General features: G+C 38.0%; 2 protein-coding genes and 1 non-coding gene across 5 annotated transcripts in view; 1 reads left to right on the forward strand and 2 right to left on the reverse strand.

Annotated features, from left to right (window-relative positions):
- Positions 1–2,245, reverse strand: part of FASLG (Fas ligand) — a 7,133-nt gene extending 4,888 nt beyond the window's left edge. Inside the window, exons 1-2 of one of the 2 annotated variants that reach the window (XM_061185702.1) lie at positions 1,955–2,245; positions 1,332–1,377 (exon numbers count right to left, since the gene is read on the reverse strand). In XM_061185702.1, the coding sequence (XP_061041685.1) occupies positions 1,332–1,377; positions 1,955–2,245 (337 nt within the window). The remainder of the gene's footprint in view (positions 1–1,331; positions 1,378–1,954) is intronic. The other variant, XM_061185703.1, reaches the window with a different exon arrangement.
- Positions 2,246–47,067: 44,822 nt separating this feature from the next.
- Positions 47,068–47,172, forward strand: LOC133089243 (U6 spliceosomal RNA). Its single transcript, XR_009700621.1, has one exon. It is a non-coding gene; the product is annotated as a U6 spliceosomal RNA (small nuclear RNA).
- A 1,439-nt stretch (positions 47,173–48,611) lies between these two features.
- SUCO (SUN domain containing ossification factor) lies at positions 48,612–121,354 on the reverse strand. Of its 2 annotated transcripts, XM_061183100.1 has the most exons (24): positions 121,201–121,354; positions 104,571–104,679; positions 102,716–102,826; positions 100,384–100,538; positions 97,031–97,168; positions 96,646–96,796; positions 93,020–93,143; positions 92,187–92,311; positions 91,043–91,110; positions 83,942–84,049; positions 82,284–82,389; positions 79,729–79,749; positions 79,471–79,526; positions 78,901–78,992; positions 78,014–78,079; positions 72,905–72,973; positions 71,851–71,941; positions 67,570–68,727; positions 64,880–64,967; positions 61,733–61,837; positions 60,007–60,161; positions 59,319–59,410; positions 51,743–51,798; positions 48,612–50,635 (listed from the first exon to the last, which is right to left on the reverse strand). In XM_061183100.1, the coding sequence occupies exons 1-24, from the start codon at positions 121,260–121,262 to the stop codon at positions 50,192–50,194; spliced, it is 3,750 nt and encodes a 1,249-aa protein (XP_061039083.1). In that variant the 5' UTR covers positions 121,263–121,354; the 3' UTR covers positions 48,612–50,191. The 2 variants fall into 2 exon arrangements, with proteins under 2 accessions (XP_061039083.1, XP_061039084.1); XM_061183101.1 differs by lacking the exon at positions 79,729–79,749 and having other exon boundaries at positions 92,187–92,323.
- Positions 121,355–144,179: the final 22,825 nt, after the last annotated feature.

A 144,179-nucleotide genomic window follows, 5' to 3' on the forward strand; every position in this document is an offset into this window, starting at 1 on the left:
TTTAGAAATCCTCCAGAGGCTTTATTTTTCTAACAAATGTTTTTACTCTGCTTGCGTACGTCTGGAATTTCTAACTCTTTAGGGACTCAGACCCAGAACTAGAAACCAGAGGATCCTGTGGATGGCTCCTACAAGAGCCTACCTGCTAGGGCAATAGGGTGACTTGGGTTTCTCAGGCATATCCTGAGAAATTGGAATAGGCTCCCCTTACTGGGTGGCCAGTGCTGTCTTCTGTTTTCTTCCCAGTTTCTAAGGATGAGATTTAACTATTGTCTTTGCAGAGGCATCTTGCTTGTCATCTTTATTCTCATTCCATGGCCATCAGAAAGAGACAGGAGTTTCCCTATGTCATGAGGCACCAGAGCATGTACTGGGAAGCACTATAAATGACAAGGCATTAGGAGCCTATGTTCCTTCTCACTCCAGTTTCACAGCAGTGGTCTTGGGCACATCACCTAATCTATCTGGTGTTTTGTTTCTCTTCTGAAAAATGAGATGACTGGACCAGACGTTCTCTAAGCTCCCTTCCAACTCTTACCAAATCTAAAGTTCAGTGAATCTTAGTTTAATGAGTTGCAGTATTCTAAATCTATCTGTCCACAGTTTCCAAAACTATGTCCTGAAACTTTAGAAGGTCAATGTTCAACATTTTCATCTTCTTCCTGTCCTGGATCTCATACAAAGGCTTTTCCTTTATTATCAAAGGTAGCTCACGATTGCCTCTGTGAGTGAAGTGGGACTACCCTTTGAATAATGGCAAAAGTCTTCCTCCAAGCTTTCCAGTGGCTGCAAAAGAACCATCCTAATGTGGATGATTGGTTGCCCACTTTTTAAAAGCTTAAATATATCCTATGAAAAAATTTTAAATAAGGTCTGACTCAAGTAATCTCTTATAGAGATTAAATAGGAGAGCACGGATCTTTCCCAGCAGCAGCTATCTCTGCCTTTACCTCCCCTTCTCTCCCGAGAAGTTATAGCCACAGCCCTGTGCATGGGAACCAGGAGGCCTGAGGAAGGGGACAGGCCTGGAGCCAACTGCTAAGGGGCAAAGGTCCAGGGTTGTATATGTGTGTTGCCCTTTCCAAATTCAAGCAGAAATTATTTTGACTTTTGTGCGATACTCAGCTACACTAATTTTGAACAATTAAATTCACTTCGTATTTTAGGCCAGTTCAAAGAACCAAAATGACCAGAGATTCAGAATTGGTTAGGATTCCTCTTCCATAGTATACATATGCCCAAGAATGAGATGGAATTCAAGGCATTCCCCCAACATGGTTCAGCGCTAAGGACTATCTTTCTAACTCATGTACATGCATGAAAGGACTCACCTATTTGCTTCTCCAAAGATGATTCTGTATGCTTTTGGCTGGTGGACTGGTGAAACCAAAAGAGAAAAGGTATATAATAAATATGAAGTTCTTTAAGCAAAGGAGGCAGAATTGTCAAATAAACTAAGCACTGGAAAGGGAATCTAAACACCTTAGAACCTCTGCTAACTCAGACTCCGGCTAAGTTGTGCCTCTCCATGCCTCAGTTTCGTGATCTGGAATAGTTCCAATATTTTTAAATATTTTCAAGGAAATTTAGTTTGTCCATTTGAACAAATTCACTTGTAAGCAAGATTCCAAGTTCCTTTTCTTTCTTGAATCACTGAGTATAAGGTAGGTAGCAGCCAACTGAGAAAAGAAGAACTCTAATTACTAGTCCTAATTTGGCCCTGATCCTTCCCAACATAGATAATATTCCTTTCACTCATTTGAGCCCCCATTTCTCTGCATATAGAACAGGATGGCTAGAGTGATTCATTTCTAAGACAGGAAAAAAGGATTGCCAAGTACTTTGCAAGCAAGACTGTGGTCCATATGGATCCCTGTCACCTTCCTCCCTCCACTACAGCAGGGCTGTCTCACACCCATGCCTTCAGGGCACAGCAATCCATGGGGCAGCTTACCTCTCTGAGTTCGGCCAGTTCCTTCTGCAGATGGAAGAGCTGAAATAGTCCCATCCCCAATCCAACCAGGGCCACCAGAACCATGAAAAACATCACAAGGAGATACAGGCCTGTGTTGTGGTCCCTCCTCTTCTTCAGAGGTGGTGGTAGTGGCGGTGGCCTCCTTTGCCCGGGCCTTCCTGGCACAGAGGACGGACAGGGGAAGACTGACCCTGGAGAGGCCCAGGGAGAGCTGGCACTGCTGTCCACCCAGAAAATCTGGGGGTACGGGTAATTCAAGGGCTGTTGCATGGCAGCCAGTGCCTCGGGCCAGCCCCCAGCCAAGGGTTTTCTTCCTTCTCAATCCTGGGGAGTCCCGGGTGTCAAGGACGGGACTCCTGTTTCTTCTGACTGCTCGAGAGAAAGGAGCCGGCTCTCTTTATAGAGTTTCCAGAACCCAGGGAAACACCTCTGTTTCGTTCTTTCTTTCCCTCTTTCTGCTTCTCAAAGAGACACCCACTCGCTTTGCATCTGAAGCTGAGAAGCCTCAAGAAGCTCAGAGCAAACCCGGGGAAGTTTCCGCCCACAATCTTCTGATGAAAGCTTTCAAAACCCCAATTGCTGCTGCCTTGTTGCCTGAAAGGCTGGTAGGGCGGGTTCCTCTCCTCAGGCCCCGCGAGAGCAGGTAGCGGCAGCGCAGCCCTGTGGACTTCGGCCATTGCCCAGCCGTGGGGAGAGTGGCCAGTGGGGCACATTCAGGCACTGAGGGGCGAGAGCACGGAGTCATGGCCAGAGAAGCCGCTTCTATGTCTCACCTTTGGCAGGAGGGAATCGTCCCCCTGCTGCCATCCCTTCCCCACACCCAAATACTATTCACCCTGACATAGCAAAGCAACGTAATTTACAGCTTACAAACCTGCTCCGTCCACTCTGTAGATATCAGATCAGAGGTTACAAACCCGTCGCCCATATGCCTTACGGAGCCCACAGACCTGCTTTGCTTGTGCCTCACAGTATTCTTTCTTTCTACTGATTGTCCCCTTTAAAAATTGGGATATTCCATATATTTTTTTATTTATATTATCTTTTTTTTTTTTTTTTAATTTATTTTTGGCTGTGTTGGGTCTTCGTTTCTGCGCGAGGGCTTTCTCTAGTTGCGGCAAGTGGGGGCCACTCTTCATCGCGGTGCGCGGGCCTCTCACTATCGCGGCCTCTCTTGTTGCGGAGCACAGGCTCCAGACGCGCAGGCTCAGTAGTTGTGGCTCACGGGCCCAGTTGCTCTGCGGCATGTGGGATCCTCCCAGACCAGGGCTCGAACCCGTGTCCCTAACATTGGCAGGCAGATTCTCAACCACTGCGCCACCAGGGAAGCCCTATATTATCTTTATATTATGTTTTGAACCACTAGAATATTGGACCGTCTGGAGACCCTCTCTGCACAACCACCAGCTGGAGCTGGGCAACAGCTGCTCTTGGGGATGGGACACAGGTGTTCCAGGCTGCCCAGCCTGCACACCCTCCACTGTATTTCTCACACACCTCACCATGTGAAATGGCTTTCCTGGTCCCTGTAGGCCTTTCTGTTTGCCATATCTGTTATGGTTGTCAGATGGCACCCAGTTAAATTTGGATCTCAAATAATAACTAGTTTTTAGGATAAGTATGTCTTAAACATTGCATGGACTATAGTAAAAATTACTCGTTTTTTATCTGAAGTTCAAATTTAACTGGTTATCCTAATTTTTTTTTTTTTTTAACTGAAGATGGGACTCTACCTAAACTTATTTCACATTTTCTCTGGCTTCAAATACCACTTTCAGTCATTTCCAAGTGCTCAGCTCCACATAAATCATATAAACCTCTCATAAATCCCTATTTTCCATTTTATTAAAGGGTTCTGCCTTTGAAGTTTCATTAGTTGTTATATCATGTTTTGGCATTTCTATGGCTATCATTCTGGCTCTCCACCTGAACCAAACCAACACCAAACTTATTTCCCTGCTCCATTCTGCCCACCCCCGTTCCCAATACAACCTGTTTCACCTGAGGTCACTCTTTCTGGTGACAAATTCCACTCCACTCTCTTCCCCTCCTCCAGCATTGAACTAGTCACCCAGGACTGTCGATTTTACCTGAGCCATGCTTGTCACATGAGCACGCTGCCTCCCTACTGTCATTGCCTGAGGTCAGACTTTTATTATCTCACCTGAAATGTTGCAGTGATACTCTAACTGGTTTCCCGGCCACCAGCCTTTCCCAAGCCCAAGTCACCCTGCATAATGCTGCAAGAATGATGTTTTTAAAAACAAATTCAGTTATCTCACTTTCTTGCCTAAAACCTTCTGTTGGAAAGTTTGATTCTGGGAGTGGCCCAAATGCCTTAGTGTGACACACAAGGCAGTCTGTTGAAATCAGACTCCAACAGCTGGCACTGCCCCCTCTCCAGGCACTTCTGCCCACATCCCAGTCTCCATGCATGAAACAGGGAGCCAGATGAAATCAGAATGACGGCACAATGTTCTCAATCTCTTTTACAGACGGGCAGAGGTAACGTGCTTTAGAACTCACATACGGCTTTCTTCATGGTCATGAAAAAAGATGTTTATAATTAATAATCAGAAAATATAATTTTAAGAATTCCACCATATGTACAACCAGAAACACAATGCTTAAAGTATCCTGAAATAACTCTTAATAACAATTGAATAGAATCATATTTTTTAAACTATAAAAATTTTCCTGAAAATGACAAATATTCAATTAAATGGAAAAAATACACCATATCCTGGATGGGGAGGATAGAAAGAAAGTGTCACATGATGGTTAGGGAGTTAAACTGCCTGGGTTCAAATCCCAGTTCTTTCATTTATTAGCTATGTGAACTGGACAGGTCACTTTCCCTCCTCTATGCCACAGTTTTCTCATCTATAAAAATGGGCATGATCACAATAGTACCTATTTCATAGGTACTATTGTGAAATTTATGAAAATTAAACGAGTCAAAACATTTGATACATTTAAAATAGTCCTCAACATCAAAGTAAGCACTCAAAAAATGTTGCTGTTCTTGTTGTTGTAAATACAGTGTATCTTCCCACAAATGATTCATCTGTAGACTTAATGTAATTTACCTTCTTTCACTAAGGATAAAAGAAGGTAGAGGGGGTGGAGATGGGGGAGAGATGTTGCAGGGAAAAGTACAAGTCAATGTCTGACATCAGTATCTAAGTGGTTGAATCCCTTGACACCATGATGATCTTACCCTATGTCCTCATCTCTACTTGGTATTATCCACTTTTCTAATTTTTACCAAGTGCTATGGATATAAAGTCATATCATACTATTAATTTTTTTTCTGATTTCTTGTGAGGTTGAACATCTTGTCATATTTTTGTTATACAAATGTCTTCCCTTTTGTGTATATTTCCTGTTTTGTACACCATGCCCATTTTTCAATTGGGTTTCTTATCTCTTTGTGTTTATTCATAGGATTTCCTTGTACTTTATATTCTAGATATTAATCTATTGTTACTTTTAGACATTGAAAATATCTCACACCATCGCAGATTTCATGTATAGGCTTTCACCTCTCTGGAGTTCATCTTTGTTTGTGGTATAAAAGAGTTCATCTTTGTTTTTCTCCATGTATGAACCAGTTTTCCCAACACAATCTATATTTTCTCCAACTGAATTACAGTGGTATATTTATCATATATGAAGTTTATACATGTAGTCGGGTCTTTTTCTGGGTTCTTATCTCTGTTTCATTGATTTATTTCTCTATTCTGGTACTAGGGTCACACAGTTTTCACAATTATGGCTTTCTAAAATGTCTTGAGAGCTAGAATGGTAAAATTTTCCCTCTTTGATCTTCTTTTTCAAAATTGACATAACTATTTGAGTATATTTAATCTCTCCTATATGTATTAGGAAAAGAAAAACTATCATGGTCTTAAAATGTTCTACTGGACTATTAACAGTAATTGCACTAATTTAGGGGAAGTGTTTTCTTTACAATGTTTTTGGCCCTATCCACAGTTTTCCATGTGTTCTTTATGACTTTAAAAATTTTTCTTCGGGATGGTCTTATCCATTCTTTCTTAGATAAATTGCTTGATACTTTGTAATTTTGTTGTGATTATAAATGTTGTAATTTTCTGTGCATTTTTAGATTCTGTGGTAAGCAACCTCTAAGATGACCCCAATGACCCCCCACCACCTGGTATTCATGCCCTTTCATAATTTCCTCCTCTTAAGTGTGGGCTGGACCTACTGACTCACTTCTAACTAATAGAATACAGCAGAAGTGTTGGGATAGCACTTCCCAGATTAAGTTATAAAAAGACTGCAGCTTCTGCATTGCAGATGGCTGACTTCTCATTGTATCCTCACGTGGCGGAAAGAGAGAGGAAGCAAGCTCTCTCCTGGCTCTTATAAGGGTAATAATCCCATTCATGAGGGCCCCACCTTCGTGACGTCATCTAATCCTAGTTATTTTCAAAAAGCCCCACCTCCTAATACCATCACATTGGGACACAGAATTTTAAGTTATGAATTTGGGAGGGACACAAACATTCAGTTCCATAACACCCACCTAAACCAACCTTGAATTCCTGACCACAGAAATTTTAAGATAAATATTTTTTATTTTAAGCCATTACATTTTGGGGTCATTTGTTATGCAGCAATAGATAACTAATACAGATGACTATAACTGGTTTAAATAAATGTTCTTCACTTTGTAACAAATAATCTTGAATCTTACAAACTTGTGGAACTCTCTTTTTATTTCTGATAGTGTGTCTATTGATTTCTGGGGTTTTTTCTATATAGATATACATTATCAGTGGACAAAATGAGAAGTTTTAATCTTCCTTTCCAATCCTTATGCCTAATTTTTTTACTTTTGTTTTTGTATTGTCTCAAACCTCAAGAAGAACTTTGTAAAACAGTAACTGTGATTGTGGGTATCTATGTCTTGTCCCTAATCACAAAGAGACTGCATCTAAAGTTCCTCACAGTAAGTATGATGTTTTCCGAAGGTTTTTGTTTTTTATATATCACTTTTGTCAATAAAAGTTTCCTATTGTATCATCAGCATCTCATCAGCACACAGATAAAACACAAATTAGGATAGCTTGAGAAGGGCTTAATAAAAAGGACTGTTTACAAACATAGAGGTAAGGTGTAGGGAAATCAAAAAGGATAGTATAATATTCTAGCAATATTATAAGGAACAGGGTTGTTATGACCACTAGTCAAGGGGAAAGGTAAGCTATTGGAACCTAAGGAGAGAATTGTGTGGAGAAGACAGCCTAAACAGGAATTGTGACTTCCAGTCAAGAATTGCAGCCAGCCCTAGATGAGCCTGGAGAATAAATACCCTGTCCTACCACCTTCCCCCTTCCCTCCTGCTGGGGTTCCACACTAGGCAAATTCAACCCGAAGCCAGAAGGTGAGGAAGTCCATTGATGTAGTTCATACAGGGTAAATTCACAGGAGACAGAGCAAAATATAGTCCCCTTCCCCACCATCACCTTCATCATGTTCGTACTGCCTAGAATTTTAATTCTGGCTTGTGATGGAGTCTTATGGTTCCTTTCTACCAATATTTAAATGGCAATTTAGTTGGATATACATTTCCAAATCTAATGTTCTTTATCTCTCTTTTTTTCAAAATTTTGCAAATATTACTCTTTGTCTTCTCACATTCAGATTAGTGAGAAGTGTGTGGTCAAACCAACTCCTATTCTTTTTAGGCATTTTTCTTTTTCCCCTCTAGAAAGTTTTAGAATATTCTCTTTGCATTATTAATTTCACTAAAATGAATATATATCACTTCTTTTTCCAATATAGCCTATGTGGTACTTTACAAGCCTTTTCAGACTAAGGTCTTTTACCTTTCTTTAATTTGGGGAAATTGTTTAAATATTTCTTTCTCTACATTTATTTTGTTTTCTTCTGGAACTCCTATTACAAGGATGCTGACATTTCAATTTCTACTCTCCTCACCTCTAAGCTTTTCTTTCAAAATACTTTTCTACTTTTTTGATGCTTTGCAGCTTTCAGAAATCTTCCAGCTCAGTAATACATTCTTCAGCTGTATCGTTTCCACAACTTAACATATCCATTAAGATTTTTATTTCAACTATTACATTTTTCAAACCCAATATTTCCAATTAGTTCTTCCTTGAATTGTTTTTCTTGACTAATGTTATCAGTATTTCACCTTTATATTTTTTGAGGGTATTTCTCCTGCTTATTTTAAACTTATTTTCTCTGGTCTGTTCATTTTCTCTGCCTGGTGTATTTTGTTCAGTATGCTGTCTTTCATATAAAGCAGTGTGTTCCTCGTGTGTCTGATCACTTTTCCTTGCAAGCCTGTACTCACTCTCCTGGGAATGTCAGCTATCATGGAGGATAACGTGCAGCATGTATGTGGGAGTTGGCGGTCAGGAGAAGTGAAGGTGGCTAAAGCCCAGGGATCCAGGAGTACCTTGTGCCCTTCCTAGAGAGCTTAGGGAGTTGGCAGGTGGTCACGCATTCGGAGAAAGAGCCTCTGGCACTATACTCTGGGGTCAATCATCCCCTGTTTGTCACCTACCTTACCAAGTAAAACTTCCCTAGTTTCTGCCTGGCATTGCTCTTTTTCAAGAGATTTCTTCCTCAGTTGGAGTCACCTGCCTATACCTGCTGTTGACTCTTCCCCATCTCAGCCAGATTCCTGCACTATCTTGATATTCCCCCCCAGTGCTGCTGGGCAATCACTGCTGTTTATCTCCCTCAAAATGACAATCAAGCAAGATAGGAAAGAGAAACAAACAGAACCATAAACCTCTGGCCCAGCCTATCTTCCTATGGCATCTGACCCTCTTCTCCCGTGTGCTGCTGTAAACATACACCCACATGTACACCGAGACCCAACCACCACCCTTTTCCCCTCACGAGTTTCTCATGCTTATGTCAGTTTCTCAGGCCCATCAAGACACATCCTGTTTCTTGGAGTTGTTTCAAGGGACAGAGTCAGAAACTCATGTTCATATGTCAACTTGTCAGCCCTGCTGTGTTCTTTGCATCCGTTGCCTCTAGCATTACTATGGGGATTAATTAAATGAGTTAATTCTCGTGAGGCACTTTAGGAGAGTGTTTGGAATATAGTACATGCTCTATACCTGTTAGCTGCAATTATTATTTATCATCATCATTATTAATATACATAATAAGGCTATGAAAATGAGTATATTATCTTCATAGATGAGTAATTGGATTCAGAGGAGAAAAGTAACCCTGGTAAGAGTTTGAACCAGGGTTCAGGCACATCCAAGTCCATTGGATCTCCCAAGAGTGTGCTCTTCCTACTGTTCTTTTTATAGATGGCCCTTTTCTACTCCCACCTCACAAGATCTGATTGGCTCAGGAAAATTTGCAAGATGTTGAAGGCTTTTTAATTCGCTTTACTGGCTAGATGACCACAACTGTCTTTGTGCTTCAATTTGACCTCTTGTCTCCAAGAGAAAGGCAACTTTGATGTTCTTTTCTAGTATAAAAGAATGGGTTGGGGGATAAGCTATCAAGGGGAACTCTTGTTTCTCCAGGCCACAGCGAGTTGAAGGGGGAAAATCAGGAAGCTGTGGATGACAGTAGCAATGGGGCTAAAATTATCCTTCAGCCCTGCCACCCCATGCAACAGTATTATTGGATGTCAAGACTACTCTCATTCTTTCCCTGTCCTTTGTGTATCAGTTGGAGTCTGGTCAGGAAAACAGAAGTGGGGAAAGGATTAATACAGGAATTAAAGACTGGACAAGCAAAGGTCGGGAAGGACACTTTTAGGAAAATTTGAAGTGCAAAACCTATGCTACAACCAATAGTTTCAGCTTCCAGCAACACTGAAGTTGGTGATTCTTAGGAGGACAGCAGAAACCTGTAGGAAAACCCCACACTACCTCTGTTGTCCCCACACCACACCACACATCAGTAGGTACTGTGACAACTAATGGCTTCTCCTTTACCACCTTCCAAATCTCATGCAATTGTTTCTCATTGGTGGAATCTAATTGGGATCCCACTTGCAATGGAGTGTAGGAATTGTAATTTCTAGGCTTTATGCTCCTGGAAACAGAAAAGTGGGTAAAAAGACAGGGATAGTACTGAGTATTAACAACTTACATGTGGTACACTGTGTCTATCTTGTTCAACATCATTGGGTAAAAACTCAACGAACATATACTGGCTGAATTAATAAGTGCAGGAGGGTCCCAGGTCAGGAAAAGCGCTCTTTGGTGGGAACTGAGATTCTTCTGCCACCTCATTCAGTGATGCTATGTGCTCCACCTCCTGAGGATACTCTGCACGTGCTATTGGCCTGCTGCTGACTTATTGTAGAAGCATGGCAACATTGTATTTCTTCACCTTCCACTGAGGTGGGCCATGTCACTTCTTCAATTGTCACTGATGCAAATGTAAATCTGATCATGTCAATTTGCTGTTTAAAAGTATCACTTCAGTGGCTGCCCATTGCCTTTAGAATAAAATCTGAACTCTTTATCATGACTTCCAAGCCCTTGCATTATCTGGGCTCTTCCTAACTCTCCAACTTAGCTCTTTCTACTTTCTTCTTCTCTCACCACACTAAGGCCACACTGGCCTTTCAGTTCATCAAATATGTCCAGTTCTTTCCTACCTCAGGACCTTTGCCTGCGATGTTGCCTGGAAAGTTCTTTGCCCCACTTATATTTGACCAGGTGCTAGAACGCTTCAATCCTAAACCAAATATCACTTCCTCAAAGAGGCCTTCACTTGTCACTCCATCTAAATTAGATAATTACTATTTTCTTCATAATACTCTGGGGGTTTTTTTCCTCTTCTGGTACTTATCACAATATCATAGGTATAGATATAAAATCCTGTCTATACTCTGCACTTGATTGTATACCCAGCCCAGCACAGTGCGTGACAACTAATATGTACTCTATAAATAAATGTTGAAACTCTTTGCAGGCTCCTCATAAAGTAATTTTACAGAACACTCAAGTTACAATTTACTTCCTCAATTTCTCTTCAATTGTTGGCTTTTAAACCCTGAGACAAATCAGAAGGCATTTGAAAGGAAACACAGACTTACTCCTAAAGTCATCTACTACCATTAATAATCCAACTGGATCCCAAGCATCCTTTGGTCTTTCCTGCCTCCAGATGACCTTCTTCACACCCAAAGTATGTCCCAAGAAACCAGGGAGATACTCTGTCCTCCCTCCTGGCTCAAAGGTTTTAATACCCTTCAGTGCATTACTATTTCTCTCAGGAGGTTCATCATGTTCTCCTGCAGTTAGAACCCAGGTGGCTGACCTTGACATGGTAAGTTAGGTATGGCCTTGCAGATTGACCATCTTTTATTCTCAGTCCTTGTATGCGAGCACGATAATACATTGTGCACAACAGGGAACAGTGTCAGAGGTCATACATTGGTTACCTAAATTTTGTCAGTGACTAATTGTTTTAATTTCTCGAAGAGAAATGGCTAAACATGAATTCCAAGCCTAGAATAGTGCCTTGTATTAGAAGCATTCAATAAATATCTATTGATTATATGAATATAGATGAAGAAACTGACATTTAAATAGGTTAAGTGACTTGCCTAAAGTCACACAGACTGTTGGTGTTTGAGCCAAAATTCTAATCCAAAAAAGACACAATGTGAGAGGGATTATGAAACAAGAATGCTCAAGACTACACTGTGGGGCTTCCCTGGTGGCGCAGTGGTTGAGAATCTGCCTGCCGATGCAGGGGACACGGGTTCGAGCCCTGGTCTGGGAAGATCCCACATGCCGCGGAGCAACTAGGCCTGTGAGCCACAACTACTGAGCCTGCGCATCTGGAGCCTGTGCTCCGCAACAAGAGAGGCCACGATAGTGAGAGGCCCACACACCGCAATGAAGAGTGGCCCCCGCTTGCCGCAACTGGAGAAAGCCCTCGCACAGAAATGAAGACCCAACACAGCCAAAAATAAAATAAAATAAATAAATAATAATTAAAAATGAATATCTGCTTAAAAAAAAAAAAAAAAGACTACACTGTGAGCAGTGTTCCCAAGTATATAGGGCTGGGAACCCACTGTCTATAGGGCAGTAAGTAGGCAGGATAGAGACAATATCTATTAAGAATGGAAATGTCTGAAGAAATATAAAGATCAGAGCAGAAATAAATGAAATAGAGACTGAAAAAACAATAGAAAGATTAATTAAACTAAGAGCTGGTTTTTTGAAAAGATAAACAAAATGTATAAACCTTTAGCCAGACGTCAAGAAAAAGGAGAGGGCCCAAATCAATAAAATCAGAAATAAAAAAGAAAAGTTACAACCAATACCATAGAAATACAAAGGATCATAAGAGATTACTACAAACAGTTAGACACCAATAAAATGGACAATCTCCCAAGACGGAACCAGGAAGAAATAGAAAATATGAACAGATCAACTACCAGTAATAAAACTGAATTAGGAATTTTTTAAAAAGCTGGATGTGATGGTTTCACAGATTAAATTTACCAAACGTTTAGAGAAGAGTTAATGCCAATCCTTCTCAAACTATTCGAAAAAGTTGCAGAGGAAGGAATGCTTTTTAACTCATTCTATGAGGCCAGCATCACCCTAATACCAAAACTAGACAAAGATATCACACAAAAAAGAAAATTACAGGCCAATATCACTGATGAACATAGATGCAAAAATCCTCAACAAAATTCAACAATACCTCAAAACAAATTCAACAATACATTAAAAGAATCATACACCATGATCAAGTGGGATTAATCCCAGGGATTCAAGGATGGTTCAATATCCACAAACCAATCAATGTGATATACCACATTAACATATTAAAGAATAAAAATCATATGATTATCTCAATAGATGCAGATAAAGCTTTTGATAAAATTCAACATCTATTTATGATAAAAACTCTCACAAAGTAGGCATAGAGGGAACCTACCTGAACATAATAAAGGCCATGTATGACAAGCCCATGACCAAAATCACACTCAACAGTGAAAAGCTGAAAGCATTTCCTTTAAGATTGGGAACAAGACAAGGATGCCCACTCCCGCCACTTTTATTCAACATACTACTGGAAGTCGTAGGCACAGCAATCAGACAAGAAAAAGAAATAAAAAGAATCCAAATTGTAAAGGAAGAAGTAAAACTGCTACTGTTTGCAGATGACATGATACTAGACACCACCAAAAAACTACTAGAACTCATCACTGAATTTGATAAAATTAATATACAGAAATCTGTTGCATTTCTATATACTAACAACAAACTATCAAAAAGAGAAATTAAGAAAACAATCCCATTTACAACCACATCAAAAGAATAAAAATAAATCTAATTAAGGAGATAAAAGAACTGTACTCAGAAAACTACAAGACACTGATAAAAGAAACTGAAGGCAAGAAAAATAGATGGAAAGATATCCCATGTTTGTAGATTGGAAGAATTAATATTGTTAAAAAAAGCATACTACCCAATGTAATCTACAGATTCAATACAATCCCTATCAAAATATCAATGGTATTTTTCACAGAACTAGAACAAGTAATTCTAAACTTTTTATGGAAACACAAAAGACCCTAAACAGACAAAATGATCTTAAGAAAGAACAAAGCTGGAGGTATCGTGCTCCCTGATTTCAAAACTATACCTCAAAGTTAGAGTAATCAAAACAGTATGTACTGGCACAAAAATAGACACATAATTCAATGGAACAAGGTAGAGATCCCAGAAATGAAACCACACTATTACGGGTAATCAATCTATGACAAAGGAGGCAAGAATATATGATAGAGAAAAGACAGCCTCTTCAATGAATGATGTTGGGAAAACTGTACAGCTACATGCAAAAGAATCAAATGGGACTACTCTCTCACATCATGCACAAAAGTAAATTCTAAATGGATTAAAGATTTAAAAATAAGACCTGAAACCATAAAACATCTAGAAAAAAAAAAAGCACTAAGCTCTTTGGCATCAGTCTTAGTAATATATTTTTGGATGTGTCCCCTCAGGCAAGGGAAAAAAAGCAAAAATAAACAAACAGGACTACACCAAACTAAAAAGCTTTTGCACAGTGAAAGAAACTATCGACAAAACAAAAAGTCAACCTACTAAATGGGAGTGAAGGGGAGAAGGTATTTGCAAATAGTATATCCAATAAGGGGTTAATATGCAAAATATATTTTTAAAAAAACTCATACAACTCAACGTCAAAAACACAAACAACCCAACTGAAAATGGACAGAATATCTGAACAGACATTTTTCCAAAGAATACATACAGATGGCCAACAGGCACATGAAAATATGCTCAACATCACTAATCATCAGGGAAATGCAAATCAAAACCACAATGAGATATCATCTCACACTTGTCAGAATGGCTATTATCAAAAAGACAATAATGGAGAGATATACCATGTTCTTGGGTTGGAAGAATCAACATTGTGAAAATGACTATACTACCCAAAGCAATCTACAGATTCAATGCAATCCCTATCAAACTACCAATGGCATTTTTTACAGAACTAGAACAAAAAATTGCACAATTTGTATGGAAACACAAAAGATCTCAGATAGCCAAAGCAATCTTGAGAAAGAAAAACAGAGCTGGAGGAATCAGGCTCCCAGACTTCAGACTATACTACAAAGCTACAGTAATCAAGACAGTATGGAACTGGCACAAAAGCAGAAATATAGATCAGTGGGACAGTATAGAAAGCCCAGAGATAAACCCACACATATATGGTCACCTTATTTTTGATAAAGAAGGCAAGAATATACAATGGAGAAAAGACAGCCTCTTCAATAAGTGGTGCTGGGAAAACTGAACAGTTACATGTAAAAGAATGAAATTAGAACACTCCCTAACACCATATACAAAAATAAACTCAAAATGGATTAAAGACCTAACTGTAAGGCCAGACACTATCAAACTCTTAGAGGAAAACATAGGCAGAACACTCTATGACATAAATCGCAGCAAGATCCTTTTTGACCCACCTCCTAAAGAAATGGAAATAAAAACAAAAATAAACAAATGGGACCTAATGAAACTTAAAAGCTTTTTACAGCAAAGGAAACCATAAACAAGATGAAAAGACAACCCTCAGAATGGGAGAAAATATTTGCAAATGAAGCAACTGACAAAGGATTAATCTCCAAAATTTACAAGCAGCTCATGCAGCTCAATATCAAAAAAACAAACAACCCAATCCAAAAATGGGCAGAAGACCTAAATAGACATTTCTCCAAAGAAGATATACAGATTGCCAACAAACACACGAAAGAATGCTCAACATCACTAATCATTAGAGAAATGCAAATCAAAACTACAATGAGGTATCACCTCACACCAGTCAGAATGGCCATCATCAAAAAATCTACAAACAATAAATGCTGGAGAGGGTGTGGAGAAAATGGAACCCTCTTACACTGTTGGTGGGAATGTAAATTGATACAGCCACTATGGAGAACAGTATGGAGGTTCCTTAAAAAACAAAATAGAACTACCATATGACCCAGCAATCCCACAACTGGGCATATATCCTGAGAAAACCATAATTCAAAAAGAGTCATGTACCACAATGTTCATTGCAGCTTGGTTTACAATAGCCAGGACATGGAAGTAACCAACGTGTCCATCAACAGATGAATGGATAAAGAAGATGTGGCACATATATACAGTGGAATATTACTCAGCCATAAAAAGGAACGAAATTGAGTTATTTGTAGTGAGGTGGATGGACCTAGAGTCTGTCATACAGAGTGAAGTAAGTCAGAAAGAGAAAAACAAATACTGTATGTTAACACATATATATGAAATCTAAAAAAAAAAAAAAGGTTCTGAAGAACCTAGGGGCAGGACAGGAATAAAGACGCAGACATAGAGAATGGACTTGAGGACATGGGGAGGGGGAAGTGTAAGCTGGGATGAAGTCAGAGAGTGGCATGGACATATATACACTACCAAATGTAAAATAGATAGCTAGTGGGAAGCAGCCACATAGCACAGGGAGATCAGCTTGGTGCTTTGTGACCACCTAGAGGGGTGGGAAAGGGAGGGTGGGAGGGAGACCCAAGAGGGAGGAGATATGGGGATATATGTGTATGTATAACTGATTCACTTTGTTGTAAAGCAGAAACTAACATACCATTGTAAAGCAATTATACTCCAATAACGATGTTTAAAAAATAAATAAAATATAAAAAAATAAAAATAAATAAAGTTTGGAAGAAAAATAAAGCAGATATAATTAAATATGTAAAAAAAAAAAAAGACAACAAATAACAAGTTCTTGCAAGGATGTGGAGAAAAGGGAACCCCCTACCATGCACTGTGGACAGAAATGTAAATTGGTGCAGCTCCTATGGAAAACAGTATGGAGGCGCCTCAAAAAGTTAAAAATAGAACTACCATATGATCCAGCAATTCCACTCCTGGGTATTTATCTGAAGAAAAGGAAAAGACTAATTTGAAAAGATATATGCACCCCTATGTTCATTGCAGCTTTATTTACAATAGCCAAGATATGGAAACAACCTAAGTGCCCAGCAATAGATGAATGGATAAAGAAGATGTATATAATGGAATATTACTCAGCCATAAAAAAGAACGAAATCTTGCCATCTGTGACAACATGGATGAACCTGGAGGGTATTGTGATAAGTGAAATAAGTCAGACAGGGAAAGACAAATGCTGTCTGATTTTACTTATTATGTGGAATCCAAAAAACAAAGCAAATGAACAAACATAACAAAACAGAAACAGAGTAATAGATACAGAGAAAAAAACAGGTGGTCGCCAAAGAAGAAGTCAGTTGGGGGCCACGGGGGAAGAAATAGGTGAGGGAGATTAAGAAGTACAAACTCAGTTGCAAAATAAATGAGTCACGGGTATTAAATGCACGGTGTGGAGAATATAGTCAAGAATTATGCAATATCTTTGTATGGTGACATATTGTAACTAGACTTACCATGGCGATCACTTTGGTATGTATAGAAATACCGAATAACAGGCACTCTCATAATGTTGTGGGTCAATTATACTTTAAAAACAAACCAACTCATAGAAAAAGAGATCAGATTTCTGGTTACCAGAGGCAGGGGAGGTTGGGAGTGGAATTGGATGAAGGCAGTCAAAAGGTACAAACTTCCAGTTATAAATAAGTACGAGGGATGTGATGTACAACATGATAAATATAATGAACACTGCTATATGTTATATATGAAAGTTAAGAGAGTAAATCCTAAGAGTTCTCATCACAAAGAAAAGAGCTTTTCTATCTCTTTAATTTTGCATCTATATGAGATGACGGATGCTCACTAAACTTACTGTGATAATCATTTCGTGGGGTGTGTAAGTCAGATCATTATGCTGTACACCTTAAACATATAAAGTGCTGTATGTCAATTATAACTCAGTAAAACTGGAAGAAAAAAAGCCTGGAAAGGCCTGGGTCTTGTGGGCTCTTTTATGAACCCCTTATTGATGTTTGAAATGCTTCTTTGCAAAAACATGTGTCATGGTGGGTTTGTGGGAAAGTCACATGCACTAAGGACTGACTTAAATGTCAAAGTCGTTGTTTTTGTCACCCACTGTTTCCTTTGAGTGTCTAGCAGATGTGAGTCAGGTCTATGCAGCTGGATGCCTCCAGAGCCTTCCATCCTCAGGGTCTCATGAGAAGAAACTTTTGAGCACACAGCCACTGAGCCTGGGATGTGGTTCAATGTCTGTTACGGACCTTGAGGCAGCCCCAGCCCAGTGAGTGAAGAGCCCTAGGCCATGTACCAGTTTGTTATTTGACAAATGAAGTGCTCCCCGCTGAGCTTTATTTGCAAACTAGCTGCAGTGCTGTCTTACCAACCTAAAACCTTACAGGATTCTAGAATCTCGGTGCTGGAATAGGGAAGAGATCACTCTGTCGTGTCCCTAATTTTACAGATTCGGACCTGGGCTCCAGAGTGGTGAGAGGATTCTCCCAAGGCCACAGCCAGTGTGCAGAAGAGTTGGGAAGAAATCCTGCCCTGTCTCCTAGTGCTTCTCCACCACAACTTTCACATCTGGAAATGAAACACAGTAAACATTTGTTTCTGTTCAATTCCATCCATACATGTCTTGAGCACCTAATAGGTGCCACGCAGCATGGAAGGTACAAGGACACAGCCATGGTCACACACAACTCCTTTAGGAGCTCTTAGTTTGGTGGGTCCTGTCCCTGGTGTCGTCTTCACATCCCCTGAAATTCATCCAGTCTTTTCTGTCCCACCCTGGTCAATCACTAACTAATGTTCTGTTGGGATGGGTGGGAAGGAAAAGGGGAAGGAAAGAAACATTTACTTAGCAACGGCACTGAGCTAGGAACACTATACATTACATTATTTGACCCTCAGGCAGCCTTCCATGATTCTTATCTCCATTTTACAAGTGATTTGGAGAAGCTGAAGAACCCACGAGGAGGCTGAGCTTGGATTTGAATTCAGGTCTTCCCACCAGACCACACTGCCTCTCTGGCTTTCACTTCACCTCACAGCTGTCTCCTCGTCCCTGCAAATTCTCACGTGCCTTTAGAACTCCTTCGACAAACAAGTTCCCCTCCCCAAACACATGCCATCAAAATCCCTACTTATCATTCTAGGGAAACTGAATTCCACATGGAAGCTTCTCATTCTCACTTTCAAACCCCTGCGCTCCCAGCCCACACTCCTCCATGCCTCCTGGGTTGATAAGGTCTACCTGCCTCTGAAGCCACACTCTCAACTCCTAGCTCTACTTACCTCCCTAAATGCACTGTATTCTAGGACTGAGACCTGGACTGAGTTACTCAGACTCCACCTCCTACCCTCCCTACCCACCACCACAGGACAGGCAGCCCAGTATTGTCACTTCCTCTATCAACAGAAGAGGTAACGGGAGCCCAGCAAGGCTGTGTCCTTCCACAGCAGGAACGCCTGGACCCCTACACCTCTACCCCTCAGGGTTCCTGCTCCCAGACCTCCCTGCCCCACCCTGTGGGGAGGGGTCCCATGTCATGTTGCATGTGATTTTTTTTCCGTCTCCTGGGGATCTCTCTATCATTCCAGCCCATTTCTTCATTCCCTCTATCCACAGTTAACTCTATTTTATCTTAGTCTAGCATCCTGGGTTAGCCTAATATCCCCGAGTTATGCCCGGTGAACTCTTCCTTCCCAAGTCAGCTCAGACATCACCTCCTCTGTGAAGCCTTCCCAGGCACAGCAAATCCCTCCTTCTTCAAGGCTCCTGTAACCCGTTTATTACAGCCCTTCACATACCAAGTCATTAGAAATCTCTTCTATTTCCTAAACTCAAGCATCTTAACTCCTGGGACGCTTTCATGTCAACTTCGCAATCTGTAATCTAGTCCAGAGGCTGGTACACGGAAATGTTCAATAAGTATCCCAAGTATTGCTTGTCTCGATAGACCCTGTGGAGTAGAACTAGAACCAAACAAACAGTGGAAGGTTCTGCTCCACTAGACTCCGAACTCCTCAGAGGCAGGGGGGAAAATCTTCTTCCATCAGTGGGTCCCTGCTGTGTGTACAGCCACAGCACTGCAAACACAGCACGAGCCACCCTGGGCTGGGGTTGGTTCCCAGTTCAGGAGATGCCTAAGCTCAGGATAATGATACATCGGCAGAGATGTGGGGCAAGGGCTGCACTGAATGTTCTGAGGTCCCTTCGAGCTCCAAAACCATGGTTCCATGATGAGGGAGAGGTTGGTTAAAAGATCAAAAGACAGATAAGAAAAGTGGTGGACAGAGGAAGGTGGAGGTGAAAGAGGCACAAGGCAGAAAATAAGGGTCGGTGAGGACAGGGAGGCTGAAAACCGGAGAAAGAGAGGGGACCGGAGGGACCAGGCAAGAAGGAGGACAAAATGCGGGAGTGGGGCCTCACTAACCGCAGGTAGGTGCTTGCACACTGGGCATGATCAGGTTCCCGAGATCCCATTGCCCATAGGCACAAAGTCATAGAGAAAAGCTGAAATGCTGAAAGCTGCTGCACTTGGAAATCGGTCTGAAATGGACTTAATGTCTCTCCCATCCAAATGGGAAGCTAAGTGCTAAGAAAATCAGCTTCAATTGACAAAAACCAAGCCACACGGGAACACAGTTAAAGCACTTACTGCCCTGTGCCATCTGGCCCTTCTCCATGTGTCGCAGCCTGGCCAGCCCTGAGTCAGCGTGCCGGGAGCACCAGTCCTCAAGCAACAAGGCCGCAGGGAGGGCAGCCCACCCCGCCAGCTCTGGTGACCCACTGGCTCCATAACCCATCCACCCCCTTTGCCCAAAACTTATTGCACATTACAAATGGTGACACTGCAGGCCGAGCTCTGGGACCAGACCGATTTCTGAACAGGAAATAACAGGCGCCCTGCCCTCTGGTCACCTTGGGGCTGAAGGTCCTGCTCTAACTTCATAACCTGGTTCTTATCAACAAGCAACCATCTGGTGCCCCCAGGAATGTTTACCAAGTATCATGAGCGTCAATATTTACAGAATACCCATCCCGTCCAGATACTGAATCAGATCCTTTATGTGGATTATCATGTCAATTCCTCAAAATAACCGAGTGAGGTTAAATATCCCCATTGGCAGATAAGGACACCAAAGCTCAGAAAGGTTAAATAATTTTTCCAAAGTTATACACACAATTATTAAGTGGCAGAGCCTGGATTCAAACCCAGGCTGTTGAGCTCCTGTGTCCATAACAAACTGCATCCAGCAATAGGATTTTTTTCCTCTATCCCTGAGGCCCTGCCCATGTGCCTGTTCCTCTCATACTCGGGCCCTGCTTTGCTCACTACTGTCTTCCCCAGGCCTGCTCCCCTGCCCCAGACTCTCCTCCCTGGGCCATGAGCCTGGCACCTGTGCTTGAGTCCCCTGACGCAGCCCCCTGGCAGATGCCCCATCAGACTACCGAGGCACCTCCCCGGCTGTCTCCTGTCCCATGCCTCACTGCAGTGGAGGCCAGCCTGCCTGCCTTTTTATTGCCAGCTTCAGAAACCCGCCCCCATCACCACTACAGAGGTTAACCTCTGTATCTTTCTGTCCACAGCGGGTCTGTCCTTCCTCTGACAGAACTGGTTTTCACACACACTGAGACACCTAAATGCATCCCCAGGACAGTGATTGACAGCCAGCTGAATCAGCTTCCTCTCTGCAGATATCTAACCCACGAGAACCCCCATCCTGCAATGCACATCCTCCTTACACATCTCGTTGCTCACACATCAAGGTAATTTGACTGTAAGGAAGGGGAGATCTCAGCCCTGGGCCTGGCACTCCCCAGGCTCCAATCCTCTGAGGGTGGGGATTTTGGCTGAGAGAGCAAACGTGTTGGGGTTTCCTTCATCTCGCAGCTCTGCACCTTCCTTATTCTTGCACAGCAAGTACTGCTCTCACACCTGCATCCTAACCTGTGTGTGCAACTTACATCCTGACATGTGTGTGTGTGCACACATGAGTGTGTGCAACAGCCTGCAAAGGCACTGCTCACTCTCCCTGGGCTCATGTAACCCACACAGGACAGAGGGAGGGCCCAGAGAGGGTCGGGCAGAGAATAAAGACACCGACAAGGACCCAGTGACTATGGCCACCAAAGCAGTTTCATTTCCACGACATTCCTTCAGTTGATTCTGTTTCAGCTCCAACTCCATAGAGTGAAGAGTGGGGAGCAGGGGGCCGGGTGGGATACTAAGGAAGTGGTCAGAGTAGCAGGAAGCATTTCCTTTCACAGGCCTTGGGGGCAGAAGCTAAGCATCATGACCTCCTGGTTCAAAAATCTCTTCTCCTGCCCCACAGCCCCTTTCTCCAGCTTATAGACACATATTATCTGTATTCTCCATTTCTTCACATTTTCCTGGACCTATGTACTGTCTTCCTTCCTGAAGAAAGACCCCTGTGTTCATGGTCACAGAGTTGCCACTGAAATTCATCTTAGCACTCAGCCATCACTTCATTCATTCATTCTTTCTTTCACTCTGCATCTACCATGTGCCCCTGTGCCAGGCATGGACCCTGCCTTGGGTTTCAATACAGTGTGATCATCCAGTATAACTTCCTCATTGTCCAGTTGGAAATCTGAGATGAAAGACCTTCCCAAAGTGAAATGAGCATCATGGTTGGCAGCATATCATTTACATTAATGAAATATCTCAGAGCGCTTAAATATGATATATGTTGAATTCAGAGGTTTCCTGTGCACAGATGTCTCTCTCCTCGCCTGCTTCATGTCCTCCATGCTTCAGGCACACAGGAGGTATCTGTTTATTTTTGTGGGCAACTTCATGTCACAAGGTCAGTGGAAAATTAAGAGTTGGTTGACTGTGTCCCAGAAATTAAGTCTAGTCCACACTGGATCTAAAGATATCCATGACCTAGTGACATCTCTTGTCCTGAAAGAAGGGTTGAACATTATTGTCACTCACACTCCTCTTCTTTTTTTTTCTTTTTTTTTTTAAATGAAAGTCAAAGCTATAGGTTTATAAATTTATTTATTCATTTTTAGCTGTGTTGGGTCTTCGTTTCTGTGCGAGGGCTTTCTCTAGTTGCGGCGAGCGGGGGCCACTCTTCATTGCGGTGCACGGGCCTCTCACTATCGCGGCCTCTCTTGTTGCGGAGCAAGGCTCCAGACGCGCAAGCTCAGTAGTTGTGGCTCACGGGCCCAGTTGCTCCGCGGTATGTGGGATCTTCCCAGACCAGGGCTCGAAACCGTGTCCCCTGCGTTGGCAGGCAGATTCTCAACCACTGCGCCACCAGGGAAGCCCCACACTCCTCTTCTTGAATCAAGCAGAAAGGTCTTTTTAAAATTTAATCCTACAGTGCCTAAGTTTTGCCATCTACAAATATGGGGGATGTGCAACCCAGAATATTATGGATTTTGTGTGTCAGCCAAAAATCAAATACTTTAGAAATAAAATGGAGTACACTAGAGAGAAAACATCTAGTTGTCCAAACCTAACATTAAAGATGAGAAAACTGAAACCCAGGAAAAAAGTGAGTTACTCAGTCTCACCCAGGTTATGAGTGGCAGAGCCAGGGCCAAAACCTCCAGTCTTCCAACATCTGTCAAGGCCAGGTGCATCCCACTGCAGGCTCCAAACACTCTGATCGCCCTGGAGATAGGGCTCAAACCACATGACGTATGGGTCCCATTCAGATAAATCTATGATGCTCTTTTGTCCCCAGATAATTGGTTTTAGAAACTTTGTGTTTGTCCTCATTAAGGAGCAGAGATTGTGCTTCTTGATTGTTTCACTGGATTGAAAAAAAAAATGAAATGTTATTTTTCCTCTTGATGAATGCCCTCCACAAGAAAATATTCAACTACCTAAAAAAAAAAAAAAAGACAGAAAAAAAACAGCTCCTATATGGAACCACGAGGGTATTGAGGAGGACAGGGAGACCCAATTTTAGGAGACCAGCCCTTAAAACTTAGATGGAGAGAAATGTTTCTATATGAACACTCTTGCTTGTAGGAAGGATGCAGAAATCCTTATAGAGTGACTGCGCTTGTTCATTGTAAAGTAAATTTGCCCTGCAACCATCACCCCATTTTTGGTAACAATGGTCCAATTTTCTCTGAGAAGTTTTCCTCCCTCTCTGTCCATGTGGTTCAGTTGCAGCTGATCCCATCTAGATGCCATCCTGCTCCAGGACTCAGACTTGGTCAATAAAACTATGAGTCTCGCTGGCCTCAGTGACTGGGTCAGAGCTGGCCAAGGGCCCCAAGCTGGGCCATTACTGAGCATCTCTGGAAACTTTGCTGGCGCTGCTGGGAAAGAAGCGCTCTTGTTCTGTGGGGCTTGTTAATAACGCAGAGGGGAGGCCTGGCCCTGCTTGTCTAGTCATCTACATGGGAGTGTCTAAGATAGCACAGCTGAGAGATGAGCAAAGATAGGTACTTGACGATATCACCTGAGTATCTGATTCCAGCGGGGCCTAAATTTTATAAACTGTGGGGATCAGAACATTTTCTTTCTTTCTTTTTTTAGTGTAAGCCTATTTGAGTTGGGTTTCTGTCACCTGAAACCGAAAGAGACCTAATAAACCCACAACAAGGATACTGAGGGGATGCTTAAAGAGAATAAGAGTTTTAACGAACGGGCACTGACAATGTTTGGGGCAACTGGCCTGAGTCTTGCCAGCCCCTGAGAAGAGGAAAGGTCAACTCCACTCAAATAATCAGGGCTGCCGAGTGGCAGAGCAGAGCTCACCAGGAGAAAAGAGCTCATCCTGGGCTGACATCTAGACCTCCACCCACCTAACCTTCCAGTGAGATTCAATGTGAGAATATGAAACTGCTCTCGATGAGGTTCGCCTCCTCTAACACCCACAATGCTTTCCAGGTCCCCAGAACATAATTTTTATTTTAGAGGCACCCAAAGATGTCTGATTTATTAGGAAAAAAGCTAAACAGTGGAAAGGGGGAAAGACTGAGAAAGAGCACTCACGTGTGTGTGTGTGTGTCTGTGTAAAATGAGGGCGGTGGTGAAGGAATCCCTCCCAACCCCAAGTTCCATGAATAAGAGGGGGGCAAGATGCTGCAGCTCTCGTGACCCTGGTCAGACTGGCAGTAAAGGAACTGCTAAACTGAAGACATGTGGAGGGCAGGGGTCAGGTCTACCTTATTCACTGTTATATCATCAGCACCTAATTAGAGAGTTTAGCAATCAGGAAATATTTGTTGAAGACAGGAAGGCAGAGCTTGCTATATGCCAGCCAATGATGGGGGTGTGGGGGGAGGGAAGAGAAAGCTGAGACAAAGGGAAGGCGATAGGAATCTGAGAAAGAAAGAGCACCAAGGGTGGTGGGAAGGAGAAGGCATCTATCTGGTGGGTTAAGGTGTTGAAACATCAACATCTGCAGCTGAGTAGGTGTCAGGGCTGGGACAGTGCTGGGGAAAGATGGCCCAGTCTTTTGAGGCAGCAGGAGTCTAGGAAAGGGCTGAATGAACAATGGAACAGGGCAAAGAAGGGCCAAGTCTCTGAAGCTTGTGACAGAAAGATGAGTCACTGCAGCACACAAAATCACCAGCCACATTTTCTCTATTGCTCAAACCCAAGTATTTTGGGTTGTTTTTTGTTTGTTTGTTTGTTTTTGATCATATCGATAGATATCCCAATCTCAAAGACCTTCCTTTTCTGTGACTTCTGTCCCTCCCTGTGTTCACCAGAACAAACAAGGTGGACATTAGTCCTTTAACAAAAGCACAGCATTAGACCTTCATGATTTATTGCAATCCTACTTCTTGAGCAGTTGCCTTGATTTCTCCTTGCCTTTCCTGGTTGATTTCCTGCTAATCATCAGTCCCTCCTCCCCCACACCCCAGCATCTGGAGTCGGAGAGAAGAGGTAAATTACAGACTGAGGCACCACCACAAAGCCAGGAGCTGATCAGTCATTCCACCAACACCCCTTAGCACCAGGCACCACATACCACTGTGGGCATACAGTGGAAAACAGGATATCCCCTGTCCTCAGGGAATTTACACAGCAAACCACCAGTGGGGATCTTGTTTGTAGCTCTCAGATCATAAAATGGCTATTAAAGCTATGAGCAGTCAAAAGACATAACACGTTTCTGAAGCTCATGCCATGCTGTCTGTTCTACCAACCTGATTTATTTGAACCATATTTAGAACATCTCCTGGCCATCTCCTTCCCAGAATGTGGCCAATGCTGGTAGTCAGTCACCAGGAGTGGGCAAGGGACAGGAGCGAGTCTGGGAGCCCCTGTGTTCTGCCACCGATCACTGACCTTCTGTGTGCTGCGCCCTCACTACCCACCTCTGGGAAGCAAAGAGGAGCAAGCCAGTCCTCAAACTCAGGTGGCCCGCGGTTAGAAAGGCAGCGTTGATGCAGAGAAGTCCTCATGGAACAGTAACTGCATTACAAGTGTGATAAACATTCTAGACACCTCCAAATTAGTATTGCGTTAAAAAGGAGAGAAATCGTACTTGGACTGAGGGTGGAGGAATGGACAGAGGTGGGAGCAGAGGAAACACTTCACTGAGGAGGTTGACTGTGAGATGGGACTTGAAGAATTACCGCCACTCATTTATTTTAATTTGATGTCTTTAGAAAAAAAGTTTGGGTCCATTCAACCGAAAGCTCATATGAAGCAAGTAAACAATTCAAGAGAAATTGCAAATCCGATCTGTGACCTGAAACCTCCTTGCTCCGTGTGACCCGAATCCCCCAGGCATTCCTGCCAGCCTGGCTCAGCCTGGCTCCCGAGCAGTGAGGGCAGCTGCAGGTGCATCTCTGCCCGTCCTGTCCACGACCAGCCCTCCTCCTCCGAGGCGAGGCACACATGAGTGATGCCCGTCGGTGGGCCTTTCCCCACAGCTGCCCTTCCAGGGCACAAGCTTCCCAGACAGCCACCTGTTGCCCAAGGCTGCTCCTCCCTCCTACCGTCACGCACGGTTCAAGCCTGGTCACTTTCTTCTGGAGCGGCTCTGACACAGCTTGAAAGTCAGGGTTTCCAGAGATGAGACACATCAGGGGCTGCTCTGCCCACAGCCCTCTGCGGTCTGCACTCCAGATCTCAAGCGTTCCAGAGTGCAGTGGAAGAAGTGTGTGCTCCGCCCGAGAAACAGAAAGTCAGCCCTCATCTTGTTCCAGGGGGCGGCAACACATGGGCAGAGGGAGCCCCAGCCCTGGGTCCTCTAGAAAACGAGCCAGCCTCCAGGCACACGGGCCAGGGTTCTCAGAATGTTAGACAAAGGAGGCTTTAACCACGGAAACTCAGGCTGCAGGAGCCGTATGGAACCACAGTGGCACAGCAAGTCAGAGACGCTGGTCAGTGATGGGGCTGTGCCAGGAGCAGCTTTTCGTGTTTGATGCTTGTCAATCATAAATATGCATCCTGTTTACCTAAGTTGTGTAGTGTAAGTTCACATGGTTAAGTCCCAGCCTGTAGGTACAGATGATATATTCGTCATCTTCTGATGTGTGCATGAATACGCGAATATGCAAATAGGATGGGTATATCAGCATCTCTTTCACAACCAGGTAAAGTCAGCTTTGGCTCTTTTGACCCACTGATAATACAAGACAATATTTTACACTCATTAATAAGCTGTCCCTAAACCAAAGGACACAAACAATGTCCTTTAAGTTGGTTTTCCAAGTAATCACATGCACTGTTCTGTGTTTTGACAACAGAGGAAAGTGCTTTTCTTACTGGGAAAGGGCATGAAGAAAACAGAGCAGGAGAATTCCCCTCCCACCCAGTGGCTCCCTCACTAAAGATCTTCACAAAGATGTTCCTTTGATCATCAAAGATTTATAAAATTTTAAGGAAATACAGAAGCCCTCGATTTACTACACACTATCTGGTGGGAGATATTGAAAAGTAAATATAAACTTAAAAAAGTTATAACCTCATGGTGAGAGTAGGCACAGCGCCATGGAAGCCAGGAGAAGGGTCACCAATCTTTCACAGGCAGGGTGGGGGTCAGAGAAAATATTTCAGAGGCTGTGATGCTCAAGCTAAGTCTCAAGCAGCTAAGCCGCAAGGGAGGAAGCATCATTCCCAGCAGACAAAAAAGCAGGACAGGAAAGCAAGGCATGTTCTGCAACCCGCCTCGCAAGAGCTCTGGACTGCTCCAGAGCAGTCCATAAAATGCCATCTGCCATTTTATACCTTTATTTGTGTATTGTCTGTCACCAGCAACTAGAACATAATTCCCCCGAGGGCAGGGACTTCGTTCTGTTCTCTGCTATAATCCCTGCACCTAAACATGTTTAGCGTGTAGTAGGAATCAAATACTTGCTGAATGCATGGATGTTGGCAGGAGTGAGAAATGAAGCTGGACAGTCAGGCAGGGTAGCCTCGCCATCATGAGGGCCTTGTGTGCTCTGCTAGCGAGTGTGGACATGAACTTGGAGACTTAGTGCAATATTTACAAACTGGCAGCCCATAATTTACAAACAGCTCATGCAGCTGAATATCAAAAAACAAACAACCCAATCAAAAAATGGGCAGGGGCTTCCCTGGTGGCGCAGTGGTTGAGAATCTGCCTGCCAATGCAGGGGACACGGGTTCGAACCCTGGTCTGGGAAGATCCCACATGCCCTGGAGCAACTAAGCCCGTGAGCCACAACTACTGAGCCTGCGCGTCTAGAGCCTGTGCTCCGCAACAAGAGAGGCCACGATAGTGAGAGGCCTGCGCACTGCGATGAAGAGTGGCCCCCGCTTGCTGCAACTAGAGAAAGCCCTCGCACAGCAACGAAGACCCAACACAGCCAAAAATAAATAAACAAATAAATTAAAAAAAAAAAAAATGGGCAGAAGACCTAAATAGACATTTCTCCAAAGAAGACATACAGATGGCCAAGAGGCACATGAAAAGATGCTCAACATTGCTAATTATTAGAGAAATGCAAGTCAAAACTACAAAGAGATATCATCTCACACCAGTCAGAATGGCCATCATCAAAAAGTCTACAAACAATACATTCTGGAGATAGTGTGGAGAAAAGAAAACCCTCCTACACTCTTCGTGAGAATGTAAATTGGTGCAGCTACTATGGAGAACAGTATGGAGGTTCCTTAAAAAACTAAAAATAGAGCTACCATATGATCCAGCAATCCCACTCCTGGGCATATATCCTGAGAAAACCGTGGTTCAAAAGGATCCATGCACCCCAATGTTCACTGCAGCGCTGTTTACAATAACCAAGACATGGAAGCAACCTAAATAAATGCCCATTGACAGATTAATGAATAAAGAAGTTGTGATATATATATATATATATATATATATATATATATATATATATATATATATATATATATAATGGAATATTACTCAGCCATTAAAAAGAATGAAATAATGCCATTTGCAGCAACATAGATAGACCTGGAGATTATCATACTAAGTGAAGTAAGTCAACAGAGAAAGATAAATATCATATGATATAGCTTATATATGGAATCTAAAAACATGATAAAAATGAACTTACTTACAAAACAGAAACAGAGTCATGGACTTAGAAAACAAACTTATGGTTACCAAAGGAGAAAGATGGGGGGGAGGGATAAATTGGGAGTTTGAGATCGACATATACACACTACTATATTTAAAGTAGATGACCAACAAGGACCTACTGTATGCCAGTTTTAAAAAAACTGGCAGCCCTTGAGCCAAACACAGGAGTGTTTTGCTTGACCTATACTGTGCTTTTTAAATTAGGGTATTTTTAAAAATTTTTATTGGAGTATAGTTGATTTACAATGTTGTGTTAGTTTCAGGTATACAGCAAAGTGAATCAGTTATACACATACATATATCTACTCTTGGACGTATATATACTACTATATATAAAATAGATAACTAATAAGGACCTACTGTATAGCATAGGGAAATCTACTCAATACTCTGTAATGGTTTATATGGGAAAAGTATCTAAATTAAGGTATTTTATTTAAAAATAAAACCTAGATTTCTAGCTTCCCTTTAAAAATCAGAGGGTGCAGTAATATGGGGCCTGTAGTCTTTCCAGGCAAAGTCAGCTTGTGCTGATAGCAGGTAGCCTCTTAGTAAGACCTGTGCTCTCAAGTTCACCGGGGTCTTCTCCAGTCTCAATTGTCTTGCGAGGGCTTCCTTCCTCACATGTCACCTGCTGTTCCATCTAGATAAATGAGTTTGCAGCCTCTAGCCTGAGTTCAGAATGTCTGGTTTAAAAATCCCAACATGATAGCAAGTCTCCAAAATAATCTCCCAATGGCCCGTGCCTCCCAGTATTTATGACCTCCCACAGTGAATCTGAGCTGTTCCTGTGTAACGAATAGAATGTGACGGAAGCAACACTGTGGCTTCTAAGGACAATTCATAAGAAGCTAGTCACCACACAAAAAGTCGGACTACTCTGAGGCTTCAATGCTGTGAGGAAGCCCAGGCTAACAATGGGGAGAGGCCATGTACACACAGAGAGACCCCAAGTGTTCTAGATATCCCATCTGAGATGCCAGACATGTGAAAGCCATCTTGACACCCAGGCCAGAACCCATCTAGCTACATACAAACATGTCCATCATATGAGAGGCTCCAAGAGAGAACCATCCAGCTGAACCCTTTCAACCCACAGAACCATGATAAATATTAGTAAATTGTTTTAAGCCACTGTGTTTTGGGTGGCTTGTTACAGAGCAAAAGGTAACTGAATCACATACACTACCACTTATTCAGAATGTGACCTTAAGCATATTATTTAGCATCTTTAAGCCTCAATCTCTTCATCCTTAAAATAAGGAAAATAATAGTACTGACTTAAGAGTTTTTGAAATTCGAATTATATTATGAATGGGATGTACTCAGCCTTGAAGCCAGCACATCAGAAGCACTTAATAAATACTAACCATTATGTAATTTTACTTCTCATTATTACTGTTGTTGAAGTCTGCCTAGTGGGTAGCATATTTCAAAACCAGAATACTGAAAAGGGAGGAGACAGGGAAGGTATAGATGGGCAGATCAGGGTCAAGGAGAGGGTCATGGAGAAGACATTTCTCAGTGTGGTATGTATGTCTTGCTCTCCCAAAGTCTAGAGTGCCAGGAAATTGGCTATTTTCCCCATTTGGGTATCTGCAGTAAGGATTCTGGAAACTCCTATCAAGTCAATTTATTAATTCATAACTCATTCAAAAAGTTTATTGAGCACTGACTCTATATGTCAAGCTAGGTACTGAGCATACAGCAGTGAACAAAACAGATAAAGGCCCCTGCCCTCATGGAGCTTCCATTCTAGTGTAGGAGAAGATATCAAACAAATAAATAAAGATGTAGTATGGCAGATGGTGATAAGTACAATGGAAAAAAATAAGTAAGCTAAGGTGATAATGAGTGTGGGGTGGAGGAAACTGAGTTGTAATTGTAAGTAAGTGGGTCAAGGAAGGGCTTCCTGAGCATAGTAGAAAGTGAAAGAGGTATCTGGGGTGGGGAGGGACTATCATACAGAAAGATACATACATAAAAATGAGCTGAAGTCTCATATTGTTACATCTACTATCAATCACACTGATGAATATATATGTCTTCTCCCAATAATTCTGTGAGGCAAATGTTAATATATGTTATCCTTAATTTACTCAGTTACTTTTTTATCCTATTGTGCTCTATTTCTCTTTAAGCTACTTTAACTTCTTTTTGGAGCAAGGCAAGATGATGTATTAGTCACGTTAAGTTAGGTTCAGCAACAAACAATCCCCAAATCTCACTGGCCTCACACAACAGCATGAGTCCACAGTGGCTGGGCTCCATCATGTCTTCATTCAGGGACTTTGGTCAGCTGAGGCATCACCATCTACACTGTCAATCACAGCACCAGGGAGAAGGAAAGATGGAACACTGGCACCAGCTCTTCAGTGCTTCTGCTGGAAGGGACACAAGTCATCACCTCTCCTCATTTTTCACTGGCCAGAGCAGGTCATGTGTAGCTGTGTATGAGTGTGTGTGTGATCGTCCTAAATGCATAGAAGTAAAAGGAAATAGATATTGATGAATAGTTTGTCTACCATAGAGAGATAGATGGAAATGATAGATGATAGCAGGTAATAATTGGTGAAAGAAAGAGAAGAGAAAGACAGAGAGAGAAAGAGAAAGATAGATAGATAGATAGATAGATAGATAGATAGATAGATAGATAGATAGATAGATAGGTAAAGTAGATAAAAGAAAAGAAAACCGAGGCTTAGAAATGGTCAATCATTTGCCCACAGTGAAAAAGTCTGTAAATAGCCAAGTCAAGATCAGAACCAAAATCTGCCTGGGTTTCATAGTGGTCTTGGAGACAGACTACCTGGGTCTCTGGTGCTGAGCAGAGTCCTTTGGTATAGAGTCAGATGTTATTTCATATCAGGTCAGGCACTGAATGTGCCTCTCTGACTGGGCGTTAAATGTATCTCTGAATTTTGCTTTCATGAAGCACAATTTGAGAACCTCTGCACTTTTTTCCAGCAAATTTTAAAGACTATCATTATTCAGTAACCACCACAAAGGACCTCAGACAGCTCCACAAACACTACTGTCCCATGGGAACATGGTTTGAGAATCACTATGATGAAAGTCTCACTCTGGGGTATTTTCTAACACCAACAGCCAATTCTCTGATTCTCCAGACACCAACTGGGTGTTCAAAAGTTCAGTCAAATTCTGACACTAACTTCCCAGAGTGCCTCACAGTTTAAGGTCTGCATCCCACAGACTGCCCCCCACTTCAGGTGCCAGTCAAAAGTCCTGGGCCTCCCATACTTCTGACTGACTGGTTATAAATCAGGGGCTCAAGCTTCCATGCCGTGTCAGGTCACACCACCCTCCTAGCACCTTGATGTGTTTACCAACCTGCAAGCTCTCCAAACTCCGTTGTTTAGGGGTTTTTATGGAGGTTTCATTACACAGGTGTGATTAAGTAAATCATTGACCACTGGTGATTAATTCAATCTCCAGCCCCTCTACCCTCCCCAGAGATTGGGGGTTGTCTTTCTGGCACCAGCCCCCATCCTGAAGCTACCTAGGGGACCCTAGCCACAGTCACCTCATCAGCATACAAAAGATACTCTTATCATTCCAGAGATTCCAAAGGTTTAGCAGCTGTGTGCCAGGAACCTGGGATAAGACCAAACATTTTTTTTTTATTATATCACATTCACCGTGCTCAGACTAATTTCATTCTAGAATAGTCAAAACTTGCAGCTTTGAATGTGGAGACAATTTGTAACTCTCAAGAAATGGAAACTAGGAGTGGGAGACATCTGAGAGAAACACATGTCCTCAATATTTTAAAAATTGTTCAATTGAATTTGTTCTGGATAGTACTGAAACTATATGTCAATATCTGGATGATATGATTTTATTAATAGGTGGTGTGTGCATGGTTCCTAGAAAATACTTTATTTGTTGAGTTGCAGAGATCTGTGTATATATATGTGTGGAGATATATATATATATGTATATATATATATATGTATATATATATATATATATATATATATAAAATACAGATCTACTTCCATAAAGGCCTGAAAACTGGAAGTTTTTCATAACTCACTTGGCAGTGGGCCCTAAATTGAATTCATTTGGTGCCAGTATTTGACCTGAACTGCCGTGAGGCTATTTAGAGTCTATATATAAAGTCTTTGTACAGAGTCTCTTTTCCCACTAGTGTGAATATTCATAGAACTGTCAAAATGTGAATTTTGATCAAATATTAGTTTGATCATGGAAACCTGATCCAGACTGGGGGTGTCACCTCATAGCAAAATACGTACTATGTTACCTTTCTAAAATGAAAACATTTTTAAATTTTGAAATACTTTTGGCCTTACAGATCTGAATCAGAAATTATAACCTAGATTATCATCTTTCTTGCTGATAAAAATCATCGAGGTATTTTGCCCACTGAACCAGTTTGAGAGCCATACTCTCCCCTGTGTAGGGACGTCTTACCTCCCCAGGCTGAGACGAGACACGGTTTTTCTGCCGGCTCTCTGCCACCAGTGAGCTATGTCACTTGTTGCTGGTGTCCTGATCTCTTGTTTGTTTATCGTCCTTTAGGAAAAAAAAAGAGGTCATTGCAGTTTGATGTTGCGTTTTTGCAAGCTTTGCCTCATGGTTTCCTCTTTGTTTTGGCCTTTCTTTTCAGTCGTACTTATTTGTGCTACTCTTGTGTGTTCGTGCATAAAACCTCCCGCTTCTGTACAGGTTCAGTTTGTATCCAAGCTAGTATAGAAATATGGGCCTCTGTAGATGTTGTCTCCCCATTTCTTCCTCATTAGGATAATTCGTGAGTTATTGCCAGAATTTTGAAAGCAGCCAGGTTAAAAGGGTTCTGAAGTGATTTTTCCTGGGTCCTTCAGATCTCTCTTTAGGGAGATGTGATGTAACATCAAAGGGAAGCTCCACCAGTTTTTGTTCCCACCACCAACTCCCCCCCCAAAAAAGGTGGTGGGGGGGGGGAGAAGGAAGGACTTAAAACATATTGTATCAAACTTGGGGTTTTAAACCTGCTTGAGAGTGACAGACTCCTTTGAGAAATTGACAAAAGACAAAGACAAATAAGAATAAACTCAAAATTTTGCACAGAATTTCAGGTTCCTCAGACTCCTTCTCTAAGCCCAGATGAAGAACTTCCATCCAAGACCAGTGCTTCCCAAAGGCTAGGGGCCCTGGGAGGTCCCTCAGATCCCTGGGCAGAGAGGTTCAAATTCGACACCACACATCCCCTTACTCACCTGGAGCCACCATTGAAGAAACCTTTGGAATAAGGGGAAATGGGTCCCACATGTGTCCTCAATCTTGAGCTACTCAAGAAAAATAATTCCTCCAGGTGGGTCACCTTTTTGATGTGAAGTATTTTTTCTGCAAGGGAGTGTCATTATGGAAGAGGGAAATTTTCCTGAAATAAATACCTATCAGGATTGATCTGGTCCTTGATCCAGACTTCTGAACTCAATCTTCCTGGTCATTTTGTGTCTTTAGTTTTTTTCCATGCCAATTACTATTTAAAAATTAAGATTTTCTCTTATTTTACTTTGGAATTTTTTTTCTTTGGCCTCCATGGAGAAAAGCAATGAAGAATATGAGGAAGTGACTCGCTTTTCCCCACCCCTTGCCTGAAAGGGATTAAAAATTCCTAGGTTGCCCATAGGTTATAGATATATGTTAATTCAGTTGATTAGCCCAGAAGAGAACCAATAAGGACCCATAAGGATCCACTATCACAGCAAAGCCTACTTTCTTAATCCCAGCTGGTCATCATCTCAAACATAAGCCTACAGCCACAATGTAACTGAGCAGGACCCGATGGGGCCTTCCCAGGACAGACCCCCTCCCCCATATCCTCTGCTTTAGCTCCTCTCTGAAGTACCTAGATAACAGTATCTGACGCACATTTCCTGAGTTGTTTTATAGACGCCAAATCCACCACCAAATGGAAGAAATTAACTACTCAATGATCATAAGCACGTACGTAGGCCCCAGACCTGCTGGCACCTAAGGATTGATGATGTTAACCCCTTTGACTCTGCCCTGTTACCTCACCATCAACCAATCAGAGAAATGTGCATGAGCTGATCACATGTCCGCGACGCCCCTCCCTCAACTTGCCTTTAAAAATGCCTTGCTGAAACCCATCCAGGAGTTTGGGCTTTTTGAGCACTAGCTGCCCTGAACTCCTTGCGTGGCACCCTGCAATCAACATTGCATTTTCCTTCACCGCAACCTGTGGTCTGGAGATTGGCTTTACTGTGACAGGCAAGCGGACCCAAGTTTGGTTTGGTAACAACAGAGGAGAGACAGTATTTGGAGGTCCCACACCTACTAATTAATCTCCATGAGCAGAAAGGCTCATAACGATGGTTCAGTAAAGGCATCTTCATATCATGAAAGAAAGCCAAGAGTAGAGGTAAGAATCTGATGATCTTTGCCCTGGGAGAGAAATTGAAATCCATCTGATTAGTGACCAGCTGTGGTTATGAAGCTCATTGCACTTTATGCCTCTGGGCTTTTTAGGGCTTTTTGTGGATGAAATGCCCTCCTGACGGCCAGTCTTAATTCCTACGCTTCCCCGACAGTGTCTACCACCACTGCTTCCATTGCCTCATAAACTCCTACTCATTCTTCCAGACACAGCTCAAAAGGCAATGCAATTTCTCTCTGAAATCTGCTCTGCCCAGGCAGTGGTATACCCTCCGTGTTCCTATAGCTTTTCATCGTGCCACTACTAGAGCACTTAAACATGATATTATATTAATGGCTGTTTGTTTGCATTTCTCTGTCTATCCCTGCTCACTAGACTATGAGGTTCCTAAGATTAGGGGCTGTGTTAAAACAGCCCTGCCTGAAGCCTCTGCATTTATTCTTGGGGGAGCTTCATAATTGCAAAGTAACCCAAATGAAGATGTTTCAGACAGAGATCTTAATTAGGAAAACATTAGTTAAGACTTGTAACTGAACTAGGCATATCCTTTGGCATTACTCGAAGACTTCAATTGCAGAAACCTCACAGTTCTAGTGAGGAAGAGGAGACATAGATGTCTAAGTAAATTGTTGTCATTATGCTATTATGATCAAATGTTAGAATAGAGGGATAAGTGGAGGGATGAAGGTTGTTAGAACGTCTTTTTCTAAATGTGTACTTAACCTTCATCTGAAAGTTATGAGGTTTGTTTCCTGGAAGGTACATGTATGTGCACAAGCGATTGTGTGGATGCCCACGTGGACTTGTCCAAGCCGTGCCCATGGCAGACTGGAGCAGGCCCAGACTAAGGCAGGAGGTCAGGTAGACCTGACCTTCTCTTCTTCTCAGGCCACACCATGAAAGAAAATGAAACAAGACTTGACACAGCCCAGCAGCACCTGGATAGGGTCTGCTTGGCCCTTCCAGAGGGTTCCTTATGTTAGGAGAGTGTATTCTTGGACTCTGAGGATTTTAAAGAACTGGATGCTGTGCAACTCAGGAAAAGTTTTGAAATGGGTCAGGCAATAAAGGATCCTCTGATGGGTCCTTTTTGAGCTAAGGGTAATAAATCAGTTAAGTTACTTGATTCCACAGAAAGAGCCCTAGACCTATAAAACTTGTGATGAAAGTCAGCAGATTACAGGTGTGGGGGAAATTAGTCCATCTAATTACCAGTGGAAGTTTGTGCATCTGTAATTCCTCTTGTAGGAAGTATGAAATATATTAGCAATTAATGTTCCTCAGTAGAAATCTTGAGGGCAAATCATTTCCTTAAATTTCATTTAATTGTCTTTTAGTTATGACTCCTCTCTCATGAATATTGCAGAATGGAAATACAAACCCACAGCCACTTTTCAAAGACAGATGAATTGATCATTTCTTTACTGTAAATAATAGTCTCTGAACTAGTTTACAGAGTCACCCTAGAATTGACTAAAAGTGATCTCGTTAGTACCAGGTTCAGACTCTCATTCCTGATAACATACAAAGAGGCTTACCTATTTTTACAATCAAATAGCTGTTAGAGATAGCTCTAAACTGATCTTTACTATAGGAAAAAAAAAAAGAGTAAACACTCTAAAATGCCCAGGATTATTTTATTTGCTGTAACTATAATTAGGCAAACAATGTCCAGGTCTAGCCTGGGATAGGCAATATGGCCCTGTGGTAAATATTTAAGGTATTTCTGAGTGACTTGATAAACTTGGTCACTCTGGGATTCATAGAAACATGCAGATCAGAGCTAACAAAACCCTAGTGGGGCTCATGCGATACATGTGAAGGGTGCTATGGGGATGTAGGGGGAGATCAGAGACTCTTGGGGGAGAAAAGAAGAGCCACAATTTCCGTTCTCTGCTGTGCTACTAGTTGTTATTTTTAAGCAGAGCCTCTTTGATGTGATACACATTAGCATTTCATGCCCCCTCAAATCAATATTCTTTTTCATGTGGGGATTTTGAGTCATTTTTGTACTTGCTCTTTTAAAGTTCCATAAACCCCAATAAATAAGAATTCTGATTGCCTGCTCCTGGGGAGAGCAGACTTTTCTTTACCAGTGATAAAAATACTGTTCATTTCTCCTAAATTGTGCATGGTTCTTAGAATTAAACTGTGTAAACTTCCTTATGCCTTAAAGTTAAGGGTTGTGGCAGTCCATCCCTAATACATGATGATCACAAAATACTTATTTTACCTCGTTGAATAAAATACCTCTTTGAAAGGACTCATATATCCTTTTTTTTTCTTTTTATTGAAGTATAGTTGATTTACAATGTTGTGTTAGTTTCAGGTGTACAGCCCAGTGATTCAGTTATACGTATATTCTTTTTCAGACTCTTTTCCATTATAGGTTATTACAAGATATTGAATATAGTTCCCTGTGTTATAAGTAGGTCCTTGTTGATCTATTTTATGTATAGTAGTGTGTATCTCTTAATCCCAAATTCACAGTTTATCCCTCTCTCTACGTCTGTGAGTCTATTTATGTTTTCTATAGGTTTATTTGTATCATTTTTTACATTTCACATTTAAGTGATATCATATGACATTTGCCTTTCTCTGTTTGACTTTCTTCACTTAGTATGATAATCTCTAGGTCCATCCTTGTTGCTGCAAATGGCATTATTTCATTCTCTTTTATGGCTGAGTAATATTTCATTATATATATATATATTTACAGTCCCACCAACAGTGTAGGAGGGTTCCTATTTCTCCACACCCTCTCCAGCATTGATTATTTATTGACTGTTTAATGATGGCCATTCTGACCAGTGTGAGGTGATACCTCATTGTGGTTTTGATTTACATTTCTCTAATAATTAGCAATATTGAGTATCTTTTCAGGTGCCTGTTGGCCATCTGTGAGTCTTCTTTGGAAAATGTCTATTTAGGTCTTCTGCCCATTTTTTGACTAGGTCGTTTTGTTCTTTGATATTGAGCTGTATGAGCTGTTTTGTATATTTTGGAAATTAATCCCGTGTTGGTGGCATCATTTGCAAATATTTTCTCCCATTCCTTAGGTTGTCTTTTAATTTTGTTTGTGGTTTCCTTTGCTATGCAAAAGATCTTAAGTGTAATTAGGTCCCATTAGTTTTTTTGCATTTGTTTCCCTTACCCTAGGAGACAGATTCAAAATATATTGCTGTGATTTATGTCAAAGAGTGTTCTGTCTATGTTTTCCTCTAGAAGTTTTATAGTATCTGGTCTTACATTTAGGTCTTTAATCCATTTTGAGTTTAGTTTTGTGTATGGTGTTAGACAACATTCTAAATTCATTCTTTTATATGTAGCTGTCCAGTTTTCCCAGCACCACTTATTGAAGGGACTGTCTTTTCTCCACTGTATATTCTTGCTTCCTTTGTAATAGATTGATTGACCATAAGTGCAGGGGGTTATTTCTGGGTTTTCGATCCTATTCCATTAATCTATGTGTCTGTTTTTGTGCCAGTACCATACTGTTCTCATGACTGTAGCTTTGTAGTATAGCCTGAAGTTAGAGTGATTCCTCCAACTCTGTTCTGCTTAAGATTGTTTTGGCTATTTGGGGTCTTTTGTGTTCCCATGCAAATTTTAAAATTTTGTTCTAGTTCTGTGAAAAATGCTATTGGTAATTTGATAGGGATAGCATTGTATCTATGGATTGCCTTGGGTAGTATAGTCATTTTGACAATATTGATTCTTCTAATCCAAGAATATGATATATCTTTCCATCTGTTTCTGTCATCTTCAATTCCTTTCATCAATGTCTTATAGTTTCAGGAGTACAGGTTTTTTGCCTCCTTAGGTAGGTTTATTCCTAGGTATTTTATTCTTTTTGATGTGATGGTAAATAGGATTGTTTCCTTAATTTCTCTTTCTGATCTTTTCTTGTTAATGTATAGGAATGCAAGAGATTTCTGTGTATTAATTTTGTATCCTGCAACTTTACCAAATTCATTGAGCTCTAGTAGTTTTTTGGTAGTGTCTTTAGGATTTTCTCTGTATAGTATCATGTCATTTGCAAACAGTGAAAGTGTTACTTCTTCTTTCCCAATTTGGATTCCTTTTATTTCTTGTCAATTTCCATGGCTAGGACTTCCAAAACTACGAATAAAAGTGGTGAGAGTGGACATCCTTGTCTCATTCCTGATCTTAGAGAAAATGCTTTCAGCTTTTCACCATTGAGAATGATGTTAGCTGTGGGTTTGTCATATATGGCCCTTTATTATGTAGAGTTAGATTCCCTCTATGCCCACTTTCTGGAGACTTTTTATTATAAATGGATGCTGAATTTTGTCAAAAGCTTTTTCTGCCTCAATTGACATGATCGTATGGTTTTTATTCTTCAATTTGTTAATGAGGTATATCACGCTGATTGATTTGCAGATACTGAAGAATCCTTACATCACTGGGAAAAATCCCAGTTGAGTGTGGTGTATGATCCTTTCACCAAATTGTTGGAGTAGGTTTGCTGGCATTTAGTTGAAGATGTTTGCGTCTATGTTCGTCAGTGATATTGGCCTGTAATTCTCTTTTTTCGTGGTATATTTGTTTTGTTTTGATATCACGGTATTGGTGGCCTCATAGAATGGGAGTGTTCCCTCCTGTGCAATTTTTTGGAGGAGTTCCAAATGGATAGGTGTTAACTCTTCTCTAAATGTTTGATATAATTTGCCTGTGAAGCCATCTGGTCCTGGACTTTGGTTTGTTGAAAGTTTTTTAATCACAGTTTTAATTTCAGTATTTGATTGGTCTGTTCATGTTTTCTATTTCTTCCTGGTTCAGTCTTGGAAAGTTGTACCTTTCTAAGAATTTGTCCATTTCTTCTAGGTTGTCCATCTTATTGGCATACAGTTGCTTGTAAAAGTCTCTTATGATCCTTTGCATTTCTGTGGTGTCAGTTGTAACTGCTCCTTTTTCATTGTTAATTTTATTGATTTGAGCTCTCTCCTGTTTTTTCTTGATGAGTCTGGCTAAAGGTTTATCAATTTTGTTTATCTTTTCAAAGAACCAGCTTTTAGTTTCATTGATCTTTGCTGTGTCTCTGTTTCATTTATTTCTGCTCTGATCTTTATGATTTCTTTCCTTAACTAACTTTGGGTTTTGTTTGTTCTTATTTCTCTAGTTGGTTTAGGTGTAAGGTTAGGTTGTTTATTTGAAATTTTTCTTGTTTCCTGAGGTAAGATTGTACTGCTATAAACTTCCCTCTTAGAACTGCTTTTGCTGCATCCCATAGGTTTTGGTTTGTTGTGTTTTCATTGCCATTTGTCTCTAGGTATTTTGTGATTTCCTCTTTGATTTCTTCAGTGATCCATTGCTTGTTTAGTAACATATTGTTTAGCCTCCATGTGTCTGTGGTTTTTACATTTTTTTTTTTCTGATTGATTTCTAATCTCAGGTTGTTGTCGGAAAAGATATTTGATATGGTTTCAGTTTTCTTACATTTACTGAGGCTTGATTTGTAGCCCAGATGTGACCTATTCTGGAGAATGTTCCATGTGCACTTGCGAAGAATGCATATTCTGCTGCTTTCAGGTGGAATGTTCTATAAATATCAATTAAGCCCATCTGGTCTTATGTGTCATTTAAGGCCTGTGTTTCCTTATTGATTTTTCTGTCTGGATGACCTGTCTATTGATGAAAGTGGGGTGTTAAATCCCCCACTATTATTGTGTTACTATCAATTTTCTCCTTTTATGGCTGTTAGCATTTGCCTTACGTTGAAGTGCTCCTATGTTGGGTGCATATATATTTACATTTGTTATATCTTCTTCTTGGATTGATCCCTTAATCATTATTCTTTTTCTCTTATAACAGTCTTTATTTAAAAAAAATAAATATTGTTTACTTTATGAGTAAACATATGAGTATTGCTACTCCAGCTTTCTTTTGATTTCCATTTTCATGGAACACATTTTTTCCATCCTCTTACTTTCAGTCCGTATGTGTCCCTAAGATATGGAGTGGGTCTCTTGTAGACAGTAAATATACGGGTCTTGTTTTTGTATCCATTCAGCCATTCTATGTCTTTTGGTTGGAGCACTTAATCCATTTACATTTAAGGTAATTATCAATATGTATGTTCTTATTGCCAATTTGTTAATTGTTTTGGATGTGCTTTTGTAGGTCTTTTTTCTTCCCTTACTCTCTTGATTTGATGACTATCTCTAGTGTTGTGTTTGGATGGGTTTTTCTTTTTTGTGTGTGTATCTATTGTAGATTTTTGGTTTGCAGTTCCCATGAAGTTTTGATATAGCAGTCTGTATAGATACAAGATAGTTTTAAGTTGCTTGTCTCTTAATTTCAAATGTATTTCCAATATCCTGCATTTGTACTCTCCTCTTCTCATGATCACTGGTTTCAATATCATATTTGTGTGGGGATGATTTCGTATCTTTACTTTGTTTGCCTTTACTAGTGAGCTTTTTCATTTGTAATTTTCTTGTTTCTAGTTGTAGCCCTTTCTTTTCCTCCTAGAGAAGTTCCTTTAGCATTTGTTGTAAAGCTGGTTTGGTGGTGCTGAATTCTCTTAGCTTTTGCTTTTCTGTAAAGCTTTTGATTTCTCCGTCAAATCTGAATGAGAGCCTTGCTGGGTAGAGTATTCTTGGTTTTAGGTTTTTCCCTTTCATCACTTTAAATATATCATCCACTCCCTTCTGGCCTGCAGAGTTTCTGCTGAAAATTCAGCTGATAACGTTATGGGGATTCCCTTGTAATTTGTTGCTTTTCCCTTGTTGCTTTTCCCTTGTTGCTTTCAATATTTTTTTGTCTTTAATTTTTGTCAGTTTGATTAATACATGTCTTGATGTGTTTCTCCTTGGGTTTATCCTGCATGGGACTCTCTCTCCTTCCTAGACTCGAGTGTTTCCTTTCTCATGTTAGGTAAGTTTCTGGCTATAATCTCTTCAAATATTCTCGGGCCCTTTCTCTCTCTTCCTTCTGGGACCCCTATAATGTGAATGTTGGTGTGTTTAATGTTGTCCCAGTGGTTTCTAAGACTGTCCTTATTTCTTTTCATTCTATTTTCTGTTCTGCAGCAGTGATTTCCACCACTGTGTTTTTCAGCTCACTTATTCCTTCTTCTGCCTCATTTATTCTGGTATTGGTTCCTTCCAGTGTGTTTTTCATTTCAATTATTGTATTATTCAACTCTGTTTGTTTATTCTTTAAATCTTCTAGATCTTTGTTATACATTTCTTGTATCTTCTCAGTCTGTGCCTCCATTCTTTTTCCTAGATATCGGGTATCTTTACTATCATTACTCTGAATTCTTTTTCAGGTAGATTGCCTATCTCCACTTCACTTAGTTGTTCTTCTGGGGTTTTATCTTGTTTCTTTGTCTGGAACATATTTCTCTGCCGTCTCACTTTGTCTAATTTTCTGTGTTTGTGGTCTCCTTTCTGCAGGCTGCAGGATTGTATTTCCTCTTGCTTCTGGTGTCTGTCCCCTGGTGGGTGAGGTTGGTCCAGAGGCTTGTGCAGGCTTCCTGGTGGGAAGGACTGGTGCCTGCCCACTGGTGGGTGGTGCTGGGTTTTGTCCCTCTGGTGGGCAGGGCCATGTCAAGGGGTGTATTTAGAGGTGGCTGTGAGCTCAGTACAACTTGAGGTGCCTGTCAGCGGATGGGTGGGGCTGTGTACCCCCTGCTGTTTGTTTGGCCTGTAGTCATCCCAGCACTTGAGCCTGCAGGCTGTTGGGTGGGATCAGGTCTCAGTGCCAAAATGGAGACCTCCAGGAAATCTCATGCCGATTAATATTCCTTGGGACTTCCACCACCAGTGTCCTTGCCCTCAGTGAGCCACAGCTGACCCACACCTCACCAGGAGACCCTCCAAGACCCACAGGTAGGTCTAGCCCAAGCTCCTATGGAGTCACTGCTTTGTGCTGGGTCCCAGTGCATGTAAAATCTTGTGTGCACCCTCCAAAAGTGGAATCTCCGTTTCCCCCAGTCCTGTGGAGCTCCTGCACTCAAGCCCCAGTGGCCTTCAAAGCCAAATGCTTTGGGGGCTCCTCCTACTGTGGCCAGACCCTCAGGCTGGGGACCCTGACATGGGGCTCAGAACTCACTCCTGTGGGAGAACCTCTGCAATATAATTGTTTTCCAGTTTGTGGGTTGCCCAGCTGGCAGGTATGGAATCTGTCTTATATCGTGAAAGTGCCCCTCCTACCGTCTTGTTGTGGCTTCTTCTTTGTCTTTGGATGTGAAGTATCTTTTTTGGTGGGTTCCAGTCTTTTTTGTCAATGGTTATTAAGTTGTTAGTTGTGAATTTGGTGTTTTCGTGAGAGGAGGTGAGTTCACGTCCTTCTACCCCTGCCATCTTGTCTGGAATCGAGGGGCTGCTTTTAGTTTGGATGATTGTTACCTCTTTCCACAGTGTGTGCTGGCTCTTATCCTCTTGATATGAGGTGTGCAGGCACGGTGGCCTGTGCACACTCCTGGTATGGCGGGGGCATTGATTGGCACCCGCTCCCGGGTCTCCCAGTGGCAGCAGTGGCCCATGCAGTCCCAGGACAGTAGGGGCAGCAGATGGCGCCTGCTCTTGTGTCTCTTAGCGGCAGCAACAACCCACCTACTTGCAGGACAGTAGGAACAGCAATTGGTGCCTGCTCATGGCCTGTGTGTGCTCCCTATATGGTGGGGGCAGCAATTGGCACCCACCCGCGGGCCTCACAGTGGTGGTGGCGGGCTGTGCAACCCCCCCCCCACCCCCGCCAGGACAGCAAGTGGCACCTGCTTGCAGGTCCCCTAGCTGTGGCAGTGGCCCGTGTCTGTCTCTGGACCCCATGATGGTGGCAGCAGCTTACACCTGCCCTCAGAACTCGTGTAAGTGGTGTCTTGTTGCCTGAGAGCCCACAGGTAGGAAAAGAAGCTCCTATGGCGGTCCTGACCGTCTTCTCAGGTGCCCCCCAACAGTGGTGTTTTGCCTCTCTGGCGGGCCCAGGCCTCTTCTGAGTGCACACTCAGTTGTCACTCTCCAACCTTTTCAGGCTGTCTCCATGCAGCTAACCCTGGTCCTATCCCTGGGTCTGACATCTGAAGCTCGAGCTTCAGCACCCAGCCCCGCCCACACCAGCAGACAAGTGTCCCAGACTGGGGAGCACAGGGCAGAGGTACTGACCATCTGTGCAGGTCCTTCCACAAATTGGTTGCTGCACTCTCCTCCAAGGCTCTAAGGCTCCACCTCCATCCAGGCCGATCTCCCCACCATTGAGGGGATTTCCCATGGTGGGGGAACCTTTCCTCTTTCACATCTCCCTCCCTAGGGTGCAGGTCCTGTCCCAATTCCTTCTTTTTTTTTTTTTTTCTTTTTTTTTCTTTTGTCCTACCCGGTTACATGGAGGTTTTCTTGCCCTTTTGGAAGTCTAAGGTCTTCTGCCAGCATTCAGTAGATGTTCTGTGTGAATCGTTCCACTTGTAGATGTATTTTTGCTGTATCTGTGGGAGGAGGTAAGCTCCACATCCTACTGCCCCACCATCTTGATTCCTCTTCCATTGCTGTTGACTTTTAAGGGTGTTGAGTTGAAATGGTAAAAGGGAAGTCCATCTTTCAGCCATTCTTGGAAGTCAAGGACAAAGATAGGAAGCATTGCCTTTGCCCTAATGAAGAATAAGGTTCATTTGAAAATATTTTGAGAGTGTCATTTTTTCCCCTCCCCTATAGGAAAGAGAACTTTCTTTTGAGTGAAAGAAAAGTGATTTGGGAGTGGGACAAGAAAGACCAGGGTGTAAAGGAAGCTTAAGAAAGCCATCATTGTTTTATTGTTTTAGGGCATGTCTCATGACTGTTGCATGGTTTTGTTTTTAAGGAAGCCTGCTTGGTTTTGTGGTTAGGCAAACCTGCTTTCTTGAGTGATCATTAACTTACAGGGGTCTCCCATACTTTTTTCTTTACTTATGTTCCCTTAGTGGGATTATCTATTTAATCACCTACTTTGTCCCTTTACTCTGTTCTTATCAGTATGACCAATGGACTGTAGGATTTGGTGAAATCAAAGAATTGTTAAGAGTTAGGGTGTGAGGGGGCAGGAGCTAGAAAAATAGGAGGTCGTGGTCAGAGTTGGGTGCTTGAAATTGGTATTAAGGATTATGGATATTGACAGTGGCAAACACTAGGATTTAATCAGGGGGGTAAGTGGCTGATACAGGCTGGAGAACAAGATCTTAGGGGCAAGAAGGCAAAGAAGTGAGAAACTAGAAAAAATAATGTAGACATTGAAATCAAGGATTATGACAGAAGCAGTATTAGAATGACAGTGACCCCATGAATGAAGATGAGAGAGGGTGAGAGAACACAGGGGTTCACTTGCAACAAGGAGAAAGAGTAGATGCTAGAGTCTGTCAAAATAAGATACAAAGTGAGGCGTTTTAGGCACTGAAGATTAAGGAGACCATCTATTCTACCTCTAGGTCGAGTGGTATGAGGCAGTCAGGGAGAAAAAAAGTGACCTCCTGGAAAGGATTCAAGGAAAGTAGTTTCAATTAGAATAAGGTGAAGAGAAGGTTGAAAGAAGTTAAAGATTTAGGAAATTTTACTGATGACTGATTTTTGAGTTCCAGAGGGCACAGGGGAAGTGTTTTTAGGCGTTGGTGAAGGAATATGGGTCCAGAAAGAAGGATGTGAAGAGCCATATGGGGTTTCTTGTGGTGATAAAATTAATAGGAATCAAAGGCATATGAAATTTGCCTTAATGGTTTTGAGGCATAAAATTGTGGCAAGGCCTTATAACAAGGGGTAGCAAGGTCTTTCCAGGGGCCCTGCAGAGCTCTGGAGTGACTTACTGATGCCTGCGATGGAAGCACTGAGGGTGGAATCTTACTCAGAGCACATCCGGCTCAAAGCTCCCTGCTGACCCTGCTAATGGATGGTGGTTGTAGACTGAGGCTGGAGATGACAGTCTTACACCTGCTGGTTGATGCTCAGAGACAAAGGGATGAGATCTCACTCTGAGCATCAAAACATTAATAGCTAACATTGTGTGTACTACATGCTAGGCACATGATAGTTTTACATGTATAAGCATGACTGATCTTCAGAACAATTATCTGAAATAGGTGCTGTTACACATATTTACAGGTGAGAAATCTGAGGCTTAATGAGATTATGACTGATTGTAATTTTGTCTAATGCCAAACTCAAGAGATAGATAGAGAACAAATATGAAACTAGGCAGTCTGATTTAAACACCTTCTCTTAAGTTGGATAGTACACCACCTACATGGGGAACTATTTTAAACCATTCTGGGTGTAAAACTTGGTTTTTATCCCTTATAAACTTAAAAATCACAAATGCTTCTGTTTGCTCAAAAAGACTTATTTTACAAGTTTTATAACAGAAGGTATTTGTTTGGGTTTTCAATATCTGATTTGTCAAAAAAAATGGAATGCAAAGTTGGTAGTCTAGGGTGTATGACCTTACAAATGCAAGTGATGAACTCTGTTGTAAACAAATATTCTAAAGATTAATTTTGAAAGTAGTAGACTAAGTGGAGTATAGTGCAGTGGAGTATAATACATGTTCCAATAGGATTTTTTTTTTAATGTCTTCATGTCGTATAAATGAACACTTGTGGGTTGGGATAAAATTTATAGTGACAGTGTTGATACATCACTAGAAAAGCTAATAGTCACTTTGGTAGCCCAGACACTAAAACTGGAATGACTCAGAGAAAATAAGTATGGCCCTTACACAAGGAAGACATGCAAAGTCATAAAGCAATCTGTATATTTTACAAGAAACTAGACAATGAAACCAAATGAAACTTGATTGGCCCTTGGTAAAGAAAGAAGGAAAGGAAAAGGAAGGAAAGAGTATGCATGTGGACCTGTGGAGAAATCTGATTATGGAGTGTGTATTAGATATTAGGGAATTACTGACTTTCTCAGGTGTGATACTAGTATTATGGTCATGTAGGTGAATGTTCTTATTCTTAGAAAACACATCCGTAAGTATTTAGGGATTAAGGGCATGATATCTTTTAACTTTCAAGTGGCTCACCCAAAAAATGTGTTTAATACATGTGTATGTATGTATAAAAAGAAAACTACAAATGCTAACTGTTGAACCTGGGTAACGGTGCATGGGAATTCACCTTTTCTATGGATTTGAAATTTCTCAAGTTAAAAAGTTGGGGAAAAGCATGAGGTTTTTAAGTAACTTTGTTCTATGAAATAGAGAGTTAAAACATATTTCTAAATAGACATGTTGCTTATTATACTGTGATCTTAAATTTGTTCAACCAGGTTAACAAATACAAGTTTATATCTACTTCATATTCATGCCGACAAGTTTATATATTCACACTGGGGACACATCAAAAACTGGCAAATCAGTAAGTGGCAAAATAAGCACAGTAACTGGAGATACAGAGTTGAAAATGGTTGCTGCTGGGGAGCAAGAAACCCTTGATGGGGGAAAGGCAGGGGTGTGGGGGACGTGTAGTGGCAGAGAATAGAGAAGGGCTGTCTTTCTGTGCAAACCTTACCTTATAAAACAATTTCATTCCTCAAACTATATAACTCTATTTTTAAAAATCCAATTAAAAGAACTGCTTTACTTTGTGTTCTTGCTCTTACGGATCCCTTCGTTTCTTATTTCTTACTGTTTTAATGCTTTACTTAATATTAGAAGAAATAAATTTGACTACCAAGGAACATTGAAAGCCTATTACAAATATATATATATATACACATATACACACACACACACACACACACACACACACACACACATATGTATAGCTTTGCTTCTCACCAGGCACAAATCTATTAATTATTGGCAAGAATTTTCATTTTTTTTCCCTCATGTAAGTATAATCTCAGAGAGGAAAAATAAACCCCAAATTGTAAAATGTTATGCTATGTTTATATATGGAAAAAATTAACAATTAGTAGTCTTAAAGATGGCACCTAATAAGAGAAAAGCACATAAACATAGTCTACTAAATATTCAAAATTCTCATTTCAGTGTTGTTTGAAATGGTGACATTCTGACTGTATAGGGAACAAAATGTTTCTGTCAAAGTTCAATCAGTTTGTAGTTGGCTGAAATGTGATCAGTTATTTAACAGGATGCTGCTGTATTTAATTTTAAAAGTGGCAAAAACAAATCTGTGTCTAGAGTAACAAGTTTGTAAAAGTTCTCCTTCAAAGAACAGAAGAGCCAGTAATTAATAAAGACAAGTGCTCAGATTTATTTGGAAATTCACAGTTTCTAATGGCACTACAGCTCCGTAGTTACATATTGAAAGTCTTCTTTCCACAACCGTGGATGCTGCACACAGATGGTGTAAGTTCCTGCTCTACCTCTGCTCTCATCTGGACCTCTTTTCAATGGGTTTCTATACAATCAGGCCCTCTTGCTCTGAATGGCTAATTGTACAGACTGGAAAAAATTTTAAATCATCCAAAACATACTGTTAACCTAAAGCAGCAACTTAAACAAAAGGGGCTTTAAATAAGTCACATTACAACCAATACCCCCAGAAAGGTATTAGACAAGTTTAAAAACAGTTATTACTAAAAGTGCTCAATAACTTAAATCTTACAACACAAAACGGTCAATTCTCTCCTTTTCAAAAAGAAACTTCCCACTTTCACTCATTACTGTACAAACACATACTTAGAAATCATTTGATTCAAATACAGTCACTGCCAATTATTTTTAAAGAAAAAAGATGAAGACAAACACATTGACGTCACACATGTATATCTCTGCACATTTGTAGCCAATACAAAGCAAACATCAAGGAATAATAATCCCTTTAGACTTGACCAATTAGACAAGGTTTGACAAACTCACGAGCTGGTTCTGTGCATACATACATAGGCAGTGATTATGAGACCTGGACTCATTTGACAAACCTTTGAATTTTCCATTTGTAAGAGAAAACAGTGATCTGAAAGTTGGGAGGCCTAGTGCTTATTGTGAATGTTTAAAATGTAATGTAGCTAAGGAAAACCCTTAAAAGTGGCTAAATGAGTTTAAAGGGTGAGTTTATAAAACAATTATTTGCAAATACTAATCATTTGTAAGAAAAGATCCTGTCGGTTTTTTTTTCTTCCCCTTCTCATTGAATTAGTAACCAAAGAAAACTAGTGTGAATAAGTTAAATGAAAATAACATCAAAAGCATCACCACTTACCTAAAAGAACAGACGTAAAAATTCCATCAAGTGTCTGTTTCAAGTGAGTTTGCTAAACAGAGGTCTAGTTGGCCAAGTCTTTAGGATCTTTACACTGTCTTTACTGATCTTTACCGAAATCCAGGCGCAGATCACATTAAAGCCTTGTAGTGTTTGCAGCTTCAAAAAACTAACAAAGTTATAAAAGAAATCAAATGACAGGAAAAGTTCTCCCTCCTCTTCCAGTGGCATTATAAATAGACAAAAGGCACATAAATATGGGAAGGTGCAAGAAATAGGAACAAAGCTAAAGGAAGAGGTTTAGGCTTTCATTCCTATCCCACCCAAGGAACTGGGCTTCTGAATTACTTTTGTCCCAGTAATTAATCTGTGAAAAAAATCTTTATAAAATGTCTACATTGTCCTTGTAGGAAGTGATCAGCCTTGTAAAACTGCAGCTCATTAACCAAGATTGACACAATCCCACCTACTTTTTAAAAAGGCAGAAATCATAATTTCTGAATACTTTTCCCATTAATATTTTCTCCCTCCCTCAAACCCTTCAAATACCACAGACCATTCTTCAAAGAACAACAAAAGTCTCCAGTATGAAAAGTTGATTAATTTTAAGTATGTCCCGAGACTGCTGTAACACCAAGTGTTCCCACGGTGATCTCTTTGTTTCCTTTGATTATGTCATGCAGGCTTGGCAATGATCCTGACTTAGTCTGTATGAGAGTTTTTATCAATTTTCCTTGGTCTTGGACTTTAGACCGCCTTCGTTTCAAAGCCCTCTTCTCAGTTTTTGTCTTTTGGGACTGTCCATTGCACAGACTTGTGCAAGCTGAAATGCCACAAAAATAAGACTCTTCTGACTGTGATGAAGTTTCTGAGCTTCCTTCAGACGGAGGACCCTTATAAGAAGAGTGATAAACTTCTCCCATATTAGAAAAATCTCTCTGGTTCGTAAAAGGCTTTCTTCCTTTTATGTCGCCATTGGCTATAGGGTGCAATGGACGTGCTGGCTTTATGGTCTCAATTTTTTCAGTTTTGTACTTGCAGCGTTTCTTCTATAACACAAGGAAAAGAAAGGGTAGGAATTAGACCTCCAATAGTTACCTAACCAAATTCAGAGAGCTGAGCTACTGGAGTAAAGTGCCATCTCCTGGTGGAAAGTAAAAGAGTATTATAAACAGCAAAACATACTGTTATGTTCTGTACAGATACCATAATTACCTTTTCACTTTGCAAATACTACTCAATCAAACTCTTTACTTATCTGCCACCTCTGAATATAGATTAGGGGGCGATAACTAAAATCTGAATGCCTATTATGTGCCAGACATCATTCTAGTTGCTTTCATGTGTATCTTACTTGCTAACCCTGAAAGGTGAGTATCAATATTCTGTCCCTGGTTACCAAATGAGAAAACCAAGGTTCACAGGTTTGATTCCCTGCCCAAGTTACAAGGTAGTATGTGGTGAAGTTAGGATTGAATCCTAGGCTATTTCAATCCTAACTTCGCCACATACTACCTTTTGGGCCAAGTTACAAGGTAGTAAGTTCTAATGGCCAAGTTCTTTCACCTAGAGACAATTACCTCTAATCAAAATGAGTACAACTTACTTTAAGAGGCAAAATGGAAAAAGCACACACTTTGTAACCGAAAAAGCCTAAGTACAGTCTCATTTTTGGCACCTATTTAATGAGCCATTTAAAGAAGATACAAACTCTGAGTTTCAGTTTTCTCACTTAAAAACTGGGGAGAGTATCGTCTTCAGGTTGATGTGAGGATTACAGGAATAGTGCACACACTGAGTCATTCTTTATTATCAGTGCATGTCAGACAAGCAGCCAGGGGTCAGCAAGTTTTTTCTGTAAAAGCCAGGTAGTAAATATTTTAGGCTTTTCAGGTCACATTCTCTCTTGCATATTCTTTTTTATTTTACAACCCTTTAAAAATGGCTTCAGGCCCGTATAAAACAGGCCACAGGCCATATATAGCCTATGGGTCATAGTTTGCTGACCCCTGTAAACATTTACATCATTATCATCATGATTGAAAATAAACAGTAAGTTTAAGGACCACTTAAAGGTTATATTAAAACTTTCAACCTATTTCTTCATCTACACCCACATAACACACCAATATACTTAAAAGGAAACAAAACATTACCTTTTTTTCTGGAGAGAACTTGAGGGGTTCTACAATGTACAGATCATTTGGGTCTACTGTAAGTAAGAAAAAAAGCAGACGTAAAATGTAGATTATACTATGATTAAATACTATAAATATTATATTATCCCTTTATGATTATTTTCTTAACAGAACCAATGAATTTATATTTATATCATATATTTTGCACTTGAAATTAGTAAGCCAAAAGCAATAAGTTAGGAGAGGGCACCATTCTTATTTTGGGCTTGATTGATCATCATCAAATAACTTAAGTTTTTAACTTACTGTGTGTTGGCTATCAGCTATCAGCCAACACAGTAAGGATCCTTGTTTGGGCCAGCTCTACCCTCTTATGTGGTGAGAAAAATCACATTCCAGGTAAGCTAATACCAAACCTACAGATCATCTGAATATTTTTCCAGAAGACTAAACTCTATACTGTGTTGCAAATATGGGTTAACTATGTGCAACAAGCAGTTGTGACTGTGTCTGAAAGCCAGTTAAAGGAACATACAAAAAGAGGTCTAAGAAGTTTTTTCTAATTGTTTATTACTATGATTTACTGTGCTCAAAACTATGATTTATTGTGATCAAAACTATGAACTCCAAAATCTTAAAATAGCTTGAATATGCAATATCAGCGATCAAGCAATAATGAATAAACACTCTGGCATGGTGAGTAAATTAGAAATACTAGTCTTAGGTTGCTGAGATTTCATTACTTTAGCACATTCATGACAGCTCTATGCCACCCCCACCCTGACAAGATAAACACGTATATAAAAGAGGGGCTCTGAGACTTCAGTCCTATTCAACCCACTAAAAGTAAATGATTTATAGTCTGATGCAGGCAGAAGTTTATAAGTAGCAAACTCACTATAAAAGTTCATGTACCGGAAATTTACTAACAAACAACACGATTCAACGAATTATAATTTTTTACATTGTCTTAGAAATTTGTTGAGAAAGTCACCAAATATATAAAAGTATCCAAGATTCCTTTAAATAGTCATTTCTATCAGATTACTAATCTCATTCAAATTGCTTTTTTAAAAAACATGATGTCTACTTCTAGAAATGGTTGTTAATGGTTTTCAGATCAACCTCAAGCAATTAAGTATGAATTAAAAAAAAAAATCACTAACAGCACTGAAGGGCTGTCAAGACTAAGTAAGTAATCCCAGGCCACAATAGAAGGAAAAGTAGGAACCCAGATAGTCAAGTGGAACACAAAAGTCATTTTTGTCCTGAGAGCTTGCTGCCACTGCCCAGCATCATGAGAGAGAATCATACTACATATTACTAGCCTGGGAAAGGTCAAAATTCAAAGTACAATTTTAACTGAATGCATATTGCTTTCACACATCATGAAGTTGAAAAATTAAGCCTGTCGTGAAGTTGAAAAATTAAGTCAAACCATCATAAGTTGGGGACCACCTGTACATTATAGTCCCCTTTCAACAAAAAGTTACAAGGCATTTAAAACGGGGCAAACACAGTTTGAAAAGACTAAACGTGCATTAGAACCAGAGTTAGATATGGAAGGAATGCTGAAATTATTAGACCAGGAATTTTTAAAAACCATGATTAATATACTAAGGACTTAAGTGGAAAAAAGTAGACAACATGCAAGAACAGATGGATAATGTAAGCAGAAAAATTCTAAAAAGGAATTAAAAAGAAATGCTAGAGATCAAACACAGTAACAGAAATGAAGAATGCCTCTGATGGGTTCATTAGTAGACTAAACACAGCTGAGCAAAGAATAACTGAGGCTGAGGATATGACAATAGAAATTTCCAAAACTAAAAAGTAAAGAGAAAAACGAATTTTAAAAAAATGAACAGAATACCCAAAAACCATGGGACAACTACAAAAGGTGTAACATACGAGTAATGAAAATACAGAAAGACAAGAGTGGGAGAATGGAACAGAAGCAATATTGTAAGTAATAATGACAGAATTTCCCTAAGTTAATGTCTGACAGCAACCACAGATCCAGGAAACTCAGAATACCAAGAAGGACAAATGCCAAAATTACTACACCCAGGCATTTCATATACAAACTTCAAAAAATCAAAGATACAAGCTAATATTGAGGAATTGTTGCCAATAGACCTGCTTTTGCAAGAAATGTTAAAAGTAGTTCTTCAGAAAGGAAAATAATACAGGTCAGAAACTCTGATCTGCATAAAAAAGGGAAGAGTATCAGAGAACGAGTAAGTGAAGGTAAGATAAAAACTTTTCTTATTCTTAATCCATAACGTAACAACTTGTTCAAAACAATAATAGCAACAATGTATTTGAGTATGCTTATGTAACTATACATGCTTATATAGAAGTAAAAAGAATGACAGAAATGATATAAGGGATTGAAGAGAGGAATTAGGAATATTTTGTTATTATAAAATATTCATATTACCTGTAAAGTAGTATAGTGTGATTTGAAAGGGGACTTGTGGGACTTCCCTGGTGGCGCAGTGGTTAAGAATCCGCCTGCCAATGCAGGGGACACGGGTTCGATCCCTGGTCCGGGAAGATCCCACATGCCGTGGAGCAACTAAGCCCGTGAGCCACAACTACTGAGCCCACATGCTGCAACTACTGAAGCCCGCGTGCCTAGAGCCCATGCTCTGCAACAAGAGAAGCCACCGCAATGAGAAGCCCGCATGCCACAACGAAGAGCAGCCCCCGCTTGCTGCAACTAGACAAAGCCTATGCGCAGCCACAGAAGATCCCACATGCCACAACTAAGACCCAATGCAGCCAGAAATAAATAAATATTAAAAAAAAAAGACTCCATGTAAAATAGGTTGTCTCAAGAGTGAAATAGATACCTGCATGAAATAAGATATCTGCAACATTTAACCAACCAACAATTAGAATCCAAATCTCAAAAATAACTATAAACCAGTATGAAAGAGAGAAACAACCCAGTAAAAGAACAGGCAAAAACCTTTAATGCCCAGGAACATCAACTAATAAAAGGCATAAGTAAACATGCTCAACCCCACTAGTAATCAGGTAATGCAAATTACAATTGCAATGAGGTTAAACACTTTAAAACTGGACAATTCTAAGTGCGTGCTGGTAAAAACATAGAATAATGGGAATTCTCATGGTACTGGTGGAAGGATAAACTGATGTGATCACTTTGGAAAAGTTTGCCATTATCTTATAACTTGTAGATAAGCATACCCTACAACCCAGCAATTTTACATCTAGGTAATATTCCTAGAGAAACTCATGCAACTATGTGCCGGTATACAAACAAACGGAATGTTTACAGCAGCATTATCTGTAATAGCCCCAAACTGTAAACAACACAGAATGGATAACTACATTGTGATTTAGTCAGTTACTGAAATACTATACAATATTGAAAATGAAGTATAATCATGTATATGAACCTTACAAATAGAAAGCTGAAAGAAAGAAGACAAAAAAGAATATATATGGTATGATTCCATTTATCAAAAGCTCAAAACCAGGCAAAAATCAAATTATATTGTTGAGGAATCCAAACACTAATGGTAAAACTATTAAGAAAATGAAGAATATGACTATTTCAAAAGTCAAGATAGCTACCTCTACAGGAGCAATACCGAAAGTGCTGGCCTTGTTCTATTTCTTGATCTGGGTGTTAGTTACACAGGTGTTCACTTTATAATTACTTTGCATGTTGTGCATTTCAGTTTTGTGCACTTTTTTGTATTTCACTTATTTTATAATAAAAATGTCTTACAAAAATCAAAACAATTTTGGTCCACCTGGCTAGTCAACAAAAGTGAGAGACGCAAATCAAAGTATAAACTACAAAACACTGATGAAAGAAATTAAAGAAGGTACAATAAAATGTAAAGACATCTCACGTTCATGACTGGAAGACTTCATATTGTCAAGATGTCCATACTACCAAAACGATCTATAGATTAAGCATAATCCCTATCAAAATCCTAATAGCATTCTTTTGCTGAAATGCATCCTAAAATTCATATCAAATCCCAAGTGATCTTAAATATGCAAAACAATTTTTAAAAAATAAAAATAGAGGACTCACACTGCCTGATTTCAAAACACATCACAAAGCTACAGTAATCAAAACAGTGTGGTACTGGTATAAAGAGGCATACAGACCAATGGAATAAAAAAAAAAGCCCAGAAATAAATCCTCTCACAAATGGTCAAATAATCTTCAACAAGGGTGGCAAGACCACTCAATGGGGAATGAACGGTCTCTTCAACAAATAGTGCTGGGAAAACTGGATATCCACATGCAAAAGAATGAAGTTGAACCCTTATCTTACATCATATACAAAAATTAACTGAAAATGGATTAAGAACCTAAACATAAAACCTAAAACTATAAAATTCCTAGAAGAAAACACAGAAGGAAAACTTCATGACATTGGACTTGGCAGTGATTTCTTGGATGTGACATTTAAAGTACAAGCAACAAAAGTAAAAATAGACAAATGAGACTATATCAAACTTAAAAAATTTTTGTCCATCAAAGGACACAATCAACAGAGTGAAAACTCAACCTACAAAATGGGAGAATATAGCTGCAAATCATATATCTGATAAGGGATTGATATCTAGAACATATAGAACTCTTACAATTAAACAATAAAAAATAACCTGATTTAAAAATGAGCAAAGGACTTGAATAGACATTTCTTCAAAGATGATTTACAAATGGCCAACAAGCACATGAAAAGATGCTCAACATCACTAATCATCAGAGAAACACAAATCAAAAGCAAAATGAGATATCACCTCACATCCATTAGGATGGCTACTATCAAAATAGAAAACAAGTACTGGTGAGGATGTGGAGAAATCTGGAACCACTGTGCACTGTTGGTGGAACTGTAAGATGGTGCAACCACTATGACAAACACTGTAAAGTTTCTTCAAAAAATAGAACTACCATATGATCCAGCAATCCCATTTGAGTACATAGTTGACCCTTGAACAACATGGATTTGAACTGCATGAGTCAACTTAAACGTGGATTTTTTTCAACAGTAAATACTACAGTACTACACAATATGTGGTTGGCTGAATCTGCGGATCCAGAACCTCAGATACGGAGGAACCACAGATATGGAGGGCCAACTATAAATTATACGTGGATTTTCAACTGCACAGAGACTCAGTGCCCCTAACTCCAGCACTGTTCAAGGGTCAACTATATATCCAGAAGAACTGAAAGCAAGCTCTTAAAGATATATTTGCACACTCATGTTCACAGCAGCGTTATTTCACAATAGCCAAGAGGTAGAAGCAACCCAAATGCCCATCAACACATGAATAAACAAAACATGATTATATCTGTACAACAGGATATTATTCAGTCTTAAAAAAGAAGAAAATCCTGTCACATGCTACAACATGGATGAAACTTGAGGACACTATGCTAAGTGAAATAAGCCGGTCAGAGAAAGACAACTCACGTAAGAGGAATCTTATATTATTTATCTAAAATATTCAAATTCACAGAAACAGAAAACACAACGAAGGTTACCAGGGCCTGGGAGGAGAGGAAAAAAGGGATTGGTTTAACGGATATAGAGTTTCAGATTTACAAAATGGAAAGGTTCTGGAGATCTGTTTCACATCACTGTGAATATACTTAACATTACTGAACTATACACTTAAAAAGTAAATTTTTAAGAGCAAATTAAATTTCAAGATGGTAAATTTTACATGTCTTTTACTACAGTAAGAAAACAAAATAAGACATGGACCCTTCTCACTGAGCTTAGAATTTAAAATAAGGCAAGTACAGGATGGCTAAAATCAAAGTAGGCTATAATAAATGCCTTAAGAAGAGATTTAATTCAAGCAGGAGAAGAAATAAATGAATTAACAAACAGCGGAATCAGAATTAAAGCCAGCTTCCTGCCTACTGTACTCAACTTTTTTAACTGTAAAGATGAACCAAGATGACACAGTTGTTTAAAACAGAAGTAATTCTATTATCAGGTACAAAAGGCTATTCTATCTGGCTTTGAAGAGTTACATAGAGAAAAGAAATAGTAAAATAGGATTTCAACTAATTTAAAATGAGACTAGAAATGCTGAGAAGGAAAAACATCTCAACATACTTCCTAATCACACGAACACAGCTCAAATAAGTAATATACATACACCCACCACAACGGCTAAAAGACCAACAATACTAAATGTTAATAGGGATATGGAACAAATGGAACTCTCAAAAAGAGCTGACAGGAGGGCAAATTCATACAACACTCTGCAAAACTGTGTGGCAGTATTTACTAAGGTGGAATATACACAATCTTATGATAGAGCAATCCCATTTCTAGGTATATACCCAACAGATGTGTGTTCATGTGTACGCCAAAAGATATGTAATAGCCTCAAACTGAAATAATCCAATGTAAATGAATAATGTATGTTTGTATAATGCAGTACTATACAGGAATAAGAGTAAACAAACTACAACTATACTCAATGACATGGTGAATCTCACAATATCAAAATATGTAGTGGCTATACTGAGAGGGGATGGGCAGTGTAGAGCACAAGGACGTTTCTGGGGTGCTGGATAATGTTCTGCTTCTTAATCTGGGTGTTGGTCACACAGGTATGTTCAGTTTGTGAAAATCCACCAAGCTTCACATAAGATAAGTACACTTTCCTGTACAAGTTATACTTCATTTAAAAAACTCAGTTATAAAAAGACACATCAGCCAAAAGAAGAAAAAAAGAGAAAGAAAAAGGCAGGAACTCGGATGAAATTTACTAGTCGTAAGTAAACACACATGTAATGGATTAAGTCTGTAAAGTTTTGTGATAACAGTAAACCAGAGAATCTCAGGAATGATTGCTTAAATGATTGAATCAATTGAAACATGCTGCTCAGTTACTAAATCCTAAAGAAAGAGAATCCAATGATTATTAAGAAAGCACTAGTTGAAATATATCATTAATTTGGCTATTTTAATATTGCTATGAAGATAAGTCTCTCAATAAGCACTAATTACAGTACTAATTATAAAAAGTACTGATACAGGAAAACAACCACTCAGTACACACCCATTCATTTAAATTTAAGTATTCATTAAGTGTTAGACAATGGAATACTATTATAGACCCTGGGCTATGAAAAAGAGAAAGACCTGATTTATTTTTCAGAAAGTGCCTCACAGACCTAAACTAGAGACAAAAGGGGTCCTACCTGTACAGGAAGAGAAGGCAGATAAGCACAGGATACTATGGGAGCACATTCAGGTTTTCCATATCTGCTGAACTTTCTCAAACACCCCTTTCTAAAAAGAAATACTTCTAAACAGGAGCATGTGCAAATAAGGCTACCAATGGCTAATTTCACTAAGCCCCCCACCCCACCCTCTGGGCTTTTAGGAACAAAGATAGATTTAAAGTGTGGAAATGGTAAAGTGGCTTTGACACTGCACAAAGGCTACTTATACCCACTGTTCTGTTGCAGATGGTCTCGAACACAACATTGACATTATGCTTCTGCTAGAAGGAAGCTAGATTCACGTTTCTATACACGTATTACATATCCACAAAAATTTACCTTCTTTCCCAGTTAATTGTAGAGACTTGGATCTGATGAGTGGGAATGACGTTCTCCTTTTCAAACTCATATCATCATAGGAAGAGAAACACCTAACATTAAGAAAAAACAACATTGGGCACAATGAGTAAAATACATGTAATTTACTCTGTAGTTGGGGCTAGACAGACGTTAGAGAACTGTTCATGCCACATAGGACTAATCTCTAAAGTAACACTCCAGTTATTGATAACACATGTAAAAAAAATTTAAGGATCATTCTCTAAAAGGTGTTGTATTAGAATACCTATTCTCCTCCTCCCCCTTTAAATTCCACATTGAAGCATCTTTCACAACCATTTCAAGGGTTTTTATGCACTTACTATCAATGTTCTCTCTATTAGAGTCTATAGAACCTTCCAGGCATAGGACCATCTCACTAGTTCCAATGATGTTTTTAACATTTTGGTTTCAAGATAATCATACGGGGAAAGAAATTATCTCAGTATCCTTTATTTGCTCAAATTTCTCAAAGGTGTAAGAGGAACTGGACTTCCCTGGCAGTCCAGTGGTTAAGACACCGTGCTTCCAATGCAAGGGGCATGGGTTCAATCCCTGGTCGGGGAAGTAAGATCCCCCATGCTGTGCAGTGTGGCCAAAAAATAAAAAATAAAAATAAGAGGAAAACTGAAATATAATGCTGCCTTACCTTTTAGGGCTTGGATACTGATTACTTTTAGGAAGTTTTGAAATATAATCTCCATCAAATTGAGAAGTGTTTCGACAACGCTGCATACAAAGCATCAGTCCCAAGACAACACAGAGAACCAAAGATATGACAAGATAGCTTTGTCGATCTGAAACCTGAGATGAGAAGAGGGCTTAATAAGAATAATAATTTGAAAACCATATTAGAAAAAAATACAATGGGATCTAAAGTTCAAAGGACAAATCATTTTAAACATTTTTTTTCAGAGTGCTTCAAAACTGTAAATGCAGGGCATGCTCTTTGAAAATGTACTACAAAGGCGAAGTTTTACTTTTTCTTCTCCCCCCCTCCATTCTTTAAAAATTTTCAAACCTATGGAAAAGTTTTAAAAATAGTATAATACAATGAATATAACATAATATGCCTTTCACCAATCATTAACATGTTCTCCAGTCATTAACATTTTGCCACATATGTTCCATTTTTTCATTTGTACTATCTTCTCCTTGGTGAGAAAAAAAAAAAAATCATGCTCTTACCTATCTTTCCCACCTTACAAAACTAAACCACCAATTGCCCAGTGATTTAAGCCTGGGGATCACCCTTAATTCCTCACGTCCCACATCCAATCTTTCAGCAAGGCTTGTCTTTCTACCTCTAGAATATATCCTGAATTCAGCAACTTCACAATGTTCTCCACTTCTAAAATCCTAGTCCAAGCCAACATCACCTCACCCAGGCTACTGCAATTGCCTCCTTAATTGGTTTCCTCCCCACTTCCACTCTTGCTGGTCTCTAAGAGGCAATTCTCTATAGAGCAACAAACAGGGAGTTTCTCAAAGTGTTTTCAATGAGACGATCCATGTTACTTCTTTACTGAATACCTTCCAATGACTTGCAGTGATTAGAATAAAATTCAAACTCTATATTGCCTACAAAGGCCTACATGACCAGGTCTCTGCCAATTTCCTAAACTCATTTCTTACCCTTACTTCTCTCATTCACTCTGCTCCAGCCACACCAGCTTTCTCTCTGACCCCAGACACATTACACTGTTTCTAGTCACAGGCCCTTTGCCCTACTTCTGTTACTAACAGATTTGTTCTGACCCCAGGCTCTGTGTGGAGGCTAACTCCTCTTGAGCACTCAGTTCTAATGCCACCTCCTCAGGCAAGCCTTCCAACATCACCGTAGCTAAAGCAGCAACACTTAAAGCACCACCAGTCCACACACACAAGTTTCACTCTCTACCCCACTGTCCTTCATATATATTTACTGTATGTATTCCCTCTCTCCCCCAGGTGAGAGGGCCCTGTGAGGCTAGGGACTCTTCACTGCTGCATGCCTCAACCTAGAACTGGACAGCTCATGCTTCACACACACCGGTAGCTCAATAAATACTGCTTAAATCAATGAAAAAATTGTTTCATTAAGCAATTAATAAGCCTGTTTGAACTGAAAATGAAGTATATATTGCAACTACCAATGGTTTACAAAAGGCCTAACAGAATTGCTTTATAACTGTAATTTAGGTTAAGACCTAAACTATGAAAGCTGTGTTTTCCAAAAGATTATGATAATTAATATATTTCCAAAACTTTAAAATGCCACATTCTGGTGTTCTGAAAAAGTTCTTTATAAATGACAATCTTCTTCGATTAAAGTTCTTAGATATGAAGCCTGCCTTTATGACACCGTTTCCTACAATACCATCAATAACAATTACCTCATGTTTTAATTCTGCTACTGTTGTTGATAAATTTGAAACAAGCTGTGTCATGTTGGTCAGTTGTGCTTGTAGCAACTGGATGGCTTCAGTTTGCCGCTGATCCTATAATAAAGGAGGAAATAAATATTATTTTCCTTTGTGTTTCATGTGTACTGTAACTACATTATAAATTCAAATAAAAAATCTGGAAAAACTGTTAAATTCCTCAGGGCGGCGGGGGGGGGACATATTAATAGGAAGCTCTTAATGAATGAATACTGTAAACTTGGACCAGAAATTTAAAAAAAAGACATAAAACACTTCAAGAATCTAAGACTATTCAACCTTCCTCCCCTGCCCAGAGCCAAAAAAACCCAAAAACCAAAAACCAAAAAACCTTTTGCCATTCACTGCTACCATGTAGAATATTGTCTAACAGATGCTAATAAACTGCTTTTCAAGTTAATATGGGCTCCATATGTATAAACCAGTATATAACCAGCTATACGCAAAATAGTCACTTTGTCAAGCATGCTTTTTTTTTTTTAAACCAAAGCAGTCAATACAAAGACATGTTGAAAAATTTTTGAAGAATGTTTCTGGGTATCAAGCAGGCTCACACCAAGAAGGTTTTAAAAGTTCTATTTCACAGCATATTAGGATGGAACTTAGGATGTCACAGAGTCAAAAAACTACAACAGATGCTCTAGTCAACCAGTGAAAAGAAATTCATCAAAAACACCCATCTTTCCAGCTCTGAATTTTAGAAACTTTTATAATCAACAGACATGTCTTTATTTAAAATATCACTTGCATGCATATTTTAGAGACTTATGCAATATACTCATGGTCCTGAACCTACGTTAGGTAGACTATACTGAAAATTTCAACTAACTAGTGAATTTAGGAAGAAGGAAAAGAGGGCAGAAAGAAGTCAAGGAAATCTAACACTCTAATTTAGGACCCTCTATGAAATAGCTACATAACCATTTATTATTCTAAACCTAAGTTTTTCAAATTTAGATTTAAATAATCTTTAAGTCTCCACTGTGTATGTGGGGGTGAGTAGGCGGATGTATAAAACTGTAACAATAAGTTTCACTTACTTCCCTCACTGTGATCCACTGTGGTACTTTCTATCCTACTTCATCTTTTTTTTTTTTTTAATATTTTATTTATTTATTTATTTATTTATGGCTGTGTTGGGTCTTCGTTTCTGTGCGAGAGCTTTCTCTAGTTGTGGCAAGCGGGGGCCACTCTTCATCACGGTGCGCGGGCCTCTCACTATCGCGGCCTCTCTTGTTGCGGAGCACAGGCTCCAGACGCACAGGCTCAGTAATTGTGGCTCATGGGCGCAGCTGCTCCGCGGCATGTGGGATCTTCCCAGACCAGGGCTCGAACCCGTGTGCCCTGCATTGGCAGGCAGATTCTCAACCACTGCGCCACCAGGGAAGCCCCTACTTCATCTTTTTAAAATGCTGAATGTGATTCATTAAACTGTTTCTTTTGACTCACTTTTGACAAACACTGAGAAATTCTAGACAGTTTTAAAGGACAAGTTATTACAGTTATTAAATTGGTTAACACTTCTAATCAAGATTTACTTCCAATAGTGTTAATGATACACAAGATTATTTAAAAGTACTTAAACAAGTCTTTCATAAAGCATAGATGTTAAATATAAAGGGAAAATATAGAGGGAAAATGTTAATGAAGAACTAAATAAATACTGTGTTCATGGGTCAGAGGACTTAATACTATTAACATGTCAATTCTCCAAACTGATCTATAAGTTCAACACAAACCCAATCAAGATCCAAACAGGTTTTTGTTTGTTTGTTTTTGGTAGCAACTGACAAGCTGATTCTAAAATCTGTATTAGTCAAATCCAGATTAGCCAAAACAATTTTGGACAAGTGCAAAGTTGGAGGATTCACTCTACCTGATTTCAAGAGTTCCTATAAAGCTACAGTAATCACAACAGTGCAGTATAAGCAAAAAGACAGACACAGATGAACAAAGCAGAAGAGAATTCCAGACACAAATCCACATGTATATGGTGAATTGATTTTCATCAAAAGCGCAAAGGAAATCCAGTGGAGAAAAGGTAGTCTTTTCCACAAATGATGCTGGAAGAAAGGAATATTCATGTTTCTCAATCCCCTCCCTCACAAAAAAAGAACTTTGATCCATACTCTGTAACATGTAAAAATTAAAATGGATCATAAACCAAATGTAAAACTAAAACTATGCAAATTCTAAAAGAAAACAGGAAAACAATCTTTGTGACTTTGGGTTAGGCAAAGAGAAAACAGGTAAATTGGGCTTCAATGAATTAAATTCGGCTCTTCAAAAGATATGTTTAAGAGAATGACAAAACAAGTAATGGACTGGGAGAAAATATTTGCAAAGCCTGTCTCTGATAAAGGACTCATACTAAGAATATGTAAACAACTTTCAAACCTCAATTTTAGAAAAAAAAAAAAAGAGGGGTGGGGAAAAACTGTGTGGAACCACAATTATAACGTGTCACAAACTGGGAGTAAGATGCAACTAAACTCTGCAACCTGAGGCCTCCTCACCTCACCTCACCTCACCTTCCCTTAGTCCCAAATAACCTTTTAAAAAAGTTAAATATAAAATTTCTTCATGATGGTAACACACTATAAAAACTTATTAATGAACATCACATTTAATGCTGCAATACTGAAATCAATCCCTTAAAATCAACAAGACAGGGGAATGGCCACTATCAGTCCTATTGCATCACTGTACAGCTCTAGGCAAGAGATAAGAGGAAAAAAGAAGAAATAAAAAGGTATAAGGATTAAAAAGAAATAGAGCTGTTTATTTGCAAGTAATAAAACTGTCTACACAGAAAACCACAAATGATTTTAGAGTTTAACAAAGTTGCCAAAAAGTCCACTGCACTTCTACACACATACACATACATACAAATCTTGAAATGTAATACAAATAATGCTCAAGAAAATTTTCTCTTGAGGAGATACGGATGCTAACAGCTAGAAAACATCATATTACAGCTTAATCATCAGCTATCAGGGAAAAAGTGAACCAACATTACTTATCCTTCTTACCAGAGAGATCCTACAAAATTCAATGGAAATTTATATAAAAAGTAAATAAGATATGAAGATGACCAACCTGCTCCTCTGCTATTCTTGAAGTATTCTGAAGTTTTACTATTGTCTTATTGAAAGCCTTTTGCATTTCTTCCATTTGTTTTCGGTACCTATGGAGTAAGAATTGATTTAAATTGGTTTTAATTTCTTATTTATTAACTTATTACTGGAAACACACTTCTGATTTCAGTATGTAAGATAAATCCATATTTCTGAAAATGACTCTTACTGAACCCTGTGCAATACAGGAAAACTTACAAAGGTAAAATAAAGAGGTCCCTTGAGGTATTTGCTACCTCAAAATCAATCCTATGTTCCTCACTGCTATAAAAGATTTACTAGTCGCATATATAGTCAATAATTTATGACAAAGGACCCATGAATATACAATGGGGAAAGGACAGTCACTTCAATAAATGGTGCTGGGAAAACTGAACAGCCACATGCAACAAAATGAAACTGGACCCCTATCTTATACCATACACAAAAATTAACTCAAAATGTATTAAAGACTTGAACGTAAAACCTGAAACAACAGAACTCCTAAAAGAAAACACAGGCGGTAAGCTCCTTGACATGAGTCTTGGAAATGTTTTTTGGATTTAACACCAAAAGCAAAGGCAATAAATGCAAAAAAACCAAGTGGGACTACATCAAACTGAAAAACTTCTTACAAAGCAAAAGGAACCATCAACTTAATGAAAAGGCTACCTAGAGGCCTGGGCTCTAGAGCCCACACACCACAACTACTGAAGCCCGCGCGCTTGCAACTACTGAGGCCGCACACCTAGAGCCCGTGCTCCGCAACGAAAAGCCACTGCAACGAGAAGCCCGCGCACAGCAACGAAGAGTAGCCCCGCTCGCCACAACTAGAGCAAGCCCGCGTGCAGCAACAAAGACCCAATGCAGCCAAATATAAATAAAACATTAAAAGAAGAAAATTGGCAGAGAATCTCAATAGATATTTTCCCGAAGAAAACAGATAGATGGCTAACAGGTAAAAGATGAAAAGATGCTCAACATCATTAATCATCAGGGACATGCAAATCAAAATCACAATGAGTTATCACCTCACATCTGTTAAAATTGCTATTATCAAAAAAAGAAAAAATAACATGTTCGCGAGGATACAGAGAAAAGGGAACCCTTGTACACTGTCGGTGGGAATGTAAATTGGTGCAGCCACTATGAAAAACAGTATGGAGGTTTCTCAAAAAATCAGAAACAGAACTGCCATATGATTTAGCAATTCCACTTCTGAGTATTTATCTGAAGGAAAAAAACCACTAACTTGAAAAGATATCTGCACCCCCATGTTCAATGCAGCCTTTTATACAATAGTCATGACCTGGAAGCAAACTAAGTATCCATCAATAGAAGAATAGATAAAGAAAATGTGGTATGTGTATACCAAGGAACATTATTCAGCCATAAAAAAGAAGGAAGTCTTGCCATTTGCAACAACATGGATGGACCTTGAGGGCATTACGCTAAGTGAAATAAGTTAGACAGAGAAGGACGAATATCATATGATCTCACTTACATGTGGAATCTAAATAAACGGAAAAAAAATCTTGAACTCATAGATACAGAGAACAGATTGGTGATTGCCAAGGTGGGGGGTGGGGGTGGGCAAAACTGATGAAGCGGGTCAAAAGGTAAAACTTTAAATGAATAAGTAACAGGAATATAATGTACAGCATGTTGACTACAGTTGATAATATTGGATTGTATATTAGAAAGTTGCTAACAGAGTAGATCTTAAAATTTCTTACCACAAGGAAAAAAGGAAAGTTGTATGTGGTGATAATATTAACCAGACTTATTGTGGTAATCATTTAGCAATATATACAAATATCAAATCATTATGTTATATGCCTGAAACTAATACAATGTTATATGTCAATTACATCTCAATTAAAGATTTATTAGTGATTTCTGTGGTTCCTTTAGTGGGGCAAATAGGGTGGGGGTGGGGAGAGGCAAGAACAGGTATGATGTAGGCATGCACACACACCCACAGAAAATTTGCCAATAAATTATATGTATGAATTAAGAAGAAACCCCTTTCAGGATATAATGATGACCTTAGTGACATTTCATTAGCAGCATTTTAATTTAAGATTACGAAAAGGTAGCCGTTTCAGAAATTCTGGGCATTGAGTGCCTAGGTGGTTACAAAATGTTGGAAAAGCCCTAAGGACGCTGGATACTTAAGGAATAAAAAAAAAAAGTAAATAGGCTTAAAAAGTGGAGAACTGTGCCTGAGACCTTCATCACTGCATAAGCAAACTGGCATGGCCTCTGGCATTTTTCTAATCTTCACTTATTTAAACTCTTAAATAACATCTGGTCAAGTTCCACATAGAGCTTTAAAGTCTATAGACTAATTTTTCCCATGAGTGCTCTGGGAATCAAACAGCAAAAGTGGCTAAAGTTAAGCAACAGAAGAAAGGAGAAACTGATTATAGATAATTCAAACTTGTTATCAGCCTAATAATAGTCACTTAGTAATACTTCTAGAAAAGGAAATCAATTCTTAAGATCACTGATCAACAGCCAAATAACTTTCTTTCTCTCTCCAGCTAAAATGGTGCTTATTACTATTATACCATGAGATAATTAAATCCTCTCCTTCTCTAGTCACAAATTATACTTTGCTACTTAACTCACTGTGCAAAGTGGATTGTGCTAATTCATAATAAAGCTTACCTTTGGCTAAGTTCCTCCAGATAGCGACCACTGAGAGACATGTTAACTTCTAAGGCTTTAATACGGTTATTAAGTCTCATAAATACTGATTCCTTCTGGTTTGATCCATGTACAAGATTTCCATTAGCATATCCTAGATCTGAAGAATTTTGCAATTCAGCATAAAAATCTGTAGCTGTCCTCTGTAACCCTCTTAAAAGGGCATCTTCTGGAGACTGTTCTTCCTCTTTTGCTTCAGGTAATGAAGAAGAATCCACAACAGGAGTCAAAATTTGCTTTGGTGTGTCAGCTATGTTCATTTTGGCTTCCCCATCTTCACTGTCTGGCACAGTAGCTGTGTTTACAGGTGACACTATTGTTTCAGATAGCTTTGTGATAATTTGCATGGAGTCTTCTTTTACAATATTATCCATTACTTCATCAAGTTTTTTTGTTTCATAGGTCACAGTTGGTTTCTCTATAGAACTAAAACTCTCAGACCTTTTTTCTGTTTCATTATCAACCTCAACAGAATTCTCTTGGGGAATCACTTGTGATGGTGTACGCCCTGCCTCATATTTAATAGGCTCAGATACTTCTATTTTAGATAATGAATTGATTTCCGGAGTAACATCTAAGAGAAGAGACTGAGAAAGAGTTTGAGGATGGCTTGGTTCAAGTTCAATTGCATCTAAAGTGTGATTAATCAAACCTCCCTGGTGCACACTACTTAAGTCACCTAGAACAATAGTTTCAGCTTTCTTTTCCTTACTCTTACTGTCTGGTTCTCCACCTGGAGGTTGCAATACTGAAACATCTACTGATTCTTCAGGAAGTACTGATGGTGATTGAGCTGACACAAGATACTCCTTTTCTTTACTCATAGCAGTTCTGCTGCGTTGCCGATAATGAGCAACTCTAACTGAACACCATTTATATATGTATTCCGAAAAACTAGAAATACAACAAACTGTGGTCAGTTCACTGCAAAATATTTGTGTCTCTGACTCAAACCAAGGTGACGTTTCATCCTCTTGTTCACCACTACCCAGAAGGGTCACTGTAGAAGGACTTGCCTCCTCTTCCTCTTCTTGAACTAGCTGTACAATGGGACCCTCTTTCGTAGTATCTGGTGATGATGGCTCTGTGTCATGTACAAGTCCTTCAGTAGTTACAAACCTAGAAATACATATCCATAATTATGTTTAAGGAAAATAAATGTATCATACATAAGATAAAAGGAAGGCTGGAAATACAGAAAACACTCAATTTACTTTGGATGAATTATTTCCCTTCAAATCACTTTCATTATAAAAACAGTATTATTCAGAAATGGTAACAGAAAGATAATTTATCAAGTGACCAGCCAGATAATTCAAATCACCATATTTACCAAATCAAATTTTTCTTTAAACTCTGTTTAAGAGTTGTTTGTATGTGAATATTTCCATTTACTGAACGTTTCATGTAACTTTCCTCCTCCCATAAATATTCACCAATATTACAAGCCTCATCACCCCTTATATCAGAAATTGAGCTACCCAGAGCTAGTCCCAGAGCTAGAACCAGAAGGCAGGACTCTTATTATGAATGCACTTTGTGCTTGAATATCCTACTTTCAAAAGGCAACTACTGTTGACCCTTGAACCGTACGTGGGGAGTTAGAATTGCCGGCCTCCATGTGGTATAACTTATAGTCAGCCCTCCATATCCACAGTTCCTCTATATCCATGGTTCCTCATCCACAGATTCAACCAACCAAGATCATCTGTACTGTAGAATTTACTAATGAAAAAACGCCATGTATAAGTGGATCCGTGCAGTTCAAACCCATGTTATTCAAGGGTCAACTGCAGATTTCTCAGTTGAAATTTCTCTATGGATTATTATTTGAGGAATTTATGTTTATAAATTTATATTTATAAATTTATAAATATATATTTATAAATTTATAAGTTTATATTTATAAATATATATATAAATTTATAAATTTATATTTATAATATATTTATAAATTTATATATTATTATTGAGGAAATCATCTATGGATGATTTGAGGAATTTCAACATGGCATTACACAAACACACACAAACGATTATCTGCCAAGGGAGAAGAAACATATCCCCACTCCCCCCAAATAATCTCAGTATCACCTTGGCTAATTTTCAATTGTTGAAAGCTAAATACTTAACCATTTTAATGAAAATCCTGACTAATAATAAACTAGTAGTGCCACTAACTCAGTCCTATCTTTGGGCTCTGGAGTATGTGTGTAGGGTAGGGAGAGTGGGAAATGGAGCTGGTGGGAACAGTGTTATAAATTATAATATCTGTGGTCCCTTCCAAGATAAAGATAATGAATTTCCGGGTGCAGCCCTTGCAGCACCAAAGGTATAATTTGAGAAAACAAAGTAATTTCAATACCAAAAAAAACCCTTCATATGCAAATTTTCCTGCTGTGAAACACTACTAAGAACGCCAGGAAATGTCTTCAAACAAAGCCTAATATCACAACAGCAAAAGTAGGAATAAAAAAGACAATATCTAAAAGCTGGACTTTCATCTTGTTGATAATAAAATGGTAAATGAACTAAACTGAAACATAATTAGGCTATGCTTCCCTAAATAGATGATATAGATACAGATATCAATATACAGTCACTATACAACATTTCTTACATACTCAGGTGGTATACTGCTTATTATCTACCAAATAAACTATAACAGTAAAAAGGAGGAATGTCTGAAGAAGGGGAGGGAAAAAAACTAAACTGAATTAATTTGGTAAAAATTAAGTTATATACCATATATACATACACCCTAATCAGAGTTACACTTTAAAAAACTCAAACCTGGGAAAAGAAAGTAAGTCATCTTTTCATAATAACTTTAAGAGTGATACCCTATCATGGATTCTTTTATTTTATTTTCTTCAGAGGACTGCCATATAACCATCAAAAAGAATTTAAGACAAACATACATGAAGAAACATTAAGAAACAAACAATTATGCAAGAATATCTACTAAAAAACAAACTCTAATATAGGAAAGTAAAAACTGCTACATTAGCCTGATGTGATACCTTTCAACAAATATTCATACATATGTATGAGGGGTGAATATGTATATGTATATATGTGCGTGTGTGTACATATGTGCAAAATGAAATTAATTTCATTTAGTTTTGAAAAATAAGACATACTATTGATATATGTTATTAACTAAAGAATTTAGTTACAAAACCGGGACAGCTCCACATAACTAGAAATACCAAGAATCTCTATCCCAAAGAGATTTCTTAGGACCTTCTAGGGATCAATAGCACATAATGTTATATATTTCACTCTGATCACCCAATAAATATCTTTAGTCACTTTCAGGATTAATACAGGAAAATACAAATTTGACACTGTGCGCTTCAAAGCACAAAAATCTCATTTTTTAATTAAGATTGTACTTAGGAATTACAGCTTGAAGCACACCCACTGGAGGTTTCATTAGTTATAACCTTGAACTAACTGCTTCTTGTTCAAATATCTTATCCCATTAAGCAGAGTTCCTCTGAGAGAAAGGGCTGTCAAAGTTTACAGGGAGTATATCCAACGAAATAAACGGAAGCTACATTTGTAATAACTATATCGAAATTATCCCAATTATTGTCCCAATAACCCAAATCATTAATGAGCCTATCTATTATAGATCAGAAGTTGAGATACCGACAAACCTTAATCACCTCTGGTAGAAAGGACCAAATAAGGTTATTTCATATGTTACCTACATATATACATCCCTGCCCAAAGTACCCACTGCAACCTGGGAAAAGACCTGTATCATTCGATTTCAGAAACTGAACACTGTAAGAGTATGCTGTGTGGCAAACAAATCATTTAAAAATCACTGCTCTAAGTATTTCAGGTACCCTTTATAGCTTTCTAGGCATAGCACAGATACTTAATCAACGCTTTTAAATTTGAACTTAATAAAAACAGACCTTTAATATTTGTCCTCAAACTTATACCTGCAGAGTTAGGTTAATTATGTGCAACAAGGAAAAGATTAAGTATTGTAAATCATAAAAGTAACACATAAAATCAAAACAACAAACATCTGGTCTGGAGTGAAGTGAATTCCCAGTACCCAAAAAGCAACTCAAAGATGTTTTAAGTGGCTGTGGAATGTCTGTCCCATGATCCAGAACTTTCTATAGATAATAATTTCCTACAAGTTACAAGTACCTTTTTATGTACAAGTATACTTAGCTTTCCATTTTAATAGAACTCTAATATCACAATATAACTTACTCATGTGATGGAACAGGAGTTGAAACAGGAGCTGATTCAGGCATTTTAGGTGCAGTTGAGGCAGTGGCATTCTCAGATATACTTTTATTTCCTATTTTAAGAAAGATGTCCATATTGAGTTTAATTTTAAAAAGCTATACCATGAAAATATTTCACTATAACAAATAAAGGACTTTAGTTTCTCGAGAGAGAAGAAAAAAGTCAAATAGGTTTACTACTGCAGACTTTGTGGGTTTTTTTCATCAAAGTTCTTTTGGAAAGAAATAATCGTAGAAAGTCACAACTACAAGTAGTGCATATTCTTTCTCAGCTTCTCAGATAATTAAAGCAAGTAAGATGACTATGAATTTTGTGTAATCTTACATGATTAATAAGACACCTGAGTTACTAAAAGAGAATGAGAAGAAATAAATGGGTCATTTTAAGTTTGCACTTGGAACTGAATTTTTTTTATTGAAGTATATTTGACATACAATATTATATTCATTTCATGTGTACAACACAGTGATTTGACATTTGTATACATTGCAAAATGACCACCACAATAAGTCTAGTTACCATCTGTCACCATATTGTACTCCCCATGTTGTACATTACAACCCCATGACTTACTTATTTTATAACTGGGACGAAGTATTTTTGAAAACAAAAAAGGCAAGATTGTTTCTCCTTGCTAATAATATTCTTATTTGACATTCTTTAAGGAAATAATTGCTTTCTTAATTGAACAGCTGTTTGATAAATAAAAGCATACTTTAAGTACCTCTAGAGCACCAAAACCTCAGGAAAGAGATAAGGGATAAAATCATTACTTCTATGGCAGGGAAGAATCAAAAAACAAATTCATGATTTTATATAGACAGAATCCTATTTATTAAAGAGAACTTGTGAAATTCAAATGAACAATGAATAATAGAAGACTGGTAAGTTCCTTTCAATGGTTTCTATATTTCTAAATGAAAAATCAAATTGCTTGGCTTATTAATTAATTTTACTAACTAGGAAGATCCCTGGAGTATCATATATTTAAAAGACCCATAAAATGATTAGGTACCTTCTGTCAGATCTTCAGTTTTTGCTCCCAGAATATTAGCGGCAATATTCACCATATTTAGAATGGCATCTAAAACAAAATTCAATCAGAGAAAAATAACAATACACCTAAATATTTTCATAAAACTCAATATCAGATAGTCAAAAACCATTTGTAATGGCCTTTTTTCATTTTTTGGACTAATTACCTTTTTGCTCACCTTACTATGTAAGTCCAATATAGGACACAAATTTCAGGCAAAAAGTATTAAGCATAAATCTGAATTTTTATGTTCATAAAATTTAATTATACTTTTTTGTAAAACTTCCCCAAACCTTTTAGCAAACACTACCTTCAGCATATTATAAAATTCAAGTATAATTCAACATATAGCCTGTACTGAGATAGGAAAGAAATGTGACAACCAAAATTTGTATTTTATAGAAAAGTCTTTTTTTCTTTAGAAAGGGGTTCTACAGTTTAAATCAAAAACAAAAAAGCCTGAAGAAATAAAAGTTTTTCCTAAACATGTGACTATCATAGGTAAAAATAAATGAAATGGGAAGATTATTATCCAAAGGGCAGCAGAAAGACTTTATTTTCAACTATGAACATAAAATACCTAGGTAATATGCTTAAATCCAAAATGACACTGCATAGAATCATGTATTTGATGACTTTTAACAATGTTTTATGGCCAATAAATGACATAAATTCTTTAGTGAACTGGATGAGTATGGGCAAGGGCAGATGAATTGAAAGTCAAAGTCATAAAACTTAGCTGGCTGGGAACAGAAGACTTCCTTCTAGTAATATAATGTAATTTCAAGGGAAATTAACTTCCAACTCCAATCTAATCTCTGAAATTCTATTAGAAGTTAATTCACCAGGTATTTATCCTATTAAAATACTAAGATCTGGCAGGGGCTACATATTAAGCCTCATCAGTTTTTTCCATTTTAGTTTCCTTTCCTAAAAGAGATCCATAGAGTTTTCATCACACTTTCATGAAAACCATAGATGTGAGAAGTACGAAAGGATCTAAAGAAGGAAAAGCTAGCACATCAGGAAGGCTGGGAACAAGCCAAGCACTGTCACCTGGAGCTGATACTGTAAAGATATGCTTTATGGCAGGTAAAAATCGTATATTTTAGACTTTTAAAAGTGATATCTGGTAGACAGTTATTAATTTTAATCTTTACATTAACTATGATTCTATATTCTGAAAGACAACAAGCAGTGGTACTTTGTTTCCAATCATCAGTTTGACACACAAAAGCTTTATATTTGCTTTTTAAATATCTAGGATTACAGGTCAACCTTGCCCTTTGACCTGGCAAATTGTTAAACAGAGAAGCAGTCTTGGATCTTGGGCTAAAGAGATGCCTCAGCATGAGATAAAAACAGGAATGGAAACTCTATTTTCTTACAAACCAAGATAAAGTAGCAAAGGAAACTCTGTTATTTCCTCATAAATACAATTTTAATGTCACCCAATACTGCAATAGTAGTATGTGATCCTCTACTTAGCCTGACAGCTGAAGTTCAGTCAAAACTGACGGCTTCACAGAACCCAAATTTTGTAACCAAGTCTATATTCTAAGACCCTTGTGCTTCAAAGGGCAATCGTACCACAGATTTCAAACTTTCTGCATTTAAATTTTCTGGTATTATTATTAACAATTAAAAAAAATCTGTTATCTATTAATCTGTGTAGAGAAAGAAGCTTTAGAGTATTACTTTTTAACCTGAATTTTAATACTAGTACCTACAATAAGGAAGATTTATACTACCCATCATTTTAAAATATTATTATCGTCATTTCAGGGGGCCACTTGGTAACAAAAGCAAAATCTGGCAAATTTTTTCTTTCTCAGCCCATCTAACCTGTAAGAAAGAATCTTCCTATGTTCACAGAACACTGACAAATATAATGTTTTTCTTTTGTCTTTTGAGAGAAAGCAGCTTTGTGAATTTTCTTAACCATTCTCACTTTGCGTCCAAACACGTGACTGCTTGTCATGACGATAATCTGGCCACTAAAAAGCCTTCAGAAAGGCTAAAGGGTAAAAGTATAATTTGGAATATAGTGCCAAACGAGATACCCGTCCTTAATTTCTCATGGATTAGCCAACTCCTTTCTCTTTGAGTTGGGCAACTATTCATCCCATCCCATTCCTTTAGGGATGAAATTCTCCTAGGGACCAAATATCAATATGTTATACTCAGTCTCCAGCACACCAATGGCTCTTTTTGAGACAGAAAACAAACTGCCTATGCTACAACACAAGACAAACCAATGAAAAAACTACTTCCTCCCATGTGTACTGAGCATGCCTACCTTCATTCTCTTTTCCTTCTAGGACCTTAAAATATAAAAAATACTCTGACTTAAAGCAAAAACTATACTTTGTCTTAAACATATACAGAAACGTAAACAGAAACCTGGACTTTAGCAAATCTGATGATTCTAATAAAATGCAGACCATATATAGGAGTAAACGCAGACTTGCAAGAATATCAAAGTAGAGAGTGGTGAGGAAGATCCACATGACCAAGCACAAGTAGAGCAGAGTGATACAAAGAATTTCTGGTGATATAAAATATTTAAATGTTCTGGTTCAAGAATGTAAACAAAAGATTCAGGCAGAAGAGTTGCCAGAACTGGCATATGTAAAAGCCAAGAATGCTGCTCTAAAATAGTAGTTTCTCCCTTTCTGGCAGTTCAGTAAATTATGTAGTATCAAATATGTCTAAATATGCAGCATGCATGCTCTTTGACAACCAAGTCCCATCAGAAGCAACATACTCTGGTGACATATATTTCCTATGACTACTAATTGCTCAACAACAAAAAGAAAAAAAGTTTCTCTTTAGATTAAAGCCACAGGATTCTGTTTTGAAGACATTACATAAATATTGAAAATAAATTAGGTGCAAAATTGGCCAGTTTCAAGCTAATTTAGAAAGTGGTGATGATTATAGTCAAATTCAGACATTACAGTGCCAGAGACTAGCTCTTTGGCCTGATTCCGCATTGTTATTTACGCCTTAAAGTTATACTACATTGGAGGCAGTAACTAGGTCAGGCTCAAAACCAGTCCTAGACTGTTCAGAGAAAACTAGAAGGATACAGGTATAGAAGGCAGCAGTGTTAGGTCATGCCTATAAACTTTATGACAGCAGTCTTATCACTCGGTTACTATTGCCTCTCTTGTTCTGAAACTTCAAGAAATAGAGATCTTTTTAAACCCCATTTTTCATGCTTAGGCTCAGCTGACATCCTCCCACCCATCTTGTCTCACTACACAAAATCTTTCAACATCTAGAACACTGGAAGGTAAATGGACTGTCCTTCCAGAAAGCCACAAAAAAGAAAAATGATGTGTTACCAAGAAACACACCTTCAAGGAAAAAGATCCAAAGAGTAGGATCTAAAAAAATTCTATGTCTCATTAATTAAAATAATACATTAGTCAGAGAAGTGATTACAAATAGGGAAATGTCCTCCACTGAAAACGTTTTAATGGTGTCTTGGAGTTAATCCCATAGGAAGATAGAAAAAGAAAGCAAGAATATCAACAGTTTTCCCTTATCTAAAACTTCTAAGTCATTACTTCTGGAAGGTGCCTCTTCCTTCCCAGTAACCATTGGATACTAGAGAGCTTTTAGTCTGGGGCTATTTTCTGACCCCATAAAATAATAATTCCTCCTCACAGCTAAGTCAGCATTACTGAGCTATGATATGATGACTATTACATAACATAGTTTTTTATTACAAATTTAAGGACATGAACAATAATATTAATATCCAGATAAATAAAATAGCATCATTTTTTCACTCCTAAAAAACTATACACCATAGCAGTGAATGAGGCACCTGTTTTAATGCTATCATCAGCTAGATATAGCTAAGGAACCTACTTAAAAGTAGTCTATAATATCTAAAATGTCAGTTGACTGGCAATAGAGTAAAACAAAATATATTGAGCTAATCTGTAACAAGGCTAAATATAACATAAAAGCATTCCCTTTATGCAGGTATTTTTAACACTCTTCTTCCTATTCCCTAAAAAGCCCACTGAAATCTATAGTCTTCTATGGAGAGGAAGAGGACACGAAGAGAAGAAAGGGAAAAAAAGATGAAAAGAAAGAGAAGTGACTCAACTCCATATACTGTAGCCACTCAAATATCTACCTAAAGTATATGTACTACTGGTTGAGTATCTTAAAAAGCTATAAGGACAATGTACACACTGAGATTGGGATTCAAGCAATTCAACTCACTAAAAGAGAAATGCACAAATAGTTTTCTATTTTACTAAGACTTACTTTCATTAAATTCAATTATTAATCTCCAAATAAAAAGAAAACTCCTTCCAGTAAGTTCCATATTCTTCAGGAATAACCAAAGATAACAAACATTAAATATACCTACCTGCATTCTAACAGTAAAGCTAAAGTGTCAGTCGGTAATGGTCTTTCAAGGAGTCTACTTAGTTAGCCTACCACTAAGTTCGGATAATAGGTTGGCATGACAAGAAATTAAACAACTAGTATGTTAGTCAGTGTTCTTTTTAGTTTACAAAGAGTATATTGTTATTGCTATTATTGTTACTGGTTGGGAATCATCATTATTATGAATAAGAAACAGACTTTATGTTTTATAATTAAGTAGGAAACCATACCCATACATTAACAAATCCTCATTTGGTAGGATTTCACTGATGAGTACCACCTCTAAAACTAATTCCTTTCCCATCCAGTATGATTACCCAGACGCTCTTACTCATATGGTCTAGGACCTCTTTAATAATTCTTTCCCCAAGTAAATTCATAGTCCATTCTTCACTGTAAGGAATTTGCCTAAAAATATAGCTGCTTAATTTTAGTAGAAGAACCAACTTGTGCTTGCATTTTTCCCTCTCTTCTTTGTTTTCATATATTCTTCCTATTTTATTTCCATGGAAATACTTTTCAAAAGTATTTTCTTTGATTTCAACTCAAAGTTTAACACTGGGAGAGTAGGAGCCCCCTAAACTATACCACAACAAAATGTTCACATATGCCAGGAAAAAAAAGTTGAGAAATACTTTAATTATAGTGACTAGCAAAACCCAAAATACTCACTTGTAGCAGAACCAAGAAGGTTTTTTGAGGATTTATCCTCCCCAGTATTATAATCCAGTGGGTAATCTGTTCAAAGAGAAAATGAAGGTACTTACGCTAAGAACTATCTCCAATATGTTTAAAAGCTCAAATTATATCCCGTCAAAGTCAGCTGACATTTAAAACAATTTTATAATTTTTATTATACATCTAAAACACACTCACAAACAGAAAATGAAATTCACAAGCTGTTTATCAAACAGATATAAACCAAGGAAAATATTTCTACTGCTTACCAAAATTTTAATCACATTTATAAGACTTTTATTCAAGCTTTCAATGTAGTTTACCAACCCCTAGTAAATGTCTTCACTTCACTTATGGGAAAACTAGGGAAGGGAAAAATTAGGTATTTCAGACTACAGTTTAAGACATCTTAAAACAAGAACTGGATAAAGTAGAAACAGAGGGTATCATAAAACGTTCTCCGACCTCTGCAGGTTCATGGGAGTTTCTCAAAAACTCAGGCCTCAATATGCTTGCTCTGAGGCTAAAGGCAAATCAAAGAAATTAATTTTCAATTCTACTATTTCAGTTGCCTTATGAGTAACAGGTTTTTGGGGCTGGCATAGGGATATAAACATAATTTATAGCACTGATGTTATCGAAGGGAGTTCCAGTCACAAATAACTGATTGATAAGCTTGGAAAACAGCTCAATTTACAAAGCAGAAAATTATTTTAGAAAATACGTTTAAGAAAAAATTAGTTACTAGGATTAAAAACAAGGAAAAAACTAAAGACAACCATCATATTGATTTTTTTAAGTGACCTACATTTACCCATTACCATTAGATTTTAAAAAGCAAAAAATAATACATAAATAGTCACTGTTTTAAAGTCACTTACCATAGTCCTCATCAAATAGTTCTTGACGTTCTGACTGGTACTGGGAATCAGCAATCTCTTCATATTCTTCCACCATGCTAGTGCCAAATACCCTATTAACAACAATTTCATTAAAGTCTTTCAAAACTAAACAGTTGTTAAGACTCATCTCTTCATAATAAATGACAAAACATAATAACTTTGGTTATGTTTTGAGGGCCATTAACTTCTGGACTCAAAAATAATGACCACTCTTTCTCAATCCACTGTTTCCATTAAAATGTTAATCTATTTAAGGCATTTAAAAATACAATGACTAAGTTTTGTATCGGTCTAAAATGTTTCCATATATTGTCATCATATCAAGCAAGCTAAATCGAACACATAAAATGAAGGTTCTTTTTTCTTAAAGGAAATTTTTACATTTTTCTAAATGGTATTCAAGAGTAAGAAAGGTATAGTAGCTTATATTTCTATGGTGTTATCTTCACGTAGTAGAACATTATTTCTCCACTTTAAATATAGTGGGATTTTTATGTATCCCTTTTTTTCTTTTTAAACCACTCAGTAAATTTTTTTGTTCTGTATTACCTTATAAGGCTTAATGGACAAAAGTGCTCTGATCCAAAATGTGATACCAACTCCACCTAAAGAATAAAAGCACATGAAATGGGAAGCCAGTACAGTGCATGTGAGATTATCTAACAATATATTCATTTTTTCCTTATAACATTTCTAAAAATAAAGTCCTCGTTTCCCCAAAAATCAATACTTGTAAAGTTTTGCTTTTTGCCATGAATAATATGCCATGCCCTGTTATTCAATATTGCAAAAGAGAAGGTTGCTAACCTTTATGTACTTGATGAACATCTGAAGCAAGAGAAAGGAAAAGAAAAAGAAATCAGTTCCAAAGTCTGGATAACATACCATAAGCAACATTTAATATTTGTAAATTATTATATAATTAAGGAATAGAAAGCAATGTACTGTGATGGATAACATTGTAGTACTCTTATTTCTTTGCAGAAACCAAAGCAATGATTTAAATTTTTACCAACACAACTAGAAAGTATAGTCTAACTGTAATGAAATAAATTAACTTTAACCTAAAATTCATTGCTGCTGTTTTATTTATCCATTAGATATGAAAGCACTCTAAAAGTAATTAGTAAAGAGTATCTAGAAATAACCTGTTTTATATTACTTTAAATATTATAGATATGTTATCATGTATATACCCACATATGAATTTATATATTGATACATATGCAGCTACACATATCTATGAACATTCATATTGATAAAAAAATTAACTAGCATAATATGAAATATTTATTCTTGCACAGTACTGTATACACATTGTTTTAGGGAAAGCATGAATTTTTGATATGCTATGCTATTTCAAGTATAACTTATAGAAGTATAAGATATTTATCAATACATTTTAAAAATATAAATTATTAAAAAGTATTTTGTAAATTTGGATTTAGTTCTTTTGGGATGAGGAAAACCCAGGTAAACTTATATAACATTTATCAGTATAAAATGAGAATCAAAAGTAAATATTTTTTGCTTTTAGACTTAATTCTACCAAAAAGGGCTTTTAAGAAAACCAATCATCAAAATGCTCTATAGTCTCCCATCATAAAAATGACAAAGTAGGGAGTTTTATATGGCATTTTTTGTATCACCAATAAAATGTTCTTCCATTATTAACAAGGTAGATGATATAAAGAATGATTCTTGGAACTATTTCATAACATGTCAGTTGTCTTAATTGTAAAATTAGGTATACTTGTTATCACCTGCCAAATTATTTTTAACATTTTTTTTCCTCATCAGCGTAGAAACTGTGTTATATAAAAAAGTCATTAAACAACTGTTTCAGTATTCACTTTAAAAGAAACTGAAAATGTACCTTCGACTTTTCTGAACACAGCTGAATCATTAACTGAGAATATCAACTGTACTTTAAAAACAGCATTTTTATAAAAGCATTTTTATACGGAGACTAGGAATACTACAAGTTTATCCATTTACAGAAGCCAATTTAATACATGCTTAAAAAAGACATAGACAGTAAAATCCCAAAAGACAAGTAGGTAGCTATAAGTTTTCACATTTAAAGAAGAAAAGATTAGAAAGAAAATTAGAGCTGCTGTCATTCCAAAAGGTCTTATTATTAACACAGTTGTACTTTAAGGTATGGCTGTATTATTTTAAAGAAAAAAAGGAAGAAATAAGAGGAGTAAGAAATTCCCATATTTTGTCTAAATTCAATTCAAGAGTGATTAATTCTACTTTGGTAGATAATTCCACCTCTACATTGGGGGAGGAAGCAGCAGGAATTTATTTATTTTTTTTTAATTTTTATTGGAGTATACTTGATTTACAATGTTGCGTTAGTTTCTGCTGTACAGCAAAGTGTTATGAGTTATACATACATCTGTTCTTTCTTAGATTCTTTTCCCATATCGGTCATTACAGAGTATTATAGAAGAGTTCCCTATGCTATACAGTAGGTCCTTATTAGTTATCTATTTTATATATAGTAATGTATATGTGTCAATTCCAGTCTCCCAATTTTTCCCTCCCCCCACCCTCCACTTTCTCCCCAGTAACCAAAAGTTTGTTTTGTTTCTGTTTTGTAAATAATTTCATTTGTAGCATTTCTGTTTTGTAAATAAGTTCATCTGTACCATTTTTTTTTTAGATTCCACATATAAGTGATATCATATGATATTTATCTTTCTCTGTCTGACTTATTTCACTCAGTGTGACAATCTGGAGGTCCATCCACGTTGCTGCAGATGGCATTATTTCATTCTTTTTTGTGGCTGAGTAATATTCCTTCGTATATATGTACTACAACTTCTTTATCAATTCCTCTGTTGATGGACATTTAGGTTGCAGCAGGAATTTAAATGGTTAAAACTTTATTTGAAATTGTTACTTAGACATAATATTTCATTTGAGTATACGAAAGGCAAAAAGCCAAAATGATAAATAACTAGATATGAAAATGGAAATGATCTTAGATTCTAATAATCGGACCTGCTTTAAAGAATGCAGTGACTAACTGATTTGGGTTTTAAAATATAAAGAAATATAATACTATAAAGATGACATTTTATATCAAGACTCCAAAAATATTATGAGTTATAATTTGGAATTTCATTAGAGCCACAGATATCAAAAAACTAGCCTAGGTTTCCAGTTATACAAAAGGGACTTTATTAGTATTTGTCCCATGAAATAATATATCCAAGTAAGAATTGTTTTATTAAAAGGAATATTGCAGTAAATTTCCTCTTAATTTTTCTTATTTCTAAACAGGTGAGGTACAAAGTATGAATAACAGGTATGTTTCATTATAGAACATAGTTCTGCAAATATAAACATACCTTCACATATTTTGCATACATCTGTTCATCTAAAGGGAAACTCTGGACATTCCTCTCATCTCTACCATGGAAAGTACCCAGCTTAATCCATTTATTTGTGGGGTATCTAGAAAATATAAAATATAAATATTCCTTTTTAGAAAATCATAAATCACACATTGAGAGGTTCCATCACATTTTCAAAAGAGATCCTATGCATTATTTTTCCCCTCTCCAGGTAAACACACTCACTTAACATAGTTTAAATATGAGTTAAGCATCGAGTTGAATAAATACATTTTTTCTTCCAGCTAAACTCTGACAGGTTCCTCCTTATGAGGAAAGATGGTCTTGAAAAATTACACCATTATCAAATAGAAGACAGAGGAAGACAAAAGTAGGACCAGGACTGCTTCTTGGGGTTTGGGAGGGCTTCCAAGTAAACTGGAGGTTTTAAAACAGAAAGTAGCCAAGAGATTGTTTTGGAAGAAAGAGGTACTACTCTTCATGTACCGATAAGTGTGTGATGATATGAAGTGTAAGTACTGGTGGAAAGGGAAAAAGAAAAAATCCTTTACTATAATATTTGAATTTCACAGGTTATATAGCTTTTCCCCCTTTAAAAGGAAATCTAATGTAATAGCCCAAAACTATTATTTTTGTTTACTACAGCATTTAAAGAATCCCTCAAAGTAACGAGTGTTCTCTCATCACATAAAAAAAAACACTTTAGTTGTCAAAGCTGAATATTCATTTGACATATAAGAAAATTACAGCTTAGAGAAAAGGAAATGATTTGAGCAAGATTAGTAAAAGAAAAATGAATGAGAGATCTTGAGAATTCATTTCAAAAACTGTATATAGGCAATGCTAAGTGTGGGGTGGGGGAAGAAACACCACAGAAAACCCTTAATGATCAATGATAAAAGAATGGTAAAATAAAAAACAGCATCCTACATGGTATATTATGGGCACTCAAAAAGGATTTATGGAAGGAATAAACACCTCCACTGGGAGGAAAATATCAAGTATTCATTAAAAATGATGTGTTTAAAACACAAAAGGATATTCTCAAGATGTAAGCATTAAAAACTGACTTTTTTGGTAGAACAAATGTATAGAAAAGACTGGAAGGAATGTATTAAAATGCTAATACAGTTATCTATGGTTGATAGGATTGGGGTTCTCTACCAAATTCCTTACAATGTATGTTTATTTCTCTTATAATCACACATATATACCAAAGTTTTTAAAATATACTTTAACAAAAATATACCTCATGATATAAAATGCTCATGTATGTTTTTAATAACTTTTTAAAGAATATCTGGAAGCAATAGGGCATAATATGTTAAAAGTAAGGACTTTAAAGTCATACAGATCTACATTTGAATCTTGGTTGTCCAAGTCACAAGTCATGTGACCTAGGCAAGCTACTTAATCTCTCCTTGTCTGTTTCCTCATCTCATAAGGGAATAATATCAGAGGGTTGTTATAAGCACTATATAAGTTAATGAAAGTAAACTAACAAGTGCCTTTCCTACAATAGTATTACTACTGTTCTTACAAATTGATACAAGTTGCTTAAAATAAAATAAAGTTTTAAAATGTGACCTGTTTTTAAATTTTTATTCTGAAAATCCAATATAAACTCTGTAGAAACCAGCTTTAGAATTTACCTGTCACTGATAGAAACCAGAAAGTCTTTAGGAGTAGAAGAAAATAATTCATAATTTGCAATATCAAACTGTTTTACTTGAATTGGTTCACAGAGTTCAATAACAAACCTTTAAAAAGAACACAAGACAATTATTTAGATAAACCAACCAAAATAACAGTTCATATTAAACATGACATTAACAGCTTACATAAACTAGACCTCCATGAAGTTACTCATTAAAAAAATGTAAGGAAGGAAGAGGATTTGCAACCTTGGTTATAAATAAGGAACACCCTTAAGTATTTCCCAAGCATATCATTAGTTGGAAAAAAAGATACTAATTTTGTCCTATAATATTTTTTTAGAAGATTCTTTTCTAATGACAAACCTCATTCTTGGAGAAGGAATGACTTGACTAAGAACAGCTAGTAAGAGTGTAACCTGACCAGTCTAGAGGGCAGTTTGGCCATATTGTCTCAAAAGGTACCACAGCCTTTGATTCAGCAATATACTTTTAGAAATTTAATCTATGGATACATGTCTCCAAATGATCACCCTTGAATATACATCTTAATAAATATAACAAAGCACAGTTTATAAGAGCAGGGGGGGAAAGTCAACCTAAATGTTTAGCACAGAGCATTGATTAACAAATTATGGCCCCACCCAGACAATGAAATACCAAACAGTTATTAAAAATGGTATTAAAAACTATACATTCCATTTATATAAAAATCTAGAAAATATAAACTAATGTATAGTGATAGAAAACAGATCTTTAATTGCTATGGGGTTAAGGCTGGGAGGGAAAAATTATCAAGGGGCATGAGGACTTTTGGGGGAGATAGACATGCTTGTTATCTTCATTGTAGTGATGGTTTCATAGATGTATAAATGTCAAAACTTATCAAATCGTACACTTTAACATTTCGCAATTTATTTTACATGCAGTTTTTTATGCCAATTATTCCTCAATAAAGCTGTTTTTAAAAATACAACAAACTAGTAAATAAAACAAAAAAGAAGCAGACTCACAGATATAGAGAACAAACTAGTGGTTACCAGTGGGGAGAGGGAGAGGGAAAGGAGGAGGGGAAATAGGGGTAGGGAAGGGGAAAAAAAGGGTTATTATGGGATTATATGAAATCATGTGTATGAAACTTTTGAAAAAAATGATAATTGAGATATATATATTTATGGACATGGAAAAGATGCCACAAAATATTGCTGTTTAGGAAAAAATTAAAAGTATGGTTCTACATGTGTAAAATAAAACTGCATAAAGCATGGCATTTAGGGAAAAGAAATACTCATGACATCTAGCACTCCAATACTTTAATAAACTAATTATTATATCAAATGAGATTACATATACTGACAATTTAATGTTAAATAAATTAAAGGCATTGAAATTAACATATTGTGTTCATCCTGGAAAGCAACAGAACTGAGTTCCAGGAGATGGTAAAAACAGCCATGATTCAGAGAAAAGCTCATGAAAAAAAGGAAACTAACATTAGCTGAATGCTTACTCTGGGTCAGATACCATGGTAGATGATTTATATCCATACTTTGATTTAATTCTTACAACCAAACTGCATAGGACACTATCTCCATTTTATAGAACCATTCAATAATCACTAATTGGTTACTTCACATTTTTCCTTTCTGCCTTTTTAGTAACAGAACCTGTCCCCCCCTCCAAAGATGTAGCCAAGCATACGGCCACCCATCAAAGACTGTTTTTCCCAGTCTTGGCAATGTTGCTTAGTTATGGGTCATGGGATGTGAGCGGCATGTCCAGTGCAACTTCCAGGTCAAGCCTTTAAAAAGAAGCTGCTACCTCTCCATTTGCTTTTTCCTACCTTGCAGGCTAGAATGAGGATGTGGTAGGAAGAAATCATCTCAGCAATGCAGGCAGAGACAACATCTCAGGGGTGGTAGAAAAACATGACAGAAGGTGTGTGGGTCCTTTAATTGTTCTCTGTTCCCTGCATCACCTACCAGCTTGAGGTTTTTATGTCAGAGAAAATTAAATATCTATCTTTTTTAAACCACAGTTACCTGGTCTCTGTTAAAGCAGCAGAATCAAGAGTCCTAACTAATAGTCAGTTAGCCAATAAATAGTAAAGCTAAAAGTCAAAATAAACATCTATCTGGCTCCAAAGCCTAAACATTGTCCATACCACCACAACACCCTGGGGAGAGGAAACTAAAGAAAATCAGACTCAAGACTTTGCTTTTTATTTACAATGGAGAAAATAAATCTAAAAGAGCACTAAGAAGAAAAAGCAAATTCTCCTCTACCTCCTTTTTTTGCATACAATGTTCTCAATTTCTAAGAAAATAGGAGCTATATTACTAACAGTTAAAATAAACTTTTGGACAAATGTATTTCCAGGTGTAAAGAGTCAATTCACCGGGCAGATTTAACAATTCTAAAACTTGTATGAAACTAACAGACTCATAAAACATTAGTACATATGTAATTATTCCACATGAAAGTTGATTTTAAAATGCTTTCTTATCTTACTGCCTCATCTTTTATATTTTCTTAGAGGCAGACAACACTGTTTGTAAATTAATAGAACTACATAAAAAGCTGACAAATCTAATTTCAACATACTTCCCTTAATTATTTATAGGTCAGGAATTTTAAAAGATCAGTACAGTAGCAGATCTAAACATAAGAATAGTTTGATAAAATACCATGTGTCAAAATTCAGATGATATGAACATACTACCCACGGCAATCTACAAAATCAATGCAATCCAATGGCATTTTTCACAAAACTAGAACACAGAACTTTAAAATTTATATGGAAACACAAAATACTCCGAATAGCCAAAACAATCTTGAGAAAGAACAGAGCTGGTGGAGTCACATTCCCTGACTTCAGACTATACTGCAAAGCTACAAAGAAAAGATCTTTAAACAATAAGAGAATACCATAAACAGCTTTACTACAAAAACTTTCAAAATGGATTAAAGACAAATTCCTAGAAAAATGTAATTTACCAAAACTAACTCAAGAAGAAATAGAAAACCTATATAGTCTCATAATTATTTCTTTTAAATGTAATTTTTAAAACTTCCCATCTATTCACACAAGTATAAAACAGTGTATGCACAAGCTTATTTATAATAACTGGCTGTCATGGCAAAAGATTATAAACAACCCAATAACCATCAACAGAAGACTAGTTAAATCTTGGTACAATCATATAATGGATTTTCATGCAGCTATCAAAAAAAAAATGAGAAAGTTTTATGAGTGAAACAGAAACATGACCAGATATTTTTAAGTTAAAACTTAATTCAAGGTGAGATAGTAAGTATAATATGCTACTGTGAAAAGTGAGAGATAAATAAAAATCTCTAATTTTTTGCATAAAGAAACTAAAAAGATACCTAAAAATTTAACACTGAATAGGAAGATAGATGACAGATTGGAAGTATATTTCTCACTGTAACTCCCCTACCTCTTTTAAATACCTTTTTGGGTTTGAGCCACGTGACTATACTAAGTATTTATTTTTGAAATCACATACTTAATTTAATTTAAAATTAACATCTTCCCAGAGGCCTGGAAGGTTTTACAGTTGAGTTCCAAACTTAGAACATTGAATCTTGAGAAAAACGAACAAAGCTGGAGATATCATGTTCCCTGACTTCAGATTATACTACAAACCAACAGTAATCAAAACAGCATGGTACTGACACAAAAACAGACAACAGATCAATGGAACAGGATGGAGAGCCCAGAAATAAACCCATGTACTTATGGTCAGTTAATCCATGACAATGAAGACAAGAATATACAATGGAGAAAAGACAGTCTCTTCAATAAGTGGTGCTGGAAAAACTGGACAGCTAAATGTAAAAAAATGAGATCAGAACACTTCCTCACACCATATACAAAAGTAAACTCAAAATGGATTAAAGACCTAAATGTAAGACCTGAAACCACAGACCTCCTAGAAAAGAGCATACGCAGAACACTCTGACAAATCATAGCACTATTTTTTTGGATCTGTCTCCTAAGGCAAAAGAAATAAAAGCAAAAGTAAACTTAAAAGCTTTAGCACAGCAAAGGAAACCATCAACAAAACAAAAAGACAACTTACTGAATGGGAGAAAACATTTGCAAATGATGACTGATAAGGGGTTAATATCCAGAATTTATAAAGAACTCATACAATTCAATATCAAAGAAAACAAAGAACCCAGTTTAACACATTATTTTATTTATTTATTTTTATTTTTATTTTTTGGCTGTGTTGGGTCTTTGTTGCTGTGTGCAGGCTTTCTCTAGTTGTGGTGAGTGGGGGCTACTCCTCGTTGTGGTGCGCAGGCTTCTCATTGCGGTGGCTTCTCTTGTTGCAGAGCATGGGCTCTAGAGCTCAGGCTCAGTAGTTGTGGAGCAAGGGCTCAGTTGCTCCGCGACAGGTGGGATCTTCCCGGACCAGGGCTCGAACCCGTGTCCCCTGCATTGGCACGTGGACTCTTAACCACTGTGCCACCAGGGAAGCCCAACACATCACTGACTGGGGGATTTTTGCAGAAACTAATGCCTGTGGCCATAATACGTCTCTAGTCAAAAATGTGTTAACAATAGGCAGAAGACTTGAATAGACATTTTTCCAAAAAGATATACAGATGGCCAACAGGCACATGAAAAATGATCAACATAGCTAATCATCAAAAAATGCAGATCAAAACCACGATGAGATATCACCTCACGTACGTCAGAATGGCTACCACTGAAAAGTCTACAAATAACAAACGTTGGCAAGGATGTGGATAAAAGGGAACCCTAGTACACTGTTGGCGGGAACCCTAGTACACTGTAAAATGGTGCAGCCACTATGTAAAACAGTATGGAGGTTCTTCGAAACACTAAAAATAAAACTACCATACGATCCAGCAATTCCACTGCTGGGTATAAAACTGAAGAAAATGAGAACATTAATTTGTAAAGATACAATACGTGCACCCCAATGTTCATAGCAGCATTATTTACAGGAAAAACTGGTGCATGAAAATATGTTCAGTCTCATTAGTGATTAGGGAATGACACCTTTCTAGGATCTCAGCCTAATTTGTGAAACAATGTTATTTCTAATATCAGCAACCTCACATAACAGGTGCTCAATAAACATAGAAAGAATGAAAGAAGGAACAAACAAATGAATGAACAAATGGACAAACTATCAAATGAACAAGAAGGCTCAAAATCCTAAAATGTCAATTATCTTGAAATTCATCTAGACATTTGATACAATTTCAATAAAAATGCCAGCATGATTTTTTTTTTTAGAATTCAACAAGATGATTCTAAAATTTAAAAGAAAAAACAAAGGGACAAAAATAGTGAAGATACATCTGAAGATGAGGTATAAACTTATTCTACCAGATATTAGGATTTATAAAGCTATAATGAGACTGTGTGATCTTAATATACCTTAGGTGGGTCAACCCAATCAAATCAGGTTAAATCAGTAAAGGTGTTCTGAGGTTCTTTAATTATACAATGAAAAGACGCATAAATGGATGAGCAAAAAGTAAAATATACAGTAAACACACATACACGAATACATGCTGTCTGCAAAAACATTAAAATACAAACGGGTAGCTATGATCACTTATTCTGTAAACCAGAATAAAACAAAATGATTGCTTCGTATAACTTCATCCCAGCATGTCTTTGCTTAAAATACAAAATTTTAGAGCATAAAAACTGAGTTGTTACTGACTACAGGGGCTTTTACAAACAAAAACAAAAACCCAAAAATAACATTTTGATTATGATCTCAGATAACTATTTCCTCAAATTCAGTTTCCAGACCAAATGGCATATGGGAAAATTAAGTTTTTTAATATTATCCCTTAATGCCCTTAAATAGCTTGGTGTTAATTTTCAAACTGAACTTAAATATGTATATTAACAAAAGGAGTGAAAACCAAAAGTAGAAAAGAATAAGCATTATCTTTAAAGAGTTTCTCTTTAAATTAAAAAAATTATATATATATATTACTCAATTTGATGGTGGTGATTTACCTCAATTCTTTTTTAAAACAGCTGCTTTTGATCAATGAAATCAAGTAATCTAATAAAATTGCTGGTATATCAATTTATTTCCCACATAAATCGGTTCCTTTGCCTATATTCTTAGTTAATGGCAGAATCACAGATCCAAGCAGGGAAGCCAAAATCAAGGGAGATTAACAGATGCCTCTCTCTTCCTCACATCCAGTTACTAACCCAGAGCTGTCAATTTTATCTGCTATACACATTTTTCAGATTCCCCTCTCTTCTTTATCCAAATTGCCAACGTCTTAATTAAAGCCCTCATTTCTCACCTGATCTATGACAACAGGTTCCTAACTGGTTTCCCTGCTTCCAACTGCATTATGCTGTAGGCCACCTTTTAAGGATAAGCCTTCCTAAAACGCCAGTGAGGTCATGTCATTTCCTTACTTAAAACAAACACTACCCTCCACGGTCTTTAAGATAAACTTCAGAAACTTTTAAGCTGGGTATGCGTAGCATGGAATGGCCTGGTTATTGCTAAACTGACTCTGCTGTCTCATCTTCCATGATTACTCTAATTGTACCTCTATTCTTGTAATCACTAAAATAACTTCTTCAGGTTGCTTCTACTTATAGTTGCCCAGAAGATAAATATGCTCCTTTTAGCGCTATCCCCTTATTCTTATAGTTCCTGAATTCCTCTGCCTCCCTCATCTGTGACTTCCTATGAATTCAAGGAATTCATCCTTCAAGATTCAGCTCATGAACTACCTCTTCTAGCAAGCTCATCCTCTTCTGCAGTTATATATCATCTCTTTTCCTATAATACCTTTTCAGCAGTACTTTTTATACCATTTGATAACTGTTTAACTAGATCTGTCAATTTTTTTGTGTGACGTCCTTAAAAGGAAAGGCATTTTTGTCTTCAATTTTGTACCCCAGGACTTAAGGTAAGTACAGTACCAGCACCAACCAATCATAAATGCTTATTAAGTGACTATATGAACAAATCAATCTAATCCCCAAATAAAAGCTTAATATAATACATGTATAGAGTACACTTTATTAAATTTTATCTTACTTACCAAATTTTTGTGCTGCAAGGATTCAACATATAAAGATCCATATTTTCTATAAGAATAGCAGATGTGCTCTATTTTTAGAAAGGGGGAAGGGAATAAATTACTTAAAGAAAAAGATTTATTTCAACTATCAAGCTTTCTAGGTTTTCTATATTTTTAGATCTTAAAATACACCTAAGGCTCTGAAACATTCACTTTGGGAAGAAAGCATAAAAGTGGCTAAAATTTACAAGTTTTGTCTATACTGTGCTAAGTTAGCCTTATAACAAGACATTTAAAATTAAATGTCTGTTACTATAGGGGAAAAATTATTTTTCTATTAGCTATTTCCTTCTGTAAATTTCACACAGGTTTTAAAAGTTTAAAAACAGAGTGTATGCCCTTCAGTAGGTGAATGGATAAACTGTGGTACATCCAGACAATGGAATATTTATTCAACACTAAAAAGAAATGAGGTATCAAGCCATGAAAAGACATGGATGAACCTTAAATGCATATTAATAAGTGAAAGAAGCCAATCTGAAAAAGCTGCATATGGTATGATTCCAGCTATATGACATTCAGATAACACTAGGGAGATAGTAAAAAGATCAGTGGTTCCCAAAAGTTGGGGGAAGGAAGCAATGAATAGGTAGAGCACAGAGGATTTTTAGAGCAGTAAAAATACTCTGTATGATACTATAATGGTAGATCCATGTCATTATACATTTGTCCAAAACCACAGAATGTTTAAGAGTGAACTCTAATGTAAACTATGGACTTCAGGTGATAACAATGTGTCAATATAAGTTCATTAACTGTAACAAATGTACCATTCTGGTGGGAGATGTTGATAATGGAGGAGGCTAACAGGCGTGGGGACAGGGGGTATATGAGAAATCTCTGTACCTTCCTCTCAATTTTGCTGTGAACCTCTAACTGCTCTAAAAAAATTGTCTTTAAAAAGAAAAAACAAAAATAGGGTGCAATGTATCAAGCAATACACTAAGAATTCATGCAAGAAAATGTCTTTAAAAGCATAATCCTGCATTTATTAGTGGGTTAGGAAAATAGCTCATGTTAAAATACAGTTCCCAGGAAACCACTGTTTATATTTAATAAAGTCACTAGTTTTCTATATGTACAGAAGAATTTTACACTTCAGTACCTTGGCTTCTGGGTTAGCCGCCAAAATTTTGGCACCACATTCTACTGAAGCATAATTATTTCGATTTTTCTGGACCTTTTTTGTGGCATGTAGACCTCCATTAGAAGATGGATGCATTGACTGACCTGCAGACAAACCTTATTATGAACATAGATATATGATGATTATGATTGAAAATACCCAGAGCAAACAATCTCAAGAGCAACAGGCTGCCATCTAGAGAACAGGTTTTAATGCTTAAGAGAATATTTTAAAAACCCACATGAAAACCAAAATGCTTCAGCTCAATAACTTTAAAATATCCCTAATAAACAAATTAACTACAAAAATCCACATTACTTGATTTATGCCTAGTACAATTCACAAAATGAAGCTTATCCATGAAAATCAAAACTTTCTGCATATACATTTTATTCTATTAAGGATGAATGCTATCCTTCTATCTCTAATCCTAATCATAATTTTTAACTCTGAGATTTATTTTACAACAACAAAAAGAAAGTGTAATAATTTAGTCCAATTCTGTTTACAGTTTAAAGCTTTATGACTCAGAACTTTCCATGCCTCAACTTTCCTCTTATAAACTGAGATGAAAAATCACTGCTCTGCCTACTTTATTTTAGCCTCATTTAATAATTTACAATAATGGATTTTAATCAAGATTAAGGCATATGCACAGGTAAATTGCATGTGGGTAATCAAAAGCATCTTGGTAAGTTTCACCTTTAAAAAGTTTTCAAAAATGTTACTTTGTTTTACCAATTAAAAAGAGAACTACATATTTAAACCAGTCCCTTTAAAAAAAAGAAAAAAGAATCACAGTGCTTCCTTACTTTTTTCTTTTTCTACTTCCATAACTTTCTTCTTCCATTCATCAAATGTTGGTATATCTTCTGGATCTTTGGGATTTGTTATAGATGCAGGGTCAATTTCTCCTGGTTTTGTATAATCAGAACTCTGACAGAAATGTCAAAAATAAACAGATTTCAGATTTCAAAGAATATAGAGAAAACAGATTAATAAATTATAATAGTAAATACAAATGTTTCTGTCAAATTAAATAAAAGTCCAGTTTTATAAGGAATGATAGTATTTTGAAAAAAAAACAAAAAATGTAAAAAGAAAAGTTTTGGTTTAACTTAAAAGTTGAGTTTCTCTTCGAAGAATTAAAATCTTCTACCTAAGCACCACAGGATGAATCCCTTCACATGTTAGCAATATTAGCATAGGTTGTAAAAAAACCTGTATAATATCGTAAGCCAAAAATTACCCACACAAAAACTGTACAAATAAATACTATAATTTTAATGCATCCATCTTAAAATCTACATTAAAATAATATACACATTAAAGGAAGCTAACTAATTTTAGATTTCGTATATTGTTTCTACAAAATCCTTAACAAGAAGTACCATTTACATAATAATGACCTAGTGTATAGCAGAGGGAACTCTAAATACTCTGTAATGACCTATATGTGAAAAGAATCTAAAAAAGAGTTGATATATGTATAATTGATTCACTTTGCTGTACAGCAGAAAGTAATACAACATTGTAAATAAGTCAATTATACTCCAATAAAAATTTAAAAAAAAAGAAGTACCATTTATATAAAAATTTTATGGTGGATGTAAAAACCTAAATGTGAAAAGCAAAGCTTAAAGAAAGTACAGAAAAACATCTTCATGATTCAGGCTATAAAAGGATTCAACAAGACGAAGAAAGAAATCATTTTTAAAAAGGCTGATACATTTGGATAGATTATAATTTAAAAATTAAATATATCAAAAGACCATAAACCACATGGTTCAAATAGCCAGAGACAGAAATAAATATCTGCAACACATTCAGCCAACAAAGAATTATTACCAACTATAAAGACTGCCTACAAATCAATAATGGGGGAGAGTGAAGGAGGAACAATAAACTAAGCAAAGAGAAAATACAAAACGTTCACTCTCAGTATAATCAGGGAATGCAAACGAAAACTAAAGATACTAAATAAATTATACCAATCTGACTGAGGTTAAAGTGTGACAGCCTATTGAGCCATGGGACATCTGTTAGACTGCTAAAGTGAGTTTAACATTTAGGAATATTAAATAAAGATATGCATACCCTATGACCCAATAATTCCACTCCTATGTATAAATATCAGTGAAAACACACATATGTGCCTAAGAAAATATGCATAAGGATACTTACTGCAGCACTATTGATAACATCAAAAAATTAGAAACAATCTAAAAATCCATTAATTGAAGAATAAATTGTGGTAGAATCGAACAATGCATAGACAAAACTCATAAACAATGTTGAGTAAAATGATACTTAAGACAAGAATGATACCATTTTACATTGTTTCAAAATATGCCAAATAATAGTAAGTATTGTTTGTAGCAATGCATATTTGGTAAAAGTTAAAAAACATGCTCTACCAATGTAAAAAACACCAAATTCAAGATAGTGGTTATATCTGAAGTGGAGAGAAGAAATGTAACTGGGAAGGGCATACAATTCAATCTGTAATTTTTTTCTTAATTGGAAGAATGTATACAAGGATGTTCATTCCATTTTTAAATTACTTCTGTATTCCTAAAACAACACATACTTATTAACAGTACCTTGAGAAGTGTACAAAACATCTATTTAGACAGCTTACTTTGGTAAATAGCACAAATCTCATACAGTATATATTTGCTATATTAGGGCACATTTTCGAGTACTAATACTAATTAGTGTATTAGTGTAATACATCAATACAAATGCCTATTACCTCCCTTTAGGAAGACTTATTAGCAAATTGGTTCCTATACAACCTCCACGTCGGAGTGTTTTGCAGAACACACTAATTTATCAAATAAAGTATGTGGCTATTAAAAAAATACATAGCAAAAAATAAAATTAAAGAAGTAGCATTATACTAATTTAATTTAAAAATTAAATAACAAAAATCTAGTTTGAATGAGAAAATAAACAAATATTTATAAAAATTAATATAGTTGAGATATTTAAGAGTAAAGCCCAAATACTAAAAGAAATACATAAGAAGTAAGAACATACACACACTCTTTGAGACCCAGGCAGAGCAATCACTATCGCCTCTTAGCAACAAATAAGAGAACTAAACAATACAATAAAATTACTTTGTAAAGCATTACAACAGGCAGAAGAGTGGAATTTTTAACTGTATTAATTACCTCCTAAATAACTTAATATTCCAGAAAAATTGTCAGATAATGAGCATATTATAAAGTGTCCAGTAGTTCTGTATACTATCCAGTTCAGGATAATTCTGCCCTGTTAAGTTTGTGTGAGTGGGAGAGAGCTTATCCCCGTTATCTCAAGGATCTGCAAGACACTGCTGCAAATGGTTAAGGAGAACAAGCAAATCTTGGACAAAACTGGCTGCCATGCTTGAATTTTACATTTGATACTTAAATAGCTCAAAGAAGACATTTTTGTAATGTTTGTCTAATTTTATTTATGCCTGTGGTATTTGACAACTGAACCGTAACATATGCTTGATTTGGCTTCACTGGGAAAATCAGTTCCTTCAAGATGTTGGACTATGAAATGGGGACCTCCTATATTTATAAAAAGCATCAAATAAACAGCTGGCCCAACGACACTAAAGTCTCCAGAATGAAGTTTAGTTAGTTATGAGTGCAGATTCACAGAAAATATGTGAAAGAAAAGGTGGAGAAGAGAAGATCCAAATTATAAAGAAACAAATGTGGATGTGGTACTCAGTATTTTAAAATACTCTGATTCCAAGCGTTTTGAAGTGCATAGAGTGGCCTTCATCTCTTTTATTCAGCTATTTCTTAGCTGAAGGGAGCACACTTCTCTGTCAACATTTCTTCAGGAAATTCTGTACTGGCCTCTATATGAAGTCAAAGTAGAACTCAAAAGAAGAAAAGAAAGTAAAACTGCTACACAGGAATGAGCCCTGTCTTTATTTTAAGAATCATATTCTTTAATATAAGCTGGTCTAGTTGTATTCTGCACACAAATAACAAAGGGTAAAATGTCCCTTTAACATAATTCTGGTTGAAGAGACTAAATTTAATCTTGTATTATTGAGTTAAATTTTTATTCTGAAGATACTTAAATTTAACAATCATAACTTCTTCTATATAGCTCTCTTAACTGCTTAAATAAGGACTTTATGTATCTGGTTATCAAATAATCAATGGTGGCAAAAAAACATTTATAATTAAATAAAACCGAAGAGAGTTCATACTTGGGACAACACTATGTATAAACAGTATCCTGGCAATAGTTCTGTGAAGTAACCACTTGCTCTCTGGGAGCACAGTTCACCTCAGTTCCACGTTCATCACTAACTACTAATCCCCTGACTTTATGGCAAATACGGATAGCAAATTACAAGATTAGCTAATAACAAAAATGCATTGTATAATAAAGTAGGAGACAGTGCAAGTTATTTACCTACCTCACTTTTTAAATTATCTGAAGCATTCAATGCAGATTTTGGATCACCACCACCCTGATCACTTGATGAAACTTTTGATTCAAATTCCGATTTTGTTATCTTTCCTTTGCCATGCGAAGATGACACATTTTCTATATGCTGGCCGACAAGGCTATTTGAAAGCAAAAGGCATATTAAATAAACAAATTTTAGCTGAGTAACGAGTATATGCAATCTAAACTATTGTAAGTGTACATGAGTACAAAGTAAACCAAGAACGGAGTACAAAGGGACCAGTTTTCTCTTAGTCATAAAGTGGAATTAAGCATGCACCAAAGTCTACTCAAACGTGACACTGCTGTTTATTACAGAACCATACAAAGGGCAAACAACTGCTCACACCCACCTTTCAGGTGGACTGACAAAGGAAGGCTGGTCAACTGGAGCATTTGCATCAAGGGCCTCACCAACATCACAATCAGTTTCAGATTGCTCAGTTTCACTTGGCTTGGCTATAGGAACAATACCAGATTTTTCTATTTCACTAAAATAGAAACAAAAAAGACAATCTGACAATTTAATGGATATAATGAACCATAAGTTAAAAGTGATATTACTGATTTCCAAAACAAATCTAAGCCAGAAAAGAATGCTTTACAGCTCTGCAGACGATTTTCAAGAATTCAGATATTTTAAATCGTGTAAAGATTTAAATTATGTAAACCGTTGACTCAATCTGTTAGTGCCCTTGCTTGGCCTTTAAATATTGGGTTGGCCAAAAAGTGCCTTGGGTTTTTAAGTAAAAATAAAAGACACATTTTTCATTTTCACCAAGAACGTTATTGAACAATGTATTCACCCTTTTGTTCCACTACCTTCTGCCATTTTTCAGGCAACTTCATAATTCCATTTTCCCAAAACTTTTTAGCTTTTTGAGCAAAGAACTGTTCCAGGTGCCTTTTACAGTCTTCCAGGGAATTGAAATTTTTTCCATTAAGAGAATTTTGTGAAGACCGAAGTAAATGGAAATCCAAAGGTGCAACGCCTGGTGAATACGGCGGATGAATCAGAACTTCCCAGCCAAGCTGTAACAGTTTTTGCCTGGTCATCAAAGAAACATGCAGTCTTGCGCTATCCTGATAGAAGATTATGTGTTTTCTGTTGACTAATTCTGGATGCTTTTTGTCGAGTGCTGCTTTCAGTTGGTCTAACTGGGAGCAGTACTTGTTGGAATTAATCATTTGGTTTTCTGGAAGGAGCTCATAATAGAGGACTCACTTCCAATCCCACCATATACACATATACACAACATCACCTTCTTTGGATGAAGACCGGCCTTTGGTGTTGGTGGTGCTGGTTCATTTCTCTTGCCCCATGATCTCTTCCATTCCACATTATTGTACAGTATCCACTTTTCATGGCCCGTCACAATTTGTTTTAAGAACAGAATGTTTTCATTACATTTAAGTAGAGAATCGCATACGGAAATACAGTCAAGAAGGTTTTTTCCGCTTAATTTATATGGAACCCAAACATCAAAGGGATTAACATAACCAAGCTGGTGCAAATGATTTTCGATGCTTGATTTGGATATTTTCAGTATGTTGGCTATCTCCCTCATGGTATAATGTTGATTGTTCTCAATTATTGTTTCGATTTGATCTCTATCAACTTCAGCTGGTCTACCCGACCGTGGAGCATTGTCCAGCGAGAAATCTGCAGCATGAAACTTCGCAAACCACTTTTGACACGTTCGATCACTCACAGCACCTTCTCCATACACTGCACAAATCTTTTTGTGCATTTCAGTTGTTTTTTTACCTTTCTTGAAATAATAAAGCATAACAGACCAAAAATGTTGCTTTTTTTCTTCCATCTTCAATATTAAAATGGCTACACAAAAATTCACCAATTTTGATGTCTTTTTTTAAATGCATGCTGATATGACAGCTGTCACATACAATCTAACAAAACTGCTTCGAATGAAGTTAAAGACAACTAAGTGCTACTAGAGTCATCTTACGGAAAAAAATGAACGAACCTTTTGGCCAACCCAATAGCTAATTACCAAATTTTAAAACAAAATATTATAGGTTAATACCTGATCTTGCCAAAAATAAGATTTTTAAATTATTTATTCTAAATGCATCTTCTCTAATGTTTCATTTCTATTAGTACATTCTACCAATATTAGAATTGTTGCCTATAGTATCAAGAGGTCATCTATTATCTCAAAACGCTTCACTAAAATTCTTAAAGCACTTCTGTAATTTCATTTAAAAAATATATACCTTAATATTTTTCTTTACCTCACTCCCATTTCACTAGACAGTCATGTTCAATATAATGAGAAAATAAGATGTACTGTTCAGATACATAGTATCTAGCCTTAAATTCTTTCTAAGCATTTAATATTTAAAAATTTTAAATACTATCATTATTTCTAAGCATGTCTTCTGTTACCTTGTCCCTTACCAGGGCAAACTCCTAAATGGTAACTGTAACATCTTTGTGTACAACTCCTTCAACCCAGTCCCTTACATTCTTGAAGAGAATAGGTGTCTAAAAAGTGCTTGTGGTAAAAAAAAAAAAAAAGTAGTGATGATAAAAATGATGATATTAACTGACACATATATTCTTACTATGTGCCAGATATTGTCCTATACATTTTATAAAAATTAACTCATTTGATAAAGGATATGTTTAATGTAGTATTAAGAGAAGGGAATTTTGTTTTGTTCTTTGTAGTGTTGCTGGAGCTAGGAGTATAAAAGAGATTTTCTAAATTAAGGAAACCTTCAACATCACTAATCATCACAGAAACGCAAATCAAAACCACAATGAGATACCACCTCACACCTGTCAGAATGGCTATTATCAAAAAGTTTACAAATAACAAATGTTGGCAAGGATGTGGAGAAAAGGGAACCCTTGTACACTGTTGGTGGGAATGTATATTGGTGCAGCCACTGTGGAAAACAGTAGGGAGGTTTCTCAAAAAACTAAAACTATGACCCAGCAATTCCACTCCTGGGTATATACCTGAAAAAAACAAAAACACTAATTTGGAAAGATACATGTACCCAATGTTCACAGCAGCATTATTTACAATTTCTAAGACAAGGAAACAACTTAAGTGTCCATCAACAGATAAATGGATAAAGAAGCTGTGGTGTGTGTATGTGTGTGTGTGGGGGTGTGTGTGTGTGTATATATATATATATATATATATATATATATATGTACACACACACACACCCCCACACACACAATGGAATACTAGTCAGCCAAAAAAAAGAACGAAATTTTGCCATTTGCAGCAACATGGATGGACTTGGAGGGCATTATGCTAAGTGAAATAAGTCAGAGAAAGATAAATACTGTATGATATAGCTAATATGTGGAATCTAAAAAATACAACAAACTAGTAAATATAATAAAAGCAGCAGACTCACAGATACAGAGACCAAACTAGTGGTTACCAATGGGGAGGGTGGGAAGGGGCAATATAGGGGTGGCAGGGTGGAAGGTACAAAGTACTGGGTGTTAAGACAGGCTCAAGGATGTATTGTACAACATGGGGAATATAGCCAATATTTTCTAATAACTATAAATGGAAAGTAAACTTTAAACAATGTATAAAAATAAAACAGGCATTATTACTTAGGTCTGCTATAAAGCCTTAATGTCAAATTTGAGTATCAAAGAAATTTTTCTGTCATTATCTAATCATATTTTTTTCTCTTTGTAATGACTTACTCAAGCTTTGAGATTGGAGTGATCTCTGAGGTAGATGAGCTGGAAGTATTTTCCACGTTTTCACTGTCCACAACTACACTGGAAGGATCTTCAGGCAGATCAACTGTAGGGAGTGTTTCAATCACAGATGGACTTAACTTTTTTGACTCCGTATTCTGTTTTTAAAAAAGTCAGTTATATTTAATGTTGGGATTAATAAACTATGTCTTTAGCTGAAGAGGGTATTATAAAAACTATGTCTCAAAAGTAACAATATAAATAAATAATGTTCACTAAAAAAGTACTTTTATAAAAATCCTTTCTTCCAACATTACCACCCTAAGGAATATACTTCATATTAAAATACAGGCTCTACATATTTTTCATGGCATTTCATAAACCAGAACAAAGCAGCTTGTCTTTCTTCTTTCCTATTTCCTATTTTATATCAGGACCCACAAAATCTCCCTCTTACTGTAATTAACTAATGCTAATAGCAACACAGAAATCCTATATAAATATATAAAATAGTACAACGCATAGTTTTTGCCCCTGAGCAGTTAAGAAGACAATGTGTATCAACAAATAACAACACAAGGCATGTATAAATAACATTACAAAGCAATACATGATTCTTGCTGCTCCTTCAAGGCCCGTATGCTCTGGGCCATTCACTCCTCCAAAACACAAACTGAAACGTACTTAATACCTACTCATGTTTGAAAACCTCTTATCAGTACCTCCTCCCCCACAACTAACCCTAAATAGAGTTAGCCGTTCCCCTTCTTCTATGCCTCCACTGTTCTCTATACAGACTTTAATCACAGGATCTATAACACCTCAATTGCCCTTATTTATTTCTTTCTCTTCTTCAACTACACTATAAATGTCTTGAGTAAGGACTATGTTTTCTTGATCTTCATGTTCCTAGTGTCTAGCACAGTATCTAGCACACAGTAGACATTTAATAGTTACTAAATGAATATCAAGTGAGAGGTACTCGTGCTCAGTTCAAGGTAAAGAGAAACGAAGGACTACTCTGGACTAGAAGAACTAGGACTCTGAAGAACAGGGCGGCCAGTACAGCAGCAGAAAGGAAACATGAGGCAGAGTCAGAAGAATACAAAATAAAATGTGATCGTTTGGGGAATTATTTACACTGGAACGAAAAATTCACAAAAGAATACAAATACTTTGCATTTTATGATGGAGGCTTTGAGAAAAGAACCATTACAATTTTATAAAATACTGCATTATCATTCAATATGCATGCAATATAAAAAAATTAGTAAGATATTTTACACTTGTTTTTTCTTAGTTACTAAGTCTCCAAAATCGATGTGTATCTTATAGTTACAGCAAATCTCAACTTGGACTATCCACATTTCCAATGCTCAATAGCCATAGGTAGCTAGTGGCTACTATATTGAACAGCACAGGTCTCTAAGATGCAGTAAGCACTGCAAAGTATTTGAACAAGAGAATACCATAATAAAGATTCAGGAAAATGAACAATGGCTGGACTGTTCAGGATACTCATAAAATTGAAGGGCTACAGAGATCACTTTTACTCTTACGCACAAATCTTTTCCAAATGTCCTCCAGAATCCAATAAAATGAAACTTACTATATCTCCTTAGATAACCCAATTAACTCATAAAATAACTCTGGCTGCATTTTTTTAAGAGAATTCTCCCTCCTTTTAAGCTGAAATTTGTTTTTGTTAATATTTGAGATATTTAGTTTTTCCTTAGTCCTTCTTCCCTCCAGATCAAATATCCCCAGTTCCTTCAGTCATTCCTGATATTAAATGGTTTCCAGATGCTTCAGCATTCTGATCAGCTTACATTTTGGTCTAGTTTTTAATATCTTTCATAAAATCTGGTATACAAAATGGAAAATAACATTTAGGATGTAATATGAGATTAAAAGGAAAAAATACACTCAACCTATTATTTATTAATCCATATTCCACACTAAGTGGTAAAATTTTGGTATCAAAATGCTCTGTGTTCTACATATAAATACATTAAGTCAGAAAATAATTTCCCCTGACATCCGAAAAACTGAAGAGTCAAGATAAACTATAGAGAGCCAAAATGGAATCTAGAAGAAAGGAGGACTTACAACCAAACCTATACCACAGAGAAAACAGTCACATTTACTATTAAACCTGTAATTCCGAATTTTCTCAAAAGTAGTACTCTTAGCAGGTGACTAGTATTAAGGCCAGCTGCATGGTACTACAAAAAGAAAAAAATAAAAATACACAATATGGTGACCAAACAGGTTTTCTATTTTGTGAAGTGGTTTGAAAAGGCATATCATTAAAAATCAAAGCAACAAAGCTTACTTGTACATTCACAACGTAGTCATCTTTTACTTTGTGTTCTTCTGGAGGAACAGGTAAGCTTGAACCCACCTTTCCCGATAATTCGGCATTGATAGGTCCCTCTCTTTCATCCTATATTGCAACAAAGAAAAGGCCAACTGATAAAATTGTTTCACAAAACAGTCCTGAAGCAACATTAAAGACCATCTTTCTATACTTTACAACCAAAACACTTTACTGTGACTTTAATGTCTTTTATTTGTTTCCATGCTTATTGTCTACCTTCCTGCATTACCCTCCTTACTGCTTCACTTCAAATGTATACTACATGTGTGTGCTGGTGGTATAGTGATGAGCATAGCTGCCTTCCAAATATACACTACATCTGATTTCTTAATAAACACTTTAGTCCTACTACCCAGCACTATGTGTCAGTAAGTACTTGATAAATGAATGTACTTATAGTTCTTTGTGTCATCTCTCTTGACACTCACTTTCAAATTAGAATTTCAGATATATTGTCCTTAAATTTATCTTCTGGCATATAAGCTTCATAAAAGCAAAGTTCAGATTCATCATTATCTAAGCCTGTATAGCATATACTAGGTACCCGAATGTTTGCTGAAAGAACGTTTCCCCTTCCTTAATGCTCTGCTTAAACTCATTCTTACAACATTTAAGTTTTCAAATTTCTCATCAAAGAAGATATCAGCTCTAAATCTTATAGACTGTAGATAGAAGCACACAATTATACTTTATTCGGAGAGATACCCAGCAAGTCTTCAAAATTTTAACTGCTCCATCCCAGAAATATATCCTGTATAACTCAGAAAATTAAATAATCTACTCTAAACACAATATCATGCCAAAAAAAAAAAAAACAGCCCAAGCATGTAATTATAAGTTTGTGCATTCACACACACACACAAACGTACACACAAACATGCATGCACACACACAGCTGAGAAACAATGCAAAAGTCTGTCAATAAATAAATGCTTAATAAATTGTGATACACCCATATGACAGAATAAAAATGTAGCTATTCAGAAGAATACAGTAACATGCAAAGGTATCCATGAGATATTACTGGGGAAGAAGGGAAATAAATTTGTACAATATTTTTTTAATAAAAATTAAAACATTAATTTGTATGCTATAAAATGATATATCTATAACCACAGAAAATGGTCTGAATGTTTTCACAAGAAACAGTAAATTGTGGTTCCTTTGAGGAGGGGAATGGGATATAAATATGAATATCTTATAGTGGGTATAAATTACATCTGTAATTTAAAATAAGTATATTGATTTGGGGGGAGGGGGGAGCCAAATCTAGCTAAAGTCAATACTCACCTTTCATCATTTAAAATGATAACTCACCTTTCATCATTTAAAATGATAAAATAATAAATTATTTAGACACCATCAGATTTTTTGGACTCTATTCACTCCACACAATTATATAAAACAAAGTACATAGCCACTAATTGCAGACTTTCCCTATAATCCTCATTTCTAATAGTTTTTAATTTATAAGACTGGGGTTTCTTTAGAAACCCTTTAACTAGTTAAAGCATTAAAAAGAGAAACCTAGTTTTCTCTCTGAATAGGCACTATTTTTTCTCCTTACTGTAGGACTAAGGATGTTATTACAACATTCCAAATATAAGCAACAAGAATAAATATATAAATATCTCAGAGTCACATTAATTTCAGAATTACCTGAGTAACTCCTCATATTATAGCAAAGAAAATTACAAATCTCCACCAAAAATTATGTCATAGTATTTTTGAAATACTTTTATTCCAAATGTTTTGAGGAAGTCTTAGAAAGCTAATACACAAATTACAACTTCAACTTCATTTAAGGTACCTTTTTCTGGAATTGTACATCTTCATTTTCTAGTGCACAATTGTCATCTTGAGAGTAGTATGATGAAGCTGAAGAACTCTCTTTGCAACATACATGCCAACTGGGAAGCCTGTAAAACATCCACCGTCACCACCACCAAAAAAAAAAAGAAGAAGAAAAAAAAGTTGTTAAGCCAACATATTCCATACCTGGACTAGAATTTGAGGCAATAAACAAACAGATGGTTCTTATCCTAACGCCCTTGAGAACTTAACAATTTAATGATGAAGACAAATGTACATAAGACAAAGATTTTTTATTTAATGCCCTAAGAAAACCATAAACAGTGTTATCAGCACTCCAAGTAAGGCATCATGAATCTCATGAAGGTAAAACAGGAAAAACTTCACAAAAGGAGTATCTGATAATTATCACAAAAGGAACAGAGAAAGTTGTCAAAGAGCTAACCTCCTCAGAAAGCATCAGATGCCAATGATATTCTAAATTCTACCGAATATTTAAGAACAGATAACTCTAAAGCTACCTAAACTATTGATATTTCAAAGCATTTAAGGTAATTTAAGGTAATATGTATGGCAGATCTGAAAACCACATACTGAAGTGACAAAAAAAGAAACTTAAAAAATTAGACAGACTGACTCTAAACTTTATATAAATAGAATAGTCAAGAAGATTTTAATGTGGGGAAACTAGACATCTAAGAAACCACAATAATCACAACAATACGGTAGTGAGATGAGAGAGGAAAAGGGAATCCCCAGGGTGACTGGAAAGAGAATTCCTAGGATGACAGCTGTACGTACACAAAGAACAGAGGGCAACCATACTAAATTGGAGGTCATCAGAAGCTCTGGAAGAGTCTTCTTTAGGAGGATGAAATTAACAGCACAACTGATGAGTCTGAAAATCTCAAGAACAGATTTACATAACTGGCAGATAATTTGTAATTAAATAGAAAAATAAGCAAACATAACAAGTCAAATATTAGTACCATGAAAAAGGAAAAGCAGAACAGAAGAGGGAAAAGTAATCATGTTTCACTACACAGCTCAGTTGTATCATTTATAGTAATAATATAAACACTGAATACTGATCTAACCCAAATTATGACTAAACTGTATTACTAGCATGTGCTTAAGAGAATCTGATCATCTGTAGTAAAATACCTAAAACTGACATTAAAGCAATTATTTTAGAGACAAAGAGGTAAACATAAAATTCATCAGCTAAGAGATGAAAGTGGTTTCCTTGAAAGAAATAATGGGGAAAGAGGGATGAGGGAATGGCTTATTTGCAAAAGCAAACAAACAAAATCCTTTTAGAGCTATCTGACTTTTTGATATGAATACATCATTTTGATAAAAATTAAAACCAAAAAAAACAAAAAGAGAAGAGCAAAGTACATAATAATATATACATATAGTATGCTACCATGTGTGCATATGTGTACTAAAGGCACCTGTATGTGCATAAATTTCTCTGGAAGAATTAAAAAGAAAAAAAAAAGCACCACCTTGGTTGCCTCCAGGGTGGAAAACTGAGTGACTGACCGGGTGACAGGATAATAGATGGATATTCTTCACTCTACAATACTCTATGTCTTTTGAACCACAAGAATATATTACTTATTCAAAATTTCATACAGATATATCACTATTTATTAAATATTTCTTTATTGATAGACTTTTGCATTGTTTCTCAGCTGTGTGTGTGTACACATGTGTGTTTGTAGGTGCATTTGTGAGTGTATATATACACATATTTGGGACAGCAAAAACTTTCAGATATTCAAAACTGTGGGTGTTAGAATTTTGGAGATTATGCCCCCTTATTTTCTATATTCCTTTCCATACTTTCTAAATTTCTACCATGAGCACATACTAGTTTTATCATCAAGAATTCTGCATGTATATGTGTATATGTGTGTATAAATCCTAATATTCACAGTTAATGTGAAGATGGCCAAAAGACATTAAATCTCATGATCCTAATCTTTACTATCATATAATCAAATCCCATTATCCAAAGTTAGGAGTTTTTGGGTGAGACTGGCATTTGAATCAGTGGACTCAGTAGACTGCCCTCCCCAATGTGAGTGGGCATCATCTAATCCTCTGAGGGCCTGAACTGAACAAAAATCAGAAGAATTTGCCCTTTTTTCCTCTGCCTCACTATTTGAGCTGAGGCATCTCATCTTCTCCTGCCCTTTAACTGGGATTTATATCTTCAGCTCTACTGGTTAATAGGCCTTCAGACTTGGCCTGAATTAACCACTGGTTTTCCTCGGTCTCCAGCTTACAGATCGCAGACTGTGGGTCTTCTCAGCTCCCATAATCGTGTGACCCAACGCCTCATTTTATTTATATATATATATATATATATATATGGTTGGTTCTATTTCTCTGAAGAACGTGAATATACCTAACATTAATATAGGCTACATTCTTTACCTATCTACCCTATTCCTCCTCTTAATTACAGCTTTATCAACAGTATCACTTAAATACCTCTAACATATCAGTCCCTATTTAAGGACAGATATTAATTAAGGACAGACCTGTAAAGATAACCTTAATTTTGTGTATAAAAAAAGCCTAAAATAGATAAAATTTATCACCAACTAATAACTGTCAAGAAATTTTAAATCACCAAAGTAAAATGAAACACCCCAAACCCACTCCAACTCTACTGAAGAAGAATGAATCTCTATAATGGGGTCTTTACTTTCAACAAGTTCCCCCAGGTGAATTAGATATGCATGCCCCCTCATTAAGAATCAGTGGGTCACATTACAATGGCTGAGGGCACTTTGTTGCATGATTAAATGGGTCTCATTCCATACTACTTAAGCAAGTTTCAAAAACTGTACTATGAAAACCCCAAGCCTCATGAGATGAGTTTCAAAACTTTTAAGAAGTTCAGCACCACAAATCACATCAAGATAAATGGCAGTCTGTGAGCCTGACACTCTCCCTCAGTTCAAAATGAGTACTCCCCACTACTATTTGTAAGTTGATTCTGTGCCATGTATATCCTCTCTTACACTTAAACTCTTTGAGAATCAATTCCATATTCCTAACTACTGATACTTTAGCCCCTCCCGACAAAGCCAAAACCTGCAAACATTATGTGCTTAATAAATATTTATTAAATGAATAAGGGTTCTGAGGGGAACTGTTTTGTAGCAAGTAGCAGAAAGGAAATTAGGTCACTTATCATTCCTCTTCCCATCAGCCCCATCACCTCCACCACTACTACTCCCCAACTCACCCACCCACCCACCACCCCCTCACACACACACAAACTCAAAAAACAGAATCTGGAAACTAAGAGGACATTTATTCCTTTTTGCCAATTCCTCCCCAATAACGTGGCATGGATTCACCATTCATACAGAAAGGTATTAACTTTCAGAGTAAATGTAATTAAAAGTCTTGTAAAATTCACATTTGAGTGTCATTTAGGATAGCAACAGCTAACAACTTCTAAAGCCTGGAAACAAAATTATGCAGCAGAATAATCCTTTGGTTAAAGAGGAAACAATAGGGAACATTACAAAACACAGCAGAAGACTACAGGTCGAAATTGGTGGGATGCCGGTAAGACAGCAGCAGGAAAACTATGCTTCTGAGCACATTTGGAGACACTGAATACAAAAGAGCTAATCTTTCAACTCAAGAAGATAAAGGACTGTAAATCTAAAGAAAAAAGGAAGACTATAAGGACAGAAATCACTGAAATAAAAAACAAAACCAAAAAAAGCAAAGAAGATTAAGAAAACCAAGTTAGTCCTTCGACGAAAATATTAAAAAGATAAACCTCTGGAAAAACCGATAAAGGAGAGTTGGTGATGTGAATTAACAAAATATGTTCTAAAAGCATGAAATAACCACAAACAAAACAGATTTTTAAAAATTATAAAATATTACCAGCTATATATACTAATATATTTGAAAACTCAGAAGAAATGGATGTTTCTAGAAAAATAACAAAATTGGCACAAAGTATACAAAAATTGGAATTAATTGATGATAATTAAAGAAATTTGAGTGGATTAATCAACACCATACACAGAGAAAAAGGAAATCTCACTCTTTCTTTTCCCACTTTTTATTTGGAAATAATTTCAAACTTTCAGAAGAAATGCCAACATAGCACAAAGAACATCCACAAACCCTTTGCCCATATCAACCTATTGTTAACATTTTGACCCATTGGTTCCATCATTTGCCATTTGCTCCTGGCAAGCACATAGCCCTCCCTCTCTCCCCACTCCACGTAATTTATCTCTAAATATCTTCTGTATGTATTTCTTCAGAATAAGGATATTCTCTTACACAACCATGCCACAATTATCAACCTTAGTAAATGTTACATTGACACAATAATCTATGTCCCCAGTAGTGTCCTTACAGCATTCCCCCTCTCCCCACCTCAAGTACAGAATCGAGTGTAAGATCATATCCTGCATTTTTCATGTGCCTTCAGCCTCCTTTAACCTGGAATAGTTCTTGGCTTTTACCTTATGTGGCACTGACATTTTGAAGGACATAGTCCTTTTATTTTGAAATAATACGGTCCTTTTTTGAGGTTTGTCTGATGTTTCATCATGAGCAGATTCAGGTTATGTATTCCTGGCTGGAAGCCTTCATAAGCGATGTTGTGTCTTTCTCAGGGTATTATATCCAGAAGCATACGATATCCATCTGTTTCGGCACTTGCAATTCCACTTTTAGGTACTTCTTAAGGGAAATGAAAACTATGTGTACAAAAATGTCCCCTGTAGCTTTCACTACTAATAGCCAAAAACTGGAAGCAGACCAGATGTTCAACAGGAAAATGTAAACAAACTGTAGTATATTCATACAATGTACTACTTCTCAAAATAAAAAGGAATGAATTACTAATGAATGAAAAAAGATAGATAAATCTTGGAAGCATTACACTGAGTGAAAGAAGCCAGACACCAGAATAAATACTATATAATTCCATTTAAATAAAGTTCCAGAATTAGCAAAACTATCCATGGTGATAGAAATCAAATCACCGGTTGCTTCAGGGAATTCTGTAGAATGGGACATGAAAAAACATTCTGGAGTGATGGAAATGTTCCATACCTTGATGGGGTGTGAGTTATACAGATGTATACATTTGTCAAAACTGATCCAACTATACAGTTGATAACATATGTGCATTTCACTGTATGTAAATTATTTCAATTTAAAAATATAAGAAGCAAAAAAGTGAATATTTTCCTCCCCAGCAATAACAAAATAGAAAATAAACTATTAGCAATAACAAAAATTATAAAATAATTTACAGAAATTAACCTTAAAAATTACACAACCACTTATAGAGAAAAAATGTTAACTCTAATAATGACCATAAAATGAAGAGACAAATAAATGAAGATCTAATATGTTCATGGATGGAATGCTACTGACAGCAGAGTAAAGACAGCAATTCTCCCCAAAGTAATTCATCACTCAAATATAACTCCTATCAAAATACCTGAAGGGGGACTTCCCTGGTGGTCCAGTGGTTGAGAATCTGCCTTCCAATGCAGGAGACGCGGGTTCAATCCCTGGTCGGGGAACTAAGATCCTACATGCCACAGGGCAACTAAGCCCACATGCTGCAACTACTGAGCCCGCACGCTGGAACGAAAGATCCTGCGTGCTGCAACTAAGACCCAACGCAGCCAAAAAAAAAAAGACAACAAAAAAACCTGAAGGATCCTTACTGTATAGGACAGGAAACTCTACTCAACACTCTGTAATAACCCAAATGGGAAAAGAATCTGAAAAAGAATAGATATATGTATATGTATAACGGAATCACTTTGCTGTACACCTGAAACTAACGCAACATTGTAAATCTACTATAGTCCAATATAAAATAAAAATTAAAAGAGAATCCTAAAGACAAAAACAAACAAACAAAAAAACCTGAAGGCTCCTAATGTTCTAAATATGATATGGAAAAACCAGTCTAAGAATAACTATATTAACAAAAAAAGGAAAGACAAGTGTTTCACCTTGCCAGATAATTAAGATTTACTACAAAACCACCCTAATTCGTCTATAGTACTGGGATCGCAAAAGACAAGCAACTGGAACAAATACTCCCAAATGCATTTGCTGGCATAAAGTCTCTCATTAGAAGCAGCCTGCACACAAAGGTCTCAATAAATACCCATTGAATGAATGAATAAATGACATCAGGCCTTCCTGAGGCATCTGCCACATCATTAACTATGTAGAATTCACTTAATGATGATTCTAGTAACTAAAACAAGCTTCTAAAAAAGTGTTCAGTGGAAAAAAGTAGGAAAAAGAATGAGATTAATAGCATTATACCCTGTATGTAAATTTTAAAACATATAAACAAAACATTATTTTGGAAGAAAACACAAGTATATGAAGTAAATACATGAAGGTCGACTGGAAAAACACATCAAATATACTCTAGGGTAAATGCCTAACATGGGGGAGATAGGAGTGAAAATGAAGATAGAAGATAAAAGAGTAATGATGTAAAATGGAGGAAAAAGGGGGACCCATACAGAAGGTGGCATAAACAGAGTATGATCAATCCAATCCTAAATATCTGACGTCTCTAGAAGAAAACACAGTCTTTTTTTTAGTGTGCCAGGCAGTTTAGATTAAAATATTAATCTAACTCTTACAAGTAAACTAAAGCTCAGAAGTTAACTGGCCCAAAGTCACTCAATTTGTGACTACAAATCTAGATCTACCTCTCCAAAGCCTACGATCTTTCTGTAGTGCTACATTTCTTATTTAATACTCTCTGGTCAATAGATAAATGAAAAGAAAGGTGAGAAAATAACACTAATCCATTCCCTTAAGAACTGATGATGTTAGTCATGGCTAGTTACAGCAGAACATAAAAATATAAGAACTATTACAAGGGAGGGGCAATATTTACCTCTTGATTTAGAAAGCAGCCACAAGAGATAAATACAAAGCTTTGTAGTGTAGTGGCTAGGGCATGGACTTCAGAGTCAAAAGACCCAAGTGTTAATCCCAGGTGCATTCTCTTGGACAAATTACAAAACCTGTATGTCTCCACTGTAAAATGGGAAAATGAAATAATGCATGTGCAATGCTTAGCCTGGCACAGAATATGCACTCAAATGTTAGCAGTTGTTATCAGCTACTATCCTTATCTTCTTTCATTTATCAAATTCCAGAGTAGTGTAAACAGTTGTCCCTAGGTATCTTGGTTCCAGCACCCCCTGCAGATAGCAAAATCCACAGATGCTCAAGTCCCTTGCAGTAGGCCCTCAGTATCCCTCCTCAAATCAAAATGGGTTGAATGGTTTGAAACATACAAGTATGAGGCTACTCCAGCTTCCTGTATCCCTTCTGGCTGCGAAACAAATGTGTACGAGCTCACACTTACCACTCTCCAAATACCTTCTACTTCCACTCACAAAAACTTATCAATCACCTCTCTCTTTTGAAAACAAGGCCTTTTTCTCAAATTTCAAGCTTTTCAGGCTATCTGAGACTTTTATATTGCTGACCATTCAAATGACCTCCTTAAACCTCTTTCCACCTTCCCTAGTTTCCGCTCTCAGAGCTTTACTTTGCTTGTCACCTTTGTTTGTTCTAAGTATCTGCAGAAACTCCATGTTCAAAGGTTCTGCTTCAAAAATGATCCCCTCTATGAGGACAGCTCCAGCCCAAATCTCATTTTCACTGAAGTCTGCATTTAAGTGCCTATATAACGTTTCCACTAGGATATTCTACTCGCCTCAACTAACATCTCCTTCTCCTTTAAAACTCTTTGCAACTCTTCCAGTTCTTTTTTAACACCTCCAATTCCTCTAGTTGCCCAAGTTAAAAGAAAAAAAATTAACTCCTCTTCTCTCTTTGAACTTTACTTCACAGATACATCATTTTAGACCCTAGAATTTATTCTCTCAACCACAGTAGGCTCCAAGAAAGCAGCTACTTTTTCTGTTTTGTCCACCAGAATCTTGCACAGAAGGCAGCACACAGAAAAGCCTCAGTAAACATCTCTTGACATTGAGATGGACAACAGAAAGGCGGTGTTGAAGACCAAGAGCTGGTTAGAGGCAAACTAAAACCCAGTTCTTCTGAATCGTAGCCCAATGCTGTTTCTACTGTACTACATTGCCAACTTGCCAACCTATCACCAAACCAGATCATTTACTTCCTGAAAATCTCTGCTCAATGAACCCTCTTCATTTCTACTGCCAAGTTAAGTCCTTGTTATGAAAAACTTCAACTATTCCAATTGCTTTTCATTTAGTATTCATCCCTCCAGCCTTTCTCCTGTAACACAATGATGTCAAAATAACACTCTCCAAACGCCACTTCTCTTGCTGGATCTTTACTGCCTTACTCCTTGGTTTAGCTTGCAAAACCCATCACAATTTCCAGAATACACTCAGCCCTCCGCATCCACGGGTTCCACATCTGGGTAGAGGGAGGGCTGAGTGTACTATGCCATTTTACATAACAGACTTGAGCATCCAAGGTTGGGTCCTGGAACCAATCCCCCACGGATACCAAGGGATGACTTTAGCTTTTATTTTCTACTCAGGCTTGTCTGCTTACTATCACTTCCACCCATATCAAGTACATCGTCTCTTTTACTCATAACCTTTCTCATTTCTCCTGACAATTAAGTACTGTCTGCCCACTGCAGGCAGGCAAGCAGACACACACACATAAACTAGGGAAAGGCCACTATTCATATTAGCAGCACCAGTGTATCTTATTTCAGTTCATGAAGCACCTGTATTCCACAGAAGTAAAGTATATGAACCACACATGTCATTTCTCTTAAAATCAAGTCTTCCTTGACAACTCCAGTCCAGTTTTTTCCCTTTTTTAAGCAACTACTAAACAATTTAGCTCTTTGTATTGTTCACTAATGTTCAAATCAGATATCTTAGAATGTTAAAAGTGCAAAAGAAAAATCTCAGAATTCATCTAATTTAGCAGTAATGACTGGAATGCACAAAAGAGTATCCCAAACTTAACCAAATCTCCAAGGTAAGTGCCGTAGGCATGTATTTTTTTTTAAAGCTTCATGAATAATTCTATTATTCATTCCTTGTAGAGCCAATCCAGTCAGCCCCATTTTTTAGATAAGAAAATTGACAAACAAAGAAAAGGTAGAGAAACTTGCCTAAGGCCACCTCCCAGCCTACAGGCAGCAGAGAGTAGTGGTTAAGAGCACAGGCTCAGACTCAGGCTACTTAAATTCCAGCTCACTGCTTACTGAGAATTTAGGCAAGTTGGTTAATTTCTTTGTATCTTTCTTAATCTCTTTAAAATGGTATGTCTATCTCAAAAGAGGTTAATTAGAACAAAATGAGTTAGTGTATATAAAGCACTTAGAACAGAAATAAGTGCACAGAAAAGCTGCTCAACATCACTAATTATTAGAGAAATGCAAATCAAAACTCCAATGAGGTATATCACCTCACACCAGTTAGAATGGGCATCATCAGAAAATCTACAAACAACAAATGCTGGAGAGGGTGTGGAGAAAAGGGAACTCTCTTGCACTGCTGGTGGGAATGTCAACTGATACAGCCACTATGGAAAACAGTATGGAGGTTCCTTAAAAAACTAAAAATAGAATTACCATATGACCCAGCAATCCCACTACTGGGCATATACCCAGAGAAAACCATAATTCAAAAAGACACATGCACCCCAATGTTCATTGCAGCACAATTTACAACAGCCGGGTCATGGGAGCAACCTAAATGCCCATCGACAGACGAATGGATAAAGAAGATGTGGTACATATATACAATGGAATATTACTCAGCCATAAAGAGAAACGAAATTGGCTCATTTGTAGAGACGTGGATGGATCTGGAGACTGTCATACAGAGCGAAGTAAGTCAGAAAGAGAAAAACAAATATCGTATATTAACGCATATATGTGGAACCTAGAAGAATGGTACAGATGAACAGGTTTGCAGGGCAGAAATAGAGACACAGATGTAGAGAACAAACGTATGGACACCAAGGGGGGAAAGTGGCCAGGGGTGGGGGTGGTGGTGGGATGAATTGGGCTATTGGGATTGACATGTATACACTGATGTGTATAAAATGGATAACTAATAAGAACCTGCTGTACAAAAAATTTTAAAAAAGAAATAAGTGCCCAATAAATGTTCACTGTTAATACTGGAAATAAAGGATTACAGCCAAGCTCTAACTTAGTTTCATGCCCTTTCCACTACACCAGTACCTACCTATATTTTGACAAGCAGCTTGTATACTCCTGAGGGCAGAGCTCAAGTCTCCTGCTTCTTCAGCCACCCCCACCACACCAAATACATTGTTGGCAACAAAATAATATTGATATTTTGAACAGATGTATGGATTCCTACTTCTGAACTCTGATACCTCAGCCTAGGATCCTACTTCTGCCAAAGTATCCAGGATGAATGAATAATAAGAACTTACATAATAGGGCTTTCTATGAGCAAAGCACTGTTTTAAGCACTTTTCACATTTTCTCCTGTTATCGATTTCAAATACTCCATAACAAGAAATATAAAATGAGCTTAGTACTTATGAGCCATGTTAATGCTACAAAACATTTTCTACCAAAGCTAGGTGTTACTTTTACGGAAAATATAAAATAATTTTAACTAGTGATTCATTACAAAAACAAAGTCCTAAAATAAAATCAAATTTTCTTTCAAAAAACTCGGCATTGGGCTTCCCTGGTGGCACAGTGGTTGAGAATCTGCCTGCCAATGCAGGGGACACGGGTTCGAGCCCTGGTCTGGGAAGATCCCACATGCCGCGGAGCAACTAGGCCCGTGAGCCACAATTGCTGAGCCTGCGCGTCTGGAGCCTGTGCTCCGCAACAAGAGAGGCCGCGATAATGAGAGGCCCGCGCACCGCGATGAAGAATGGCCCCCACTTGCCGCAACTAGAGAAAGCCCTCGCACAGAAACGAAGACCCAACACAGCCATAAATACATAAATAAATAAATAAATAAATAATTAAAAAAAAAAACTCGGCATTTATGAAACTAGTCTGTCGCAAAGGATTGACATTCCTATACTACAAATACTCAAAAGCAATTTCCATTCCCTTGAGACAGGTACAATTTTATTTTTTGAATCTACTTTAAAATATGGTCTTGAAAACAAAACAGGCAACACACACCTGGCACTAAAGTACAATCTGCAACATGTATGTTTCCAAAAAAGAGTATTCAGTTTCTTACTAAAGTATTTTAAACATATGTTTCTACCTAACAAAATGTTTGTGGATATCTATCCACAAGATATTGTGGATATCTATCAACTCTCTCCTAGTGTGACTGCCACTTTAGGGCTCCCTGTCTCCAAAGTCTGTCCTTTCCAATCCACTCTATCCCCCTAGTGATCTAACTAAAAGATCAATCTGACCTCACTCTCTGGTTTCTCCTATTTAAACTAATTCACTGGCTCATCCTCTCAGTCAGGTTAAAATCAGAGTTCACCTGCACAATAATCAAGTCCCTTCAAAACCTGGCTCTAACCTCCCTTCCCATCTCTCTCCACCAACAGGAATCTTTCCGCTGCCTGAAACAAAATTCTCCCATCTTGATTCTGCAAAGCATTTTATGGATGAGAACTGAGACTCATAGAAATAATCTGTCCAAGGACACACAGCTAGTGATAATAGACCGTTATCTAGAATACAAAGTCTTCCCTTCGAGTTTCTAAAGACCTTTTAAACTATTTTTGGTACCTATTTGTCAAATGTATGAGAATTGTTTGAATGTCAGGCTCTTCTCATTAGCTCTATATATGAGCTTCTCCAAGATGATCCTTTCGGGTTCAGGAAGAAAAAACTAGATTTTTTTAGTCGTAAAAAATAAATTAAACCACTCTGGTGGGGGATGCTGATAATGGAGGAAGCCGTACACGTGTGGGCGCAGAGAGCAAGTACTAAAGGTAAACTGTACCTTCTGCTCAATTCTGCCATGAACCTAAAACTGCTCTAAAAAATAAAGGCTATTTTTTAATTAATTTAGCTTTACCAAGATTAATATAAGGATTCACACTTGATCTGAAGGTCAGCTGGTCATAACAGCAGAGACTATATAGTCAGAAACCTGAGGAAAGAACAGAAGTTCCACAGACAGTGGGCTTTACTTCCAGCACATTGTGAGGCACTGCAGTTTACGTGTGCTCAATGAAGCAAATTTAGGGATTATATTATTTAGTTTTAACTAAACTGACTCTCACAACATGGAGAAGTAGCTTTGAAAAAATTCCTGCAAAGACTGCAAAGATAATAATAATGCAAGCACAAGCCAACAAGAAAATAGCGCTAAGTACAAGCTATTATTCATCCACATTATGATGTAAAATAATCTAGTCAGTCAATCACACACCTCTCACCAAACTACTACTTTTTAAATAAGAACAAAAAGGTCTGTTAACATAAAGTATTAGACTGTTTATTTTCTTTCTCATCTTTCTTAACCATCTAATTTGTGTAATTTATTATGTATATCAATATGCTATTAGTATACTAATATACTAATACCATATTTACACATGTATAAATCTTATAAACAATTAATTACATATTAAAGGTTCATGCACAATGCTTTTCTGATGGGGGGAATACAAAAAAATTTGAATATCCACCACTTAAGGCACTGACCTAGTCTTTTTTTTTCCTCTTTAGGGTGGTCATCAATCTTCCTCGTTTGCCAGGGCTAAGGGGGGTAGGCTAGGCTGCATAATGGCCCCTCCAGAGATGTCTGAGTCCTAATCCCGGAATATATTGCCTTACGTGGTAAAAAGGTCTTTGCAGAAGTGATTAAGTTAAGGAATTTGAGATGGGGAGATAATCCTGGATTGTCTGGGTGGGCCCAATGTAATCACAAGAGTCCTTGTAAAAGGAGGCAGGAGGATCTCTCATTAGTAGATGTGAAGACTGAAGCAAGAGGTTGGAATAATCCGAGGAAGGAGCCATAGAATATAAGCAGCCCCTAGAAGGTGAAAAAGTCAAGAAGCAGATTCTTCCCTTAATCTCAAGAAGGAACCAGGCCTGCTGACACCCTGACTTTAGCCCAGTTAAGACTTATTTTGGACTTCTGACCCCCAAAACTGTAAGATAATAAATGTATGTTGTTTTAAGTCACTAAATTTTTGGTAACTTGTTACAGCAGCAATAGGAAACGAACATAGGGGATTCCTGGGACTTAGGACTTTCACTGCTAAAACCAGGATAAGTTGGTCACCCTATTTTCACATTTTCAATGCCCATAACAACATCTGGTACTAAATGGACATGAGAAAAACCTTTGTTGAATGATTTTATGATAAAACATATAGATAATGTACCCTTACTATTTTACAAAGATCTACCATATATATTATCTCATGTTATCCTCCTAACAACCCTGTGGGGTGTGAATGAATTAGTTTTCCCACTTTTAGGATATAAGGACTAAGGTTCAAAGAAATTACAAAACATGTCCAAGGATGCAGATCTAGTAAGTGATGGAGCCATATCTACAATATAGTTTTCCTGACCTACAAAGGATTACAGCAGTCAGGATCCCATGAATCAGGCGGCCTAGGTTCAAATCCAAGCTCCAAAACTTAATAGCTGCTTTACTTTAGCCAAGTTATTTAACTTCTCTACTTCCTTAACTATAAAATGTAAAAGTAAATTATCAATAATACTAATAGGGTTGTTGTGAAGATTAAAGGTGCTAAAATGTGCAAAGTACACACCACAGGTTTGTCAGAGATAGTTGACAATAAATAATAGCTATCATAATTATTCTTGCCACAGCTATAGTACATTTATGCCTAAAATACTCTGTACTATTTGATAAAGAATCACATGAAGTATGCAAAAGGAAAAAATAGCAACCAGAATAAATAATAAGAAGGATAGGATGAGTCTTTTGTGAAAGTAATCTAAGGTTAGGACTCCAGGCTGGAAAGACAAAAGGAGAGGGGAGACATAAGCAAGATCTATAAATATGTGACAGTATAAATAAAGTGATTATAAAATTCAGTAATATTGGTAGGATGAGAAGTTTAGGAACTTAGAAACTATAGAGTATTGTAGTATAAACATATAGCACTCAAATCTACAAAATGGTATGGCTTAAAAAAGAAATGGATCACAAAATCTTGGAACACTTTATAAATGACAGAAACAAAAATGACTCTTGCAAAACTTGTCAAACCCTACAAGGGCATTACGCTAAGGGAGAATGGAGATGTTGAGAAATGACCTAACAGACCATCTTGTAGCAAGAGTTAGATCTCCAGCTGAGTCAGTGACATAATTTCATTATTCCAATTTCCCAAGGAGGAACAGCCTCAAAAGACACAACATACCCTTTGCCAATCACACCACACATCACTTCTCTTCCCTGATGTCATCATCACCCTTCCAAAAAATTCTCAAGCCTTAATATCCTATAATGCCTTTCCACGGCCTCAGTAAAGAACAATTAAAATATCTTAAAATTTGGCAGTGCAAACAAATCTCAAAACAAACCCAACTGTTTCTTAAACAAAAGTTTCTTAAACTTTGCACTCTTTACTTAATCCCTCAACAACCATTTTTCACTGTGAAAGTCAACAAACTTTACAGAACTTTATGACTATTATTTTCAATACTAAGCTAACTGATTTTTTTTTTTTCCCCTAACAGGTCATGATCTCCTCACTACTTCCAATGAATAAAGTTGAGAAACCATATTGAGGTCAGCTTAAGCAAAAGACAGCCCAAAATTAAACAAAGTAATAGAAGCATGGATAATTTAAATCTGCAAATGATTTCAAAAACCACACCGTAATGCTTGATTTCACTGCCACCAGCCAATTAATTTTTTAAAAATTATGTTTAAGGGTAGAAACTTGCAACTGGTAGATAAGTTAGTCCTGGAGATCACAGTATAGTGGGTATAGACAACACTATTGTATTATAATTATCAACTTGCTAAGAGACCAGATCTTAATTATTCCCACCACAAAAAGAAATGATTATGTGATGTGATAGAGATGCTAACTATTGCTACAATGGTAACCATATTACATTATATAAATGTATCAATTCAACATGTTGTACACCTGAAATTTACACAATGTTATATGTCAAGTATATTTCAACTAAAAAAAAAAACCAGAGATCCTGGTGTGTTTTAAACTTGAATGAAAAGTGTAACCTCTTTGCCCTCTCAACCATTTCAGAAAGTGATGAAGAATACACGGCCTAAAGATAGGCAAGATCAAGTAGAAAGAGGAAAGAAAAAACATATATAACCCACAAACAACTAAACAGCCCCCAGAAAGAAGTGGATATGAACACACAAGGTTTCCGTATCTCATGTACAAATTTAAATTTAAAATGAGGTGAGTGGACTCATCTCCTACATGCACTTCTTGGTAACCAACATGATACTAAAAAGCAGAAGGTGAGATAACATTGGTCTCATTAAAGGGTTCGGAATGAACGTCAAGAGGCCAAATTTCTTGTTCTCTAAAACGTCTATCAACCTGCCAATCAAAATTCTTCAGCCAGGCAAGTGTTTTCTTTTTTTCTTATTTACGTATTATTTTCTGTGAGCAACAACTCTACAACTTCAGTGTCTTTGGAATCCATTAGGCACCCACATAAATGAAAAAAATTGTTGGTGTTTTGCAGAAATAAGCTAAACAAGAAACTTAGTTTGTCTAGATTTTAATATAACAGCAAATCACTCTGACTGAAGAAACATCTTTACAGTCAGCAAATGTCACACATCTCTGAAGAAACTCCCTCGGAGGGCAGAATGGATTTTCCAAGTACAGTGGTAGCGATCCTTTGACTGACAAGCTTTCTCTTCTCCTTCAAAAAACCCCAAATGTGCCAGGGACTAACAGAAACTCCACAAACTTAAAGACAAAGCACTCTTCCCGCCTTCAAAATGCAGGACTTATCCTTCCATTACTACGGGACATTATCCAAGCCGCACTACCAGAAACCCCTGTACACACTACACCCTAAGACACTGTCTGCTAAACAGCTTCTTATCATCTACCCCTTGAAAAAGTGCTTCATAACGCCTCCCAAAAGTCTCCAAGAATAGCAACCCCAAGTGTACCCGAGGCCAAAGACTAGGAGAGAAAGGGCCAGGAGAACCAGTGCTCGTACATTAGTCACCTTCACGACAAGTCACGTTTTTAAAATCGCCTGTCGGGAACACATCACATCCGACATACCTTATGCCCTTCCCATACCATGAAAACAAGTGGCTGCTACTGAGCCCGAGCAACTTACCCAGCCTCTATCTGAACACTTCCCACACACCCCACCATCACCAAGGGCCAGGGTAACCGGGTACAAAGGCACCCAGGCGCCTCCCTCTCCCACTTAGTCTCTGTAAATTCCAAAACGCACCACGAAAACCTCCGCAGAGAGGGCTGCCAGGCCAGCCCGCCGGAGAGTCACGGAGTAATCGGTTTGTCGCTTCATAGGAGCCTTGGAGACCCGCACCCTAAAAGCCGGGATGATCTGGGGGTGTGACCTGGGCCGCTCCCTGCCCCCCTCTCCCCTCACGGGAAACTCCCGTGTGGTCGCGGCTACTCACCAGACCAGGGAACACAGAGAGAGGCAGGAGACTAGGGCCAAGGCCCGCCGGTACTTCTTCATCTTCTCCTCCTTCTTCCCCCTGCCAGAAGGCGGCACATCCTCTCGGCAGCTGCTACTGCCGAGGCCAAGATGGAGGAGCAGAAGCAGGAGAGCGAGGATGAGACCGAGAGTCCGAAGGGCTGCGGCGCTGGAGGAGCGGCTCCTGAGCGGCTCGCGCGCTGGCCGCTCTCTCCCAGGGGCCCAGAGCGGCGCCGACGGGTGCGCTTCACAGGGGACTTCCGGGGACCGCCGTTGCTGCCGCGGCCGCCGGCTCGTCCTCGCCCGCCTCCTCCAGCCGCCGCCGCCGCCGCTGCTGCCGCCCCATATCCCCCCCGCCCTCCCCGGTTCTCGCTCCGTGCTGCCGGCGACCAACGGCCGCTGCGTACTAGCCTCTCAACAACCAATCACCGGCGGGGCCGCGACACCTCACACACCGCTGAGCTGGAAGAAGACGCGTCACCCACGTCCCGCGGCGCTCGCGCCCCCCACTAGCCTCCGCGCGGGCCACGCCCCCTCCGACGTCTCAGGCAGCTGAGCCAGCGGGAGGAGGACACAAAGCGAGAGAGGCGGGGGTGGCCACCGCCCCGCCCATCTCAAGTCCCGCCCACTTCAGGAAGTCCAAGAGGAGCCCCGTGACCCTCAGCCTTCTTCGTCCGATGTCCCGCCCTCTAGCCCAGGGCGCGCCGAGTCCGTGCAAGGGCCCTTGGGAGCTGTAGTTTTCTCTCCGGAACCCTTCCCTTTCCCTTTCCCTGTCCTTCCCAGTACCACTGTTTTGATGAAGAGGTCTGTGGTTTCGCTTCTCACTGCAAGACTGGCCAGCTTTGGAATTGTTACATCCAGTTTTCCTTTTTTGACCACAGTTTGTGGGAAGGCCTAGAATGACGGTGGGGGAAAAGCTATACTAATAAAATTTAAAAGACGTTTTCCGGGTGTCAGTGGGCCGGGCCCATCAAGCTAGGTGCTGATTGGTTAGCGGAAAGGGGTGTGCCAAGAGTTCCTCTCATCTGATTGGTTGGAGTGAGAAGTCTGCCGCATCTTTTCCGCCTCTGGGAGAATTTCGCTCCCCGCCAGATTCCTCCACTGGGATCGGCTCGATTGGTCTTCAGTCTCTTGGATTCGTGCTTTGGGTTCGCTGCGGTGGGGCCGGAAGGGAAAACTGCGGCGCCTTATGGGGGAGCTCCAAGTTCTGAGGTTCACCGAAAGCGGGGAAGGTGGTCGTGTACACACGTCTGTTGCTACAGTCTGAGACAAAAAGTGACCGCTTCTCAATCTTTAAAACGAGCTGTGTGCCCCCCCCCGAGATTTTTATGCCATTGAGGCCCCTAAAGATCGCGCAGAAGCTAGTTTAGGGACCCTCTGCCTGAAAGTCCACAATGCTTGACCGCTTTTCTTCCCAAGCGCCTCTTGACGTAGTTCTCTTCTATGAGGTGGTATAGAGGAAGACGCACGAGCTTTTGCTCGGGAGACGTCTGGCCTCTGGCCTCATGTGTTCCTTCTTCTGTCTCTGGTGATGTATTTGACTCTTGACACTAAGAGGGAAGTTAGTCTCTACCGAGGGATATTTCTTTTATAAAATAAGAAATATAAAAGTATAACTCAATGGTGTTTCCCTTTTTGTCTTGGCTGTCAGAAACTCAGAACTCCTTCTCCAGAAAGCAGCCAGACATATGGGAGAATGGAGACTCCAGTTGTCTGTGCCGTGGAACATGGCACAATGTCTAGTGTAAGAAATGTTCAAAGCAGGTGTTATTAAAGCGTGGGCCACTTGGTACTCATGTGGTCGAAGGAAAAAGGACTCAGTAAAGTGCCCGTCTAACACAATTTTGAACCACGTAATTTCCTTGTAAACCTTCTAAGTTGAATTAGTTGTTAATTGTATTCCCAGGGAACAGAATGTTTTGACTCATTCTAAAATTCTTACTATAAGTCAACTGGATATTAGAAAAATTCTACATAGGATGATTTGGTTTTAGAAGAATTCATCCTAAACTAATTTTTCTGGCAATAATTAGGTAACAGTTCCAATGATCTGTTCATGGCACTTTTAGTATCTGACAATAAAATCACTTCATCTCTCTCACTGCAGTAGGCAAGCACTTAACTCGCCCAAGAGCAGTATCAAATGATTAATATGTAAATTAAAAGGAAGGTAGGGGCAACAGAAGGATGGGGATTATTTTACATTCTTCACCATGTGAGGCACCCTTTTCCTTTCACTCCAGGAAATAGGTTATTCAGGGCAAGGAACAGGTGCTCCTGAGCTGATCCTCAGTAGATCACAGCAAAGAAAGTTCTGTTAGAATACATGCTCAACTCAAGCCTGGCAAGTTATCATGTGCCTCTCTTGTATCCTCTCCTTCTCACCCCAAACCCACAAGTCCACCCACTGCTTTTCCACTAAGTCTCTGCAATGATCTTTTGGAATATACAGTTAGTAGATAGAATTTTTCTTCCTTCTTTCCTCCCTTCCTTCCTTCTTTCCTTTCTTTCTTCTTTTTTTTTCTTTCTTTCTTCCTTTTTCCTACAGTTGGGGCTTTATTGTGACCCCTGTGGTAGGGTTGCCATTCACCTAATTATTAATCAATCATTAGCTTTTATTATTTCAATCAATAAATATCTTTTTCTCTTTTTGCTAGTTTCATTTCCATTGCTTCATGTTAAGGTGTAATTTTCAGCCCTCTGAGCCTTTTCATTTTTCTCTTGGATATTTCATAATTTCAGTTCTCATCTATACTGTTGACTCCCAGGTCTATATCCCAACTTCTCTTCAAGTAGGTGCTGGACATAACACTTATTCTACCATCACTTCAAATTTTACCTGCATAAAATAGAACTTGTTTCCCCATAAATTAACTTCTTCACTTGAGTTTCTATTTGTGTTAATTCTTCTTTGTTTTAAGGCTTCAGATAGTGAGAGTAAGAGAAGTTCCATGGAGGTGACGTTTGAAAAACTGGTAGACATTTTTCTGCATGGTTGGTAAATATAATGAGAAAAAATAATGGAAAAAATTATATTATAATGAAATAGATAAATATAATAAGAAAATGAGTAAGAATTATATAAAATAAATTGAGTATAGATAAATGCCACCATACTCAAAAGTATAACATATGCCAAAGAATGGCAAGAAAGTATATAGAAGAATCAAAATGTGTATATAATCTTTAAGGCTCACGCTAAGTAATCACCATTTACCACCTCTTAACTACACTACAGTGATTCTCAACCAGGGACAATTTTTTTTCCCTTGGGGGAAAATTGGCAATGTCTGGAAATTTTTTGGTTGTCACAACTGAGGTAATGCTACATCTAGTGGGTAGAGTTCAAGGATGCTACATCCTACAATGCAGCAGACAGCTTTACATAACAAAAAAATTATTTGGCCTGAAAAGCTGAAAGTACCCAGCTTGAGAAACCGTGCTATAGCAGAATCTCACAATTCAATAAAAGCTATAAAGCACTGACAACACACATGATAACTCACGTGACTTGCAGATCCTTGGATTATTCAGGAAGTCACCAAGGACTAAAATGCATGATGAAGAGGAGCTCTCCCATTCCTAAAAGGTTAAAGACACAGAAACTCTGGACAGGTTGTCCCTGCCCTGATAGAGATCAGATGCTCTGTTTGCTGATGGTGAAGAAGAAGAAGCAGATCTCAGAAAAGAAGCCAACCCCTCTGGCCATCTCCTTTGTCATTTATCTCATATATAAATCATACTTTCAAAGCACAAGAGAAGAAATATTTGTCTAATTTAAGTTGGTGATATTTGATGAGCAAGCTCTGACTTATTTTGAATTTGTTGAAAAGTTATTTGCTCTTTTCAATATTATAAAACGCTGAGATACTATGTGTCTTAGAGAGGAACAGCTGAGGCTCAATGAAATTAGATGCTTCTAGAGTAAAAGCCATTTAGGACAAAAGTTCCCTGAAATCAGTGAAAGAAAGGCCAGAGAACTGAGAAAAGACGTATACAGAGACAAGAAAAGGGACTAAACCAGATGGAAAGAAGGGTGAATGTGGTGATCAGCACTTAAATTTTTAACTACATATAGATACAGTACAGAGATTTCTTACTGTTTGTCTTCACTCCACTTGCTGCTGCTTCTTTGGCATGTAGGATCTTCCTGGACCAGGGCTCGAACCTCTGTCCCCTGCATTGGCAGGCGGATTCCTAACCACTGCGCCACCAGGGAAGTCCTGAAAGGGACTTTTGATCATTATGAGGAGGATTTAAAATTTGAATCCTTTAAAATGATTTTGATTAATTTTAAACATTGTATGTTTTTAATTTTACCTTTATTCAGAACCTACTTATAGGCTAAAAAAATCAATGTGATGCATTTATTTGCACAATTGTGAGTAACTATACCTACTTTTTAGAGACTCACATTTGCTGGAAATATCTTGACAAATGTATTATGAATTTATTTTTATTGTATTTATCTATAGTGTTGCCAACATAGATTCAGTCAACTTGTGAAAGGTGCACAAAGCATTTAATTAACTGTGCTTCTGTTTTTTTATTTGCACAAGCAGTTCTTTGTGTTTTCACTCCTCTTTGGTCAATTGCAATTTCTTCTAAATCTCAATTTTCCAAATTTTCCTTATAATAGAATCTTCTATAAAAAATATAGTTTCCTAAGCCCACCCGAGAAACACAATCAGAATCTCCAGGAGGCTGGCCCTGAAATCTGTATCTAATAGGTGGCTTTTGTTGTCAAATAAGTTTGGAAACACTGTTCTAAGACATTCTTCCCTTGGCTCCTTGAGCCATTACCTTTACAGGACTAAATAAAGCATCTCTGTTGTATTGGACTAAAAGTGTGGCTGCAGGGAAACTTGGTAAATTTTATTTCTATTCTAATTTCATTCAGTTTTTAAGTTGCACCACTCTGATTAAATGACAACTCACATTCTCACTGTAGAGTGAAAAAGTGAAATATATATGTATGTGATTTTCCTTTGACACCCCTCACCCTGACAAATAAACTTCCTAAGGCTAGAGTCTCATTTTTTATTTTACCTATGCTTCTCACAGGCCTAAGCAGAATGATTTGGAGATCATTCTGCTAATCTTCTGCCGACCAAGACCCAACTGCTATCAACTAAGATTTCCCACTTGGCAACGATGAATGGAAGATATTAAGAAAATCTCCTTCCACTGGTCCTCTCTCTCTCATGTACTCACTTTCCTTCTTTCTCTGCTCTTTTTCCAAACTCCCTCCGTTGAGTCTGTTTTGTCCTTCCACACTCAAGTAATGGCTTTATGTATTTATAAATATAACATAGAATGTAAATATAATATAGAATATAAACTTCAATGAGACAGGGACTCTCTCAGCAGAACTTTCTGGTCTTGGTCAGCATATTAATAACATAAACAGCATTTCCAGGACTATAAACGAAACCATTTCAGTGCTGAAGGTGGGACCTTCCTTTCTCCAGTGGAAAGGCAACTTGCAGCAGATACTTGGTATCACTGAACTAAGGAGTCTCTCTGCCATTGAACATAGCTCTGGGCCTGAAAATCTGTGGCTCATCTGGCTTTTTCAGCAATAATTGGGTACAACTGACTTAACTGCAAGAGAAAGCATGACAATGACTGTGGTAGATTATATTCTCTAAAAATTGTCACAGAAATTTGTCTAGTTCCCCATGTTCTTCTGGAACCTTGTTACTTCTCCATCAAGAGGCAGAGACTGTCTCTCCTCCCCTTGAAATGAGAGGGGGAGGTGGGCTTTGTGACTGCCTCGACCAATAGACTGTGGTGAAAGTGAGGCCATGTGATTTCCAAGGCTATGTCATAGAAGATCGTAAAAGGGGATATGGATTCTGCCTGGCTCTCTCTCTTACTTGGACACACCCTTAGAAAACAACCTCCATATTATAAGGAAGCCCAGTGACACAAAGAGGTCACATGTATGTGTTCTGGCCAATAGCCTCAGCTTATATTCCAGTCAACAGCCAGCATCCCCTGCCAGATGTCTGAGTGAATGAGCCTTCAGATAATTCCAGCCTCCGGCAGTCATCACCCCAAACTTTTTAATCTTCCAGTGGAGGGCCCAGACATCGTGGAGCAAAGACAAATTCTCCCTGTGTGCCCTGTCCTTATACCTGATCCATGGAATCCATAAGCACTATAAAACATTGTTTTACTCCACTAAGTTTTGGGGTGATTTTATTACACAGAAGATAACTGGAACAATGGCTAATATGCTGAACGGAAGAGAACACGAAAGTTACCTAACATATCAAATAAAACATTAATCATGGAAATTGCCCCTACATTTCTGTGAGAAAAATAATTGAATAGCCTGTTATAAACATGAGCTAGGAGAGATAATCCTGTATTGTCACTAGAAGATTTGTGAGCAAAAGGTCAACAGAAATTGATGCATGACTTTTCTAAGGTTCCATTACGCTATTTTCTTTTTTTTAGGTTCATGATAGATAATTTGGAAAATAGCCAGATACCAAGAAAACCATAGTCCCACGGCTCAAAGTCAACCACTGTATTTTTCCATATTTCTTGTCTTTTCTTTTTCTAAGCATCTGTTTTTAAAACATCATCGAGATCGTATTATCAATACAACATTTTAATCCCACATACAGTCTTTTAATCCACCGCTTAGTTTAGTTCCCTCCATCAGAATTGTCCTGTGCTTCTCTTTTCTGCCCATCTGAAGCTCTTCCTCATCTAGGAAGTCTGCTGGGACCACCCAACCCACAAAGATGTCCACCTCAAAACTGTAGCACTGATCGCCAACACCACTTATTTGCTATATAATCACATATTACTTCATGACATTTTATGTATTAATCTTTTAATGTCTATATCATACAATCTTTTCCATCATGACTTATCTTCCTGACAAGACTGAAAGTGACTTCAGGGCAGAGGTCAGTGTTTTAATCTTTCTATTCCCTACAGCACCAAATACATATGTAGCAGATACTAAATATTTATTGAAAGAAAGGAAAAGATGGGGAGAAAGGAAGGAAGGAAGGAAAGTTTCATCTCTAATACTTTCCATGTTTGTTTCATTGTTCTTTCCTCTCAAAACCACATGAGTTATTAATTATCATAAGTTTGACATGTGTATGGCTATGGCTATGTGTGTGTATATATATATATATATATATATATATATATATATATATATATATATGAATATGTATGAATACCTTTAGGATTTTATCTGAAAAAGGTATTACAAAGTCTACAACTTTTCCATTACCTTTCACAAATATGTCTTTAGTATAGAAGCAAAATTGGGTACTCAAAAACACGTTTTAATATTCACATTTTATTTACAGAGCATGTTATTCCGACATTATAAGGGTATGTGTGTACACACTAGAAAACAAAAGTACCAGGAGGTTTTGTTTGACGTGTCAAAGGCTTCAGCATATGTGCAGACTAGACTACAGGGCGAGATGGAGACTGCCTGATGCTGGTCTAATACCATTAGAACTTTCAGGAAAAGGCCGGAGAAGGGAAGGGAGAAGAATATAAACTATTCAGTTTTTAGTTTTGGCCAACAGGATGCAGAAGGAGTAGCATTTAGGAGGTTAAGTGCAATTTAGTGGACATTTTGGCATTTGGGGTATAGAGTGTGTGTGTGTGTGTGTTGTTGTGTGTGTAGTGGTCTCTCCAAATTGAAAAGATTTTTTTAAAATATTGAACTTGTGTTTGAGAAGCCTTGGTGAGTTTCTACCATCTATAAGACTGGCAGCTGCAGGATGAAGGCCAAAGTAGAGAGAGAGAGAGAGAGAGAGAGAATTAGCACAGTTATGGGAGAGGACTAGCAAAAATGGGTTCTGTAACATAAGTGATCAGGACCAGGAGGTGCTATTCTATTTTCATCACTTCTCTCTAGTTATTCTCTCTGTATTCATCATCTCTTCTTCTCACCCTCTCAGCCTTCAGCTTCTTCACTAAGACACACACACGCACACACACACACACACACACACACGCATCACTTTTTCAAAGCCTGATAAATTTTATCAAGAGCATCATATTCGGTTTCAGTGCCAGCGTGTTTTCATCATGGAGAGTAACTTTTGCCTGACACAGGTTAAGTGCTGTAGGTGTTCAGAGAAGAAAAGAAGGGATGGAGCAAGGTGAGCTACTCAAGGAAGGCAGAGGAAGAGATGGGCCTAGGACTGGGCCTTCAAGGATAGACGCACTTTCCCTGGCAGAAGGAGCATGTGAGGCACTGCGTGTGCGCCTGTCATGTTTCAGGTATGGGATGGTGCTTTCCAGGCAGTGGGAAGAGCATATAAGCTAAGGTCTGGGGCCTGCTTCATATACTAAGGGAAAAGAAAGAAGTTCAGTTTACCTTGAGAGAAGTCTACAGACCTGTCAGGGGATTGTAGGAGGCAAGGCTGAAAAGGTAGTTTGGGGCAGATTATAGAAGGCCTTGAATGCCCCCCCAACCTCCCCGCAATGGTACTGCTCTCCTCTTTACCCAAGGACAGCAGCCCTTGGAATTGTTTCCATTTCCTTCCCGCGAGGAGCCAATACAGATCCTTGGCCTTAATCTTGAAAAAAAAAAATCGCCTAATGAATGGTTAACTTGCTGGAGAAGAGCTAATATGCTTGATGGATGAACAGTTTACTCCCAGAGAAGACATTAGTTATGAGAGAACAAGGAAATCCAAAGAACCTTCCTCGGAGGTCATCAGAACACTCAAGTATTATTTCATTAATCTTAATATTCTAACAATATTAAAAACCTGTCCAGATACAAGGATATAAGGGAGAAAAGGGAGGAGGGAGACTATGGACAAGGGACAGGGAGAGAGAAAAAGAGGAGAGAGCGGGGAGCTGGGGGAGAGAAGAGTGATTGAAATGGGGTGAGTCATGCAACCTTGTGTGCATCAAGGTGACCCTCCTGAAGCTATTTCTCTGTCCTCCTGCTTGTTCCCGGAAAAACAAGCTCGGAAGTGTTGACCTACAGTCGAAGGAAGACTAGTGAACAGTGGAAGAGCTCCTATATCTTTTTCGTTTTTCATTGCTTTTACTGGCAGCAATGAGTGTTGCGTTTTGAGCATGACCTTTCTTTTTTTTTAAAGAAAAAAAAAGGGATTTATTTAAAAATGTAAAAAGCTAGAAGCTGAATAGTGATAGGAGCAATGGGCTGACAAAAACAATGCATCTTAGGGAATAAGGCCTAGCCTCATGGCTTCCTGTTGCAGTTACTTAAGAAACTGAAAATGCATGATCAGGAAGCAGTCCCTGGGGTCTGCCTTTTGTACCAGAAATGACTGGGGAGAGCCGGCTGCAGAGAAATGGGTCTACCTTAGCACACTTATTTTGTTCTTAGTATGTTGGTTTGAACATCTAGACACCACCAGGGAATGCATAAAAGGACAAACAAACACCATGCAACCATACTGCTGAGGGCCATGACCTTGCACAATAAAACACAAGGTCAGGCATTCCAACTCTTGCAAATTGTCATTCTTCAAAAGAGATCACAGGAGCCAAAGTGATGCATCCTAAAGACAGTGATGTCCCCAGGAAGGGAATACACAAAAAATGAAATTAGTTTTATTATTAGGGTGATGTGTTCAGGAATAATTAATTTTTGTTCCTTAATAATCCACTTGATAACTCTACTTTAATTTGAGGTAAAAATACCAGCATGTATCCGTCCTACGTTTCCCTAAGAGAACCTTTTTATTTGCCAAAGGACATTTCATGTGAAGTTGGCAAATTGTGTGTTGACTGGGACAGACTGTGCAGGACTGTTTATCTTAAGGTCCCACATGGCTACATGACCCTCTGATAACACCAGTGTGATATCGCTTCTTCCAAGACACAGCTGTCTTTGAACACATGCTACACAAGGCTTTTAATCAGTAAATAAAATTCCATGAGTGGGGGGGATAGCCCCTACCCATACAACCCTGTAATTCAAACCTGCTGTGTTTCATCTTTCACGCCTTTCTGCCACACAGAGAACTTGTTGACACTACAGAAAGCAAACAGACACACGCACAAAAGACATGGGAAAGAACAGATGGTTTTAGATCATGCCTCATGACTACTCAAACTGTGGTTGCTCTATTCTTTGTTATTTCTCTGCAAACGGCTTGATTTTTTTGCTCATAAAATTGAAATTAGCAAAGAAAGAATATTTTTCTTCTCACTCCCATTCCTTTTGCTGTTTGATATCTAAATGTTGATACAACTCACTGACTCTGATAAAATGGAGACAAGGGTCAGAGGAAGGAGCACAGGTCATGGTATCTGGAAAAAACCAGATTCTGATGCCAGAACCCCAGCTCCTCACTCAACACTGATCAGGCCTTACTTAAGGCTCTTAATTTCCCTAAGTCTCTGTAAAATGAGAATGCTGAGACTCCTCCGAAGTTGAAGTGAGAATCAAATGAGGTAATAGGAGCATGTAGCAAAGTGCCAGAACAGAGCAGTCAATCACGAACAGTTAGTTGAATCTGAATCTGAGTGGGTGGCAGAGAACAGGAAATACTTGAAAAATATCCATTAGGACTAATTTTAGTCCTAAAAGCCATTCTGCTAGTTAAGAAACATGTTTTGTGTATTGTACTTACTAATCTGGAGGTTAATAGAAAAGTCCCTTGTATTTTCTCAACAATGAAACAATGAATTGAGTTTTTCTCAATGAATCTTTCAGCATTCCAGCCAAAGATCTGCACACAATAAATTAGACATAAGCATTATTCAAGTCCACGTTGCCTTCTTTTCATGTATATATATTTCCAGGAGCTCTGCCTACAATGATAATCCTTATGTTCTGCTTTACTTCTAAGTATTCAATAATTACTTTTGCAAATTCCTTTCATTAATGAGGAGAAAACCATCCTTAAGCTGTGTGAAATATGCCAATTCCTTTAAAATATTTAAAGTGAAGAGATACAACTTGGACATATGTCGTCCATATTCTAGAATGCCTAAATGTCTATATTCTCAGGACTGGGAAGGAAGCAAGTCCTCACTTTAAATGAACTGTGACAAATGAAATGATAGCTCAAAGTCTTGTGTCAGCAGACCAGATGGAGCTGAAGTTTCCTATTTCTTAGCTCACGCATTATGACTGCAGGTGGGGCTCTTTCGGAGATCACCATGAATAACTCAGGTGAAGACAGGCCTGAATCAAGCAGAGTCTTGGTGGCCCAAGGTAAATTTGTTATCAGTATTTTCCTACTACTTTCTGTGGAGAAGAGGGAAGCTGACTCTTGAGGATATATCCAGAAATACGTACTCCTAGTCACATACTGCTCTTTGCTTACAAAGAATACAACTGGGGAACAGCAATCATTACGACCAAAACCAAATCCAACATTTAACACAATAGCCAGAATAATTTAGCAACAAGATTAATAAAAAGAACCCCATCTATTGTCCGTTCTTACTCAAGAAGACTCTGAGTTGATTTTCTAATGCCTCTGTGCTTCACTTTCCCCATCAGTAAAAGAACTGACTACACTTAGGCAGTAGATTTTTATTATTTGTTTCTGACCATCACCCTTTCTTTCTTCTGGAAACAGCATTTCCTTATTTTAGAAGAACTGAACTTCCCCACCTTGCCCCTGGCCGCAAGTTGTCTGGATGGGAGCTGACCTCACTCCTCTGGTCAGTGATTGGCCCCATGAGTTGGGAACATGGCCCAGGTTAATGCACTCTGAGCCTTTCCCTGGGATTTTCGCACTGGAGTTTGGGAAAAGTGCCTTTCTTTCTTTCTGGTAGGGAAGGGATGGAGATTGAACCCAGGGACAGCTTGTAGCCTGGAGTAGGAGTGAATGAAGTCAGCAGCAGAGAGAAACAGAGATAAGGGATAGAGAATCCTGCTGCTATTCAAGCCCCATGTTCCCGTTCTCCCAAGGCTGGCTACATCCCTGTCCTTCCTGGGGTCTGGCTGTGTGAGACAAGGCAATCCTCTTTTACCTAAGTTAGTTCCAGTTGGGTTCCTGAGCCTTGAAATCAAAAGAATTCCAATTGACATGCCCTACCTATCCAGAGACTACCTGAGGAATATAATTTCTCAGATGAATGGAGCAACGTAAATGTTTTACATGATGGAGTACTGATAAATTGTTTTTCATCATCATCATCAGTGTCTAGAAAATAATAGAAATGACAGGCAATGCTGTTGTTGACTCTACTTGACAGGGTGCATAACTCATCTGAGAAATAACTGAATATTTGTTAACAACTGACTTCCTCTGTAAAATCTAAGTTTTAAAGCTCTTGCAAACAAAATTATTTCCTGATCATCAAACCCAGCAAGAATTTTCTTCCTTTTCTTATGTCGTAAGTTAACTTTTCCAGCTGTGTTTGTAATCAGAGCCCTTTCTATCCTTGGGAAATTCTATCCCATCAATTGCAAGTTTCCATTTAGTAGACTCATCTTTTTATATCTTCAACCTCCATCTCCAGTGCTCCTCTCCCATCTGCTCACATATATCCTTACAGCTTCCCTGTCTTAACAAAAAGTTCCCCCAAACCACATTCTCCTCATGAGATACAGATAAAACTATTTCCTTCCTCTGAATCAAACAAATCTAGAGTGAGAGGCACAGTAAGCTGGCAGTCAAGAGTTGAACAGTCCTGAGTTTGATCTGAGCTTCATCAGCTCCAGATTATGGGTAATGTATCGTAGTAAATTAACTTGCATAAATTACTGTCCAGTCTGTGTTGCAATTTGCTCATCTAAAATGGGGATAATGATAGTGCCTACTTAATAGGGTCTCTGTAAGGAGATAATACATGCCAAGTGTTTTGTGGAATTCTAGGCACACAGCTAAGCTCCCCAATAAACATTGGTTATCATCATTATTTTTATAACCTTGTCTCCATTTCTTCACGGGCTGATTTTTTTTCCTTAACATGTTGCATTCTGTCTTTTCTCCTCTCATTCTACTCAGCTCATCAGTTCTAATCACTAAATCCAACTCTTCTCAGTTGTCCAAGACCACTCTTCAGCATTTGGCCTAATGGTTCACCATCTCCTTTTTTAATCTCATTCCTCCTTTGGCTTCCCTGGTTCCCTTCCTAGCTCTCTAAATCCGTCTCTGTCTCTGGACCAGCTCCATTTTCTCCTTTAATGGAGGCTCTACACTCCTATTGATTCACTGGTTTTTTTCCTCAGTGGAGAGTAGGGTCATGTTGAAATTAGATCCAGAACGCAAGTGCTGATGGTGTGTGTAGGTCAGGGAGAGGTTTAGACAGCAGGGTTCTCGCCTAGGTAGGCAGGTTTTGTCTGGTGCCCAAAGATGCAGGGAAATAAAGGACTAAAAGGGGTTTTAGAAGAAGAAGATCAAGGACAAGTCTTTATCCTTTCAATATTCAATGTTACCAGACTTAGTCTTGGCCCAGGTTATACTTAGACACTATAAAAGAAGATTTAAACAAACTTAATAACACATTAATAAAAAACTTGAAATGAATCTAGATGTCAGCTTTTTAAAATCTTTCATTTAGATTACCTTCACACTAATTAGTAACATAATTGCTGCAAAGTGAATACACTGTTTGTTTAGTTCATGCCATGATCTGCCATCCGTCTTCCATTACAAATTCCCGTGAAGCTGCCTACCCATTTCGGTTATTTTCCAGTGTTCTATCATTTTGTTGCTTTTCAATGTCTTACTCCACCTTGATTATTCTCAAAACCTCACATCTGAGAAAGTTTGGGAATGAAATCGAAGGTACCTCCAAAGCAAGCAAGAAGCTCCATTATTCTGGGTGATCTGTTGTTTCACTCAAGCAAATGAGATCTGATGCATCTTGTCCAGTTATGAGAATAATTATTCAGCTTTTGTTTAAGCATATCTTCTAAAGTTTCAGAATTAATCTTGACCCTGATAAAATTAACTAATAAAGATCTCCCTTTCCATTGTCTGTTTGTGAACCATTCTGCCCTGAAACTTCTAGGGGTCACTTCCCATTTCAATTTTCTCTGAGAGCAGGGACTATATCTTTTTCATCTTTGAAGCCCATTGTCTTTCATGAGGTAGACACAATAAATATTTGACGTTCCAGGCAGAAGCAGGGAAATATGCTACAGGGTTTCCGAAAAAACCTGCTTCTCTTGTATCAAAGGCTAGTGATTCACTGAGACTCATACTCAGGGAGATGGTGAGCCAAGAAACCACATTATCTACCTCTTCTTCCTCTCTCTTCACAGGGTTTCACCAGGAAAAAGCAGTCCCCGTTACTTCACTTCCTTCCCTTGAAAGTGGACTAGTGATGCTGATTACTGGGTAAGGGGAAAAGATGGTGTCTACATCTTTAATTCTCATGATCTCATTTGTTCATCAGTTCCAACCAGTGAGGTAGGTAGATTAGCTATAACCATATTTCATAAGCAAAAAAGTCTAAAGCTTAAAAAGGTCAAGAAAATTCCAAATTATTATTCTTAGTGGCTGATTGGTCAGGTCTCCAGACTCATATCCAATCACATGAAATTCCCACTGTCACAGAAGACTGGAAAGAAAAGACAAGCATTATGGCAACTGGTATGCTCTGAGATTGCTATTTATTTTCTGCTTGATAAGAATAGGAAGTTTCAGTTGGTATATCACCTCTTATTTTGCCCAAGTGGGGAAAAGTGCATTTTTACTAGTTGTATTAGGACCCATTTGTGCTTAATTTTGTTGGAAGTCAGTTCTAAAAAGGAGGCTTGGGACCCAGCCAGGATGGGAAATTCAAATTCCATGAAAAATCGACAAAGATATATTTCTTTTTTATAGGAGGAATTTCCCCAAGGAAGAAGAAAATTTCTTGTATTTGACTGCTCCACAAGGAAGCTTAAAGAATATACTGGTTACTCGAGGTCTGCCCTCTACAGAGGAGGACCATTGCTTGAGAAGCAAGAATTCTGAGGAGTTGGCAGATTCTAGCCCACATTCTGCCACTAATCAGCTGGTTGCCAAGGATGGGTTAACCAGGGACGGCTGAATGACATAGTGGTGAAAATCGGGCTTAGTGTCAGGCAGACCTGTGTTCTCATCCTGACCCTGCCTCTTATTAAATGTATGAATGTGGACAAAGCCTTTCTAAGCCTCTTCTCTTCAGGTTTATTATTTCCACCAAAAGTGACCTGTTCTTTCATTCTCCTACAAAAAGAAGCCGCTTCAAACTTGTTCTGAGCCCAGATCTGCTTTCCAAGCAGCCTTCCTGGCTGAGAAATTTAGCTCATACAGGGGACCACTTGTTTATTGTGCAAATAAAGCCAAGCTATTTGCCCAAAGCCCTGCCTCAGCAGAATGTTAGACTCTGTTAAACCCTTTGTAGGAGTTCCTGGGAGTAAATACAGTTTATCTATATTCATTTCCTCATTGGATACTTGACCTGCTTTGTATAGCTATCGAGCCCAGTAACTCAGCCCAGTCCAATCATGCCTAATGTACTCAGAGCCAAGTTACAAAATACTCCCTTGCTGCTGTCCTTGAAGTATCTTTTTACTTTGGACTTAACTGTTTCTCTAAAATGGGTATCCAGGGCCAAGAAATACATATCGAGATTATCAGGTCTGAGCCAAGGCTGACTGTGATGGCAATTCATCACCATTCATTCACTGATTTATCAAACACATTATTGGGTGCCTACTAGCAGCTGCTTTGTTCCAGGCACTGTGCTGGACGCTGAGGATACAGAGATGAAGGATGTGGCCCCGCCTTCAGGTTGTACACAGCCCAACAGGTGAAAACCAGACATGTTCTCGTCCTGACCCTGCCTCTTATTAACTGTACAAAGGCAGACAAAGCCTTTCTAAGCTTCTTTTTCCCCATCTCTAAAGTGGGAATAACAGTCCTACTTCATGAGTTTGGAGTGAGAATTAGTGGCTTAAAATATAGTACCTGGAATATAGACAGAGCTCAGTAGATGGCATCTATGATTTCACTGTCATCATCATCGTGGGGACGGTCAATTATGATCTTAAATTAACAATTACAACATCCCTTGTGACGTATGAAGTTAGGGAGGAGGTCTTATAAGAGCATAGTCTGGGATGGTGATGAGAAAGAAGGCTAACAAGAGAAGGGAAATTAATACCTAGCTGCATCCAGAAAGATAAGTAGCAGGAAGTCAGACATGGGAAGGGCATCTAGGAAGACAGAATAATAGCATAAAGAAAAGCCTAGAGGCAAAAAAAAAGGCACTTTCAGGAAATTGCAAGTAGTTCAGTATGCCTGGATCTTGGCACATATGTGGGGAAGTTGTGGGAGAGCTAGTAAGGAAGGGAGGGGCCATGCCATTATCCTTGCAACATCTTTGCTGCTCTTCCATCACTGCCCCCATATAAATACCAGATGGTGCCGTCCCTTAGCAGCCTTCTCACATGGCCTTAGCTTTAGAGATGGGAGTGTTTCTTTCAGTTTTCCATTTCTTCCTATTCGAGTCACTGTTGATGTCATGAGGGAGCAACAAGGCTCTGGTATAATCTTCAGGAGTTTCCCTGAGAGTGTGACCCACCCTCCAATACCAGACCAGAGAGTTCTCCATCAGGTAGGAAGAAGTCCTGGGAGAACTGGAAGAGGAAAGAAAGTATCAACTAGTGTTCAGCTGCTGCCAAAACCATTCCTATGACCAGTGTCTCTTTTGCTCCCTGATGACTTTGACCTAGCTACAGTTTGGGAGGTGAAGCTTTAAACTTGCTACGATGTCCTATAGGCAGGTCAGTTACATCAAGTCCACAGGAACTAACAAAGGATGTACTTTGTGTCTAGGACTCTGCTAGGCACTGAAGAGAAAGACTAAAGCAGTGTACTGACACTCAAAGGGGTTATCTAAAGGTTACAAGCAAGTAGGTGCAGCAGAACCGAAAACCTAGCAGGACTCCAGAGTTCATGATTTTCCTGATACATTCTGCTGCTCTTTTGGCATTAACTATGGCCAATTTAGCTTGGGGACAGCTAGGAAATAAAGTACAAGCCATGGCCAATCATGTCATTGCACATCTTGACGTAACCTGAACGAGCCTGACACAATAGAGGTCTACATTCAATCAGTGGGAGGAATATTGATTGGCTTTGTAAAGCAGGAAGAAGTAAAATATGACTGGGAAACTCTTGGCAAGCTCAGGTGACCTTGAAGAGGTCAAAGGTAGGCTGCTATTCAACAGAGCTCCGGGAAAACCAGGAGAAGCCATAACTGACCCTTGCATCTGCCCTAGGGTAAGTAAAATAGTCTCTAAGGAGCTCTTGGGTCGGAGATCCAATCAGTTACTGTGGGCCATGAAGAATAAAAGGCAGTAACTGGAGGCTGAGGAGGTTGTGGACCATTCAATTTTTTCACTAGATTTGGTAATCAGTATCTGAGATTATGTATCATGTCTTATCGGTGGTGAAAGAGGGGAGAGGGGCAAAGGAACAGCCTAAAGAGAGAGAAATTGATGGAATTCAAAGGCAGAAGACTCCAGTAGACTAACAGAATGAATGTATATTAGACTGGAAATTCACTCTAAAACCCATGTGTCATTTGGCTCTATTAGCTTTAGACACAAAGATTTCATTTTAGGTGTCAGTGAGAAATATCTGTATGCCACTAAAAGAGAAGATGTAACCAGTCCACCTTTCCAAGCGACAAGGTGGAGAAGTGGCTTTAAGTCCAGTTAGTTGCCTGGAAGAGATAAACATCTACAGACTTATACAGAATGGGAATTGGGACACACATTAACAACGGAGATTGGCCCTAGAAAAGGTAGCTGAAATGGGGCGACTGCATTTCAAAGAACTCCAGCCGGCTCACTAGAGGGATGTGGAATTAAGACACTCTCACTGCCTCTATCCGCGTTTCCCTACCTGTATAATAGAGATGATTGATAACTTCCCTGAACCTGTCTCACAGAATTATCAAGAAGATGAATAATGCAGCATAGTAACATGCTTTGAGACCTTTGAAAGATGCCTTGTGTAAGTTCTGGGTATGATTTTGTCATTATCATGATTACTTTATCACCTTATCATTGCAAAAACACATGCTTGGAGAACTGTGTTGGCCATTTTGACATAAATTTCAGGCCAACTTCTTTTTCCTCCCTTATTTCTTTCCACACTAATGGGCATTAAGCCAAAATAACTGGTCTACTCAATCTCCCCAGTATATTATGAGCATCTTGACCTTTGATTCTCTGCTCATATCATGCCCCCTGCCTCTTCTTGCTTTTCCTCTCCAGTTTTCTAAATCCAGTCCTTTTTTTCAACGTCTAACTCAGGTTTCCTCTCCTCTGTGAAGTGACTCTCTTTGTCTTATTCAGCACTGTATTAGGCTGGCTTCTCCAGAGAAATAGAACCAATAGGAGATATACATAGATATTTTAAAAGAGATTTATTATAAGGGATTGGCTCATGTGATTATAGAGGCTGAGAAATCCCACAATCTATCATCTGCCAGTTGGATGCCCAGGAAAGCAAGGGGTGGAGTCACAGCCAAAGGCCTGTGAACCAGGGGAGCCAATGGTATAATTCCAAGTCCAAGTCCAAAGGCCCGAGAACCAGAGCACCAAAGTCTGAAGGTAGGAGAAAATGGATGTTCTAGCTCAATGAGAAATCAAATTCACCCTTCCTCATCCTTTTTATTCTATTCAAACCCTCAAGGGATGGGATGGTGCCCACTTGCATTGGTGAGGGTGATCTTCTTTACTCAGCTTTACTGATTCAAATGCTAATCCCTTCCAGAAACACCCTCACAGACACATCCAGAAATAATGTTTTACCAGTTATCTGGGCACCACTAAGCCCTGTCAAGCTGACTTCTAAAGTTAACCATCAAAAGCACACACAGTCAACAAATATTTATTGAATGCCTACATATAATATTGAGTGCCTAGACCCTGGGATTGTAGCCCTGAGTAAGGACACTGTCCTTGTCCTCAGGAAGCTTATGGTCCAGTTTACTCACTTCCAAAATTTCTTAATGGTGTTCCAGTAAGAAATATATTTTACATCACAGCCCATTACACACATATATTGGTGTGTGTACATATATATATAGACACAAGAGTTTCACAATATAATATTTATTATGTATGCTGCCTCCTGTATCTTCTATTTTGTTTTAAATGATGCTGGTTGTGACCCGCTGTTATGATTTTATAGCCCCCTAATAAGTCTTGACTTACAGTTTAAAAAACACTGGTCCCACTGAGATACAGAAAGGGAAACAGTCATGTAAATAGGTGATTATAGTATTGTGTTAGAAGCATATACTTCTTTTTACTGTTCACCATTGTTATCTGTGGGATACCTATTCAGTGAAAGGCTCCCTGGGAGTAGGGACTGTGGCCTGTATCTCTTTGTATGCTTCCTCCATCCCTCAGTCTTGGTAGAGTATCCTCCACAGAGAATGCAATAGATATATTATTGTTAATGATTGTGCTAATTCAGGTCCTCTTAACAGAGCCAAGAGAGGATCAGATGTGAAGGAGATTCACAGGGTCGGTGCCTGTGAAGGTTAAAGGGGGAAGGAAGAGAAGCTGGGAAGAGCTTTCAGACCATGATGCAGCTCTGGTAACTGTGAAGGGGAGGCGGAAGGAAGGGGAAATGGGTAGGAAGAATCATGGACTACAGCACAGTTACAAGAAGGGTTTGGCCAACCTGATAGGATGTCCCTGAGCCAAAGTCACCTACTGGAAGAGTCTTGCAGGAAAGGGCCTGCCTCATTATGCCCTGTGTGCTTTGTCAGTGGCTGGGAGCAGCCCGTAGGAAGTGTGGCCTCAGCAGGACCACGGTGGAGGGTCCAGAGGAGCAGTGAGGTTGTCAGTCAGTTATGCTGCCTACATACTTGTGTGAGTGACAATAGTTTTGACATCATAGGCTAGGTTTTCCTTTTCAACTGGAAGCAAGTAGTAAACAATTCTAGTTAAGCATGTCACTTTACAACTGTACTTTGTTGTAGGTTCTTTCCCCACACCCCGTTTGGCTGTAGAGATGAGGCCCTCTCCAGCTGGCCCTCCCACCATCTAGCTGTCCTGCTATGGGCTAAGCTTTAGGAGTTTCTTTTGATACTGTCGTTCCAGGTCAGTGTTCCTCAGGGGTGTGGTGCTCAAGAAAGTAGGTAACAGGAGAACCTTGAGAAAAGCTGCCGGCACCAGTGAATACTTACAGCCCCAAACCCAGAGACTTAAATGAATTATTCCCTGGTTAGTGACTCAGTTCTCTTCCTCCACTCCCTGTCCTTTACATCCACTGCAACCCACAGGGAAGATTTTGGGACCTAGGAGAGGCCTCCCCTCACTTTTTAATTCAGGCACTGCAATTTGTGAAACAAAGCTTTCTTACATCTTCAACAGATTGTGAAGTTGTTGGTGAGCTGGGATTGGCTCTATTCTTTCTAGTTTTTTTGTCCCCCATCTTGGGACAAAGCGGCCCTGGCTGGGGCACTGACTGAACACCATCTGATGACCACTCAGGCAGAGAAAGTGGCCTCTCCCCAGCCCACCAGGAACAGGACCTCTTAGTGATCTGAACATAAATGTGACATAACTTATTTACAGCTGTCAGAGCAGACTGGCAATATCTCACTCTGTGACTACCTTTTTAGGTAAAGGTGTACCCCCTGATTTTTGTGGCTAGACAGCTCATAGCTGGTCCAGTTTCAGGCCTAGTTCCCAAGATATCACTATTCATGAGTAACTATTAAAAGAAATGTCAATTGGGTTAAATAATGACTGTGTTCAGTATTTGTTCAGCATTCTACTTAGTAGGAACTCAAGCCCTGTACAAGCATAATCTCACTAATCCTCACAAGAGTCCTTTAAAAGAATTGGCAAAATGTCCATTTTGCCAGTCTGGGGAAAGGAGTATTGCAAGTTAAGACTGTCTCAATCGCTTAAATAATGGGGGGGTCATCATTAGTGACAGTGTAGTACTTGGAAGATTGGGGAGAAAGGGACAAAGTCTCTGAATGCATCCCATCCAGGCCTAATTAGGTTGGCAACTGCTAGACGTCACCTCTGGTCATTTAGAAGATAATCAAACTGAAATCTAACCCATATGTTCTTCACCTGATTTTGACAGATCTTTTTCTAAGATCCTTATCACCCCGAACTAAATGGATTTCCCTCCCCTCTGTAGTTCTGAACACTTAGTACTTCCCTTATGACATTTACCAAATTTGTTGTATCAGGAATAATTTAATATTTTATTAGTAATTATGAAACCCTTGTATTTACATGATGTTTTATGGTCTATGAAGCTTCCATTACACATACTATTGTACTTGACCCTTCCAACACCTTGAACAAGTTACCTAACCTTCATGAGCCTCATTTTCTTCCTTTGTAAATCAGAGTTATACCAGCCTTTCTTAAAAGAATTGGCAAATGCGCTCATTTTGTCGGTCTGGGAAAAGAAGACTCATCTAAATTAAGACTTACTAAATCACTAATCAAATAATGCTCTTAGGGTCATCGTGGGGAGCAACTGAGCTAAGGGAGGCGACAACTGATTTGTAAAATGCAAAGGCATGTAGGGGTAGAGAACAGCAAAGACTCTAAGATTTCAAGCTTTTGAGGCTAAATATCAAAACAAAGACTTGCAGCAACACCTGAGAGGGAGAAGATTTACATGTTGTAACTGAATATTTGATAGGCTATCTATCTGTCTGGCCAGTCAGGCTTTTGGGCTGGTGCCCAGGGGGAAATGTCAGGCCTAGTAGGTGTAAGAGGCAATGGCATGTAGGCAGTAACTGAAGACAGCAGTGTGGATTACATCACCAGGGAGGGAGGGTAGCACAAGTGTCCGAGAAGAACCTTTGGGAAGGCCTGCATTAAGGGCTGGAGTGTATGGAGAGGTGATGGCTGAGGGGAAGCTGGAGTGCCTTCTCCAAAGGGAGGAAGAGATTCTAAGTCAGATATTAGAAGGCAAATGGAAGGAAAAGAGACTTTGGATTCGCAGCTTAAGAGGCCATTGGCGTCTTTGAAGAGGGTGGTTTCAGTATGGGAGTGGGTCGAGGAATGAAAGATATGAGGAAAAGGAGGCAATTAGTGGGGAATCTGCAAAGTAAGCCATCCTTTTGAGAAATTTGGTGATGAAAGGCAATAGAGAGATTGGATGGTAGCTTTAGGAAGAAATAAGACCAAAGAAATGAAAGAAGTAGTAATAGCTAATGCTTAACAATTATATATTTTAATTAACAATTGCATAGCATTTATAATGTGTCAGATACTGTTCTAAGTGGTTGACAATTTATTTCATTGTCAGCTGTGCATGATGAGATAGTTTTTATTATGATTATCCCCATTCTTACAGATGAGGAGACTGAGGCATGGAATGGTTAAGTAAGTTGCCCAAAACCCACAGTTAGCAACAATAGAACTGGTATTATTTAAACTATAGGCAATCTGGTTCAAGAGTCCATGTTCTAAGTCACTTTTCCCTCTGGAATGATTTGGTAGTAGCTTGAGGAAGAAGTATCAGGATTTTTTCTTATTTTTAATGGGGAAGACTTCAACTCGCTGGGATGCTAAGAAGGAGCCAGTACTTTAAGAGAATGAACAAGAATTTCTGGATAATGAAAAGAACAAGATGCCAGAGTCATGAGCAGCCATGGTGGGAAAGTGTAGATGAAACTGTTAGTCTTGAACAAAGTCAGCACTAATTCTTCTTAAATAGGAAGATGATGAAAATATAAATTACATTTTGAGGAGAGGGAAGACTGAGCGAATTCATATCAGATGGAGATTCTGCTGAGAGAGCTTGGGGGAGTGGTTAAGGCTTGAGGAGAAAAAGCTGCAGCTTCCTGGAAGGGAGAGAGAAGTCCTCTCCTAGCAAACTGCACTGCAGCCACTTAGTATGATGACTAAAGGCATCCTATATTCAAGGCCATATGCTGAGAGCTCAGCCTCCTTCTTTTATAGTTTTGCACAAGTTGAGAATGCTACTGAAGAGACACTTACAGAAGACAAGATAAGATCAAGTAGCACTTGGGACTTCC

This window comes from Eubalaena glacialis, chromosome 3 (genome assembly GCF_028564815.1).
Source record: "Eubalaena glacialis isolate mEubGla1 chromosome 3, mEubGla1.1.hap2.+ XY, whole genome shotgun sequence".
Taxonomy (NCBI): domain Eukaryota; kingdom Metazoa; phylum Chordata; class Mammalia; order Artiodactyla; family Balaenidae; genus Eubalaena; species Eubalaena glacialis.

Excerpts from the sequence above, each read along its gene's own strand:
- SUCO (XM_061183100.1), bottom strand. The coding sequence starts at position 121,262 with ATGAAGAAGTACCGGCGGGCCTTGGCCCTAGTCTCCTGCCTCTCTCTG. Across the intron at positions 93,144-96,645 it reads CAGATAATTTAAAAAGTGAG|AGTTCTGATTATACAAAACC; the intron begins GTAGGTAAATAA and ends CATTTCTGTCAG. Across the intron at positions 82,390-83,941 it reads CTGGTTTCTATCAGTGACAG|ATACCCCACAAATAAATGGA; the intron begins GTAAATTCTAAA and ends TATATTTTCTAG.